The 144179-nt window shown below is 32.8% G+C and overlaps 2 protein-coding genes across 5 annotated transcripts in view; one reads left to right on the top strand and one right to left on the bottom strand.

The window, feature by feature from the left end:
- The window catches only part of LOC145278208 (small G protein signaling modulator 1-like), a 359099-nt gene extending 324035 nt beyond the window's left edge, over positions 1-35064 (top strand). For all 4 annotated transcript variants that reach the window (XM_080130507.1, XM_080130503.1, XM_080130500.1 and 1 more), the window contains 6 exons: positions 11493-11617; positions 24674-24756; positions 28990-29099; positions 30131-30227; positions 30814-30981; positions 34663-35064. In XM_080130507.1, the coding sequence (XP_079986633.1) occupies positions 11493-11617; positions 24674-24756; positions 28990-29099; positions 30131-30227; positions 30814-30981; positions 34663-34751 (672 nt within the window). In that variant the 3' untranslated portion in view covers positions 34752-35064. The remainder of the gene's footprint in view (positions 1-11492; positions 11618-24673; positions 24757-28989; positions 29100-30130; positions 30228-30813; positions 30982-34662) is intronic.
- Positions 35065-65289: 30225 nt separating this feature from the next.
- Positions 65290-143927, bottom strand: LOC145278202 (cell division cycle 7-related protein kinase-like). The gene is made up of 11 exons (XM_080130490.1): positions 143829-143927; positions 124668-124754; positions 124462-124548; positions 123468-123603; positions 99634-99727; positions 96242-96384; positions 79934-80066; positions 76354-76616; positions 72990-73072; positions 67318-67467; positions 65290-65659 (listed from the first exon to the last, which is right to left on the bottom strand). The coding sequence occupies exons 2-11, from the start codon at positions 124741-124743 to the stop codon at positions 65439-65441; spliced, it is 1386 nt and encodes a 461-aa protein (XP_079986616.1). The 5' UTR covers positions 124744-124754; positions 143829-143927; the 3' UTR covers positions 65290-65438.
- Positions 143928-144179: the final 252 nt, after the last annotated feature.

Genomic DNA, 144179 nt, shown 5'->3' with positions numbered 1-144179 from the left:
CCTGCTTTCCAGCTGACTACAATATGGTCATATTCAAGTCCAATGTAAACAAGTTCTTATTGAGACATTCCTTTAAATAATCAAATTCTACCCAATTCCCACCACTAACGATTACTACACTGTTGTCCCAACATACACTCATTAACCCTTATCCTTGAGTGGCTTTTGGGTCCTGTTAAGTGGTAAACATTTTTTTTTAATTGCTTTAAACTATTAAGATAGTTTCACATTTTTTAAATAATTTTTCCCAATTAACTCAGTTGCTATAACGTCAGGTTTGGTTTTGATTCCCGATCATGATATCCACTTTATTTGTTGGAAATTTGTTGTTGACTATAAATGCATTATTCTCCATTTCTAATGAGACAAATTCAGCAATGTAATGATTGGGTTAAAAAAAATTGTAACAGATAAATCTCTATTTATGTAGAAGATACTAACAGGGAGACCCGACGTTGCCCGGGATTGAATGATGATCAACAAATGGTTCACTCTCCCATATTTTTATGATGATCAGAATCAGTGAAATCACCCATTTTTCAATTAAATCGATTGATTGCCTGCTCTAATTGGGAACTCATCGCAGTGCACTGGGAGGAAGCTTCATTTGCCTCCTTGCAGTAACTTAGTTCACATTGCACTGTAGAGAACCTATTGTTGATTTTATGCAATTATTTTTTTATATATAATGGCTTTAAGTTTAAAATGCAACAATCAAGTTTTATGCTTCAGTTGTACTCTAAACAGAAACATTTATTTTGAATGTGCCCCTGTCATAGTAAAGAACCTACTGTTGATTTTATATGCCTGGCCTTATTGCTTTTACAGTGATAATGGTTTGAAATTAAAAAGTCAAGTGGGTTGTATTTTTCACTTCAAACAAATTCGATTATGTAAGGTTGTTAGATAATTTGGACTTTGTTCTTGTGAGCTCACTTTTTCATCTGGACAAGGATGTGAATATTAGAGTGAATTACACAAATTTTTTTGAATTTTTATCGGAAAGGTGTAAAGGATCTGATCAAAATTATAAACGATAACACAGAAATTGGTTGATAAATAAGAACAATGAAAGTAAAACCACATGATAAACACTGAAACAAAAATGTTTGCTTAAATTCATCCTTCTCCGTCATATGTCAAAATTCTTGATGCTCTTTTACCTGCCTTTCACCCATTCCCAATGTTTCTACTGCTTTCACTTGTGGTCAAACTTAGTGTGTCCCTGTGTGGTGCCCTTGCTGGTTTGTTACCCACATCCTCTGGTGGCTGTCTTGTACTGCTCCAGTGAAATAAAAATATTGATATGCTGTCTCAGCCAAGCCAACCATATTTTCATCTCTATTGTCCAGGCTGTCAAACACAAGACGTTAAGGACCAAAGTAAGTACAACTGCTATAAATTGTACCAGTGAGGGTCACAATAAAATCTGTCTTCTTTCTATTGTAGTTTCTTATTAAAAAAATTAAAAATCATTCTTTCATTTTATATTTGAACAACAAAAATAAAAGTTTGACTCCTCTTTTATGCCCAAGTTTCAGTGTGTTTTAATTTATAACTGCAATGTGGCAATTTCTTTCAATGAATATCATTATTTTTGTTGTTTTTGTCTGTCATTTAGAAATTCATTTTACAGTTGTTATACTTAAATGTTGAATCCCTTGAGATGATTATTTGGATTGCCTATATTAATCACTGATATGATTAAAAAAAAAAAAAGATAAAAATAGTTGATATCAGTCAAGAGAAACTGGAAGGTTTCCTTTTCTAAGTTGAGAGGGGGCTACTTCTTACTAACAGTCAATAATTAAGCTAATATCCAATCCCTTTAAAAAAAAAGTTAATAAATTGCTGTTGGGTGGAAATTGAACCCAGGTCATAATGATTAAAACATTTTTGTTCTAATCACTCAGCCATTCATGAAAAAAATGAAAAAAAAAAAAAAATTTTTTCATTAATGGGCTACCACTTATCAAGTCCCGTGGGGTGGGGATACTAGCGAATATGGGTGAATTACAGTGAATGATGAACGCCACCATGAGAGAATTTAAATTTTTAGTTGGAATGGGTAGAAGATTACTTAAGCGGAATTGATCATCTAATAGGACAGCTCAACAAATATTTTTTTTACATTAGACTTAAAGACGACTGTGTTATAGTCAGTTGGTAAACAGCCTCGTGGTACTTTTTTCACATGAGATGTTCTAGTAAAGAAGTTCTGTTTGGCTTTTAGTACAGAACTTTCAAATAATATTCATTAATACTTTGATCGCATGGAATTATTTGCTCCATTACATTGGGAGCTGTTTTAGCTCATGCACAATAATTGGAACTGGCTCCCCTAACACTTTCTGCTTATAAAATAAATCATCTTCATCTCTAACAACACAAACAAAACAAAAGCAACCATTTCTCAGCATTTCATATTTGTCTTTATATAGACCATTTTAAAACATGAGGTTTCTTAAATTTATGAGTTGCAAATTTTCAAAATCCTCATAGAGATAAGGACAGAAAATGTCTGTCACTTTCTGTAGTAGAAAAAGAAGGTTAATCTTTTCAGTCTCCTCACTCCTAAATATTATAAAGTACATGCTAGTATTCAAAAAGAAAAAGTGGGAGAGAGAGGGAGGAGGAAGAGGAGTGGAGAAAGACGATAGAGACAAGTAGAGAAAACTATAGAGAGAAGTTTTAAAAGAAAGAGGTTACACACCTTTTTTTTTTTTTTTTTTTTTACTCTGTTTTTTTTTTTTTTTGTTTATGCTTCCGGGCAATGCTGGGTAGCCATGCTAAAACATAATAAATGCAGCTTCTATGTGAACATATCAATTATAAGTCTGAGTTATAAAATATAAAAAAATACAATGATAAAATATACAGAGAGAAATCTGATTGGCTAAGTTTAATCATGTGACTTAGTAGAGATTTTTGGTGATAGAAAAATGGATACATAAAGAAAATACACTTTAAGTTAAGATCAATTGTCATCTGTTCTTTTTAAATTTTTTTTTTTCCCCCCATCGGTATCTAAAACTTGGTCAAGAGAAAGGCATCAAGCCCACCTTGTGAATCCCGGTTCTGGAAGGTGAACAATTACAGTAGATCCCATCAAAGGATATGACAAAGTGACTTTGTTTTACGAACTCAATTTTTTGTTTACATTTGGTTAGAACTTGCATGGTGGTATAATTTTGTGTTGTTGGTGTTGTTTTCTCAACTTTGTTTCAAGATGTTGTTTGTCTGTTGTTTTACTGGGTTGTTGTTCTTCTTTTCTAAGAATAAAGATTTTTCTCTGCTGGATTATACTTGTGTCAAATAAAAACGTAAATCATGTCTTTTAATTTTGTACTCTAAAATAATTGCAACAGTCACAGGAAACTATTTTACTATGTATTATCCCCTTCTTTTTGGCATGAGAATGTGTTCACTGCTTGTCGCCTGTGTCACTCTCATCCATAGAGAAATAGTGATGATACAGAACTTGTTCGATTAGACTTTTACAATAACCATTCCATGACATTCACAGAATGCTAAAAGTAAAAGACGCTAGTTGTCATACATTGATTAAAAATTGAATGATTTGTGAAATGCATAATATTACTCATATTATTTAGATTCTTTGAACTACTGTTTTCATCTTGAGTGTCATTTTCACGTTTTAATCTATGTAACCTCTCACTTTCTTTAGGTGTATCTTATTGAATTTGGAAATTTGGACAGAATTTTGAACGGAACCCTTTATTTACTACAGGGGTAACATGCTCTCGCTCCATCAGCCATGACTGAATAGAGATCCTAAGTAATTCACAATTGTATTTTTTAGGCGCCCACACTGAGAATTGAACCTTTAACCTTCAGGAGAATATCACTTTTACATTTGATTTTTTCCAAATAATCTATCTATTGCATCATGGGTCCTTGCGGATATTTTCCTGAAGGTTGATGGTTTAATTCTCAGTTATACTGACCGAAATATTATGAAAATGGCACTCAAGATGAGAATGTTAGTCTGAAGAATACAAATAACTAATCCTCATCTCAAATTCAGAAGCATAATATTACATTTAAGATCTGATCCTAGGTCTCATCTGATATAAAAATAGCAGATTAATTAATTTAATCATATGACATAAAAAATATTTGAAGTTTAGATATTTGTGATTTAAAACAAATAAGAAAATGCTTCAATGTTTTTTGTTTTTTTAATCTAGATGGATATGGCTGTTTTGATTCAGTGTGCCTCTTTTGGAGATAGTTAGATCTGTAGTTGAATGCAATAAATTCTGTTAAATGAAAACGGCTTTGCTATCCTTCTTCCATTGTGTGCTGCTACTGGAACAGAGAAAAGATGAAAAACATCTATAAAGGCGCATATAATAAAAAGAATAAAATCATAATGAATAATTATAAATATCACAAAAATAACATTTGTTGAACTTTGTTGTCAATTATTTTTTCCAAATTCTTTTAGAAGTGTATTTGTACGTGTTACTTTGACTATTCAAAGTTTTCTTATCTGACTTTTAGAGATTTTCTAATCCAATATGACATAACCTCAATATTAGCAATGCTCTTATTTCTGATTCTTAGTAAAATTTTACTTTTTACTTAGCTAATATTATTTGGCATTATTTCTTTTTTGAGATGAGGTATTATTACTCTTTAAATTATATACGTGTTTCAAACCATTGTCCTTATTTTGGTTGCTTCCATTTTTGGCAACATTTTGACCACATACTTCTACAAGGCAAATTTATATCCCCCTCACTCCCTAAAAATCATACTAGTTTATCCTACTGATCAAATGCTGAATGGATATGTGTTAGTAAAAATATATCCTTGAGTCAATTCTACCCAGAGGTTTAGAGTTCAATCCCAGATAAAGGAATTAAAAATTGATAAAGTGGTGTGTGTGTGTGTGTGTGTGTGTGTGTGTGTGTGTGTGTGTGTGTGTGTGTGTGTGCTTTTTATTAATTTCTTAGACTTACAAGAAATATCAATTTTCCTTGTTCTGTTCTAAACTTTGATATTTTTCATTGTCTTTACTTTCTTTTGTATTAACTGCATTTAAATATTTTGTTAAAATACATTTTTATTTTAATTAAAATATTTGTATTCTTTCTCACATAAAAATATTGAAATGTCACAAATGTTTGAATTTACATCCTCTTTTAGCATATTTCTAAATCCTCTTCTGTAGTAAATACCTTTTTAATCGTTTATTAAATATAGATAACAAAGTAAATACAAGGTATTTTTACTATAATAAAGGTTTTGTGGCCTTAACAAAACCTTGGAATATTGTCTGGTAATTACATATAACTACACTCATACATAAATATAATAATCAATGTTATTTAACCTCACGATACTTTTAAATGATAATATAAACTTTGGCTACACGCATGTAGACACAACTTGAATGCCTACTAGATACTCTCCTTGAGTGTCTGTTCTCTCTGGACCAGAGGTTTGTCAGTAAAACCTGTCATGAGGATACTTTTTGCTACAAGTAAACCCTGACTAGATATTCAAAATCATATTCAGAGCCCAAATAAGGTTTCCTCAGTATGGTTAACTCACACAAGGAATCCTGCAACTTCTCCAAGTGATGTTACCTCAAGTAACAGCATGAATCTGGACATTCCACCAGACTAGATGAATTCTTGTCCTGAAATCCAGTAAGATCAAGAGACCACAAGAAATGTACAGTATAACATATTCAAATAGTCAATTGGAAAGAAGAAAATTATGTTTTTAATTTCTTTACTAACTAATAATTATATATAACTTATCTAAGAAGGATCTAATCATTTGAGATGTAAAGGAGAACTTTACTGGAATATTTGAATATTTATAGATTTTATACAATGATCAAGTGTTAGCCCCAGGAAGGGTCCCCCCCCCCTTGATTTCTGAGAACTTTGAAGTAAAATGAAACAAAAAAGAAAATATGAAGAACCAATATCACATTGTCAAACATTTCCCATGAAAGTAGACTTTTCTGAGAGAATTCTGCATCACTTTTGTAAATCATAAATTTTATCAAGTTTTACTTGACATTTCAAAATTGCATACAGCATAATCACGTTGACACACCGGTTCCCATTGGATCACCAAAGTTAAGTAACGTTGAACCTGGTCAGTACTAAATGGGTGACCATTTTGAACTTCCAGGTGCTGTATGTGCTCTCTACTTATCTTGGCATTGTTTCCAGTCATTCTGGACTTCTCCTTGTCACTGAACTCAAACAGTGCCAATTCAGGAGAGGTGTGGTTGATGATTGTGCAGCTGCCTTTACAGGAGGTATCCTTTGTTTTTTTAGACTAAACGAAGGCATCAATAGAAATGTCAAAAAATATTTGAGAAAAATCCTCCCAAATAGGTTGGTTGTTTTTGTTTTACGGCATATCAACCCTTTCCGGGTTATTTAATGCCGAATCCAAAGATTTTGAAGAAAAATTTTTCTAATAGAATATATTTGTTGTTTTCACGTTGGTTTCTATTTAACCCATAGTTGGAACCCTAACAGGTACTACCACTCCGGGTCAGAGTGGACCTGGGAGCAATGGTAATTAAAGGGTGGCTCCACACTCCCCAAAGCCCACAAGCTGGGGCCTCACCACTGGATATAGTTTAAGGTCATATCCAGGACCCCCATTGAGGGACTTTTACCCTCTGCAGGGGGGGCAGTTGGCGTATTCTAATGCCCCACCGACAGGGCTTACTATGTGTTTGTGTGTGTGTATATATATATATATATATATATATATATATATATATATATATATATATATATATAAAACATTAAAAGAAGTTTATGCAGATCGATGAATATTTTCATGTCTTGTCAGGACTAGAGGTGAACCGCAGTTAGAAAAACAACAATAAAATAAAATTTTTCCAGAATCCCATCAAAAAGACAGAATGAACAACCCCTTGTTTCTTTTATTTCAATTTTTTAGAAAGCACTAACCGCTTTCCCCCACCGAGGTTATTCATTCTGTCTTTTTAATGATATTCTGGGGAAAATTTTATTTTATGGTTGTTTTTCTGACTACAAGGTTCATATTGAGATATGTAAATGTTGAAACATTGATCAATCCTTATAGACTCCTTATAATATTTATATAATTTTATTTATTTAAAAGCTCTACACATGTATTGAGCACTTTTGAAAAAAATATTGGTTTTTAGTTCATGTTAATATACTTGAACTTAATTAAGCAATACACCCATGCACACACACAAAGAATAATGTTTATATAGTCAAATACCCTGAATGTTGCTAGTATTTCTAATGACTTCTCAAAAAAAGTCAATACTTTGTGCTGAAAAATACCAGTCAAATATGTCCTCAACAATTAGTTTGATGGGATGTGGCACTAGCTGTCCTACTTTGTTGGACTGAGATATGGTTCAGTGCAATGATGGGAGATGCACCCATCCAGGCTTTACCTTCTCTTTTTGGTTTATCACCAATCGCCTGAGGTGCTCCTACCAGTGAATACTGACAGAGCTGCTTAGACATTTTTAGCGCCACCTTCTGGTCTTGTGTCACATCTTTCTGTAGAGAAAAGGAGATTAATACCAGGTAAGTAAATACTAAAATGATACGGGAAAAAAAAATTGTTTTTAACAATAAGCAAAATTTTTTAACAATAAGCAAAAAATTCATTAACATGATGTAGTAGACATATAGTTTCTTGGGTATAATATGGTTTTAATCATAATTAATTCTATTCTTGTGTATAATGTAACCTTGTAGTATGGCCATCCTTATGTCAAAAAATAAATAAATAATTGGTGCTTGTGCAATATAATTCAATTTCAAATAAATGCATGAAGTAGTACAATGTACTTATGTGTCGTGTCAAAATTAGTAAAAATTCCCAAATTATGAAAAATCATAAAGTAGAAAAATAATTACAAATAAAAATAAAATTTATCAACTTATACAGTTTTATCATAACTGTAAATGCAGAGTTTTTAAAATCCATGGGAGATAACTGCAGTGTATATTTTGGCAAAAAATTAAAATCCACCATTTCAAAATAGATATTAGCAGATCACTAAAATCTGTTTTTTATTGTTTGTTTGTTTTTTTATAAAAAATAGTTCTAGCAAATCTTCTAGTCCATCATTTTTTGTAATTTTTACTAATTTCAACGTTATACATAAGTGACAGTGTTTTTACTGAAAACACATCTTTTAAAATTAAATTATACTGCAGACGTACCGAATAAATTTATACAAAAATGTACTATATTATTATTATCATTATTATTATTATTCATTAAAATCTCAGGTAAATAGTGTAGAATGATTGCTAAATCAAAATAAAGTTTGCTTAGGTATGATTGATAAGGATTGACTTTAGCTTCACTTTTTCCCATGTATGAAAATAGATCAACCTCATTGGTTGAATGTAATCATGTGACAGAAGCACATACACATCTTGAATATTCTAATTAAAAGCAACTCATAAAGAAATGAATTTTTAATGAAGTGTAAGTAAAATAAGTGAAAACTGTTGTCTTTCTTTCCTGTACAAGCAGGAGAAACATCCAAACAGAATTTGGCACTTACCCAGAATTTCCCACCCGACCCCAAAAAAAGAAATAATAATAAATCTGTATTATGTACATACCTGCGATGGAATGAAAATATCGTACACCAAACATCACGTAAATTGATTTAATAGTTTAATTTTTATAAAGAAAATCATTTTTAATCGTATTTGAGTATTTCCAGTCATGTTAAGAATGGCTTTCGAAAATATCACAAAAGTTTAAATTATTTGGAGTTATCTTCCTTGTTCCTTTAGACTGTTTTCAAGATACCGTCACAAGATCGTTGCTCATTGTTTAGTCATAAAATTTTATTTTCTTATTTTTTGAGTACAATGTTTTCTTTCCATCATGGCTGCGTACACCCTACACATTTTCTTTATTTTTGATTTTTCATGGGCGGGGGGGGGGGGTCTAGACAAATACTGAGAATTTCTTTAATCATGAGTCCTGAGAAGCAAATAACATCCATATCTATGATATATGTAATGGCTACACACACCATCAAAATTTAAAAAAAAACATTGAGAACTTAAAATCTTTGGATTTAAGAATTTCTACTATATTAGATTTACACCCGTGTCTTTTCTTCATATCTTCATACCATTAAAGGTTTTGTGATAGAAAAGAAACCATTTTTTTTTTTTTTACAAAGGAATCACCACTTATCAAGGCCCAGAGACTACTCGAGGATTAGGGTTAAAGAGTGTACAGTAGTCAAAAGGACAATATCATAGTAATTGTTAGAAGTGTAAATTTGGTAAATTGGATTACTTAAGGGGAACGGCTCATCAAGAACTTGTTTACATTGGACTTGAAGACGGCCATATTGTAGTCAGCTAAAATGATATGATAGCGATTTTCAAAACAAAATGGAAAGTAAGTTGCCATTTCTAAAAATGTCACTGTTTAGTTATGTTGGGGTGGCACCCCTACAGATTCTGATGATGGACTATTCCTGGCGTAATTTCTGGTAAGCAGGTTCTGCTTTCTAGTCAGTCTGGACCCAAGACTCAGAGGGAGAGAGTCGTAGCATTACTTGTCCTTCAGTTGAGCAAAGTTCCCACTCAACTAACATACTTGTCTATATTTCTGTTAATATATTATTCATTTCGCTGTTTCTGAGTCTCCTTGTTATTCCTTTCAACATTTACACTGCAGCAAGTTATATTCAAGCTGCCATGAAAATTGCAATTTATTTTTTAAATTATTCAAATTTTTATATAGACGGCAGCACTTAGAATTCCAGTCCAGTTTAATAGCAAACAAGTAGTTTTACTTTTAAAATTTTACTTTTTTGTAGGATGCGATTCCGAGTGTCACCATGTTGATAGTGTCTGTTTTAAACTATGGAAACACAAAATGCTCATTATATTTGATGTTTGTTTAGGTAGATAAAGCATCGAAATTAATATTTAGAAAACCTTCAAGTATCAAACTAGTGAGTGTTTCTCTGCTGTTGTAATTAATGCAGGGAGTAACATATAACATAGTGCATATGGGTGCGTGGAAAAGTATCAGCAGCAGAGGAGGATAGCTGGCTTGTGAAGAGATTCGCAGCAACAGCAGTAGACGAAAAACGTGTATATGCAAATAAGGAGAAAGTGTGCAAGAAGAAAAAGGGGGTGGTAGAAAAAGGAGAGAAAAATCCACCATGTGCTTGGGAGGAAAAAAAGTGCAACATCAAAGAAAATGGACATGTAAAGTCAAAAATAAGAATGGCCTGGCTGTGGCCGGCATGCGGTTGGAAGAAAGAGAAATGCAAACCAGGCTGGATGGACATGTGGCAGCGAGAGACTTTAAGTGGTGTCGAGACGAAAAGTAACTGTAATAAAAAAAGAAAAAATGCCGACCCGGATTTTTATTTATTTCCTTCGTTTGTTGTATGTAATATGTAAAACATTACAACGTTACAAACATGGTTGTAACGTTGTTATCCTCAATATTTTGCTAGGGGACAACGTTAAGTACGACAAAATAAGAAACACTTGTATTCTCCTCATATTTCTTGAAGCATCTTTCCCTTGCAGGCTGGTTTATGATTGAAAAACACAAGTGGAATTTTTATCATTCACTTTTATTAATGTTATAATGTTTACTTACACTCTTATACGTACCAAAAGAACTTCACGGCCTTCTCCCTGTAGTGAGAGCCAATGCTAAAAAACATGTCTTCATTGTTTATTCTTCAAATTCATGTGGATGTTTTTTTTCATTTTTTATTTTGATACATACCTAACTAATCTAGAAATCACTTTTGTTACTTTTCAATTCCTACAATATTGTGTCCACATTCCGTCAACACTTCACAATGTAATTTGAGAAATAATTCAAATTACAAAACTTGACCTAACACATTTCTCATAACTGGATTCATGAAAAAGAATTTCAAAACCTATCTGCCAAATATACCCAGTGAACCAAGTGCGAGAGAGAGATAGAGATTCAAACAATTGCACTTAGAATCTTAAAAAAGATCTCTCGGTTGAAATATGAGATAGCAGGTGAATATCTGGCATCTGATAGGCTGCTACATCTCCAGCTTGAGGAAATTGAAAAAAAAACAAACAAAAAAAAACTATTAGCACTACCTACCTCATGCTTGCAGGAGTAATTTCATTACATAGTGACACCGGTAATCATATGTAAGATGTAAAATTTAAAAATAAAACACAAGTTTGTTACCAAAATGCACAGAGATTCTAACAGTTTGATTCTAAATATTCACATTTTAAAAAAATAAAAAATATTTTTTTTTTTTTTCAACATATTGTGTTTTTTTTGTTTTTTTTTTAAAATGAATAACCAAATTTTCGTGTGTGTTTTATTATTATTGCTGCCAATTATTGTATTTCTTGAAATGATAAATGGTTCCTGTTATATTTTGAACATAACTGAACATAGCTGTTTTGTTGTTTCAGCCTGAACTGCTTGATAATGTTGCCCTTAACCTCCACCGTATTGACAAGGATGTGCAGCGGTGTGACCGTAATTATTGGTATTTCACCCCCGCCAACCTGGATAAGTTAAGGAACATTATGTGCACGTAAGTATGACAACTTTATAACAGAACTGGATTTATAGTTATTATTATTCTTCAATTTTGTTGTTCTTGTTTCTACATTAGTATGACCATTATCATTTGTTGTTCTCCCTATTCGGAATCATGGAGTCGTCTAAATACAAAAAAAAATATAATTTAATATTCCTCTAATGTCACTCATTCACAAAATGAAAATTTTGACCTATTCTAAAATAAATCCTTCCAAAATTTATAAATAAATAAATATGATGGATCATTTGGATTTTATTCTCGAATGTGTACCTTCTCACCATATTCAGGTGCATTTTGTCAAACTCGGAAACCTGTATGAACTTTCAAACTGAATTCTTTATTTAATTCAGGAGGGGAGATTGTTCTAATTCCATCAGGCATATCTCAATTTACATCATTAAGGATTACTTCACTACCACCTTACATTCATTAACCCGTATCCTTGAGTGGCCTTTGAGCTTTGATAAATGGTGACCCCGCCTCCCCAGTGAAAAAAATAAATAAATAAAAATTAACCAGGTAGAAGTCGATCTGTACTGGTTGATGGAAAAATTCAGAAACGTTATCTTCTGAAATATATTCTTTGCATTAAGCGATTAAATTTCAGTGGGTTTTATTTTCAAACACAATATACTTTTTTAAAACGATTTTTTTTTTAAGTGTTATGTTGTTGTTGGCATCCTTCCGTCTAGATAGACAATGGAGAATCACGATGGCGGGTTCAATTCCGCGAGACATGCGTGACACCAACATTACAACGCTTTACAAAAATAAAGGTGATCGCGGTGATTGTAATAATTACCGCAGCATCTCTGTGCTCAGTGTTATATTCCAACATGGTATAATCACATTGACACACCAGTTTGCGTTACATCACTGAAGTTTTAAACTATGTTGAGCTTGGTCAGTACAACATTGATGATCATTTTAAAAATACTAGGTGCTGCATGGTATCGCTCCTAACCAAGATATACATGCTAACTGGGTATCGCATGGGAATTTGTATTACCCATAAACTTCCACTTTTGGTGGGAGACAGAATGCCCGATAATAGATGAATACCACAAAAACGTATTACCGGTTGTTTAGTCATATTACAACATAAAATATATTAAACTAGTGGGGGTTACCCGGTGTTGCCCAGATTTTTAGAGGCGTGTGTAGTTTGGGGGGGGGGGGTAAAATGAAAACAAAGCGAAGTAATAGCCCTGTTTAAATATTATAAAAACAAATAATGTTAAAACTATAAAAAAAAAATAATCGTGAAAAAAACAATTAAAAAAATGAACATGATGCAACACGAACGGTCCAGCGGTGCCCGGGTGTTTGAAAAATCCCAAAAAATTGGGGGGAGGGGGCTAAAACTCGAATCATTGAGGCAAAAACGCAAAAAAAAAAAAAATGTGATGAATTAACTAAAAAGTGAATTAGGTCAAATATCAATTTCGCAGTGAAGTTTGTTTTGGTTTAGTTTCAATAGTCCCGCATCACACTCGAATTCTAAATGAATTTTTTTGTTTTAATTTTAATTTAAGTGTAATGCAAGTAAATTCACGATATCGTTGCATTGTAATAATAAATAGTAAAGAATGAATTCTTTGTATAAAAATGAATGGTGAGTTGAAAGCACTAATAAATAAAGGTCAGAGTTAGATTTCACAGTTAGTCGTTAAAACTGGAAGTAAAAACCGGTTAGTCCCGCAGGTTGCGTCTTACACTAACTAAAAAAAGCAAAAAGAAAACAATAATAATAATAATAATTGCGTTTTCGCGTTTTATTTAAAATAAATATTTTTATTTTTACTTTATTATGGGAAAAGCAGGAAGCATAAATCGGGGAAAAAAGAATTAAAAAACCCCCAAAAAACAGCATAAATAACCTTGTATGATTCCAAACCGGTGTTTCCTCGTACTGTTCCTTGTGAACGCATCCGCTGCAGTGTAAATGGGGAGTGGGGAAAAGAGGAATCTAATAGAGAGAAAAGATGTTGCAACTTCCATTGAATCTAACCGATTTTGGCAGTGGACTCTCACCGGAAAAAATATAGGAATGTACCATTGTCGAGGAACTGTAGAGGTAATAGGCCTATAGCACACCTCAGATAATGTGCTACAGTTTGTACACATTACATTTGCATGCAATGTCATGATTTTTAATCCTATTAAGGTCAAAGTCGGAGGGGAAAAATGAGTTCATTTTATTTATATAGAGATGTAAATTATTCCGTTCTTTGTATACAAATGTCAAAATCATGGTTATTATTTTAAAAATATTTTCTTTCAATTTTAAACACATATACAGTATTCCCTTATTATACAGGGGGGGGGGTTACATTCTTTAACCCCCCCCCCCAATAGCAAAAAACCGCAAATATTAGATGCAAATATGAATAATGGAGAAGTGATATAATCGGTAGATTCATCATGAAAAAGAAAGAAAGAAAGAAAAGAATGCTATAATTGATCAATTCTACTTTTCATGACTTGGATCATCCTTTCTTTTATTCATCTTTTAACACTTTCCTTACTTTGTTGTATCATTTTATAATTTTGACATATTCACAAGAAACCATCTATGATTAGATTTTTATATTACAATCAATATTTGTCAAGATCTCTGGTATCTTATGTTTAAGTACAATTGAATTTCTATCTGACTTTGATCAAAAAGATACCATTTTGAAGAGGAGAATAGGAATGATTACTTTAGAGAATTTTTCTACCAATTCAAAACTTTTTTTTTTTTTTTCAACCATTTTCTTTTAAATTTGCTGTCTACATCCTATTGTTAATGATTTTATTTAGACTTGTAACTTTTTATCTCATAAATGCAAAATTGCAAAAAATTAAACAAAACAAGTGAAACATGAATGATCCCCCGTGAGTGCACAGTGAATGAGGCATAAAAAAAATGACTAAGTTCAGTATTTGTCTCCCCCCTCCATTTAGACCCAAAAGTCCCCAATTTATATTATTTGAATTCAGCACCATGCAAAACTGCTAAATAGACGTACACAGAAAATTTTGGACAAATATGGTAAACTAGTCCCAAAAATGGAGTGTTTTATTAGCCCTAAAAGAGCCCCTGAGGCACACCCAAAAGTTATCACGAAGTATAGACAAACAAAATTATATAGAAATCAGTTTTCAGAAAGTTTTATAAGAATTCAAGACATCAATTGTTTTTAATAAGTACAAAAGTGTTAATTTTAGCCATTTTAACCCGAAAGGCACCCTTAGGGGGGGCAACTAGAGTTTTTCCAGAAAATCCGTTCTGTTACTTTTTTACTCATGTCAGATTTAATGTTTGTACAAAATTTCAAAAAATTCCTAGGCGTAGTTATTGAGAAAAGTGCGGACAGACAAACGGATGAATGGACAAGGGTGAATTTACAGATCCACCCTCCTTTTGTCGGGGGACCAATATGGATAAACATTACAATTGGCAATATAACTTATTTTAACAGAAATATAATTGGGAAATCATGTTATATCAAAGAACTTGGTTTTAATTAAATTAAAGTAGTATTTAGTCTTCATTTTCAGTACAGTTTGGTACCTGAAAAAAACAAGTGGCTGCCACTGATTATGACACTCACAACCAATGTATACAGTAATTTAACATGCTCAAATACTAAACTTTAACACAGATCGGTCACAAAATGAGTAGGCCAAACAAAATAGTTTTTTGACTAATTTCTCAAATTTCCTTTAAAATAATTTGTTGCCAATAGTAACGTTTACTCAAATATCCTCTCAATGATGATGCCATCTTTAACAACAGCATCATAATGGTTCCGTTCAGTCTCAAGGGATAATGGATACCCCCTGTAAGGGTAGCTGTGTATGTAATTCTGAGGCAAGGGTTGCGCAATCATCAACCACACCTCTGCTCAATCAGCACTGCTTGAGTCCAGTAGCAAGGAGGTCCAGGATGACTGGAAGCAATGCCAAGATAAGCGAAGAGCACATACAACACCTGGAATTCTCAAACGGTCACCTATTTTAGTACTGACCAGGTTCAGTGCTTTTTTACTTTAACAACAGCATATAGACATTGTAAACAGCAAAATATAGGCATCATTAATAGTAAGGTATGGGCATCATTAACAATATGATATCATTAACAATATGATATCATTAACAATATGATATCATTAACAATATGATATCATTAACAATATGATATCATTAACAATATGATATCATTAACAATATGATATCATTAACAATATGATATCATTAACAATATGATATCATTAACAATATGATATCATTAACAATATGATATCATTAACAATATGATATCATTAACAATAGTATGTGGACACTTGTAACCAAATACCACCATCAATTTACAATGTAAAAATATTTATTCTAATTTTCATTCATTTTTCTATTTCAGTTTTAATTTGAATCATTTTTTTGTTGTTTATAAAGGTAGACTTTCTGATCCATTATTTATTTCATGTTTGCAGCTGTCACAAAAATAATAATGATATTCCCCACTTCTTTTTATTATTCATTTATAAATTATTTTTAGTCTTGTTTGAAGATTATCTACTGTAAATGTTTTTTGATTGACAGAATCAATAAGAATTTCTTCCATCATTGGTCATGTGTTGGCCTTTGATAGGACAATACGCCACTAGAGTAAGTGACCAAAGCCTGTGAAAACCACCTAGCAACAATCCCCCCCCCCCAAAAAAAATCGGTTCTTATATAAAATTCATTATTAAAAAAAAATATACAGAAAATACAAACAAATCTTTATGATGTATGTACCTGTCATGAAACAAATATATCATATTCCAAAAATCACATAAATTAATTAGTTTCGTTTTTTTTTTTTTTTAAACTAAGAAAACAAAATTTTATAATGAATGAGATTGGGAGCTGCTGTATTGTTTTAGAATGTGTTAAAATTCAAGGGTGATAATTCAATTCGATTACCAAGATTTTGTTTGTATTCAAAATAATTAAAACTTTTTAAGTGCTAAAATTTGTAAATTTGAAATTTCTCAGTTTAAACAAAAAAAAAACTACTTGATCAATTTATGTGATTTTTGGAATATGGCATTTTTGTTTTGTAATGGGTATGTACATCATAAAAATTTGTCTGTATTTTTGTTGTTGTTTTTTTTTTTTTTTTTTTTTTTTTAATATATCGAATTCTAAATAAGAACCAATAAAAATCTAATATGTTTTAGCCTATGAATGATCCTTCCCTATATTGCTTATGCCTACTAAAAAGCATAAACAGTTTTAGTCCAGTTTTCATCCCAATTACACTTAAATCTGAACTTTTTATTTGCATGAACAAATTAACTACTAACAAAAGGATGATCAAATAAAAAAAATTATGTTTTTCTACCAGGCATGTCCAAGCATCTCTATAGGAAGCTCTGTTTGTATGTTATGTTTATGTTTGAACTCACGTTTTCACAATGAATTGAATGGATTCACCTCAAGAATATGCGTCTTTAAGAATATCTTGGTGCTTGTACAGTACAATGGGATTACAGCATAATCACATTGACACACTGGTTCTCATTAGATCACCAAAGTTAAGCAATGCTGAGCCTGGTCAGTACCAGATGGGTGACCACTTTGGAATATCAAGCGCTGTACGGAGGAGGACATCGATGCCTCCCTGCAGGAACTGTAAAAATCTTAATTGGTATAAATATTTTACTTATGAATTTTATATTTTCTAGACACTTCCTCCTTCATGAGAAGCCGGTTCAACCCACCTAGGGTTAATGCTGCTTGCTAAATAAATGCATTTTAGGTAAAAATATGATTACATGGCATGTTTAAATTTGTAAAAATTCCAAAAATTCTGACAAATGATCAAATAGAAAAATAATTGCAAGTAAAAAGTAAAATTTATTGAATTATGAAGTTTTATCATATATGATAATGTTGATGACTTCATAAAATTCAGGGGACATAACTGCAGTCTATGATTTTGACAAAATAATTGTAATCCATCATTTAAAGATCAAAGTGTAGTATCTGTTCCGGCAGATACTACACTTAAGATAATTTGTACCAGTCAATGGAGGGGAAACCCTCTATACTGGGACAATTATTATTTTTGGTAACCAGAGTGCCCCCATCTTTTTGCCTACTTTAAGGGGAGCTGGTTTTTACCTCACATTAAAAACGGCCTTGTGCCTAATTTGCTCAGTGGGGGAGCAAATAAATACCATCATTTAAAGATAGAAAATGGCAGGCCACTAATATTTATGTATTTATTTTTTTTGTAAAAATTTTTTTTAGCAGATCTTCATTTTTCATAATTTTTTATATTCATATTAATTTCGAGGACACGTAGGTTAGTAATAATGTTTTTACCTAAAATGTATTTGTTTGAAATCCCATCCTACAGCACAAGTACTATAGTAACTTACTGAAAAATGATCAAATAGGAAAAATAATTACAAGTAAAAATAAAATTTATTGAATTATAAATTTTATTTGATAATGTTGAAGATTTCTTAAAATTTAAGGGACATAACTGCAGTCTATGATTTTGTAAAAAAAATAGTTTTAGCAGATATTCTATTTCTAACATTTTTCATAATTTTTCTCTAATTTTGACATAATACATAACTACGTAATAGTGTCTTTACCTAAAATGTATTTATTTGGAATCCCATCATATTGCACAAGCACCAAAATCTCAAGGAAGCCGCTTCATATAAGTAACCATGAAAAAATGAGAAGAGACGAAAGGAATGGATTTAATTTATATTTAAAAGAGTTTGTCATAAGGAAGAAGTAAAAAAAAAATAATTATGCAGAAAAGAGTTCCAAAATTCAAATTGGAAATTCAAGGAAACAAGCTTCAACTGTAGAAAGATTTTGTTTTTCATGAAACCCACAACATGATTTGTGTGAAGATGCTGTGAGTTTGGAGCTGAACTAAAAGTGGAAACATTTTCTGTGGTTATAACAATAGAAAATGCTGATACGATAATGATATGATAATGATATAATAATGATATGATAATGGCTGCAGTGTTGAATCAAAAGAGGAACTCATCAAAAGGTATTCTCGCTTATGAACTTAGTTGAGAAGATCCAAGTGAGAATATAAAGGACCTTTCATGTAAAGAGAAATTGGATGTGCTTTTTTTTTTTTTACATGGGGGTCACCACTTATCAAGGCCTGAAGACCACTCAGGGATAAGGGTTATTGCGTGTACAGTAATCAATGAGATAGTATTGTAGTAATCATTAGTATTAGGGGCTTTGATAGAGTGTCTTACTTAAGGGGGCGGTTTGTCAGGAGTTTGTTTATGTTGGACTTGAAGACGTCCAAGTTGTAGTCAGGTGGGAAACAGGCAAGCGTCAGAGAGTTCCACTGGCGTGCAGTTCTAAGAAAGAAGCTTTGCTCATGGAATCTACGTTTGGATTTAGGCACAGATAAAGAGTGGGAAAAATTATTGACAGTAGTTTCAGCCAGACGGGTGTTTTTCGTGAAAGATTGCCGAGGGGGGACGAGGGATTAGAGCTCAGACGAGCACCTGCCATAGAAATAACGATAAAACAAAGACAGGCTCACAACGTCTCTCCTGTGGGAGAGAGGTTGCAGGGAAGAGAAAAGGGCATCCCCCACTAAACCACGAAGTCTATTTTGTACTCTGTAAAGGCAGGATAGGCTGTTTTTAGCAGCTCCTGCCCAGATGTGGCAGCAGTACTCCATCCTTGGATGTACTTGGCTTTTATACAGATATTTTAATCCAATCAGTGACCAAACCTGATGAGAAGCACCTCGACCAATTGTTTTGGAAAAACATGTCCACTTGTCCAAATTAGCATTTTCGTTCATATATCACAATTATAACATAGTCTTATATCATAAGACTATATTTGTCTTCTTTTCTACTCAAAGGTAAACCCTGTTTTAATGGCTGATATAATTGCATATATTTTTTAGCAATGTCAGTGTTCCACTTTAAATTCCACTGAATTATAAATGCTAATTTTCAAATCCCTTTGACAGGCAGTTATCCCTCACTTAATAAAAAAAAAAAAAAAAAAAAAAAAAAAAATAGCAGTTTATAATTATTTCTTACTTTTGTGTTGTAATAAAGTAAGATTAATAAATCCAAATACACTGTTAGATTAATTTCATCCGTTCTAAAAATCTGTTAGGAAATTTTCTTTCATGTGTTAAATTGAGGAAACAAAATATTTTTGAAAACTGTTTCTACTTATCTTTCATATCATAGCGCCTATTCTGTTTATATAGTAAAAGAAAGTCAAAGACAATATTCCATCTTATGATTGGAATACTTAAACAAATTGAAATGTAATGTTCTTTCAGTCTGATTCTAAACAGATTTAGTATCATTTAAATAATTTATATCCTTTCCTAACGAAAGAGGAAAGTTGCCTTGCTAAGTTTACGGAAAAGGGAATGTTTTGTGGTATTTGTAAGTATTGGATATATAAGACGTGCAGTGGAAGTACTGGTAGGTTGAGAGAGGGTAACCAGTTTGTATGCAAGAAGTGTAAAACAATGGAAATGCATGAGAACTCAGAGGTGGACAAAGTATATTTGGATGATAAAGCTAGTGAGGTTGTCAAGACGTTTTGTTACCTTGGTGATACTATTGGAGCACAGAGTGGAGCAGGTTAGGTTTAATTAATTACTAGGGCTAGGACAACAGCATATTCTTTTTATTGTCTTGACTCTCGAGTGTGTATTTGTTGATATCTTATATGCTTTTATATAGAGTGATGTGGTTCTCAGTTGATTGTGTCTGTGTTGGGTATATACTCGAAAGTCCAAATAATGAAAATATATTCTGTTGTCATAACTCTGTTAATTACACAGCCTGATATCTTGTACTTTCTTTAATAATATAATTTCATTATTTTTATTATAAAATGGTTTTTTTTCCCTCCAAGAAAATGATTTACTTACCAACTTTTGAACGACATCTACAATGTTTATATAAACACTGCTGTACCAATCAACTTAAATTGTCTTTTTTATACATTCTGTGGGAATTTGTTTTTAGTTCTTGTTTTAAAACTATTTCTAATACTTTAACGAATCTACTAACTTTGATTCGAAAGTAAAACTTACCTTTGTCACCAAAAAGAATATTCTTTCCTTTTTATTCTGTTTCATTTTTTTAATTATTATTTTATTTTGATGTTTATTTAAATAACTATTGCTTTTGCAGCATGTATGACTAATACATAATATTCAATGTTTTGCTTTTTTTTTTTTTTTTTGCATCAAATTCATTATTCAAGTAAGTTTTATATATAATTAGCAACCCAGGAAAATTGAGGGAAACAAGAATTGTAATTCCTAAAAGTAATTTGACCGGAAAGACTGTTTTCACATAAAATATTAACTCTTTATCCACAACATAAAAAAAAAAAATCTTCATAAATAGAGCTGTGGGTAAAATGTAACTAGTTATCGAATAACAAAAAAAAAAAAAAAAAAAAAAAAAAAAGAAAGAAACCAAATAGTTAATTAATGAGAGTTTCTTTTACTCCTTTCCCCATTGTACTATGTGCTCAAGATCAGAGGAGAGAGAATCGGAGAGAACTTGGTCGTTTACTGTCTTTTACAAAGTCATATCCAAATTAACTTTTAGATGTCAATCATACAAACAGATTAACACTCTAGAATACATATGTGAATGCAATAAATTAAATCTTTTTTTTTATGTGAGATATGTCTTTGAATGAAATCACCAGTAAATTTTGAAAATTCTCTTACTTCAATGTTATGATATTTTAATTAATTTATTTTCATTAATTTATTGATTAAAAACAAATTAAGACTCATGTACATTCGATATGGAATTATTTTAAAAGGAGGTTTTAACCTCAAAATATTAGAAAACAGTTTATTGAAGAGGAAAAAAACAGATTAAAAGTAAAGATTACATTAAATATTGCTTCTTTATGTCTATTGTTTCTCATTCAAACATATTTTCAATTCATCCGATGTCCTTAACTTTATATTGCATTATCACAGCCTTCCAAACCTTGAACATATCTATGATGATATTCGTCCATCACTTGCAAAGATAACTGATCATGCAATTGTTCTGTGGGTTCGAAGATGGCTTGCTAGACCGATTCTAGCTCTGAAGTATTCCCCACATGTTGAACACCTGTGGGATGATTCTGTTGCAGAGGTGCTGACTGCTGTCTTTTCTGATGTCATGTTTTCTTTTGTGTTCTTCATTGTGTGCAGATTCAGCAATTGTAGCCCTTTTGTGGGTTGCGGCAGACAAGGAACATCTGTCTTGGATTAGTTTTTTCCCATGAGTTAGAATACAAACCAAACTGTTTAAGGGAGACCTTCAGATTGTCCTTGAACCGTTTCTCGCTGTCCTCCTGTGGGTTTTTCCTTTGGACAGCTCACCATAAAGGAGCTATTTTAGGAGCCTTGACTCAGGTGTGCAGCATATATGACCTGTTCAACAAACCTGGCCTTCTGTAACATAGTGTGTACTGATGGAAGGTGTGACCGGACTAAAATCTGTTTCTGTAATATCTATAATACCGTAGTTATTGATAGCTAAAAGAAAATGTCAGGTTTGTATAAGTAATACAAAGGGAAGTAACTGCAATTATTTAAAACTGTTGCTCATGTTTCATTACTTTTGTTAAACAAAAGTAATGAAAGATAAGCAACAGATTTTAAATAATTGCAATTCTTGTTAATTTTACCTATATCGAAGCTGTAATAAGTTGTTTAATACTTTGACTTCACATCACATGACTATTTTTTGTGTTATATAACACTTAATTTAATGAGAACTAATAATTATTTATTTACTTGCTGAATCTGTTTTTGCATTGCCTGAGAAAATTTAAGAAAACCAAGAATCGAAATCTCCAGAAGTAAATTGTCTGGAAAGATTCTTTTCACTAAAAATGTTAAATCGTTATCCACACAATAAAAAAAGAAAAAAAAAAAGCTTCACAAATATAACTATATGTCATAGTAAAATGAAAGCAAAGCAATATGCAAATTAGTTAACCTTTGACCATCAATTAAATTACACATGCTCTGTTTAGTAGGTTATTGTTTTTCTGTTGCGAATATAAATTTGTTGTTTTAATCTCACAGTACGATAAATAGACCAACTTTATAAAGATGGTGCTTTTATACTGATATGTTTCACAAAATGGATATATTCGTTTGAAATGGCTGAGTGGTCTTCGCTGTGTATTCAAGTAATAATCAAGTCTTACTGAATGAGTTTAAGGTTGGAGCTGGTATATCCTTCACTGTGAGACTCTTGCCATCTCTCATAAACTGGTCTATCAGTGAGTATTTATGGCTTAACCAGCCAATCATATTTATGTGGAAAGGAATCTGGATCATTCATTATATCATATACATAATTTGTCTGTTAAAAAAAAAATATCAACATTTAAAATTTATGTATATTTTGTTATGAAATTTTTTATTTCTTAGCAATTTGTACCATTTTACAAATTCAATCAATTAGCTCTTGTATATTAATGAATTATTAAATGTTATTGCTTGAGCGTGACCAAAATGTTTTTCAGGACGAAGGAAGCTGCTTAATATTTTTGTGCATGTTTTATAAATCTATAATAATGCATACATGAATTCAATAAATTAAATCTTAATTTTTTGTTTTTTATGTGAGATATGTCTTTGAATGAAATATCATCAGTAAATATTGAAAATTATCTTATTTCGATGTTATATATTAATTCATTTTTATTAATTTATTGATTAAAAACAAATTAATACTCTCGTGTACATTTGATATGGAATTATTTTAAAAGGTTTTAATTATGTTGACACACCGGTTCTTGTCAGATCACTGAAGTTAAGCACCAATGAGCCTGGCCAGTACCAGATGGGTGACCATTTGGGAAGGTTAGGCATTGTATGTACTGTACCAAGTCATAGAAATTTCCGAGTTGGTATCTGTGGGGCACGTTCAACTCCCAGTGAGAGATACGTCCCCGAATCAAGATGGAAAATAACAGGAAACTACCATCTCTACTTGTCTTCCTGAGATTACCATGGTTCTACAATTTGGGGAGCCATGGTTGCTGACACTGTTAAAACAACAGGGCCGCTAATGATGATGATTTCAATCAATATCCTCATTTCAAGCTTTAATGAAACAGACAAAAAAAGAAATGTCTCAATATCCACAATCTACAATCTCACTGAATATATAATAATACACATTAAATTTTCTGAAACATTTCATTAAGCAGACACAAAAAATATCCTTTTTACATTTATTTCTGAATTTTTACAGTTTATTCTTAAAATGGCCAATACTTGTGCTAATTTTTAACTTTATTAGGCCATTTATTCTAAAAATGAGTCACTTTATTAGAAAAGGACTGATTATGGTAGAGTTAGATTTTAAATTTGGTTTTAAAGTTTTTTTTTTAAAGAAATTTAATTTATGAAGAATAATTATATTTTAAACGTTTTTGTTTTAATTTAGAAAGAATAATAAAAAATGGAACCCTATTAGTCAATTATTGATACTATTACATCATAAATGAAAACAAAACTATAAATTACTATTAAATGTGAATCTGTTAATAATAATTGCATGTGATTTTTCTTTTTTAAAAGTTTCTCTTTTACTTTTATAATATCTAATAAGAATTAAACTTATAATTTCAATGAATCAAATGATTTTGATAACACAAGATCAACTTACGTTTTTTTTTTTTTTTGCAATTTCTTAATTAACAAATAACAAGTAACAAATTCCATATTTACTGATATGTATGTATCTTCTAATTTTATGTAAATTTGAATTGAATGTCGATTTAGACCTTTAAGGAGAATATACTTTTTAAATAATTTTATAAAATATTTAATTCGTATTTCATTATGACAAAATAATAATTGGATTTGGTCGTTTTTTTTTTTTCACTCCAAATATTCCAAGTTCTTACTGACTAATTGAACTGTTTCATTTCACTACTTTTTGTTATGTTTCAATTCTAAAATGTTTTCAATCAAATTTTCTTTTTATATTTCAGGTATGTTTGGGAGCATCTGGAAATTGGTTATGTCCAAGGAATGTGTGATCTTGTGGCTCCTTTGTTGGTCATTTTTGATGATGGTAAAAATTGTTCTTTACAGTTGGTCAATCGATATACAAGCAGCAAAAGTTAGGCAATTTATAAACGTTTCCAAAATAAACTGGAATATTCAGTGTCAGCATCTTGAAATGCATGGCAAACATTTAGAGCAAGTTTAACAACATGTCCATCATGGTCATAAACTGTTGAGTACAAATGATGATGCTGTTATTGTTGATCATCTTTCAATAAAAATAATTACATTTTGATCACTTCATATCAAATGTAAATCTACAATATATATCTCTCCTTTCTGCTGTCCTTTATGACCTTGAATATATAAATCATTAATACTATGATGGCATGTTTTTTTTTTCAAAATTGTCTGATCTATTCCCTCCTTCCAACTTGTTTGGCTCATTGGTGTAGTATTAATTCACTGTTTTGATATCTCATTGTAATACGGCACAATCACATTGACACACTGAATCACTGAAGTTAAGCAACATTGAGCCTAGCCAGTATCAGATGGGTGACCATTTGGGAAGGCGAGGCACTGTATGTACCGTGAGGTAAAATACCAGATTGAGAAACTGGTGCAGTCTATCTTTCTTTTGAGGGTAGATGGGACTCTCTTCAGCCGTGTTAGGCACCCTATCTAGTAATGGTGTCATGATAAAAAAAAATACCCTTGATAGCTCTGGCGAAGCATCAAGTATTCAGCTACCGACAAGATTTGAATTACATTACAAACTCATGTAGTGAGTTCAATCTCGGCTGCAGCCATGTTGGATGGATGGATTGTAATACAGTTTCCTATTGCAGTAGCTTCTTTCCAAGAACTGCGAGTTTGTTGAACTCTCTTCTTGCTGATTGTTTTTCTCCTACTTTTAACTTTGGTCTTTTCAAAACAAAGGTAAATAGGCATCTCCTATCTTTGTGAAAATCATCTTATGTTCTTGTTAGTTTCTTACATCAAGTAGCTTCACGCCTTGTCTGGATCGATTTCATAAAATAGAAATTAGTCCTCGTTACTGAGTGGTAAACTTGACGTCTTTCTGAGGTTCATGATTGTAAAGTTGTCAAAATGGAATGTACTAAATTAATCCCTGTGATGTGCATAATTAAACTTATGAAACTAGTTCTTCAAATAATCTTTCTAAATTATGTTTGAAGGGAATGGTTTATGGTACAAGGAATAAGGATAACTCCTGAAAGTGTTATTGAGACAATGTTCGCTGACCTCAATGTAAATGAATTAAACGTCACATGAAATGGGACATTTTTGGAAAAAAGCTGAGTTAGTTTGCAATCTGCCCTAGGCAGAAAAAAACAAGTGATTTCAAGTTGGACTAATAATCATAAATTTATTTGAGGAAATACTCTGCTATTCTTGCAATCTTTGAATGAAAGGAAGTTACTCCCCCACCCCCACTGGTATGCATCCCAAATTAGGCATAGTAGCACTTAGATGAAAAACCTATTAAGAGTAGAAGGCTTTCCAGCATCTAGGGATCTCTAAAATGAAGGGGTGGGATTTTGCTGCTTATCGGATTGGTCAGAGGTATTTATGCCGAGGTGGGGGGGGGCACAAATGTTTTAAGTTCATCAGAGCACATTCCATTAAAATACTTGTAAAACTGGCACAGGGATGCAACATTGCAGAGATGGGATAGTTTTATTAATAGTGCGGGACCTATTAGATTGGCAATTCGTTTTTTGGACCCTGTCTAAGAGGGAGAAACTAGTATTAGATGCACTAATCTAGATGTGGCAACAATACTCCATGCATGAGCGAATAGCAGCTTTGTAGAGATATAGGGTACTATCAGGTGTTGATAATTTTTTAGCATGGTAGAGGAAGCCCATCTTCTTTGCAGCAACCTTGACAATGTCTTCAATGTATTTGTTCCAATTTATGTTACCTATGAATGTTGAATGAAAAGCTCTCAGGTAGAATATTATTAGTCATGGCGATCAGTTAGAAGATTTCTTGTAATTGTTAAAGGAAAGAAGCTTAGTCTTAGCAGCATTTAATGTTAACATCAATTCACGTCTCCATTCCATTATAGACTGGAGGTTATTCGCTAAGGTTTCAGCCATTGCTTTAGATATGTGTACATTTTTTTTCTCATGCCTATTATAGGGCGGGATGTCATTTCAAAGACCATTTTATCAAGGAGGTCGTTTATAAATCATTAAGGTCCAAGGATCAACCCCTGAGACACCTCTATATTTATATCATGCTGTTTGGATGTACAACCATCGAGGACAACCTGGATTTGTGTTTTGTCTGAGAAGGATCTGATATATATTTATTAAGTATTCATCCATTAATACCATATGATTTAATCTTCATGACGAACTCTGTCAAAGGCTTGATATATCAAGGGTCACTGCCCTAGCCTCTCCTGCCTTATCTGGTACATGATATATATGATCAAAACTTACAGTTAGGATATCTGCAGTAAAACAATAATGTCTGTCAGAAAGAAGTTTCTAATCTATGAGATGGTGGATTAGTGTTTCATTGATTAAAGACTCAGATTGGTTATAGTCAGCTAGCATACTTCCTAATTTCCGGTCTGGCTGCTACCGGTAGCTATGACAAGACAAATCAGTCAAGACAAAGCAGGACAGTCTTCTCTGTTGACATGCGAGCAACCTCAAGGTTGTTGGATTATAGGAGAATTGTTGATTGCCCATTATTTACCACACTATTATAAATTTTCCAGAAATCACGAGTTCCTAATTTCTCTGACTCAGTGTGTTTTCTGGTGATTTCAGTATGCCTTTTCTGGACTGTGGCTGTTTCACTCTTACAGTTATTTGTAACATCTATGAATCTTTGCCTATTTATACTTGACTTATGGTGGATAAATCTGCAGAATGTATTGCTGCCTTTGAGCAATGGCAGTTGCACAAGTTGAAGTGAGCCATTGGGGAGAGTGGAGCTTGCTATAAAACTTTCGTGCGCAAACAGTGCTTCAGTTGCTGCCTTAAAGGATTTGATAGCCTTATTTGCACACTCTTCAGCAGGAAGAGAAAAAATATTACTTCTTGAGAGAAAAAATATTACTCCATGATACATCTCTGATGGCTTCCCAGTCAGCCTTTTTGAAGTACCTCATCAATTTGAGCAATGGCTCTTTTACTTTAGGATGATGTTTATCAATATAACATGGTGATCAGCGTTCCTAAATGGGCCATTTGCCACATGAGAACTGTGGTCAGAAATAGGTCTAGAAGTGAGGCTTGCTGATCCTGACAATCTGAGAGGTAGGTCAGGAATATGACACATCTCAAATAATCTTAGTTAAATTCTATTTTGATTAGTCCCATGCTCTTCATAACGTTTGTGCCATATATATGCATATATCCACTCTTTTTGCAATACTGTATTCTCAACTTTTAAACTTACTCAATTTGTCATTTATTTTTATTTATATTTTTTTTTACAAGGTAGTCACCACTTATCAAGGCCCAGAGGAGGCCACTCAAGAATAGGGTTAGTGAGTGTACAGTAGTCAATGGGGAAATGTTGTGGTAATCGTTAGTATTAGAAATTGGTTAAATTGGATTACTTAAGGGGATGATTCATAAAGAACTTGTTCACATTGGACTTGAAGGCAACCATATTGTCATGTATAAAAATAAATCAGTGAAGTATTTGCATGTGTGATTGGATTATTTAGTTGTAATTTTCTGTATTGTTATATTTAATTCACTTAATTTATCTATGATATAAATCTCACCTGTCTGTTTAAATGTATGTATGTATGTCTAAAACTTTCGATAGAGGTGATGGATTTTCACGAGATTGGTACCGTTTTGAAGTCGACCCTTTGGACGACAAATATCGAAAAATTGACTAAAAACATTAATTCCTTCATCTTCATCTAGGCACTTTTCTACACGAAGGGGATCGCTTTTTTCACCGATATTTTCGAAAGTCATCCCCTCTTTTCAATTGACTAGCCTTAATTTAAACATTCGTCACTTCCAGTTTGATGATGGACGCAACCTCAAAGACGTCGCGTTTATTTTTTTACACATTCTTTTCCTCCTTTGAGGTATGGGTTCGAGCTTGCCTGCCTACTACCACTTTTTTTTTTTTTTTTTCCTCAACACACACCTCCAAACACCCGGGCAACGCCGGGCACCTAGGCTAGTTAATGATAAATGATAATGTATGAATTTTTATAACATCTTGTATTTCTAAATGTTAAAATAAAAATATCAATCAGAGTGCATGTTTTTTTCCCCTTTTCCAGAGGCCCTTACATACAGTTGTTTCTGTGAACTGATGAAGCGGATGTCCTACAACTTCCCTCATGGTGGAGCTATGGATACTCACTTTGCAAATATGCGCTCGTTGATTCAGGTGGGACAACACGAAAAAAAAAATCACACTATTGATAACTTTTCTCTCCCTTTCTACAATTACCCATTTATTATTTTAGATATGACAATTTATGGTGTGTGTGTGTGTGTGTGTACATCAAAAGTTCTTTGTATATTGGTACATATGAATAACAAACGAAATGGAAGAGTCTATTTTGTAACTGGAATAAATGAAGAGGAAATTTCCACTGGAAGTTAAATATAGAACCATATGTTAACGTGTTAGTAAATGACATTACGTACAGAAAATCTGATGTTTGCATAGAATTAAAGCATCTTACTTTGCCTTGTGTGACGTACGATGTCATCAATGGGAATGTAAATCTGATTTTTGAAGAGTTTTTTTTTTTTTTTTACCTCAACGCCATATCGTAGTTCTTGCAGGTACCTGCAATTTATGTATTTCTGTTGCTTTTAGCAAAAGAAAAGCAGCAGTCCGTTTTTCTGTTCCGTGGAAAAATCTGTAGTGGGAGGTTGTAACAAAGATTAGATTCAGGTTTAAAGCAGCCTTGAACAATATTCATTGTGAATATGGATGTGAATAGCTTCCACCACCACCACCCTCTCTTTAGATGATTTATCAAACTATGCTGATTTTATTTTGAATTTTACTTGTATGATAACATTATGAATCTTACCATGTAGTTTGTTTCTATATCAAAGTACGATTACATAATACTCACTAGGTTTTGAAGTTTAGGTGCAGAAACCACTAAAAATATGGTTCACAAAGCATCTAAAATGTTAAAATAGTGAGTATTCTGTGCTTCCATAGTTTAAACAACATGGTGGTTTCTGTAATGTTATAATTGAAATTGTTATCAAATTGCACTTAAATTCTAAGATATTATAGTTATTGTAGTATTCATGTGTGAAAGATTGAATGATTTAAAAATAAGACACTTTTTCAATTATGGTTTGCTTATAAATAACCCCCCTCCTTCTCTCTACTTCCTTTTCCTAGCCTTCTTTTTGTGGCATTTAAAATGAAACTTATTTTGTGTCTTTCAGATTCTTGATTCTGAATTATTTGAGCATATGCATCAGAATGGAGACTACACTCATTTCTATTTTTGTTACCGATGGTTCCTTTTGGACTTTAAAAGAGGTTAGTAATTACACCAGATTCTAATTTCAATACATTTTTGACATTGCCCATAGCAGATGTTTCTCTTTGACCATTTACAAGATTAGAGAATATTGGCTACTTTTCCATAATTCCCTTGTATATTAAAAAACAAAAATAAAGAAAAATCTGTGCATCTAAATATTTGTATCAAGCTGGATATGTATGATGTATAAGACCACTCGACCAACAAATCAAACGAGTTGGGATAAAGGGAGCAGGAAATTAAACAACTGTTAGAATGAAAAAGATTTTCTTTAAAAAAAATGGGGAGGGGAGTAGGATGGAACAGTGCTGACCTACTCTGATCCACATGGACTTTTTAATTATGACTTGTCTAGTATGTATAAAAGTAATTTACCTGAAACTCTATTCCTCCATATTTATACCATTGCCTCTTAGCTAGTGTCTCAACATTGTGTATTATGTAAATAAATATACTTTGTTAATAGCAATTCTCCTTGCAGTGACGCTACTAAATTTCACTATTACAACAATATTTGTGAACTCCTTTTATATGAACTCTTTGAAGATCCAAATTTTGATGCTATCTCTTTCTTTTCTCTAGAATTGGTTTACGATGATGTGTTTTGCGTGTGGGAGACAATCTGGGCTGCCAAGCATATCAGCTCAGCTCATTTTGTTCTCTTCATTGCTCTGGCCTTAGTTGAGTTCTATCGGGACATCATCCTGGACAACAACATGGACTTTACTGACATCATCAAATTCTTTAATGGTAAGGCTTCAAATACTCTCTATGTGCAATAGAAGGATTAGTTTTATATAAACAGAAACTGAAAACTTTTATTTATTAATTTATGCTTCTGTGGGCATCTCTTACTTTATCTAATTATCTCATTCTTTTAAAAAAGTATACATATCCACAATTACATACTTATAGAATACATGATAGGTGTGTAATAGGAGCATACAAATTCTCTTCAATATTCCATTAGATAGACCACACAAATGTACTTGTAAGATATATTATCATTATTTTGGGATACATCCATTTTATTTTTTAACCTGGTAGATAAAGGTATAATATTATTATAATAATAATTAATAGTGTTTGGACGATTAATCAGAATCGCAAAAATCATTGTGCCTATTTTCCGATGTTAAGATATGATTCTTTTGTTTTGTTTTCTTTTTTTTTTGTCTATTTTTTTTGTCTATGTTAGTTTTGTTTTTTTTTTTAAGTTTTTTTTACAATTTTTTTTTCACTGGTACTACTGATAAAATCATAACTATTTATTGATGTTAAAATACGGGTTTGTTTTACTATACACACAAATTCGAAAAAGTTGTCAAAAAACAAATATATAACATAAAATATGCATCAAGTGCGCTTGAAAGCCCAATCACAACGTAATATTAGGAAAATAAACAAATATTTTACTTGTTTGAAATTTATAACAAATATATTTTGGATATATACTCCATCCTCAGTGTGTTGTTTGTTTCTTTTTTTTTTTTTTTCTTGCTTGCCATGTTGTTAAGTTGGAGAAAGAAAAGTCTGTTTGTAAATATATTTGTTATAAATTTCAAACAAGTAAAATATTTGTTTATTTTCCTAATATTACGCTGTGATTTTGTTTTCAAGCGCACTTGATGCATATCTGATTTTATTCAAATTAAATCAACATTTCTATATGAACTCACACCCTTGACATTATTCTTGTGTTGCCTACACACCATTCAAACATTTCAAAATACAACTGCTGAAATGCAATATGCAGCTCTTTACAAACAGACTTTTCTTTCTCCAACTTAACAACATGGCAAGGAAGAAGAAAAGAAAAAAAAAGAAACAAAACAACACAATCTGAAACAATATAAACAAATATGTGAAGAATTCATAAAAGTAAATAAATATTCATTTGGAAAAATACTTTTAAAAAAATAAACATTAATTTGAAAAAAAAACGTAGATAAAATATTTATTCAAATGAATGTAAATCAACATTTATTTGAATAAATGTAAACATTTATTTGAAAATGTGATAAAACATTTTTTGAAAAATCGTAAATGAACATTTATTTGAAAAAACATTAATAAACATTTATTTGAAAAAACATTAAACATTTATTTGAAAGAAAAACGTAAATAAACATTTATTTGAAAGAAAAACGTAAATAAACATTTATTTGAAAAAACATTAATAAACATTTATTTGAAAAAACATTAATAAACATTTATTTGAAAGAAAAACGTAAATAAACATTTATTTGAAAGAAAAACGTAAATAAACATTTATTTGAAAGAAAAACGTAAATAAACATTTATTTGAAAAAACATTAATAAACATTTATTTGAAAGAAAAACGTAAGTAACATTTATTTGAAACAAATGTAAGTAAACATTTATTTGAAACAAATGTAAGTAAACATTAATTTGAAAAAAATGTAAATAAACATTAATTTGAAAAAAAAACGTAAATATTTATTTGAAAAAAATGTAAATAAACATTTATTTGAAAAAAATGTAAATAAACATTTATTTGAAAAAAATGTAAATAAACATTTATTTGCAAAAAATGTAAATAAACATTTATTTGCAAAAAATGTAAATAAACATTTATTTGAAAAAAATGTAAATAAACATTTATTTGAAAAAACGTAAATAAACATTTATTTGAAACCAGCATAAATAAACATTTATTTGAAAAAAATATCAGTTTACAAATATTCTTTATTATATTTAAAATCAGTATTTTTTAATAAAAAAATTATGCAATGCTGAAATTACGCAAACAAGAAATCATGGAACATAATTCGATGAAATTTTCAGCAGGAACACCAAATTGGATGTCACCATCTATTTTCTATGAGGTCTCACGAAGCAATGACTCGAGTAGATTAATATGTGTGTTTACTGCTTTGCTTCTCACAGCTCGGAAAATATTACATCATCCATCATCTCAGTTTTGTTTATGCCAACCATGAATCAACCACGACTCTCTTTTGTAGATTTGAGTTCTTATGCACTCAGTGTGACCCTTCTCAAAATTTATGCTGGCTAACTTAATGCTATTAACATAAGGTACGAGGGGCGTGCAATAAGTAATGCCCCTGACTCACTTCCAGTTGTCTGATCTAGCTGAAATTTTGCATGTGCAATGATTTATATCTCTATGGGTTATGTGGCAAATTACAGCTCTGAACTAATTGTGGTTTCTGTTTTACAGGTGTTTGAACTGAGTCAGGTGTGAAATGGAGCCTGTTGAATGTCGAGCAGTGATCCGGTTTTTGTATTTGAAAAGATGCACACCACAGGAGACTTTTGATGAAATGAAAGAAACTTATGGTGATAATGCCCCATCATATGACCTTGTAAAACGCTGGCATCGTGAATTCAAACATGGCCGGAAGTCTGTGGAAACAGCTACCAGACCTGCCATTTTGGAAGATCGGCGCATTACTATTCGCCAAATAGCCCAAGATGTCAAGATTAGTACTGGGTCTGTGGAAACTATCATTCATGACCATTTGCATATGCATAAGATGCCTGCCAGATGGATTCCTAGGTTGCTCACACCATTCCAGAAGCAAGAATGCGTCGAGTGCTCGAGGATGAATTTGGAGATGTGCCAAGAAGATGAGTGAAAGTTTTTCAAAAGACTGATTACACAGGATGAACCCTGGGTCCATCACTATGATCCAGAGACAAAAGCCTAGTCAATGCAGTGGAAGCAATTGGATTCACTACCTCAAAGAAGGCAAGGGTGCAGCCCTCCGCTGGCAAGGTCATGTTCACAGTCTTCTGGGACCAGAACGGAGTAGTGATGACAGATTTCCTGGCAAAGGGTACCACAATTACAGGAGCCTATTATGCTTCACTTTTGAGGAAATTAAGCGAAGCTATCAAAATCAAGAGGCAGGGCAAGATCAGTAAAGGTACCCTCCTCCTACAGGACAACGCTCCGGTCCACAACTCTCATTTCGCCAGATCAGAAGCACGGGCGTGTGGTTATGAAATCGTAGCCCATCCTCCTTACTCTCCTGACCTTGCACCCTCTGACTTTCCCTTCTTCCCAGCCATGAATTTTTTTTTGAAAGGAAAGCATTTCCTGGATGATGCAGCCTTGATTTCTGAAGTCACGTCGTGGTTGGAGAACCAACCTGGGGTGTTCTATAAAAACCGTCTCAGGAGCTGCATCAAACGATGGGAGAAATGCATAACTCTGAGTGGTTCTTATGTAGAGAAAGACTAATAACTGTGCCAAGTTTCGTTGCTCTACTGCTATGGGTAGTAGGTCAGGGGCATTACTTATTGCACGCCCCTCGTACCTAATATGTAATAATAGATTTGCATTGAAAACAAACATTTAAATTTTATCATTTATAGGTAAAAATAAAGCATATATTTTCCATCTCATTGATTGATTTTTTTTTTTTTCACTTATTTTTTCAGAAATGGCAGAACGGCACAATGCCAAGCAAGTGTTGAAAATTAGTCGAGAATTGGTCCTTCGGATACAGACTTTGATCGAGAACAAATAATATATCCCCCACCCCTCTCTCCTTGCTGCTACCCACCAGCCATTCCGTACCTCCACCCGCTCCTATTAAATTACCCACCTTTCTTTTAAACAAAACAATTTTCTTACCCCATGTTCGTACGAGTGTATTGTGCATGTCTGCAGCTCTGAAAGCTGCTAATGTTATTCTCATTTCAAATTGATATTGTCTCATGTCTAAACTCCATCCCCTGTAATTGTTTCCTGTCTTCCCACTTAGGGATACATTTGTCAATAGATGACAGGTTCTAACGTCAGAAATGCATATTATCCGTTGTATAAAATGAAAACAAAAAGAACATGACTGAAAGGAAAACAAAAGAACAAAAATGTATATGCGTTTGAATGCCTATGTATGTGTAAATGTGTGTGCAAACATACATACATACACACACACACACACACACACATATATATATATACACACACACACATATATATATACACACACACACATATATATATATACACACACGCACATATATGTATGTATGTATTTGAATGCCTATATGTTGATAAATTAAAATGCATATATATATATATATAGAGAGAGAGGGTGAGAGACATTCCACTGCATGGATACATTATCCAGCCTTTGAGCTAGAATAGTGTAGTATCTGTTTTTGTCCTCAGTCTAAGGAGAAGTTCTCTTCACTGAGTTATTTTTTTTTTTTTTTTTTTTTTTTGCTTCGATGCAAAGTGTTATTTTTTGAGTATTTAGATTTTTCAACATAAAAAAACTTTGTCTAAATTTACCTTTCTGGGGAGATAAATAGGGATACTGACACATGCACACACACACACACACACACATATATATATATATATATATATATGACAAAATGTCTATATTCCAAAGTTCAAGATGTTGTCCATCTTACCATTTATTTCTTTAAAATGTTCAACTCTTGACAGCACCTGTTTCATAGCACAGAATCATTCATGCAATTATGTCAATTTTTTAATTTATTCCACCCTTACTAATTAGAAGAATAGGAACTTCAAAAAAGAAAATAAAGGAATCTGGACAGTTGAGTTTTCTTTAGTTATGCCATCTTTGAATTTAAAGATAGCATGACTAAAGAAAACGCAATTGCAACTTCTTATTTTTGGATTTTGTAATCATGCTGATATTCATTTATTTTCTTTTAAAGTTTATGATTTCCTATTCTGATGAGTAAGGGCAGAATAAATTCAAAAAATCGACATAATAATTGCATGAATGTTTCTGCACTACAAAACAGGCGTTGTCAAGAATTGAACATTTTAACACCTAATGCTTAAAGAAACAAATAGTAAGATGGACATCTTGAAATTGTGAATGTAGACATTTTGTCATTTATTTGTATATGCTCTGTATTGAGCCTCATAAATTAAAGGATTGGTATAAAGAAAGGGTGAAATATAGTTGAATAAGTACATTTTCCCATAAACATATATATAATCATTTTATCAGATTTACAAATTTTCTCATTAATAGCTTCTTTTCTTGCAAAATCAATATTTCATTCTGATTAGCTAATGTCATCATCGGCTGCTTACATAATTAATAAAAATTTTAGTCATTTTTGCATCAATACTAATTGAAAAAAAGTGTTCTTTTGAATTATATAAACAGCCTTTGAAGTCAATCATTCCCATATTGTTTATGAATAGTCACTTCATCTTAATAATAATCTTACTAATAATAATATCTACATTCTTCATATTACTATTTACTTCATAGATAGCGGACATATTTTCAATTTAATATATGTAATATATTAAATTAAAAAGCATTTGTTTATTGTTCTATACTGTTGTATTAATGTTATAAACATGTCATTATGTTTAAAAGTGCTGATACTAATGAAATGGAAAAGTTCTTTCATTTTAATTTCATCATCTGCCAGTCATTTGGTAAACATGCAAATTAATAAAAAATTTCATGCTGCTGATAAATTGCTTTGTGATACGCACTCGAAATGAACATAAAATTTATTTATTAATCAAACAAACCAAAAACCGACTAAATAATTTAGGTGACTGAAATAAGAACTTTTAGGTGATATTTTTTGTTTAATTTTTTTCGTAGGAGAAAATTTTTTTCATTTAAGAAATAAATTAAAATAGAAAAGAAAATAAATATGTGAGATAGAAGCAATGTTTTTTTACTTTGTTTTAATGGCCGAGACTTTCATGTGGCCATTAATTTTTTCCCTCCCATTTTATCTTTAATCAATAAAAAAAAAAATTTTGGTTTAAATATTTACTTTTTTTTGTTTTTTTTGTACACTTGATTATCATAGATCTGGTGCTGCATCTCAGTTGAGTAATTTTATGACTGAGGATTTATTATTATTTTTTTTTAGTTTTCATCAGCGATAACAGAATAATTATTGTTAAAATCTAACTTTCATTGTTATTATTAACCCTTCCAACCTTGCACAGCCGATATATCAGCCCTAGCAATATAGCTAAAAAGATGACACAACCGATATTTCAATTTCTAATAATACATAATCAAATAATTTTGCCAATCGCCTATTATCTTTTTGGCTAATTATTACTTAATTCGGTCAGGGTTCAAAGGGTTAAATAAAAGAAGTTTATGCATTTTTATTTAATAGAAATTATTATCTAAGATATGCTTTTATTGTTGTATTTTGGTGCAGAGGAGCGGTCATGAAAAGTGTATGTTACTAAATTTGTTTCCAATCTTTCTGAATGCTAGTAGCAGTAATGAAATGTTAGTGAGTAAAAATTCCTCCTACCATCCCTGAATCATACCTAAGCAAAATAAAATTATCGATCCAGATATAATATGTAATTGATGAAATCGTTGGGGAAAAAAATATTTTTTAAGAATCTACTGAAAACCCTGTTTATATTAAAACAATTAAAGATTGCAGTTTTATGTGTTATGCTATTAATTACCAAAGAAAAAAAAACATAGACTGACTTTACTTTATATATTAGATATAATCTTCTTATTTGCCTAACTTCCCATGAGAATAAGCTTAGACATATGTTTGGTTTATAATGTAAGAGATAAGCAGCTCCTAAAAAAGGGGCACTCTGGATTGGGACAAAAATATAAATTGCTCAAGTCTTAGAACTTCTCCCCTGATTGAGAACAGCTCAAAGGTTGGATTATGTCTATGTATTTGAATATATATATATATATATATATATATATATATCTGCATTTGAATGCTTATGTATATAAGAAACAAGTTTTGATCAACTATTTTGTAGTTATTAAACTAATTTGTTGTGAATATATATATATATATTTTTTTTTGCGATGAACAAAAGAGAGAGGGAAGGAACATGTGGGCCTTTTTTTGTGTGTGCAAAGCTGATGAAGTTTTTTCTTTTTTTTCTTTTTTTAAATTTTTTTTGTAAGAATTACATCTCTGGCCACAGTCAACCCCCACATGGACATTGTAATTGTAAGCCTGCACACAGACTTGTCGCACACCATAGAAAATGAATATCTAGAAAACTAAAAGATGTATATAAGTAGTTGTATATGTATGCATTTAAAACATATATATATATATATATATATATATATATATATATATATATAATTTAATTTTGAATAAATGTGGAGAAGTGTAATACCCAGATTTGTACCTAACTAGGATCATCAAACAAGATTATGCTTATTCTCATTTATTCCAAGTTATATTAGCTCTGCATATTTTTATGTATTGAGCACTATAGATATTTATTTATTCCTGCAGCTTCCTAATTATTTTTCCAGCAAGTTGTCTAATATTTTATAAATAAGTCCATTTTACCCTGTGATCTGGCCAAGGCTTCAAAGACTTGTCACTTCTCCAGTTGATATTCACTTTCATTCATCTTTTCTTGATAACGGATAGAAGTATTTTATCAGGAGAAGTGTTTTGAAAATGCACTTGAGCTAAGTCTTTGTAGCCCAAACAATAAATCCATGAAGAACAAGACAGACTATAAATTAGAATGAAATATTTTTATCTTTATGAGCAATGCCCATAAATAGATGTTGATGAGAAAATATCAGCTTCTTTGGAAAAGTTTCTTTTGAAAAAAAATCCTGAGGTTATCTTTGATTCTCATGTTATTCCTTCATTTTTGGTTACTTTTTTTGTTACTTTTTTTTTTTTTTTTTTTTACTTTTTGTTACTTTTTTTGTAAATATCATGAAAACAGTTTCATTTAATGTGCAAAGGATAGACATGAAAACCCATTGTAATCCATAGATTTATGCAATATCTTGCAAAAAAGCATGCAGTATTTCAATGTTCTGGGATTACATACAAGATATTTGAAAGCATAGTTAATCAAATTTACAACTTGCCTACTGATATGTGCATCCCTTTTTAATATTCTCTTTCATCTCCATCCAAAAATGAATTGGTAAAAAGAAATTCGGAAACTTTTATTCTGAAAATTTCCATTGCAGCTGACATTTCTCATCTTAAAAAGAACAAAATGAATAATTAAAAAAAAAATCTCGGTTTAACTTAAAAATTGATTTAAATTCTATTTTTGAAGATAAAACAAGATACCTCCTCAGGAGTGCTAATGATTCCTGATAGGTTGCATTGGTAAGCCTGTTTTGTGATGTTTAGATAGATGGTAAAGTTTGATTTCAGATAAATGTTTTCTCGATTCTGACCATATTTTATCTTGCTTATTAGCTTAGTGAATAATTTATAACATTTTTGTGTCTCAATTTAAATTTGATGTTCATTAGTTTTAATTTTGATTTTCATCTTTAAGATATTTGTATCATTTTATGAGGATTTCTTTTTTTTTTGTTATTTTTCTTTGGGAGTATCAGAATCTGTGACAACTCTCTACCTTTGTCTGAGGAAATGATTTTATTGTATATAGATAAACGTTTATAGCGATTGTATGTCTCTTCTTCATAATGATGTCGTTTTAATTTCATAGATATGACAATCTCATGTGAATTCTTTAAGATCTGATTTTTAATTCTCATTTTTTATAATTTTTACTTTTTTTTATAATATCTCAATTATTGGTACAAATTTTAACATGACTTTAAGAGCACCAATTTCTGTAGTGATTTATTTATAAGATATTGCCTCTTTTTTTTTTTTTTTTTTTTACTTTTTCTTCCCTTTATGCATAAAGGAAAGTATTTGACAAAGTTTATAGATTAAGGCAGTGACGTGCAAAGAATATTTTAGGGCGGATGCTCAAGTGAAAAAAATGGCAAAAATATTGTAATAGTAGGGCACTCGCCTATAATATATTCCTCTGAAAAGGACACTTTTAAAGCAGGAATAAAAAGGGGCTTGGGCACAACTAGTACAACCCCTTCTGCACGTCCTTGGATTTAGGTATTGTTTAAAATCGAAATGGAATTTTACAAAAGATTTATACAAGGAATTATGAAATAAAACCATAAAATAAAACTCTTTTACTATGAAGAAAACATATTAAATGAAAGAATTTATGTACGAGCAAAACCACATCTATTGCTTCTCCAGAATAGGATGGATGTGGGGCGTTGTCATAGATTCTCATTCCAAAAGAGAAAGTTATTGCATGAAACCAGAGAAAGTTAAATATGACATTCAATGGATTAAACAAAAAAAATTAAGATTAAAAAAAAAAAAACAACTGGTGAATATTGATGGTCTACCATTCCAAAATCTAAATATATTTACAGTTTATTTCAAACAGCCCAAGCAGTCTTAACCATTGCAAATATGTGTGTGTCTGTAAATTAACTTTACATTAATTGCCTTGTTGTTTGCTTCTGTGTTTTAGCTTTTGTCATATGATAGCTTATTGTTTTTGAAAAAATAACAATAATTAAAAAAAACAATTTTTAATGAACAGCACTGAACAAATAGGGCACACGGAGCCACATGTTTTTCTGTGTTTTAATTTTTTATTCTTTTTTTTTTTAAGAAAGAAGAGTTCTGAAGGAAAAGGGAAGTAAAAAGTGAGGAACATGTTTTTTTATTGATTCAGCAGTCAAATCTTGTACATTTGAATCTCAGTTCAAAATACTCATTGCCAATTGTATTAAGGAGTATTATTTAATACTTTACAGTATTGAAAAAAAAGTTGGATTTTCTCTTTAAATTTAGATTAATCCTCGGTTATACTTTTCTAGGAAAAATCTCTTTTTTTTATATTTTTGCAAATACTTAGAAATCTACAGAAAAATTAGAAATCGTTTTTTTTTTCTTTACTGGTTCAATTTTTTCTATTTGATTCTTATTGTATTTTGAACAGAAGTTTAACTTATCTTAATATCTTAAATAAAAATTAAACCTCTTTTCTTATCAAATCTATTATTGACTATGAATATTGAAACTATTTTTTATTCCAAGTACAAAAGCGCACAGTCTCTTACTGTTTCCATCCTATAATTATCTTAAATATGAAAAACAAAAGTGATAAACTAATTAAAAATCATCTTTCTTTTTTTTTTTTTTTTAACATTAACCAAAATATTTATATTTATTAACCTTGTTCTTCTTATTGTCAATCAAAATAGTTTTATTCAAAAATAATTGAAAAATATCTTAAAATTTTGTCTGTGATTTGTTGATTAATCTCAAATTTATGTAAGTCATGGGGTCAGATTTACAAATGTGTTTTAGTTATAATGAAATGTTCATCTTCATACAGATACAACTTATAGAAATTATGATTTGTCTTTTTAATTAGCATTTCAAGTGTTTTCATTGATTTATTCTTATATATATATTAAATATAACAACCCATGTAATCATGTATATATATATTATACTTATTATATGAAAATATGTTCTTTTTATATTAATCATATATATTTCACTTTTCTTTTCATTCATAAAATAACTGATAATTCTTTCCATCAAGTCTTCAGTGTGGATTATTGTCTTTTCCAATCAGAATCTGATTAGAACCTTCTTCTCTTTTCGTTTCGATAGACTTCCACATTCAAGACAAACAATGGTGGTCAAAGATTAGCCAAATTGATTGTTTTACAAACAGTCACAACTGCTATTTGTTTTTTGTTGTTGTTTTTTTTTTTTTCATTGCTGAAATTTGATTTTCATTTAAAAAAAATAAAGTCAATAATGATATTAAATGTGCAATTAATCTTATCCTCTTCCTTTTTATTCACGTTTCTCTTTATCACTTTCTTTGGCTTTATTTGGAAAATTGGATTCAGGTCCAGCAAATATGGAACATAGAAATAAGTTCGTAAACAAAAGTATTTTTCAATCGTTCAAGAATAAAACATTTTTGGAAGTTTTTTTTTTTTTTTTTTTTTTTTTTTTTTCTGCTATATAAAATTTCGCCTTTTGCTTCCATTTTTTTAATTACAAAAAGAATCCATCCTTTTAAATTCCTATCTAATTTATAAATAAAAGAATAAAATCATTCCTTTGTATAGTTGGATATTTACAAAACTGAATCTCATTCACAATTTATCGAGGCATTTGAATTATTTAAATTTGATTTGTTTTACTCTCTTGTACTTGTTAATCTTGTTTCTTCATGTTTTTGACTTAGCTGGAAAAGAAATCTATTGTAAACTGGAATGAAAAATAATAATAATAATAATAATAATGCCAGCGAGAAATCAATGGTAAACGGCTGTTGTGATAATGCAAATTCATTTGCAAAGGTTATCAAAATAGGTGGGGAGTACTGAAAATGTGGAGAGGCTTGTTGTCATCCAGATTCCAGGAAACACCACTGGTTATTATCAGTGAGTAATCGCTGATGCTGGTCTGTGTGAGAACTCCTAGTGAGTAATAATTATTATTTTACTTATTCTGTATGTGAGAGAATGTGTTGACGATGTTACATATACTGTGGATATGTAGCAATGGTAGGTTAAATTATTAGGTGTTTGTTGGCGATGTTGACTGTTTCCCTGGATAAGTGATTATTTAAGCGTCACATTTTCTCTGTAGGTAGAAAAATAGAATGCTAATTACATGACTAACATCCCACATTCAAAATAATGAATGGGATATTCAATCTTATATATATCTCCATATTAAGCTATGCAACAATAGGCTTATATAGTGAACGTGGAAAATATGAATTGAAATAGTGTTTTTTTTTTGTTTTTTTTTTTGTTTTTTTTTTAAATATCAGCATTTGAGCATTTATATACTAATACTTACCTATCATGTCTTACATATGTAAACATAAAAGCAACCGTCCATCTTCCTGCAAGCAGAGAAAGTTTAGGTTTAGAGGAGGGAGAAATATACGTACAATTGAGGGAGAGAAGAGAACAATCCAAACATGTTGATATATACATGAGAGGAAAATATTATTTTGTTATCTTGAATTAAAAAATATTAAAATATTTAAAAAGGTGAAAAACTTTTCTTTTTTTTTTTTAAATTAATTATTTAAACAAATTCTGCTAGCTCAGCTTTAAAGTAAATCATCTCTTCAATCTCAAATTCTGTATGATCAAATTAAGAATAATGTATAAAAACTTCTTGCACAGAATATTGAGAAGAGATGAAGTCAAAATGATTTAGGAAGGCAAAAATGTGAATTAAAACTAACAAGAACATCCACCTTGACTCAGAATTGTCTCTTTGTCCTTTTTCTAAGAGAATCCTTTTTAACACATTCATTATTCAAGACTTAACGATCACGGTGGAGGAAGGAATATTCATTTTATCCAGAAGATTAGATTTAAATTCTCAAAATATAAATTGATAATACAATAGAACCCTGGGATACGTTAGCCCTAGGATATGGTTTTTGGAAACTATTATGTGGAATACTATGTTTTTCCGGCCCCTGGTTATGGTATTTGCCTCGTCTTATGATGGTATTTATGTTATTTGATTATATACATGCGTATTATATACTTTACCTATTTTGTTACTAATTTTTAATGCTGTATCCTGGGGTTCTACTGTAATTCTTTTAAGGAACTTTTCGTTAAAATATATAGAACGCCAACTTAGCACTTACAATCATGCCATCAAATATATTGGTTTTATTCTTTTTTCCTCTGCCACTTTTCCTGATTTCTTGCTTGTATTTATATTTGAACATATATCTATCTATCATCATCATATTTTATGAATCAGAAGATCCTATTATTTCATTGGTTTCCCCAATATTTTTTTAGTTAGAATTCTTTCTGGTACTTACAGGAGGGAACACAAGAAGGTTACCAACATCCTAAGTGAAAGTGATTTTTGTGGAACGAGCTGGACTCAAACTTGGAACATCCAGGTCGTCAGTTCATGTCGTTAACCACTTGATCAGCGTCACCTCCATATCAACCTCTAGTGAATGCATTATCTTATCGAATGGATTTGTAATCAATCATAAAACTTTCCATTTTGAAACAATTTTGCTTTTGTCTTCCTGGAGAAATATTAATTCCAATGACTTTTCTAATAGATTTTTTTTTTCTGATTTGACTTGGTAGCCTCATTCTTTTAGGCTTGTCAGACATAGTTTTATTTTTATTGCTCTTTTCTGAGGACAAAGAACTTCAGGTGAAAGGTGGAGAGTATAAACATTTTGTCGTCATATTCACAATAAGCATTTATAAACCACAAAATTGATTCCACTTTAACTTTTCTTTTTTCTAATAATCATACAATTCTGCTTTTCTTGGTATGCTATATATAAATGTTTAAAGGTACACAATTTTAAAATTATGTTGAACAACTATATCTATAAGTTCAGCAAATTATTTTCCAAGAACGTCAAATTAATAAATAGTAAAATTAATAGTAACAGTATTTTTAAATGCTGTTATTAACTTATTTATTTGAAGGAAAAAAAAATAATACAAAGTCAAAACAATTGAAACAAAATGCTTAACTATCAAATCTAAAGAAAACAGCTATAATAATGAATTCAAATTCTTGATCATAAAAACGTTTTATAAAACTCGCTTTCCAGTTTATCCTTTTCATAAGCCATAATGTTCTTCAGAAAAATTAATATTAACAACATTTTTTTACTATTAATAAAATTTATTGCTTAATGTTTTCTATTTTTCTTTCCATTGATTGATCTCTCAAATAATTCGACGGTCTCTAATTATTATAACAAATAAAAAAAATATGTATATTTAATTTACTTTTCATTGCCAATTATTGACAGTGTAATATTCATTAATTGCACTTCAATTTCATCTATATATTTTTTTTTTATATTTGAAATATTTATTTCAAAAGTTTTCTTTTTACTTATCAAGATTTTTTTTTCACATGTAAAAATAATTTTGTTTTTACATGTAAAAAATAATTTTGTTTTTACATGCAAAAAATAATTTTGTTTTTACATGCAAAAAATAATTTTGTTTTTTACATGCAAAAAATAATTTTGTTTTTTACATGCAAAAAATAATTTTGTTTTTACATGCAAAAAATGATTTTGTTTTTACATGCAAAAAATGATTTTGTTTTTACATGCAAAAAATGATTTTGTTTTTACATGCAAAAAATGATTTTGTTTTTACATGCAAAAAATAATTTTGTTTTTACATGCAAAAAATAATTTTGTTTTTCATCTAGAAAAGTGATTTTTTTTTTACATGTAAAAATTATTATTTTTATATGGAAAAATAATTTTTTTTAACCACACTATGCTATTTATGTATTGCATTATATATAATTGCTAACACTTAGATTTTTTTTTTCTGATAAAACCACACCCTCTAATAAGTGTGAGGAATGGACGAATTGATACTCAATATTATACTCTTTTCCTGCTTTCCTCCTTCAAAATGAAGCAATCTTAACTAACAAAATACTTTTTAGTCATTTCTAGGCACAATTTTCCATTGTTTATCAAAAATGTAAATGACTTGCCAGTTTTTACAGAACCGTTTCATGATTTGTACATTTCTCAAGATTCAAAGTTAAGCAATATTGAGCCTGGTTAATACTTAGATGGGCGATTGCTCACTAAGCAAAATATTCCACCCTGGTTGTCACCTACTTTGCTGGAAGTACCATCACATGATGCATGGTACTTTCAGCCATCGATTTTAAAACAATCAACCTGTCCCAAGAACCTTCATCTTAGAAAGTAGTTTTTTATTGTCAGGAATTCTTCCTATATTTAAAAACCAAAATATGTATAATGTACATACTCCTGATGAAACGAAAATATCATATTCCAAAAATCATCAAATTGATCAAATAGTTTTATTTTTATCAAAATAAATCATTCTTAAGCGATTAATTCATAGGCATTACAACATACTAAAAATAAATATAATCTAGTATGAATTATTGTTGAGTTATCTCCATTTTTTTCTTGAATTTTTTTTCAAAATGGTGGGCGAGATAGTCACTCCTTGGATACTCATAAAATTTTATTTTCTTATATAAAAATAAAACTACTTTATCAATTTACATGATTTTTTAAATATATTTTCGCTTCATCACAGGTACGCACATCATACAGATATTTCTTTATTTTTGTTTCCTAATATTGGGGAATTCTGGACAAGAACCAAATTTTTTTTTTTTATTTCAACTATATCTCTTTTGCTAATATGCTTCCTTATTGTCTATTGATTCAAATAACTTTGGAAAGTAAATGACAATTATCATCTCATGGCGTTCCAAATTATGTTTTTATTAGTTTTTTTTTATCAAGCCATTGTCATAAAAACCATTAGCAATAGACAGGCTACCTAACTAATTAGAGAATATATAAAACTTAGGAACACCATCTTAGTTAGCCAATACAGAACTCCAAAAATGTGACAGTGATACATGTTCATTCACACAATTGTGAGGCAGAACATTCAGGACTGCAGAATACAATGCAAAAAGACATTGCTGGTACATCTCTGAGCAAACACCGGTGTGATTATGCTGTGGGTCTAATGTGAATGTATATCGTCACAGTAAATGATTGCTGGGAGTGTCATCAGTTACAGATCGCTTAATAACAATATTGTTACCAATTTGTTTTGTTTAAGCATTTCCAGTTTGTCAACCATGAAAAGAGAAAAGACAAAATTTAACATCTTTGTGCAAACTGCTAATTTAAACATGTTTCAATTCAATTGAATGGCCATAAAACTAAACGATTATTTCAAGTTGTTTGATTATTGTGAAAAAATGTTTCAGTTTTTTTCCAACCTTCTTTTAAATTTCTAGTTTGTTTTTTAAATTTCTTTGTATATATTTTCAAGTAGACAGTGCAAAGCAACATACTATTTTCATTCAATACATTTTTTTGTTGGTCATTTTGTTTGATTCATGATTTTTATTGGTTAACCTATTTTTTTTTTTACTTAGTAAAAAAAAAAAATTTTTTTATTTTTTTTATCCATTTTTTTTATTTGTTGAATTCTGTTATATTTCTATTTGTTGTTTGTGAAATAAAACTCTAAAAGGGTTGGTCTTCAATCTCAGAGTGAAAGAAAGTAAGAAAGTTTTACTGTGGTATTCTTCTGGGAACGCCGTGTGTTTAGTAATTGTGTAATAATCATTTTGCATTAGTCTCTCTATCATTTATGAAAATCACACAAAAATCTGCTTTAATAACAAGACCCCCACCCCCACCCCATTCACACCTGAGATGGGGAGGAAGGGGCACAATTTGCTGAAACCAAAGAAAGTGTGTGGCGATTGGGTAGGAGGGGGGGGGGGTGAGAGAAAGGAAGAAAAGAGCAGATTTAAATTACATAATTTTTGTCACAAAACGCTTTAGAGAGCTTGAAATGTTATTTCTCAGGACAAACAACTTTAAAAGATACAAAACAATCCCTCCCTACTACAAAACTAACCAATTCTGGGACATTTTTTTTTTTTTTTTACTATAGACAATAAATCGAAAAAAATTGTCAGGAAACAAATATAACAAAATACTGATAGGAAAACAACCAATGTCACTGTTACATTTATTTGATGAATCTATCAGTATTTTGTTTTATTTTCAAGTTTTGAGCGATTATCGAAACTCTAAAAATAACGGCCTCATGTCCACCATCTTGTTGTCAGTTTAACTTTAATGCTTGACACGACTTGCGTTTCAAACTTAATAAACGCTTTAAAATAAGTTAAAACAAAAAAACCTTATCCAGGAAGGTAGAAGAGTAACTTATCTTGTCTTTGGTAACATTTTTCTGTTATTTGTTTCTTGATCACTTTTTCGGTTTGTTGTCTAAAGTAAAAAAAAATGTTTCAATTTTCTTTGTTAACTTTTTAAACAAGGACAATATCAGTCTGCCACAAAACATTTCATCAGCTTCACTAAAAGAATAATAGATTAGATCCTATTTTAGTCTCACCAATTATTATTATTATTATTATAAATGGGCTTGAGTGGGTTTATCTGTTATTTTCAAACTAGTTTAATTATACCCAAGAGACGTTAAATCAATTCAAATATGACAGAAAAGCCTAAAAGTTAAAGTAAACGCAAATGAAGATTACATTTATCTTGCTTTTCGACCCCACTCTTCATGCTTATGTAAATTTTTGGTACAAGTTCAAAGATCAACCTAATTAAAAAGCAAAAACATAGAGAAATCTTCATGATGTATGTACCTATCATCATAAAGCTAAAATGTCATATTCCAAAAATCATGTAATACATATATTTTTTTATATGTAGGAAATCATTTTTTTTAAAATAATTTTTAGTGATTTTAATAGTAAATTGTAGTCATTATAAAACTGATTTTGAGTTATCTCCCTCTATTAACTTTGGTGGATCAAGACAATGCCTCACTTCCTCATAAAATTTTATTTTCTAAGTTAAAAAAAAACAAAAACTATTTGATCAATTTATGTGATTTTGGGAATATGACTTTCTTTCCATGATGTGTACCTACACCATAAAAATTTTTATGTCATTTTTTTTTTTTTTTTTTTTTAAATTTGATTGAACTCTGGACTTGTACCAAATTTTACTGGACAAACATCTGAGTTTTCTCTTTTTCACTGTGGTCAGTAGGTCTTAATATTAACGCATGTGTTAAGTGACCTTTCTGTGGACTTTATTATTGTTGAATTGGTCCTTGTATGTGAAATGCCAGGGAGTTTTCTGAGGCATCTTTGGATCCTCCTCTGCATCCATTGTCCATGCCCCATATGCATAAACTATGATTGAGATGACTAGCATGTTTAGTAGCTTCACACAGGTTCTGTCTTTCCATGGCAATGGTAAGATTAAGGACCGCATGGAGAGACAGAAGCATCTATAGAAGCGATAATAAAGGAGATAAATAAGATGGTCCAATTAATAAGGGGAGATAATTTTTGTTAAGATGAAAAAAAAAAGATTTTTATTGATTTCTAACATGGTCTTTGGTTTTAGTTGCAATTCGATAAACAGATGCATTTGCTTTATTGGACAATAAGTGTTGATGCTATGCAAATGTTTTGTGCTGGGCTTAAAGAAAACCTTCCTGTAAAATTCATAGTTTAGACTACCATCAGAAACACTTTTTATTTTTTTTTTTTTTCAGAAATTAACCGTTTATTCAACTCAGAAAATATGATTTTCTCACATAACGATGTATTAACCTTTAAAAATCTTTGTAGTGGAATTTCGTAAGAATATTCTTGAATTCAATTTGATTCAAAGCAATAAGTCATTTGTTTGAAGAACATTATGTGCTCTTCTTTTTTTTAATGATTAATATTTTAAATGGTTAGAATTCAAAGTTCAAGCCTAAAATTTTCCTCTAATCACAACTTTATCAGTTTTACTTTTTAAAAACAAGTAAAATATTCTTTCAGATTGTTTTCTCTATTAATGTTCTTTCATAGAAAACAGTGACAAAATATAACAATGGCTTTCAACCAAAATTAAAGCAATTAAAAACATATATTTTTTCAAATGGTCAATGTTCCCCAGAAATATTTAACTTTTGGTTGAGATTCTATGTGGTCACTCAGCTAGGATGGATTTTTTTTTTTTTTTTCAACTTTTTTTGTCATTTCTTACTCTGATATGTGGTTCAAAAAATGACAGCAAGAAGATTGGTTTTACTAATAAGAATTGTTCAATGCTCTGAATTAAACACTGACAAAACGGCGGGCCTAGGAGAGGCCAATTGTTTCAATATTGATTTGTGTTAAGGATTACTATGATGACACTGTTGTTTATTATGATTACTAATCTAGGGGAGATTGTTTGACCAACCTTCAACTGTATAATGACTGTGATCTGTATCGTAATATATTTCTGTATAAAGTACACAGGTATATTTGTGTGTGTATTCAACTGCTAGACCCCAATCTCTCAGTTGATTGGGGAAAATCAAAAATAAAATCTAGATAAGCACACAATTGGGTTTCTTTTTTTCTTTCTTTCTTTTTTCTTTGGTATTTATTTGAATATATTTCCAAAAAAATCTTATGTACGTTTTTATAAACTTTAAATTAAATTTTTATTTGTTTTACTTTACTTAATTGGAAATCAAAGAACCTTTATAGAAATGAGACAACGACGAAATGCAAGTTTCATTCTATATTAATAAATTTATTTGTTATCTTCGATAGTAGGTTTATCAGACGAGTACAAGAGAGAAACGTGTTAGTAAGAGAATTCAATGTTCATACGCGCACGTGTATAGTAGTCGCGAAGAGTTTGTTGATAGAGAGAAAATTGCTCCATGTATTTAAAGATAGAATTAATACATTGCCGGCGTGTTGAAGTGTTGCTTGTTCAGTGTTCGTGTGCACACGTGTTTATAGCTAGTAGTTGCAGGAACAAAGGAAGCCGGTTAAAAGGCAAAGACTTCAGTGCGTTGCCGTGTTGTCATGAGTGTGTGTGTGTCGTATTAACGAGGACAGTTCTTTAACATGACAAAGAATGCACGTGGAAATAAACGTAAGTTTGAAGAGAGATATAGCTAACTTGTAATACTCATGTCCAGCCTGGGAATGAAGCCCCAGGCGATGTGCACTTCTGGGCAGAGCACAGTGAAAGAGAGGGAAGGGTTCATGATTTTGCCTTTTATATACTCTGTCACGTGACTGAGAGCTGGCTTGTGATTGAACAAGCCAGGGAGAAATAGATTTCAAATCTTAAAGTTATGAGAAGTAGCTCTGCTTGTTAGTAGTGACTGTCGGCTGCTACAGCCCCTTCCTCTTGATCTCTATATATGAGATACATAGATATCAGAGTGTTTCATTAAAGTTCTTCCTTAATCCCTCAAATGTTGAGTTAGTAAAGAAATGAAGAACATTAATTTTCCTCTCCCCAAATTGACCAATTAAATATGTTAAGGTATACCTTGATTTGTGTCTTTTGGTCTTACCATATTCCAGGACAGGAATTCATCTGGTCTAGTGGAGTATCCAGCTAAATGGTGTTAACTTGAGGTAACATCACTAGGAGAAAGTGCACCATTCCTCGTATGACGACATTCGAGGATTGTGTCTAGTAGGAAATGCAAATTTGTCCAAGAGATGCAAGAAAATATTTTAAATCGACAAAAACACCCCCCACCCACCCCCCCAAAAAATCAGTGATATTTAATAAGGATTAGTGTGACCCATGGAAATTCCACAACGCTTTCTATATCAATTTTTATAATTTACTGATAATAATAATATTCCTTTTGAAATAATGTTTGTAATGGTAAATCTAATCTATAAAACTCACTATGTCTGTGTGCATGTCTATCTCCATTTTCTTTTCAAACTGCATCCCCTCTGAGATGAAAGGCACAAGGTCGGTCAAATGATTGTATTTTTTGTAAATTATTCTTTTATGGAACCTTAGTTGGTAAGAATAGCTGCTAAGGAGTCAAAATTGAAAAAAAAATGGATCTTGGCAAGCATAAGTCGAATGAAAGTGTACTTGTACGCATGCACAAGTAGATATTTATACATTAAAATCAGTTAATTTTTAACTATTTATCTGTCTGATGATAGCTCAAACGGTTGGAGTGCTAAATGTTTTGGTTTCGATTCTGATGGCACCCAAGATATTTTCTTTTTACTATTGAAATTACTACTAGTACAACAGACAATAAAGAATTGGCTCTATAATAATAGATATGAAATCTGCATAAATTAAAATATATTTAAGCATATTTTACAACCAAGCAACACTGAGCACCCTGCTAGTACTATTTAAAAAAATGTCTCTATTTTTTCCTATAAAAATACTTGTTATTGTCAGATGAAGTCATTGCACTTGTGCCCCCATCGATATACATAGCTCTGACAAAAACATGTTTAGCAAGAAAATCCTCCCATTCACTGTAAAGGTGCCTAGATGTCGGAAAGTCTTCTACTCTAATAGCTTCTTTCCCCAGACTGATAGATTTTGGAATTCCCTCCCAGTTACCTGTTTCCCTGACTATATTGACATGCAAAAGTTTAAATGTAATGTAAACAATCATCTCGTTCATCTCCTCTAAACATGGTCAAAAAGAGTAGCCCCTTGCATCCAAGTGACAATATGCCTTGTTTGGGGGTGAACATGACTAAAATAAATCAATAGTTTTGTTCTTTCTTTATTTAAAATTGCTGTAATTTAATTATTTTTAAAACAATAAATATTCTGTTTTCTTGCAATAAAAATGTCAGTTAAATATTCAAGTCCATAAAACGTTTTTTTTTTTTTAAATTTCCGAAATCTATCCTGATTTTGGAACAATTCATTTTAAAATGGATAAAGATGATGTTTTACCTTAGCAACATCAGATTAATCACCAATAACTACGGATGATATCATTTTTTTAAAAACTGTTTGCCAAAAATTGATAACATACATTCGAACATGAAGTGGCTTAGCATATTATTAGATAGATAGTAACCATATAAAAAAATGAAATCTGATCTTTTATAAGAAGAATTCTTCAATTCCTTAAGGGGTAAGTGTTGCATGGAATGATCCAAGAACAATACAAATACAGGGAAATTAAAATTAGATCCTAAAAAAAAAAAAAAAAACTTTCTTGACAGCATGATACGAGGTGCCTTCAATAGGTTTCCAGACTTTTTTAGCATGGGCACTTTTATTGATAGTATACACATGAAGCTCTAGTCCCCTTTGAAGTAATCTCCTCCGGCTGCAATGCACTTGTATCATTCCAACAACTTCTAGAAGGCCCCATAGAAGTCCTCTTGTGTGAGCATGTCAGTGACCCTCTTTCATCTCATATTCTCATAATGACAACCTTTAAGGTTTTCCTTGAGCTTAGGAAATAATCAAGTCACAAGGAGCAAGCTCAGGACTATAGGGAGGATGAGGAACTGTCTTGATGCCTATTTTGGTCAAATAGTCTGAGACAAGGACGGAGTTGTGGACTGATGCATTGTCCTGTTGGAAATGCCACTGACTCGATTTGAAAAGTGTTGGCCTCTTTTGATGGAATCTCTTCCTGACCTCCCTTAAAACCTCAACATAATATGCCTTGATGACTGTCTGTTCAGTGGAAACCCAGTGTATATAGATCATGCCTGTGTTCTCCAAAAAAGGGATCATCATAAGTTTCTGGGTGGATTTGCTCTGTCTTTCTTGGGTTTGGGAGAGTCAGCATACTTTTTTTTTTTTTACATAGGCATCACCACATTATCAAGGCCCAGAGGCCACTCAAGGATAAGGGTTAAAGAGTGTACAGTAGAAATTGGTCAATATAGTAATCATTAGTAATGAAAATTTGGTAAATTTGATAACTTATATGGAACGGCTCATCAAGAACTTATTAACTTTAGACTTGAACACAACCATATTGTAGTCAGCCGGAAAGCAGGAAAACGGAAGACAATTCCACAGGCGTGCAGTTCTAAGAAAGAAGCTTTGTTCATGGAATCTACGTTTAGGTTTAGGCACAGATAAAGAGTGGGGGAAATTATTGATAGTGTTTACAGCTAGACGAGTGTTTCTTGTGAAAGTTTGGCGAGGGGGGACCATAGACTGAAGCTCAGTTGGACACTTTCCATGCTTTTACTGGGAACTCTCTCTTGATCTATGAGTCATAGCAGTGGATCCAGCTTTCATCACAGGTCATCAGAGCATCAAGAACTGCGGGATCTGAATTGATCAGCTCGACCCTCTCCCTACTGTCATGACAGCATCTTTCTTTCTGATCTTCTCTGAGCACTCTTGTGACAAACTTTGTGCAAATCTTCTGCATCTTCAGTTTCTTGCGAATAATTGTGTGTACAGTTCTCACACTGACATCATACGGTGCACTTAATGTCTGTCTCTATAGACACACAACTTCCTTATCCATGAAATTCTTTATTTGGCCAATCAACTCTGGTGTTCTGACTTCCTTACTCCTCTCACACCTCATCATCCCTCAGAGACCTTCTGCCTTCCTCGAATTTCTTACTTCAATCAAAAACTGATGCTGGATTCATGCAAGATGGTTCAAAAGCAGTCTGAAGTATTCCAACGTTTCTGTGGCATTTTTTTCAAGTTTAAAACAAAATTTTATTGCATATCGTTCTTCTAAAGTGTCCTCATGTCCAGAATGCATTTTTGAAATTCACCAGCTGTGACAATCAGGTAAGGTGTATTCCAGTTCCTGCTGAGAGTTGTTCATTTGAAACTGTAATAAAAAAAATTGGTCAGGCATTTCATGAGATATATAGCAATAATATACCGAATTTTCAAGAGTCTATGACAATTTTAAATTCCTGTACAAAAAAGTTTAGCACCTTGTATTTTTCCAGCATATTTATTTTTGTATACAATTTCAGCAAAAGAAATAAGCAAGGTAAGTAAATATTTATTCCTTTTGTTTTTGTGTAAAATACGATTGAAAAATAAATTCTGAGCAGATATTTAGTTTGATGATTGTCAGTTTAAATTCAGGTTTATGGGTCTATGAAAACAAATGAATTCATGGAGGTGTTGCAAAGAGACTGGTTTTGAATAATATTCTCTAGCCATCTTCTATTTTGGGATTCACTTGTGGATTTCCTCTTTGCTGCTCTAGCAAGGATTTTTGTTGATGTGGCCTCCCATTTTTTTTATTGAATTTGAATAATTTTTTGTCATAAGAAATTGCCAGGTCCAACACCCGCCAAAATAAGGATTGTTTTTTCTGCATCACTGAACTCTAGTATGCTATTTTTTTTTTTTTACTATAAAATAAATTAAAAAGTTTTTGAAAATAAAAAATACATCTTAATTTTTCATTTAAAATTTCATAAGATTATTAAAAAGGTTCTCGTGTAGCTGATGTCTTCCTGATTCTACTTTTGCTTTTTCTTGCTCACATGCACTTATGTTAGTGAATATTCTGAATATGTAGCAGTGAGCCGACATTAGAGGACTTTTACTTTTTTTGTACCAAAACGGTCATTAATAATAGATATTTTTTTTAAATTTAACCTATTTCAAAGTGATGTAAACTTGTAGTAGTAATTCTTCTAATGCACTCACCTCCAAAAGACAGAAAGTCTGTTCTGTTTGCTGTCAAAACATAGGGGCTGGGAGAGGAAGCAGAAGACGTGGTTGATTTTATGGGAAAGAGTGTGAAACTAACCGCGAGAATTCCTGAGATTTGAGAGGAATAAAAGACCGAACTAGGACGGATAGGCGATTATGCTTTTGTTCAAGCAGAGAAAACAGTGAGCGGAGAGAAAAGTCCCTCCCTAAAGAAAGTTCTGGCTCAAGGCGAGAAAGTGAGGCTGAAGTTCCCAGCAGTTTTCAAAACTATTGCCAATAAAAATAAATGAAAACAAAAATCATTTTTCAATCAAGTAAAAATTCCATTTTTTTTTTTTACTTGATTACTAAATTTAAAAAGTTATTCTAGCAAATTAACTAACAATTTAATAAACAAAACTATCGTAAAAACTAAATTTAACTTGAAAATACTATAAAAAAAATAACTTTTTAAATTTTGTAGTAAAGTAAAAAAAAAAAATAGAATTTTTACTTAATTCGAAATAAGAAAAGTGATTTTTGTTTTAATTTAATAATTCTCACCGTGCAATATTGGCGCCAACTGTTTTATATTTGTAGAATTCGTCAACGATGCCCTTGGCAAACATTGTATGTTCCTTCGAGCCAAGATCACAGTGTAGTATCTGTTCTGATGCTACACTCTACCTTTTCTGTCCTCGATCAGAGGAGAAATTCTTCATGATTGAGACAATTTTTATTTTTTATCCCTGTCCAGAGTGCCCCTTTTTGAGGAACTGGATTTTCCCCACATTAAAAACCGACCTTGTGTCTAACTCTGCTGTCGTGGGGGAGACAAGTACATAGGAACCTTGTATGTTCCCTGGCAGATTACATGACCTAATCCAAAATCCCAACTACTGTTTCAAAAGATTTCTCATATTGTTTGTGTATGGAATTTAAGATTGGCTCCAAACATGCTTGGAAATTTTTAAAGAAATCTTCAGTTGCATTCCCAGGAGCCATCAAGCCACTTTTTGTTATATCCTTCTTAAAGTCCAGAGGGTTACCAAAGAAATCTTTTTGATATTTAAATATTTGCCGGATGTTTTCTAGGACTTCTTATGGTACTCATAGGATTGTGAGCATTGTGCTCAGTCATCTTTTTCGCGTAAAAAGCACGCATCCAAGGCCCTGTCAATAGTTTTTCAATGGTCCCCAACACATGAAATTCAACAGCAGGTAATCTGTTTTTAAAACCATTTTTGAGCTTTTTCTGGCGGTCATTTGGTTTTTTAAACTTTTTTAAATATCTTCTGATTTCCTGAAAATGAATATAATATATACCATCCAGATGCGAAATTATATTCAATCGATTTCCACTGATTTACAAACTAAACTGCATATTGGTAAATTTTTAGGGCAACTCAACACTTACTTTTTAGGTTTTCGGGTCTGATAAAAACTAATATCACATTTACATTTGGAGCAGACAAATGCGTTTCTGGATATTATGACATTTTTTCCAATATATTACACGGTCCTGGATATGACCTTAAACTATATCCGATGGTGAGGCCCCAACTTGCGGGCTTTGGGGAGTGTGGAGCCACCCTTTAATTGCCATTGCTCCCAGGTCCACTTTGACCAGGAGTGGTAGTACCTGCTTAGGGTCCCAACTATGGGTTAAATAGAATACGACTTAAAAAACAAATATATTATATTAAAAAATCGTTCTTCAAAATCACCAGATTCGGCATTAAATAACCTGAAAAGGGTTGATATGCCGTAAAACAAAACAACCAAACCAATATATTACTTAATGAATGTCAGTGGTGGGTGGTCGCCATTCTTAACATGGGGAGGAGGGGAGTTCGTAACATGCATTAGTAATTGTTGAGTTAGGAAAAAAAAACATGACCGCCAGTGGAAACATAAGGGATTACAATAGATAATAAAGGTTTTGATATACAGAAAACTACTTGCTGGTGCTTATTCAGATTGGCACTTATGGCGATAAACAAAAATGAAGAAAAACTTTATTGCTTGTTACAGATCGATTTTTTTTTAAATATGTGGTTTTAAACATAAACAACAGTACTTACTTGTCATGTCGAAAATATTAATATATCTAAAAATTACGAATATTCATCGAGTAGAGCAACTCCTATTGTGTTTTTAGTTAAAAAGAAAAAAGAAAGTCTATCGCTAGAGGTTGCAAATGTTGGAAGCCATGAAAGTGGTGAAAAGAGAGATAAGTATGTCCCCTATATTCTCAATCTTCAGGACGTTCACATCTAGGGAAAATGCAATTTCTCCCCAGTTTTCCATAAAATTACTTTAAACTATAAATATATATTATAATCATTATTATATAATATTATACTTATATAATCGGTATTATTATTATTATTTAATACTGGATGAATTTTTGTAATATTACTATTTTCGATATGACAATTAGACTAATCCGAAAATTACACTCAGAGAGAAAGACAAAATGAATGAATTGCTTTCAATTGTCATCGCACTTGAAATTGGCATGTTTAACTCTTAACATATTACGACGTTCGTCATTAGTTGATTTATTGATGGCTGTTTAAACAAACGTTTTGATTGGCTATTCTTTTATTCAGAGATATATTTCATTTTCTAGGCGTAGTTTGTTAATTAAAATCTTATTTATTAACTAATGCTACAAAATCTTGCATATAAAAATGTACGAAATATTTTTTGGGTCATTATATAAATTATCACAATTCTTTCCATTTTTGTAAGTTAATAAACTGAATATTTTCAGAAATAACAAATAAATAACCTATATTCACTTTCGTAAAATTGATAACAATTTTAGAGTTATCTTCTCATGAAACAACCACCGATAGCCTTATCTTTCTTTCTTTTATAAATTGTTTACTATATTGTTGTCTGTTTATTTGATTTCTAATATCCGTAGAAATGTCATGATTGTGTGTGTTTTTTTTTTAAGACGAACGAGTTAATTTCGTTTAAATAGAAACTTAAATATGTATTTGATGTACACTGTAGATGTATAATTTTTTTTCTCTTGAAAACTTTTTTTAAGATAAGAAAAAAAAAACTCTTTTTTAATATATATATATATATATATATATATATATATATATATATATATATATATATATATATATATTAGTATTCTATTAACATGGCTACCAAATCGTGTACTATTTGTAATTGTGAATGTTTCGATGATCGCATGAAATACTGCACAATGTGCAGAAAATGGTCGCATTTCTGTTTAACTTGTCTGCCAAACACCATGTTGGAGAAATGGAGCAGAAAGCATATGAAATTCTTCTGCAAAGTCTGTGTTTCTTTGGATGGGAACTACAATTACTTCGCGGTTTTTAATCGTCTTCAAGGATATCCGTGTTCTACTCGGAAACAAAGCGAAGCCGCTGCAGAAAATGAACTCCTGTTGCTTGAAACCTATCAAAGCAACGTTTTACCTAAATCTGCAATCAAACTGGAAGATGCACCTGGACAAAGTGATGAAGTGAGTTGCGAGATTTTGAACATGTTTCAGCCGGCATTGTTGAACCAGTATTCCCCGCGTGAAATTGCTGGCGACGGCAATTGCCTCTTTCGCTCTATATCGCTTGGATTGTACGCTTCGCAGTCTTATCATTTGCACTTACGGTTGCTAACTGTCGTCGAACTAATGAAGCATCAAGATGTTTATGATATCAATAGCAAAAGTTATAAAGATTTTCTTCGTGACAGCAGAATAATAACTAGCGACTACAAAACACTTGTCAACCTTGCTATGCGTCCAGAATCTTATAGCGAAACGATGCATGTCTATGCCCTTAGTGCAGCTATCAACATTCCAATTATGGTATATTGTCCTCCTCAGTCGTTATTTCAATCAGTTTTTACACGGTTAGTCACCGGGCGAGACGTTACACGAACACGAGAGCCTCCCGTAACCATAATGTTGACCCAACTTTTTGTTCCTGAGAATTACGCAGAGTTTGCTCCCAGAAAGTTCTGTTTGCTGTATCCCACTTCAAGGGAAAAACACGTTTTAGATTTATCCTTGAATATTTCTTCACTTAATACAAACGTCTCGAGTCTCTCGAAAAGGGGGAGTGAAAATGCCTCGGATATTGTGACAGATGGACATGTTTCTCAAGAATCGGAAGATGAAGAAATTCCCATCTGTTCCTCAGGGGTTAAACTTACACATGGACAATTCCTGGATGTATATGGCATCGTAAACGCCTTAACCACGTCGGACAACATTCACACGGAAATTCCTGACGGAATCAAAGAAAATGTTTACTTTGTGGTGTTGAATGAAAAAAATATTGTCCGCCACCAAAAAGGGAAGAAAAGCACATTTTCTGATGATTGCGGCATTTGGAACGGGAAAGTTGGTACGTCGCCGAAAACCGTCTATTCCGTGATCAATGAAAAATGCTTTAAAATATTGCACGTGAAGGATGGTTTGTACTGCATGGAAAAAACGGTCAATAAAAAGAGGAACTATACACCGTTAGAACCACAACCTGAAAGGGGGACGTTGCTCGAGATACAACGATATTACACGTCGCTTAAAAAAGATCCGACTTATAAGAAAAGAGTCAGTTGGATTAAGTGTGCACCAAGTAAATTGCCCGTAAATTTAGATTGCGCCATCGTCGAATATGTTGGCGCATACCCAGGACTTTCGTCCCATGGTAATATGAAAAAGAAAAAACGATAAACAATTTATGAGGAACACACGGTTAATTTTAAGCTAAACTGCAATAAAACTGAAAATGTCTAAACCACAGCATAACAAATGGACTGGGGAAATCAGCGCTAGTTTGAATCACGGGGTTTATCTAGGGGAGGTAACTAAAAACTTAAGTTTCGTTCATTGGCTTTGAAAACTGTTTCAATTAATAAAAATCGAAAGATCAAATTTCAGGTAATTGTTATGTCGCAGTAATTAAAATATCCAAAAATTACGAAAAGCAATAAGATCGAAAATTAATTATGGTGCTTATGCACTTTTGTTACCGCGCTTTTTTTAAAAAAAATAGTATTTTCAAGCTAAATTCAAGTTTTACGATATCTTATTAAATTGTTAAGTGAAAGTAAAGAATAGTCAGAAAACACCCCCTCCCCATGTTACAAATGGCTTTCTAAATAATAACGTTATTATTTCGGCACGGTAACAAAAGTGCATAAGTACCTTAATTATTTATTCAAATAGTTTTCGAAGATAATTAGCGAAACCCGTGATTCAAACTTGTGCCGGAAATTCCGAGTGGACTCATCTTGGCTACTATATTCCCAACGTTTCAGCTGATGTAACCTCTAATCTTCTTTTTAATAAGAAGATGCCTTATTTTTTTTCAACAAAAAGGTAGAAATGAATGTCAGTTAAGACATCTATCATTGGCCTTTTTGCTCAGAATTAAGTGTAGTATCTGTTTGGTATTACACTTCATTTTTTTTTTTTGTCCTCGATCAGTGTAGGAGAAATCCTTCTAGACTGAGGCGATTTTTATTTTATTTTTTTATAATCCAGTGCCTCTTTTGGGGGACCTGAATTTTCCCCTGCATTAAAAACTGATCTTGCATCTAACTCTGCACTTGTGGGGAGACAAATTGTATCAATCTCAGGACTTTTTTTGCATGTTAGGATTGTCAATTAACAATTTGTTAATTAGCATGCCAATCAGAATACAGAATTTTCAAGAAGAATTTTGGCACTTGATACTGAAATTCAATTGCCTCCCCTTGTTCTTCAAATTGAAAACAAAAATGTTGTTCCAGGACACTAATGCACAAATGCTGAATTTTTTTCTTTGAAAAATACTTGGTTCTTCTCTTCATTATTCTAGCGAAATTCGAAAAATAAAATATTGAATTCCAAGTGAAACCAATAATATTTATTGAATTGTCATGTTGCAGTAATGAAAATATCCCAAAATCACAAAACAATAAGGTAGAAAATTCATTATTAATGAAAACAGTTTTGGAAAAAAAATTAGCGAAAATTAAGTTTTGCTGAATTGGTTAAAGATTTTCAGTTTTCAGAAAATATTTATCTCCCATTCTCCGGTTTCTTTTTAGCAAAACTCAATTTTCACTAATCGCCTTCGAAAACTATTTTCATTAATAACTAAGTTTCCACCTTATTGTTTTTCGTAATTTTTGGATATGTTCATTACTGTGACATGACAATTCAGTAGATACCATTAGTTTCACTTGAATTTCAATATTTGAATTTTCGAATTTCATTAAAATAATGAAGGAGAGCCAATACCAAAATATCAGGACAGAAAAAAAATGATCAATGCAAAAAAATTTTAATAATCAATTAAAATTGTGAGCAATCGAAAGAAATTGATGAATTCTACAAAAATAACCAGTTCTCATTGATTTTCTTTGGATAAATGAGATTTCTGTTCTCATCTTGGTTGTTATATTCACAACATTTCAGCTGATGTAACCTCCTTAAGGTGCATATTTTTCAAACTTGGTAACCTGGATGGAATTTTGAACTGAACACTTTGGAGTGGATTGTTCTCATTCCATCAGCCATGACATTTTGGATGTATAATGTAACAGTTAGAATTGATTGTTAACAAACGCTTTTAAGCAATAGTATTCCGGAGGATGAAGGTTCAATCCTTACTATAGGCAGTAATAAATAAGAATAACATAAATTAACAATTTAATCTGATGAGATAAGAACAAGCTATAATTAAATGGAAGGTTTGGTCTGAAATTCCGTACAGATTCCTCAGAGTTTGACTACAAGGTTCACATGAAGGTCAAAGGTTACATTGCCTGAAACAAAATATTTACAACCAAGGTGAGAATAACAGTACAAATAATTTGAATGAATCCTCAAAAATTTCAAAGCATATATTGTCAGTGTTTTACATTTAAAAAGACATTACTTTCTATTTCTACAAAAACATAAGTTGCATTATACTCTTTTAATAATTAGTATCATCATCATCATCATCATCATATTTTACATTATTTGGACTACTGTTCTCATCTTGAGTGTTCATGTAACTACTGACCTTCTTCAGGTGTATTCTGTCGAACTTGGAAATCTGCACAAAATTTCAAATGGAACCCTTTATTTATTACTTGCAGACCCATGGCATCGTGTATACAGTACTTGGTAAAATTCAGTTGTAAGTTATACTCTTCAGGAGGTTGAAGGCTCAATCCTCGGTGCAGGCGACACTCAAAATTACAATTGCCAATTACTAAGGACTTCTAATCAGTTGTAACTGACAAAATGAGAGCATGTTACCCCCCCCCCCCCCCCCATAGATTAATTAAAGAGTTCTGTTCGGAATTCTGTGCAAATTCCCAAGTTCGACAGAATATACCTGAAGAATGCCGGGGTTTACATCGACCAAAACATGAAAATAACCTCAAGGTGAGAACAGTAGTACAAATTATCAATCCCCATCTCAAAAATCCGGAAATCAACCATTTTATCATCTAATTTCTATTGGTAAAGAGTGTAACGTTTTCTGGCAGCTTGCAATCCCAGTATCCAAACTTGGTCTTTGGAAATTAATTCCATTTGAATTTCATTGTTGAAGATCCTTGTTAATGGTATACATCCAACTTTTCTTGGATCATCCTATTTTAACCTCAGTTTCTCCAAGCATCATTCCTTTCAATGTGGCCAAATCAGTGTAGTCAATTGTCAGGAACTCGTCAAGCTTTGGTATATTCAGCCTCGTCAACAGGTTATCAGAGCTAATATGCTGGGGCTGACCTGATCTGGTATTGTATTTCTATCTGGTCATTTCTCTATTATTATGCTGATGAGATTTGTAAGAATTAGATAAACAGCCTAACACTCACTTACAGAATTATATTCCTAACGCAGTTGCTATATATCCTCCCTCCCTGGCAATGCGAGGAATAGCTTGCAATATCTGACCTGGCATCAATTTGCAGAACTGATCCAGTACTGATATAATGACAGAGCTAAACTCTACATACAGGGATTGACTTAGACTTTGGAAAAATTCTGTCATGCTAATGTTCCAGTGCCCACACTGACCTTAAAATACGCCATACTCAAGGCAATTTTTGCCCTCATGATTAAAGAATAAAATTAGAGAAAACAAAAACTCATTTTTTTTTTCTTCCAAAATAAGCAAAACTTCCAAGCAATAAAGATGTTTTTACTTCTGAAGCCATAATTTCTCCTTGAAACTTGTCAATTTCACAATGTTTTGGTTCAATGTAACCTCAAAAACTCTTCACGTGTATCTGCAAAGACCTATGGCATAGTGGATAAAATTCAATTGTATACTCTTCTGGAGATTCAAGGTTCAATCCCCAGTAAGGGCGACACTCAAAATACAATTGCGATGAAATGAGAGCATGCTACTTCCGTGGATTAAATAAAGGGTTCTACTCCAAATGGCGTACAAATTCACAAGTTTGACAAAATACACCTGAAGAAGGTCAGAAGTTACATTGACAGAAACTTGCAAATAACACTCAAGATAAGAACAGTAGTTTGAAGAATCCAAATAATGTGAATAACCAATTCTCATTTCAAAAATTCAGAAACAATTGTTAATTCCAGTCCGACAAAGGAAAAAAAAATTTTTTTTTTTTAAACTTTGCTTCAAGTCATATTTCTATTTTTTCACAAACAAAATAAAATAACAGACTTTCAACCCAATTGTGATTGAATTTGAAAATACTGTCAATCAAAAAAAAAATTCTTATTAAATATATTTTCTGATTATTTTTGTTTAGAATTTATTTTTTTAAAACTTTTGTCAGTAAACAAGGCCGATAGCCATTAGTTGTGTGCTCTCGTGTAATGAATGAATGCGTGAATGTAGGATTGACATGAAATTCTTAAAGATAAACTACAATGACCGAAAAATGGGCTGAAATGACTTAAATAGACTTAAATGACTTAGAATGACTTTAATGAACTTAAGGATGAATTGAATGACCTTAAGAATGACTTGAATGCTTAAAAAAATAACTGGAATCCTTCAAAAACAACTTGAATGATCTGGAGAATTACTTGAATGGCTTTGAGACTGACTGGTTGTAAAGTGGGTGGCCCGAGTGTTTGTAGGTGTGTGTGTTGGGGGATCAAAACAACCCTGTTTTAAAAACAAAAACGTTGGCTAGGTGTTTGGAGGTGTAAAAGAAAAAAAGAAAGTTTTAGTAGGAAAGTAGGCTTGAACCCCGAACCTTTGACGTGGAAGTGGAAACAAAATGGGGAAAAAACCCTGGGACCTAACCATCTCGGCCACAACAGAAGAGGAATGAACAGCGTTTTAATTTAACGTTGTTAAAATGAAATTAACAGGTGCGACAAACTCAAGTCGCGTGATGTGTGACCTTGAAACATGACGCGGCTGCAAGTCAGTTTTTGCTTGTTTTATACTGAAAATTGAGATATACACAGGATGCTCTAAAAATCTGGAAACAAATAGCGCGTGAAAGTTGGGCAAATTAAATAGACAGGCGACCCCCACCCCGTTCGTAACTCATAGATATTCATTTAGTCGTGATATAAAAAGTTTTAAGGAATGAACCGAGCGAGAAGTCCAGCGAAAAAAGCCTTTTACAGGCATACACAAAAAGCGAACATACATACATACAGTTTCGCTTTTATATTTAAAGATTTCATTAGCCATGAGATAAAAAAAACCCTGTTGTCTAGACATCAGCTAAAAAGTCTCTCGCCACCACAAGTCCTTCTCACCCGATATGCATTTTTCTTTCTCTCCGACCCCATGCAGTACTTTTGTCATGCAAGCCTGTACACACTAATTTGCAAAGTGCTCAAACGGCTGCTGCTGTTAATACCTTTGCTATCTATCCGTCAGCTGCTGCTGCTATTTTCATATGCGCTCTGTTACTGTGTTGTGACTTTGGCCAGAGATATCTCCAGCTTCCTGCCCCCACCTCTTCCTCTGGCCAAGTATCTATCACTGCAATATCTGTGCTACACATGCTTACAAAACGTCATAAAAACAAGTAACAATGAATTATGTAGACAGGCGAGTCGGTTTGTCTGTCATTCTTCATTTTAAATAACATTTTTATCGTTAAATGCTCAGATTGAATGGACACATCTTTACAACTAAATCCACTGGAGAAAAAAAAAAAAAAAAAAAAAAAAAAAAACTTATTTCATGCATTAAAAAAAAAAACAAAAAAAAAAATATTGATAAAATAATTTATTTACATTTTAAACAATTGTTTTCTTTGTAAAAGCGTTTGAAAACTTTATTTCAATTCAACAAGTTCAAAAATCTCACAAAAGTATTTTTTTTAGGAACAAAAACGCAAAATGTACTTATTTCTTTTTCTTTCAATGGAAATATTTGTGTTGCAATGCATCTTCGGCTGTGATTCGACTGTTGGGGTCAAGGTCAAGCATTTTGCCTAAAAGGTCAAAGGCCAAATGTGTAACAGCTTCGATGAATTTGGAGGCAGATTTATTTTTGTCATCTGCTGCCACGTTTCGGAAATTAAAACAAAGATTCTGCAGATTCATCGCTTTGGCTTGAGGCAAGCAAATTAAATCTTTTCCTGAAGAAAAAAAAAAAAGTTTCATTTGTCTTTTTAACATTTTTTTTTATTTTTTTAAATGCTCCCATATATTTTAGATTAGTTTGGAAGTTAATTTCTATCTCTGGTCAGGTCTTTATTTATCCCTTTCTCTCAACTCTGTTCTTATCACTTACACCTGTTTTCCTTGGCCTCTTCTCTGTGCTTCAATGGTGTCACTAAAGTAAGAAAACTTCTGAACAACCTCAACAGGTTATTCTAATACTGAAGCACAATACTGATTGTATATGATTAATTGAACAAAAGTTGCCAAGTTACTCCTGGCTTGGGGAGGGATAGGATTGCTGGTTCAGGCTTTTTCCAACAGTCTTGATACAGATTTTTTTTTTTTTTTTTTTTTACTCTTTCATCCAAAACAAGGCATATAATCACTTGGATGTATTGTCATTACTATTTAGGATCATGTCTAACAGAGGATTGTAAGGAATTGAGTAGCGAGATGTCTATTCACCCATAACGAGCGAATGGTGTTTTTTGTTAAGTAGAGGATTAGAGATAGTCGCATGGTCCCCTTAGTCAAAAAATGAGTACACGAAATTTGCCGAAATTATATTTACAACCGATGTGCTTTATTTAGAGGAATTAATCCACATGCAATGTTAAACAGTTCAATACTGAAAAGGTATAAGAAAACATTACTTGCGCAATTGTTTCAAGATTCTTTGGTGGGAGTGCAAAACAGGAGAGTAGTTTTGACACATCTGCATGATTCCAGGTCCCAGGGAGGAAGAGGAATACAAACCACATACGGAAGTGAGATATCACCCACTTGTGGCAAAGAATGGCATTGTCAAAATTAAAGGGCGATAATTATGATCGTCTTAAAGTCATCAGTTTGTGTCTGAGTGTTTGCTTGCATGTGGAACTTGGTTCCCATACACCCTACGACTCTTGCTCTTTTGATTGACAGTGGCGATCAGAAAGAGAGACCATACTAGTGCCATGACCGATGTGGTAAACAAAGAAAAAAAAAAAAACTTTTCTTGTACCTGGAAAGTTTGTGTCAAAGTTGTAATTTCCTTTGCAACCGTCTCTGCATACAATGTTTGGGTTAGGGTTAGAGAGAATAGCATGACATGAAGACGAGATATTTTTTTTTCAAAGTTAAGTATGTAAAAAAAAAAAAAAAAAAAAAAAAAAAATCTATGTTAATAACTAATAATCGTCAATAATCATATGGCATATCTTTGCCATAAATGGGCAATTTACCCAACGAAGGGATATCAGACGAGTAGGAAACTCAGAATATGGTTGTAGATACTAGGGGAAAAAAAAAATTTCTGAAGTAAGACAAAATTTATGAAATAAAATTTTAGATAAATGAGCCTTTGTACATGCAAGCAATCACACCAAACATGACATGAAGAATGTAGATTTAAGTAAAAACAAAAATCATTAATAATCAACAATGATCATACGGCATATCAATCAAAAAGTATGAAAAAAAGAAAAAAAAAAAAATCAGGATATGATTGTGAAAAGAAATTTGTTTTTCTTTCAACTGTTGTCCACAATCATATTGATTTTTTTTTTTTTTCCTGCAAAAAAAAAAAAAAAAAAAAAAATTTCCAGAACAAAGATAAATCAAATTCTAAAATTTTCTATGACAAATTGCTTACCAATTGTTTTAGCTGCCTTTTTTACAGGTTCACTGCCCATTAGCGTGATTATTTGAGCCAATGCAGTAAGGTCATCGTTGGCCTTGAAAAATGGATAACGTCCACTAAGCAAGGATAGAAAAATCACTCCTGCTGACCAGATATCAACACCTGAATTAAAAACAAAACATTTAAATGTTATAATTAACGAGCGTATCGCTTTATCATAGATTAGAAACCCAAATGACAAACTCCCTTTTCAACAAAACATTACAGCAATGCAGAGATAAAATACTTAGACGGGAACATGAGTGAAAATAGGAAAGAAATTTGAAATTGAGATGACCTCCCACCCTTCCAAATTTCCCAATTCGGAGGTCCACCACCTAAATGTGACATTTAATATAAAATGATCCCATTTCTAGCTTATTCTAATTTTAAGGCAAAAAAAAAAAAAAAAAAAAATGAAATAAAATTGCAATGGCAGATAAATTCTGTGTAAATTTTATTTATTTACTAGCAAGGTCACCCAGCGTTGCTCGGGATCGTATAAGACCATGAGAAAAATTTGGAACATACCTGTTATTCTTAAGATACAGGAAGTTTTTATGTCTATGTATCATTTGCCATCTATAGCAAAAGAATATTTACCTACCCTAGGGCGGGTATTACACAACAAATGTATGGAATAATTGTACCTTCCCTAGGACAGGAAATTTACAGCACATATGTGGAAAAAAATTTCCTTACCTGTACAACACATATTTAAATAATTTACATAATTATCTGTTATGCTAAATTTTCGGTAACATGATTTTCGATTTTGATGACTTATGTACGTCACAGATAAGAATTTCTTAGTTTTTCATATGGGTACTTCACTGTACAAGTACCTTATTTTCTAGGTAGGATACTGTACAAGTACCTTTTTTTTTCTAATTAAAAAATGAAAGAACCCAATACTTTTAAGTAATTTTCTGTTGTGCTAAATTTTCTCTGCATCTAGATTGATTGATTGATTGATTGGTTTTACGGCATATCAACCTATGTGGTTATTTAATGACGGAGTCTTCTTTTTTTTTTTTTTAACTTTTTTTTTATTGGGGGGGGGGCTTTTTCAGCCTTTCCTCCCTTTTTTTATAATATTGAACTAAGAAATTAAATGTTGTATTTATACATGGATGTGTATATTTGGGTGACCTTAAATTTTCTTAAATAAATTTACTTTCCTTAGGTATGCTAGAATATTTGTTGAGTTGACCTTTTCAAAAAGGTCCTCCATATTGTTTTCTGTATAATATAATTTTCTAGTTGGGGCGAGGTCATCACACCCAACTAGGATATGCTTTACTGTGAGTGTCTCCTGGCATGGGATGCACTCTGGCGCCGATTCTCCATTTAGTATATAAGAATGAGTAAAGTTGGTGTGTCCTATGCGCAGCCGAGTCAGTATCACATCTTCCCGGCGTGATCTCTTGATGTCCGGACATCGTTCCTTAAGTTCAGGTTTGATTGAGTATAATTTGCTGCCCTCTTGCTGACTCCACCGCAGTTGCCATTTTTCCTGTATGTATGCTTTTATCTGGGGTCTAAGATCAGTATGTGGAATCTTAAAATTGTCAGTTGGAAGGTGAAAAGATCTTTTTGCAGCTGTATCTGCCCTGTCATTGCCTTTGATCCCCACATGGCTGGGGATCCAGACAAGAATAATGTTTTTAGTAGTTGAAAGGATATTGATTTTTTCTATTAATTTTGTTGTTAGTGGATTTTCTTGTTTTTGATTTTGTATAGATAATAGGACTGATAGAGAATCTGTGAGAATGATGAAGTTTTTGGTGGTTTCCTCTGAAATTATGCTGAGTGCTAGATCGATAGCTATAGTCTCTGCAGTGAATATAGATGCTTCATTTTGAAGATTTCTCTTCATTGTGGTTTTATGGTATGTTGCTGCACATCCAGTGTGATTGTTGCTTTTAGACCCGTCTGTGTAGATAAAGGTGTAGTTTGAATATCGTAATTTTAAATGTTGAAGTTCGTCGTGGTATTCAATAGGGTTTGTGGTAGATTTGGACTTTTTGTTGAGGTTCAGTTTTATTTCTACTTGTTTCATGGTCCATGGGGGTGTTTTAGGCAGTATGAAGTTGTGAATGCTGGAGATTGGAATTTTCGATTCTTCAATGCTTTCCTTCATTCGGAGCCCGAAAGTTTTGATAGTTTTTCCTCTCATGTTGAAGAGTTCTTCATATTTAGGATAGAAGGTACATTGGTATGCAGGGTTGTTTGGGCAAGACTTCAGTTTGAGTAAATATTGAAGAGCTAACTTTTTCTCGCCTTAGATCTAGTGGGGGTTCATGTGCTTCCGTGTATAGAGTGTTCACGGGGGAGGTTCTGCATGCTCCTAGGGCCAATCTTAGGCCAGTATGGTGAATAGGGTCTAGGCTTTTTATATATGATGTTCGGGTTGATCCATATATGAAACAACCGTAGTCTAGCTTTGAACGGACTAGTGCTCTGTAAAGTTTAAGGAGTGTTTCCCTGTCTGCACCCCAATCGGTATATGCTACCACTCTCAAAAGATTTACAGCTTTGTTACATTTTTTTTTCCAGATAGTTTATGTGTGGGATGAATGTTAACTTTTTGTCAAATAAAATCCCTAAGAATTTGTTTTGGTCAGTAACGGGTATGGGCGTTCCTTCCATGGTTAGAACAGGATCATTATGCATGTTCTTTAGTTTGCAGAAATGCATGCATTTCGTTTTTCTTTTGGAGAATCTAAATCCATTCTCTTCCGTCCATCTCATTACTTTGTTTAAGCACAATTGAAGCTTCCTTTCTATTATAGATATATATCTAGATCTACAGCATATTAGGAAGTCATCCACATATAGGGAGCAATCTACCCCAGGGTTAAGGTTTTTTACAATGTTGTTAATTCGGATACTGAACAGGGTCACTGACAGTATACTCCCTTGAGGTACTCCATTCTCTTGTTCCTTCAAGTCCAAGAGAGCTGTGCCAACCTTTATTCTGAACCGTCTATTTTTTAAAAAATTTTCAATAAAAATTGGCATTCTGCCTTTTAGTCCAAGCGCCTTCAGATCCCTTGTAACACCGTACTTCCACACAGTATCGTAGGCTTTTTCCATGTCAAAAAACACTGCTGTTAAATGTTCCTTCCTTACAAAGGCTTCTCTGATGAAGGTTTCAAGTCTGACTATGTGGTCTATTGAACTTCGGTTTTTCCTGAATCCTGTTTGAAATTCTGTAATAAGATTCTCTGTTTCCAGGAACCAGATTAGTCTTTTGTTTATAATCCTTTCCATGGTCTTACAAATGCAGCTTGTTAGAGCAATTAAGAGGTGGCTCCACACTCCCCAAGCCCGTAAGCCGGACTTCACCATCGGATGTAGTTTAAGGTCATATCCAGGACCGGGTTAAGGTAGGAAAAAATAAAATAAAAAGGGGAGGGAGATAGGCTGTTGTTTTTGTTTTTGGTTTTGCAGAACATAATTAAGTTTTACAAAAAAGATCAGAAAACAAAAAAACGTCAATGTAGGTGCATTTCGTCTCAGGAAGCCACAGGGCAGCCTGATCTGGTAGCACCAGTGTGCATCTAGAGTAAGAATTTTTTTTCTATATGGGTTCTATGGTGAAAAAGCACCTTATTTCTCATTTAAGTCATGCTACTGGAATATATAATGTGATTTTCAGTTTTAATAACTTATGCACGTTACAGGTAGGATTTCTTTGTTTTTTCATCTGACTACTATACTGCACAACTACCTTATTTCTTGGGCAGGATAATGTACAAGTACCTTGTTTCTAATATAGAGATGAAACTACTTGATGATTTTACATAATTTTCTGTTGTGCAAACTTTTCCGTATGTCACAGGTGAGAGTTTGTTTTTATATTAGAGTGTTATATTAAAGAAGTACCTTATTTCTTATATAAATGTCATACTACTTGAATATATTACATGATTTTTGGTTTGGATTATTTTTATGAACGTCACAGGTAAGATTTCCTTTGTTTTTCACATGGGTACTATACTGTACAAGTACCTTTTTTCTAATTTAAAAATGAAAGAACTTGATATTTTTATCTAACTTTCTGTTGTGCTAAATTTTCTGTGCATCTAGAGTAAGAATTTTTATTTTCTGAGTGCTATAGTGAAGAAGCATCTTATTTCTCATATGTAAGTCATACTACTCAAATATATAATGTGATTTTAGGTTTTATTAATTTTTATGTATGTCACAGGTAAAATTTTCTTTGTTTTTCATATGAGTACTATACTGCGCAAGTACCTTATTAATTTGATAGAATTTCTTATACACATAAATACATTAAAAAGTGATCATTGTATGTGATTTTTGGAATATAACATCTATACAAATTTACAAACATAATATATAAAATTCATAATGATCAGTTAATTAGTTTAAGAGTGAATCCAATACTGAGAAATATATACACATAATCAAAATTCATAATGGTCAGTATATTAGTTTAGGAGTGAATCCAATACACAAAAATATATAATCATTCATAATGATCGGTTAATTAGTTTAGGAGTAAATCCAGTACAAAATGTCATTACTTGATCTATTTACGTGATTTTTTTTAAGATAACAAATAAGTCGATATCATATTACATAACATTTAAAAATCAATAATATTGGAATGTAAAAAAAAAAAAAGCAAATGACGGGGCTTGAAACCACAACAATCATATTGGTAATCAGTCACGCTACCCACTACACTAAAGAGACAAACCATTCACCAAGGTTGTGAAATACTTAAATAAAAAGACCTCTCTTTTACACGATGTATGCATGTGCAGAAAGATGCCATTGTGCTATGCTCATCAAGGTGTCATTTCAAGTTTGAGCCCCTTTTTGAAGTCCTTAGCAAATATTTTAACTAAGTAAACCTCTCTAATAAAATTCTGCACTAAAAATGCAATCTTTTGAAGCTAACGCACGCCGTACAACGACCATCCGTCTAGGAGATACAATTTGAAAAATGGAGACAGACACACAGACATAGTGAGCTTTTTTTTTTTTAATGGGGGGGGGTATTCTAAAAAGTTAGTAATAAATAATAATTACTTACTGTATCACTAACATAGGTTTATTATAAGTCCTCTTCGTCAAACAACCTTCCCCTTAACCGTAAGTCAGTGTGACAAGAATCCCACTCCCAAATAAAAATAAATAAATAAAAAATAAATAAAATAAAACTACCACTACGACCAAGTTCGATCTCATCTTACTGAGTCAAAGTGGCAAGCACCCTCCCCCTTACAAAGAAATTAAAATCACATGTAATCTTCGACAAAAAAAAAATTCATTCCACTTCACTCTAAAGGTATGTGTGGGGAGTAGAAAAAAAAATACACCTGCCATCATCAATATCCTATTGTTTTTTTTTGTTTTTTTAAGGAATTGACATTTGCAAACTGAAACAAGAGTGGCAAATTTGAAGCTCACCATATTTTTAGTTCATTATCATTTTTTATATATATATATATATATATATAATTTGTATAAGATTTTCTAGAGTTCAGTTTAAAACATTACAGTATCTATCTTTCAGTCATATTGATAATTAAAAATAATACAAAACAAGAAATATACTATAACAAACCTGGACAGTGCCGGGTACATTCAACTAGAATATAACTTACTTGTAGTCTGATGTGGATATTTCATCAGAACTTCTGGAGACCGAAAACCTGGCGTACCAGCACGTGGAGCAATCTGATTCACTCTGCCAAAGATAAGTAGGATTAGACAATAAAAAAAATAAAATAAAGACTTTTTTTTGTAAAATTTAATCGATTATAAACCATGTTGGGACTTTTTTTTTCAATTTCAAGATAATTTTATGAAAGATTACAAAGAGGAAATACAAATTCCTATGATTGACAAAATTAGGACAATGATTCATTTCAGACAGTAAGATTGAAAAATCTGAAAAAAAGATTTAAATAATAAAACAAAAAATAAAATTAGGATATATATATATATATATGTGTGTGTGTTGAGATGATTAATAAAAAATCTGAAAATAATCAGAACTTTTTGGGGTATTGGAATTGGAAAAAATTGTTTCTATTTTCTGATGCCAAAAACTGATTGTTTTAATTGTTCTGTTTTTTTTTTGTTTTTTTAAATTGTTTTTGTTTAAAACTTTGTTAATACTAAAATGATATATATTTATTATTGATCTTAAACTACCAGTAAAACTGGAATCTATAGATCATCCACCCACACACACAAGTGTATTATAGATGCACATATCACACGTTTTTGCAGTAATATAAAAAAAAAAAACAACTTTATAGCTAAACAGATTTTAAAAGAATTTTCATTAGTAATGGTATCAGAATTAAGGAAAACATATTGGAATTGTCCAATCACTAATATATATATACTAGCTATATACCCAGCATTGCTAAGTTGAAACATTGCTGAGCAGAGGGGTAAATCATATACTATACACCGAATATCCTAACTTGTTACAATTTTTCTGAAAGTGGACGACATGTTGGAAACATAAAACACATCCATCTTCATCTATGAAAATCAAACAGAGAAATAACTCATAGCTAAAATAAATAAAGATTAATTCCAGTTTTAAACCCAACTGATGTCGGCTAATAATAATTAAATACAAATTAAATAAAAAGTAAACTAACTGAAAAATAAATTAAGTAAATCAACTTTAAATAATATTTTTTAAATAGAACAATTAAAACAATTCTATTACTGATAATCATGAATAACACGGCACTAATTATTAAATTAGATTTTCTTTAACGTAATATGCAAATAAGGTTACTCCTTGAATGTAGATTCCTTTGAATAAATAGTATATATAGAAATCATGCTGGAGTGTAAATGTAAACATCCGTTTTCAGTACAAAAATTAATTTGTGAACCAATGTACGTTTTGTACATATTAATCACATTGTGAACAAACAAGAATAAGGCCTTATTACTAGTAGGATGCCCAGCATTACCTGATTGTAAGATACACTTAAATATATTTTAATTTATGCAGATTATTAATACAATAGTGTGTGTGTTATTTTCTGTGTCACACTTACATCCGGGTCATTTAATTGTTATATACTTCCATTTCTTGTCATAAATAATTTTATCAAGAATTCTTCATAAGTTTTGGTTATAACTGCTGGCATTCCAGTAATCTATTATTTTTTTTAGAAGTAATTTTATCAAGAATTCTTCATAAGTTTTAATTTCAGTTTCAATTATGGCTGAAAGAACTTATATATATATATATATATAAAATTTTTAATAAGTTTTTATTTCGGTCAAAGCTAATGCACCCAAGTCATATGGATATATTTTTTTTATTTTTGAAATCGCAACGATAGTATATACGAAACTACAAGAATTAAAATATCATATTTAAGTGTACTTTATGACTGGGCTTTGCCGGGCGTTTGTGCTAGCTTAGATAAATACTTTTGCAGTTGTAATAAAAAAAGCTACAATAATATCAGAGCATCTCCATTTACACTGAACATCTACAGAATATCACTTGACTCATCAGCTATAATCAAAATCAAAGGAAACCAAAACTTATTAAGAATTCTTGGTAAAATTATTTATCACAAGAAATGGAAGTCCATAACAATTAAACGACAGTCACTCAAATGTAAATAAATAACATACATACTATCCTATTAATATATTGATACTGCAAGTTAAGACATTGAATAGAGTAACAATGTTAATATTTAATTTCCATTCTTACGAACAATATTACAATTCTCTCAGTAATACATTCTCAATATCAGAAAATGTTGAGGACAACATTTAAGAAAGGAAAATAGAAAGTGGACCCTGGGTTTACTTTTGGCAACCCCAACTTTTGCTTTTATTATTTTGTCTTTCCGTTATCACATTCCATAAGCAATGTTTCTGACAAAGGGAGAAGTATTGCTGTTTTCCGAGTCAGGATCTAACATTGACAATTTAATCTTAAAATATTTTTTTTTGAGTTCCTTACATCAAGTGGTAACATGTCTTGTCTGGAGTAATGGAGTAATTTCATTAAAAAAAATCTTATAGTTCATGCATATAGGGTTTATTTTCTGTATGTAGATTATTCAACAAGTGTCAGACTGTGTGTAGGTACCATATCTACTTTTGGCCAGATAGGAATTTCACCCATTGTAGACTGTTGGGAGTTCAATTGCCAGTTGATACATGATGGCAGAAGTGGGTGGGTGGGGGTATATACTGCTATAATTCTTCTTGAGCCTTAGTGGCACTTCATATTTGATCAGTAATGTTAAAGTCTGTAGGATTATAGCCAGCTAATGTGCTTCCTAATTTCCGGCGTAGCATTACCAGAAGTGATGACAAGTTAAATCAGTTTGTTCACTTTTATTGTTCTTCAGTAATTCTATTGTGATTTCAATAATTTTATTTTTACTTTCATAATTATATAACTTCAAATAAAAAACAACTTATTTTTAGAAATAAAAAAAAACTTATTTTTATAATTTCATAAACATATTTTTTTTATAAAATTTTAAATAAAATAGTTTTTTTTTTTTTTTAAGATTTTCTTATTAAAAGTGCAAATAAAGACTAATTGCATTATTTTTATCTTTTTATAATTTTGTTAATTTTTATTGTATAATTTTCAATAATGTCCTTTTCTTCTATTTTATTTCAATAAATCACTTCACAATAGAAATACTGAAAAACAATAAAAGTGAAGGAACAGATTTTCCTTGTTACTATTCTCAATAGTGTTACGCTGGAAATTAAGTACATTAGCTGACTATAACCATCTCCAGCTTTATAATCCGTCTTCGTTTTTTTATCTAATATTTTTGTATTGCCATTATTGAAAGAATGACTACAAAATTTGTAGTTCAGGTCCAAATACTTTTAATCATTAGTTTAAATTAAAATCCATGGCTGGGAGTATTTAGAATAGGTAAATAAGTTTTCGATTACAATAAAAAATTTCAGTCACAGATTGCATAAGACAATCATAAAACTTACCGTTCCATGCAAATGCGACATACCATTGCTTTACCAAAACAATTACAAGAATGAGCTCGACTGGCATTGTGATTTTGAGATGAAGATGGGAGACCAGACCGAGCTTTTGACATGGCTTGCTTCATAAGCAAAAGTTGTCGTGGAGAACGGACACCTCGAATTGTACCACTGGCCATTAACGAAGCATTCTTTGACTTATGCTTATCTATGGCTAAGGACGGACCCTTGCTGGCATTCAAACTTTTCAAAGGACCAGATGCAAACTGTTGAAATAGGAGAAAAAAAGAACATAAGTTATCTTGTGGTAACATTCATGTTTCAATAGGATTCTCTTTTATTAACTTATTTATTTGGTATAAGATGTACTATGCGCTGGCATCCATCATGTTTGAATAATAAAAAAAAAAAATATACAGATCTTTGTGAATACCCTTACCAGCAAGATCCTGAGGTCGAGACAAGTGATACAATTGAAAATATGAATTCAAGACAAAAAAAAAAAAAAGGTATTCCTTCAGAGCAACAGAGCTGGTAAATAGCTTGAAGATGACCATACAACATTCAGAAAAAAATCTACCTTTCATTTGGTATAGCGTTTGAATAGTGGTGCTAAGAAATGAATGAAGAATAATTACACAACTCTTAAAAAGAACAAGCACAAGAAAAAGGTGAAATTGGCTGTCTTGAAATATTACAAGGTTGATGAGAATGGCAAAAATCACCAGTTTGCGTTGTAAGTGCCCAAATGAAGAATGTGGTGGTTGGTTGCTTTTTCATGGTTTCTCACTTTGATAGACATTATTGCAGAATGTTATTTGACATAGGAAATGCCTACAATAAGTTTCCAGACTTTTTTCGTATGGGCACTTATTGATAGTGTTACATGATAAGGGCTGTCCCCTTTTCATGTAAGTATAAAAATAGAGAGATTTAGTTAAAATGAAAATGAAATAGCATAGACGAAATTCGAACCTCGTAATTTAGGTTTAGAAATAGATTACGTGTGAGAATTAGAAAATGGAATGTAAAACAGCTTAGAGATAAAATAGTTTCAAGAAAAGAATGTGCACTGTCAATTTTGTTATGAAAATTCAATTGAAAGAATGCAGCTACAAGATAATTTAATAAACATGTTTTTAACATATTGGAAATATAGGTTACTGAGTATAGGTTAAAATTCCTTTTGTAAACAAAGGAAAAAGTTTTGGACACGCATGTCCAGAACACGTGAAAGAAGACATGTTTTAACATGTGTATGACGTCATGGAAAAATGGGAAGTTCTAGATATAGTTAGAAACTAAAGAGAAACTGGGAAAGAGTCAGAGAGAGTCTGAGGATTCGAACGTTTAGAAGCGAGACGGTCACTTGTGAAACTTAGAATGAAGTTTTGAATTCTTGATGATGAAAACCATGGCCGGTCGTGAGAAGAAATAAACCCATCATGTGTTTTTATAAACGTCGTCTTTGTGTTGTGATTCTACCAAAAGGTAAAGTGAAAATTGTTATTATATGTCTATATATCTGTGTTATAAAATGTCTTGACATACACATCTCATATCTACACTAAGACTGTCTGAACACTGTTTTCTCACTCTAAGAGCTTCTTCCATCAACACATCTAAGTATGTACATTTTTTTAATATATATGAATATCTTATAAAACGAACAATTGCTCTCACAACATCCCTCTTAATAAAATTCTCTCAACTCTCACTAAGACTCTCTAAAACTCTCTTAATAAGTCTCTCTAATAATGAAATATATAACAATAGTACACACATGAAACTCTAGTCCTCTTCGATTTAATCTCCTCCAACTGCAATGCACTTGTTGTACTGTCCCAACTTCTGGAAGACCCCATGGAAGTCCTCTTATGTAGCTGTGTCAATGACCCTCATGACAGCTGCTTTCATCTCATAACAACAGCCTCTAAGATTTTCCTTATAACCAAAAGTCACAGGGAGCAAACTCTGGATTATAAGGAGAATGAGGAACGGTCTTAATGTTTATCTTGCTCAAATAGTCTGATCTTCTCTGAGCATCCTTGGGACAATTCTTCCGTATCTGGAGTTCCTTGCGAAATAATTACGGTACAATTCCCACACTGGCATCAAACTGTGTACTTATTATCTCTATAGACACACGATGGTCCTTATTCATAAAATTCTTTATTTGGCCAATCAACTCGGATGTTCTGATTTCCTTACTCCTCCCACACCTTCAATCATTCTCACAGACTCCCTGCCTTCCTTGAATCTCTTATGCCACTCAAAATCTGATGCTTGATCTATGCAAGATAATCCAAAAGCAGTTTGAAGCATTCCGTACATTTCTGTGGCATTTTTCCAAGTTTAAAACAGAATTTTATTGCATATCGTTCTTCTCATGTCCAGATTGCATTTTCGAAATTCACCAGCTGTGATAGTCAGGTTTTTGTAGAGGGTATTCCAGTTCCTCCTGTAGCTGTTTATTTGAATGTGAAATCATAAAAATTGGTCAGTCATCTCATAAGATGTATAGTAATAAGATACTAAATTTTTAAGTCTACAACAATTTTAAATTCCTGTACAAAAAAGTCTGGAGACTTATTGAAGGCACTACAGCCATTTTTAATAAATCCAAAGAAAGAGTTTAAAATGGAAACCTTCAATAAATGATCAATTTCAAAGGAAGTAATACATGTTGAAGTAACACTGTAAGAACTGACAACCGTAATAATGTCAACAAGTAATTAGAAATATATTTTGTGCATATGACATGTGCAAATGGAAGTTGTTTGGACAGCACACAAAATGGTTCTTGTCCTGAATTTCCTCATATTAAAAAAACAAAATAAAGAAAAATATTTATGATGTATGTATCTGTGATGAAATGAAAATGTCATATCCCAAAACGTATGTAAATTAAGTAGTTTTATCTTTATAAAAAAAAAGAATCATTTTTAAACGATTTTAACCAATTAATGGGAAATCATAGGTATTACAAGGCTGATCTTGCAAGTTTGAATTATTGAGTTATCTTGAATTGTTTCTTCAAGATAGCAATGCAAGACAGTTCTTTCTTGCTTACACATAAAATTTAATTTTCTAAGTAAAAATAAAACTACTTCATCAATTTACAAAAGCTTTGGATTACGGCATTTTCGTTCAGTTACAAGTACACAACTAACACAGCACGGACAGCTATATGCAAATACTGAGCTGTGGGGGAAATGACGTCACAGTAAAGAAAAAGATTAGAAAACTATAAAAAGGAGAGAGGACGTTTGAGAAGATGATCACGTTAGAGACATGGATAATGTTCAAGAGCATATTAAAGATCACGTTAGTGACATGGATGACGTTCAAGAAGACGATCACCAGAGACATCACAGTCATAATGAGAAGTCATGCGTTGTGAGAGAACGAGGAAATAAATGTTGCATGAAACAGTGAGTTATTTTTTGAAAAGAAAGAAAGAAAACTCTTAGATGAAATAGTTATTCTTAAAACTAAATCTAAATTGCTTTTTTTTTTTTTTTCAATGTGAAACAGGAATACAATAAAAACAATCACAAAAAATGAAAAATTGGTGTGTGACCTTTGAATTTGATTTGACATTTTTTTTAGTTGGTGATTGATGATAAACGGGCAAGTCAAATTGTGTGTGGGGATCATTTTTCTTCAAGGCTACTGGGGCTTTATGAGCAAGTCCAAAATCAACTAGGCAAAATCTGGAAAAAAAGATTAAGGAATGAAAATTTAGAAAAATAATTTAAACATTTATTGGTGCTTCTATATTATACAAACGAAAAAAATATTGAATTTCAAGTAAAACAAGTAGTACCTAAATAATTATCCGGTCTCAAATAGTAACATATCCAAAAATTATGAAAAACAATAAGGTAGAAAAATAATTAACTAGCAGGACCTGTGGAAATTCCATAGAGGACTCATTCATATGTAATGTATTGATATTGGCATTCTGTAGATGTTCAGCGTAAATGGAGATGCTCTGATATTATTGTAGCTTTTTTGTTAAAACTGCAAAAGTATTTATCTAAGCTAGCAGGGACACCCAGCGTAGTCCAGTCGTTACAATTACAAAAATATATCCATATGATTTGAGTGTATCAGGTGAAATCGAAACCGAAACCAAAACTTGAGAAAAAAATAAATAAATGTATATATATATATACTAGCTGTACCCTGCCACGCGTTGCAGTGGCTCAATTTGGTGTAATGGAAAAATTTAATAAAAAGGGAAAATGTATGTTTCTTATATTAGTATAGCAATCCACTGCAAAAAGTCAAGAAGAAGGCGAAAATGAAAAAAAATGGTACTCTTGCAGAATTTGATCTGGATTCTCTGGAGTTTCTGTCAATCATTCATGGTTTGGACTTGACCAACAATTAGTGGATGAAGCCGAACGTAGCAAAAATGTTGAAACGCTAAATGTTTTTTTTTTGTTGTTGTTTTACAAAAATGTGAGTTAGTAATTAATATTTGGTTGATAGTGGGGGGAGGGGGAGGGGTTACTATACACAGATTCAAAAAAGTTGTCCAAAAACAAATAAATGAAAGCAAAGGTAAGGTAAGTTACGTTTCTACCTAATTGGATAATTGTTTAGTGTTTTTATGTAATGTAAAATGTTTAATCGGCTCAAAAAACAGAAATGGTCGCGGACTCTGTTGAATACGTTAAGTTTGGGAAAGTAAGTTGAAAACTAAAAACTATACAAAACAGTGCCTGAAACTCACCGAATATATGTTACCATGACATAGGCTGGCATAATCGGTGGGTTTCTGACAGTATTTTGTATAGTTTTTTTAGTTTTAACTCACTTTCTCTAACTTAAAGTAATCAACAGTGTCCACCACCATTTGTAGCTTTCAAATACCCCGATAAACACTGTTTTTCGAGCCGACTAAACGTTACATTAAATGAAAAGGGTTTGTATTACTAAACACAAATACAAAGAAGTTGTCAAAAAATAAATATATAACAAATACATGTTATCAAAGGCAAGAAAAGTAAATGTTCTACCTAACTGGATAAGATTTTAGTGTTTTTATGTAATGTATAATCGGTTCAAAAACATTCAATGTTTATCGGTATATCTGAAAAATACAAATGGCGGCAGACTGTATCGAACACGTTAAGTTTGGGGAAATTTTGGGAAAATGAGTTTAAACTAAAAAACTATACAAAATACTGTTAGGAACTCACTCAATATATGTTACCATGACGTAGGCTGGCATATAATCGGTGGTTTTAAACTTTTGCTCGATACAGGTGACGACTTTTAAAAGTCCCTTTTAGTGGTTACCTGGTTTGAGGATATTTATACAACTAAACGGCAAATCTGCTCCAAAAAATCCGGTATTATTTTATTTTAAGGCCCGTTTCACGTTCATATATAACGAAATATTTTATTGTAGATTTCGGTGTGCTAAAAACGAATCTGCAAACCGTTTCCGTAGCAAAAAGAAAGTTTTCATGATATTCATGAAATTACTTTTTCGAAAAGTGGGTGATCACTTTTCAATGTAAATTTAGAATGAGCACCCACTTTCTGGCCACCTGAGAGAGGGGCATTTTTCTGTGTTTCTTGGCTAAAAAGTTTTTTGTTTGATTTCTTTTGCATGGTAATAACCCCTGAACTCTGGGACTATTTTCCATTTCACAGCCGTAGCCTTCATTTACGCTATGCGTGAGCATAAACGAAAGCTGTTTAGCCAATAAACATGGGAAAAAATCCCCCTCTCTCAGGTGGCTAGAAAGTGGGTGCTCATTTTAAGTTAAATTTACATGGAAAAGTGATCGCCGTTTTTTCGAAAAAGTAATTTCTTCATATCATAAAAACTATTTTTTTGCGACGGAAACGGTTTGCAGATTCGTTTTTAGTACACCAAAATCTACAAAAAATTTTTTGTTATTTACGAACGTGAGACGCACGCCCCTTAATGGAAAATTATATCAAAAATCCGGGGGAATATAGTTTTCAATAAAAACAGCAAATTAATTCGATAGAAAAAAAATTGGATGCTATTTTTTTTCTTCTTTTTTCTGTGTGTTTCTTGGCTAAAAAGTTTTTTGTTTGATTTCTTTTGCATGGTATTAACCCCTGAACTCTGGGACTATTTTCCATTTCACAGACGTAGCCTTTGTTTATGCTATGCGTGAGCATAAATGAAAACTGTTAAATATGCATTCGCGTACCAAACTGCCTTGTCAAAAAACCTTTAAGCCAATAAACACGAAAATAAATGCCCCTTCCTCAGGTGGCCAGAAAGTGGGTGTCATTTTAAGTTAAATTTACATGGAAAAGTGATCACCCACTTTTCGAAAAAAAAAATTTCTTCAGATCATGAAAACTATTTTGGTACTCCTTGGGCGTAAAGTTCCATGGCGACCCCTAGTCAAGGCTAACGCATGTGCACGTAACATTTTTTATTTATTTACTTACGTGGTGGAGTTTCTATACTGATAGGTTTTTTGAAATATTTTCACTGGATTATTATTGATTGAACACTAACCAGATTATGAAAAAAAATTGAAAAAAAAAAAAAATCATTTCAACATTTGAAAGGAGTACTCACTTTTTAGTTAACACGTTCTGGTAAATCGGTCACTTTTTTTTTTTTTTTTCTAAATACGGAAGTGTCTTCGGGAGATATAAAATGGTCGCATGTTGACGAAGCAATGTATCAGGAGGTGTACGGGATGAAAAATTATTGGTAAATTTTTAGATTAGGTCCACCTCCTCAATTTTCTTTTAAATGACGACTTGAAATGGTTTTCGACTATGCTGAATACGAAAATCGCATTGAAATTTTGCAGAAATAAGTAGTTATCAAGATATAAAAAGTTGTATTATGCATTGTAATCTTTGGCGGCCATCTTTTTTACGTGCGTTTATTTGTTTATGGTACGTGTGCACGTAAAAAGATGGCTGCCGAAGGATACAATGCATAATACAACTATTTATTTCCGCAAAATTTCAATGTGATTTGCGTCTTCAGCATACTCGGAAACCCATAAATGTCGTCATTGAAAGGAAAATTGTGGAGGTGGACCTAATCTAAAAAAATACCAAATTATTAAACATTTCTCCAGCATGTTAGTGAAATTTATAATACTTTAAAAAAATTTAAAAAAAAAAAAAAAAAAAAAAATTCACCTTTCATAAAAACAATTTAAAAAAAAAAAAAAAAAAAAAACACCCACAAACTGACTTTTAACTGAATAAGTAAAAAAAAAAAAATGTTTAAAAACTCGAAACTTATTTTCATAAAAACAATAAAAAAAAAAGTCATGTTCAATCTATTTTTTTTTTTCTTTGAGAAACAAATATATTTCTGACTTACAAATGCGGTAGAGACTCATTATTTTTACTTTCTATGGTTTTGATATACCGCGTTTTTATTGGTTACAAAATGGGTGACTGATTTATCAGAACGTTGTAACTAAAAAGTGAGCACCACTTTCAAATGTCGAAATAATGATTTCGTTTTAATTTTTTTTTTTTAATAATCTGTTTAATTAGTGTCCAATCAATAATAATCCAGTGAAAAAAAATTCCAAAAACCTATAAGTATAGAAATTAAGCATGGGAGTGATGGTTGTACAACGTCGCCTTTCACACTTTTACAAACATTATTTACGTTAACTCTTTTCATAAATAATTTTTTAAAAAAGTAACTAAACCATTTATTGATAATTTGTCACGTGTACAAACATTTATTTATTTACGTAGGCTTAACTCTTTTCATGAATAAGAAAAGTTTTACTCTTTAAGAATAATAAAAGGAAAAAGTTACTGAACATTTATAAAAGGACTTACTTCTTTTCATGAAGGCCAGAGGAATAGTTAGCCGAAAAGTCGTGAAACAACAACTAATAAAGATGAGAATAATAGTTCGCAATAAATAAAAATGGTGCTAATGCAGAGAGCGATCCGCGCTATTTTTTAAATCATATTTCCACGTTTAATTAAAGTTTTACGATATGCTTTTTTTTTTTTATTCAATTGTAATTGACAGAATAGGTACAAAACATCCTCCCCTCCCCATGTTAAGAATGACTTTTTAAAGAATAACATTATTTCAGCACGGATCACTCTCTGCATGAGTATCATAAAAATTAATACAAATAATACTTATCTCAATAAGTGAAAGGCTAATTTCTACCGGAAATGAAATGGCGATAATCTCGCAGTTACGAAAAATATTTTTTATTTAATTTAATATTTTTATAATTCGCAATGTTAAATTATTTTAATAACATGCAAACATTCCTTGACTAAATTGGTAACGTAGAAATATGATTTTATTCGCTTTTAACGAACCAAACATTACATTTTTATATATATATAGATTTTGGATAAACAAATGAAATAAAAAATGTAAAAATAAGAGATGCCTATTATACTTAGCGATGTAACACTGAAAATGTTGTCATGTCAAATCGTAGTGAAATCATTCCCACGTGCATTCTACCGGAAATAAAATTTGACCACAGGTTCGCATTTAAGAAAAATATTTTTATTTTATTTCATATATTTTTATAATTTGGGATGTTAATTTATAGACTGTCTGAAGCTTTCAAATAAATGTAATGTACAAATATGGTTTTATTGATAATGAACGAACCCAGAATTACATTTCTAATTCCAAATCGTCGTGAATTGCCTGCAAACCGGAAATAAAATGGAACATAGTTCTGCATTTACGAAAAATATTTTTATTTTATTTAATATATTTTTATAATTCGCGAGGTAAATTTATTTTAATAACATAAAAACATCCCTCGACTCTAAAAATGGGTTGTCTGAAAATTTCAAATAAATTGGTAACGTAGAAATATGGTTTTATTCACTTTTAACAAACCAAATTTACATTTTTATATATATAGATATAACTTCAGTTCCTTCAGCTATAATTGAAACCGAAACCAAAAATTGTGAAGAATTCCTGATAAAATTATTTATTAAAAAAATAGATTACTGGAGTGCCATCAGCTTTAATCGAAACAAACCAAAACTTATGAAGAATTCTTGGTAAAATTATTTATTACAAGAAATGGAAGTACATAACAATTAAACGACCCGGATGTAAGCGTGACACAGAAAATAAATAAATAAATAACACATGCTATCGTATTAATAGATAAATGAAAAAAAGAAATTTGGGAAAGGAAGCAAAATCACTATATTATGATTACTAAAAAAAAAAAAAAAAAAAAAGTTGACAGGGGAGATAATCAAGCTCTGTTGCTTACGTCGCCTGATGAATGTGATTGAAAATGTTGAACAAAATTTATTCTCCATATAAACTTTCTTGAAAACATTTTTTCATAAATAATTATTTTCCATTTTATTATTTTCCGTAATTTTTGGATATGTTACTATTTATGACATGACAATTACGTACGTACCATTTTTTTTTTTTATTTTAAATTCAATTTTTTTTTTTTTTTTCATTTTAAAAAATATAGCTTTAACTTTTTTATAATAAATAACATTCTTATAAAAAATCATTATAAATTGAATACATCTTCAATTAACAACATTGGTTGTAAAAAGAGAAGCAATTAACATTAGGCCGATAGATGATGAAAACTTGCTGATGAAAGCCATATCCATATTTACTTTTTTGGCATTTCTTATTTTAATAATTAACCTCATTTCATTTTTTACTGAAAAGCAAAAACAAAACATTGTTTTCATATACATGCAATATCCTGTCCTCAGGAGTGCTAAGAGTTTTGGTGGCCAAGGAAGTACTACTAACTTCTGGATGCTTTTGCTATCTAACAGGTTATTAAAAATAAAATGTATGCTTATCTTTTGCAGTTTCATATTGCCTTATTGAAATGACATCATGCATTATCAACAACCACCACATTTTTTTCATGGAAATTGCTTCAGATAAGGCATAAAGCCACTTAATGTAAGGAGGTAAAAAAAAATAAAATTTAAAAAAAATAAACAAAAACCTCCACGGTGAAAAACTTGCCAATGATAAGTGTTAGATGGAATAGATTCAAACCCAGAAAACCGCAAATTCTGTCATACGTATTTTAACTTTAGAATGTTACATTTTTTATTAGTTATTGGATGCTTGTCAATATCCTCCCCTATGAATAAACAAAAATCTTTGGTTGTCGGTTGGTTGGTTGGTTTATTTAACGGCATTTCAACCTTGATGGTCATTTAATGCCGTTATGTTTTTATTTCAATCTTTATGGTGTCAGTCAAGACGATTGACTTCGTTGGTAAGAACTTGGTTCGTCATTTATATATCCGTTGTATACAACTTCAGAGTTTTTTTGTATATTCCACTTTCTCTTGGGAAGGAAATGATGTCTTTTGTATCATTGTTTTCGAAGACTTCTTTCATATTTACTGCTTTAATATAAAGTGTTGTCTGATTTGTTCGTTTTCATTAAACTTTACCAGTATATGCTTTATAGTGAAAGGAGTTTGTGCACTTTGACTCATCATCTTGAGTGAGAAGGAAATTATGTGTGAGTCTTGTATGACCAATACGCAGTCTGGCCAGTAAGACTTCCTCCTTGCGAGACCCATGTTTATCCCATCTCCACTCTCCAAGTGTGGGTTTTATATCATATAGTTTATTATTTGTTTTTTCGCTCCACTGACTTTGCCATTTTTTAAATATATATCTGTTGATTAAGGGTTTAATGTTTGTGTATGGGATCTTGTGACCATCAAGGTCCAACTTCAGCGCCTCCTTAGCCATAGCATAGGTTCTTTCATTGCCCCCGATTCCCTATGTGACTAGGGATCCAGATGAATATCATTTTCTTTTGGTCAGTAATGAGATTTATTTTGTTTAGGAGTTTGATAATTATGGGGTTCTCCTGTTTTCTATTTTTTATAGCTGTTAAAACGGATAAAGTGTCAGAGAATGTAATGAATTTTTCTGAGTTTTCCTCAGCAATGATATCCAGTACTCGATCTATGGCTCTGGTTTCAGCACTACATATAGAGTCTTCGTTCGGAAGTCGTTTGCTAATTGTTGTATTGTTGTAGGTAGCTGCACATCCAACTATCGTTATCTTTCGAGCCACCTGTGTATATGTGTGTATAGTCAGGGTAGCATAGCTTGATATTTTCAAGTTCTTCTTGAAATATGGCAGGATTTATTTTTGATTTTTTATTTTCATTTAAGTTGAGCATTACATCTGGTTGTCTCATAATCCATGGTAGGCTTTCGGATATTATAGAATGGTGGATATTTGTTATTGGAATTTGAGATTCTTCTATGCTGGTTTCTATTCGAAGTCTGAAGGTTTTTATGGCTTTTTCTTTTCTGTTAAATAGGTTTCTATATTTGGGGTCAAAGGTACATTGATAAGCAGAGTTTGTTGGGCAAGACTTTAGTTTCAACTAATATTGTAAGCCAAGTTTTTCCCATCTGAGCTTTAAGGGTGCTTTGTGGGCTTCTGCATATAGACTTTCTTTGGGGAATGTTTTATATGCTCCCAAGATTAGTCTTAATCTCTCATGGTGAATAGGGTCAAGGATATTTATGTAGGAAGACCTTGCTGACCCATAGATGAAGCAGCCACAATACAGTTTTAAACAGATTAGGGTCCTGTATAGTTTTAGGAGCGTTTGTTGGTCTGCTCCCCAGTCTGTGTTGGCGACAACTCCTAATAATTGTAGTGCTTTGTGGCATTTCTGCTTTAAAGATCTCAGATGGGGAATAAAATTCAATTTTCTGTCAAAAATGATCCTAGGTATTTATATTGATCAGTAATTTTTTGGCCATCAAGTTTGAGGGTTGGATCATTATGCATTTTTTTAATATTACAGAAGTGCATGCACTTCGTTTTTTACTTGGAAAATTAAAGACCATTTTCTGTGACCGACTGGTTTATTTTGTTTAGGTTCAGCTGCAACTGTTGTTCTATTATTTGGACATTTTTTGATCTATAACAGATCAAGAAGTCATCGACATATAGGGAGCAGTCAGTTCCAGTATTTAGGCATTTGACAATATTGTTAATTTTTATATTAAATAAAGTGACTGATAGTATGCTTCCTTGTGGGACCCCTTCCTCCTGGTTTTTTGAGGTCAGAAAGGGTGGATCCCACACGGACCTTAAAGTTTCTGTCAGACATAAAATCTTTTATTAATTTGGGTAATCTGCCCTTTAGTCAGAGATTGTGTAGGCCTTTCATGATACCGTATCTTCACGTTGTATAATAGGCCTTTTCTAAATCAAAGAAAATGGTCATTGTATGTTCCTTTTTTTATGAATCTCTCTCTGATAAAGGTTTCTAAGCATACCAGGTTATCAATGGTGCTTCTTTTATTTCAGGACCCACTTTAATGGTTTGTAATCAGACCATTTGATTCAAGGTACCAAGTTAGCCTTTTGTTCACTATTCTTTCGAAAGTTTTACATATGCAACTTGTTAATGCTATGGGTTGGTAGCTTTTTGGATCAGACTTAACTTTATCAGGTTTAGGGATGGGAATCACTGTTGCTTGTTTCCATATGTCAGGGAGTTCACCCCCTAATCCGTATGTTGTTGAAGATGTTTTGGAGGTATATTAGGGATTTTTGAGGTAGTTGTTTCAGGAACTCGTAATGGATCTCATCTGGCCCTGTTGCAGTGTTGTGTGAACTGTTTAAGAGATCGGTTGATTCAGATAGGGTGAAAGGTTTGTTGTAGTCTTCTACATTGTCTGAGTTGAAGTTTAGTTTGTTCCTTTCAGCATCTAGTTTGATTTTTTTTGAATTGTGATTAATAATTTTCGCTAGAGGAGTTTTTTTTTAGAAGATTTTTGCGAGTACATTTGCTATATCTTTTTTTTGCTGGTTATTTTTATGTTACCTTTTGACAGATGTTTTAGTGGTGTTGGTTGATTTTTACCAGCTATCTTTCTGACTACTATATTCCAGATTTGTTTGGTTGTGAAAGTTCAGTTTGCTGATGTAGACTCTCCATGACACTCTTTTGGCCCCTTTAATTGTTCTACGGGTTTTTGTTCAGTTTTGTTTGAATTGGTCTAGATTGTGGGTAGTGGGTCGAATTTTAAATTTTCGCAGTGCAGCTTTACGTAACCTTACCGCTTTTTGGCAATCTTCATTAAATCAAGGTCTTTTATATTTTTGGTATTTAGAGCCTTTGGGTATACATTCCCCAGCTATTGACATCAAAGTATCAGTGAAGTGTTCCATAGAGTTCTCCGATTCATCTTTGTCTATTAGTTTTGCATTGCATTGGGTTTTATATTCCTCCCAATTTGCTTTGTTTAGCTTCCATCTGAGGGGGTTATCTTCAGTCGGTATTGAGTTTTCAAGTATAATGGGAAAGTGATCGCTACCACAGGAGTCATCATACACTTGCCAACTGTAGCCCATTAATGTGGCTGGGTCGCATAGCAACAAATCAATGGCTGAGTATGTACCTAAGGTAGGGTGGAGGTATGTATTGGAGATTTGGTTCATGAGGGACAGATTGTTATTGATAATGTTTACTAGTTTTTTACCTTTTGCATCTGTTTTATTGCTTCCCCATATGATGTTGTGGCTGTTGAAGTCTCCTAGTAGGATGTATGGTTTAGGAAGTTGTTCTATTATTTTGTTGACTTCGGCTTCATTTATGGGGTCATGTGGTGGGATATATATGGAGCAAATACTGATGGTTTTATGCAAAGTGGTTTTCACAGCAATTACTTGTAATGTGGTGTCTAGAGTTATTTTGCTCTGAGGGATGTTGTTTCTAACTAGAATTGATACACCTCCGGAGGCCCTCTGTCCAGTATTGTGTATAAAGTTGTATTGGGTGTAGTTTTTTGTAGTGATGTTATCGGGTGTCTTCAGAAATGTTTCCTGGAGGCAGATGATAGCAGGTCGTAAGTTAGATATTAACAATAGTAATTCGTTTATATTTGCCGTAAGTGCTCAGCAGTTCCACTGGATAATTTTGGGTGTCATGGGTCCGGATCTGGGTCAGGAGCAACAGGAGGTGGAAGGTTATCCACTGTCTCCATTTTTTCATGTCTGTCAATTTTTTTTTTGTTTCAGGAATGTCTTTATGATTTCCAGTTTCTTTTCCTGAATTTTGCTGTGGTTTTTCTCTACTTGGGTTGACGTCTTCATTCTTTTCTTTTTTCAGTGGACCATCTATTCTGTACCCTATTCTGTCCCTTTGGTTTGTCATTGAACTGTTGCATAGATCTGCTTCAAGACTTTTGTTTAGGTTTATGTTCCTAGAAGGATTTTTCTTTTGGAGATGTCACCTGGGAGGGTCCCTCATTTTGTGTGTCTGTTTGTGTTGCTTGCTCTATTTTCATTTTCAGCTCTTTTAATAGAGATCTTAGCTCTGTTATGATGGGTGGGAGTTTGTCAGCTTTTATTTCTGAAAGTTTGTTGATGATGGGGTCAAACTTTTGGCCTCCATTGGTGTTAGTTATGGTGTTTTTTGTTTTTTTTTGTCATTTCCGAGTATGTTGGGATGGTGGATTCATACATTTTCCTGGCTTCTGGGAAAGAGATTTATTTTAGTGATTTGTTTTTCATTTTGCCAGGTCTTGCACTTTCTTGGATTGGCTGAGTGTTCTCCCTCGCAATTGGTGCAGGATGGTTTTTCTTTGCAGTCTTTTTCTTCATGATCTGTTTCGCTCTTACCACACCTCCCGCACCTGCATCGATCTTTGACCATCGTGTACCCAATTTTTATTTCTGGTGGGAGTTTCATTGAGTTAAAGGTTATGTGTGGGTGTATACCATTTGGCCATTTCTTTTAATGATCATTCTCCTCACATCTGACACATTTTGCTTTGTTAGGTTGGTTTTAATTTCTTCCATGGTGCACTGTATGAGTTCTTCACACCTCACTACTCCTGTAGAGGTGTTCAGGAATTTGTGTGGGTAAACTTTTATTTTTATTCCATCGAAAGTTGTCCAGTTTAGGAGTTTTTCGGATTGGGCTTCTTTATCCACTTGGACTAATAATGTGCCATTGGTCATTTTCTTTTTTTAACTGAAACAGGTTTCAGGCTTTTCAGAGTACTTTCAATTTTAAATGGTGAATTTTTGGTAAAGTATTCTTTATTAGTAGGTTCTATCACAATATATTTAGAGGAGGTTAGACTAGGGTAATTTCTTTGCTTTTGTTTCGCTTGTGGTTCTGGTCTGTCATCAGAGTCAGAGATATCTGAGGCATCAGAGAGAGTTCTTTTATTTTCTCCATATCATTATTTTTATTTTATTTAACTAGCCCTGGGTTCTGCCACCCTCCACGGAGTCCAATTTTCATTGGGAATTTACCAAGGGGGAGTTCCCATTCGCCTTGGTTGAAATGGGGATACCTTAGCCAGTATACTCATATTTCAAGAAAGTTTCCTTACAGCTACTCATCTTTTTTTTTGTTCTGAAACATTTGTTTTTATTTTAGTCCAAGACAAATCTGATTTGTATGGAGTAAGCGTTTGGTTTTCAAATATGATTGACCCTCAGCCACCGCTTTCCACCATATTTTTGTGTATAGTTATTAGTGGGATTAGTATGGGTTTGGGATGGGAATATTAGTGGTTAATTGCAGGCTTGGTATGGGTTATATATGGTGGGGCTTGTCATAACCAGCCGATTGATCGGATTGGGTCCCTCCAACTGCCCGTCTAGCCCAGTACAAGGCCAAAGTGGAGTGTTGCACCAAATACCTTTATTTTCCTTATCAGATACTTAGCCACCAGGATCCTTTTCCCAGGAATCACGGGTCGCCACTCACAGCCAACAGGTGGCCCCATTGAGAGGCTTTTACTCTCTGCAGGGGGGTAGTTGGCGTATTCTAAAGCCCCACCGACAGGGCGGCAAAAATCTTTATAATGTATGTATCTGTGGTGGAAAGAAAATAGCATACACCAAAAACCATGCAAATTATAGTTTTATTTTAATAAATAAATACATTTTTAAGCAATGAATTCAATGATGAACGAGGCTAATTCTAAACTATTTCCAAAGAACTATTTTAAGGGGAGTGAACTGCTGATGGATTTCAAAATGGTATTGTGAGACTTGTCTAGCCATAAAATTTGATTTCCTTTTCTTTAAATAAAACTACTTGATCACTTTGTGTGAGTTTTTGGTATATGCTATTTTCTTTCTATTGTGAGTAAATAGCTAAAAAAAAAAAACTTGTTTCTTCCGGAGAGGGTGGGGGTATGAACAAGCACCAACTATTGATGTGAATGTAAAATTAACTAGGCAATAAAGTTGAAAATCCCAACCAAACTGTTTTATCAGTTTCACTAATACGCTTGAGAAAGATATGAACCTAACCATCCTTTTCTTAACTGAGGATAAAATAGTAGGATAAACTGTAGAACTTGCAGAGGAGCAAATTCTCAAGAAAACTCGAAGCGGTTTTTTTTTTTTTACATGGAGGTCACCACTTATCAAGGCCTGGAAGCCACTTGGGGATAAGGGTTATTGTGTTTCAATGGGATAGTATTGTAGTAATCATCAGCATTGGAGATTCAACAAAGTGTCTTAAGGGGGCAGTTTGTCAGGAATTTGTTTATGTTGGACTTGAAGACATCCAAGTTGTAGTTAGGTGGGAAACAGGCAATCGGCAGAGAGTGCCAGTCGTGCACTTCTAAGAAAGAAGCGCTGCTCATGGAATCTACGCTTGGCACAGATAAAGAGTGGAGAAAATTATTGACAGTGGTTTCAGCTATACCAGTGTTTTTTGTGAAAGATTGGCGAGAGGGGGGAGCACTTGCCATGAAAATAAGGATAAAACAAAGACAGGCTCGCAACGTTTCTTCTGTGGGAGAGAGGCTGCAGGGAAGAGAAAAGGGCATTCCCCTCTAAGCCACAAATTCTATTTTGTATTCTGTCAAGGCAGGATAGGCTGTTTTTAGCAGCTCCTGCTCAGATGTGGCAGCAGTACTCCATCCTTGGACGTATTTGGCTTTTATACAAATAGAGAATTGCATCAGTAGTGAGATATTTTTTGGAGCGGTAGAAGGATCCCACCATTCTCCCAGCAACCTTGGCAACAGACCTGATGTACATGTTCCATTTCAGATCAGGAGTAATGGTCAAACCCAAAAACTTGTCAAAACATGGAGCTTCCCCAAGACGAGAGCCATCCATTTCAATTGATGCCAGATGGGGATCAGAGCGTTGATGGTGTAAAGATAGGAGCTTGGTTTTAGATGCATTAAAAGTAACCAAGTAACCAGTCACCTCTTCCCCCACTTTACCACGCGCTCAAGATCAGAGGAGAGAGAATCAGAGAGGACTGTCATTTACAGCCTTTGATATGTTGCCATAGATGGTTGTGTCATCAGCATAGATGTCAACGAATGATTTAAGTATGTGTTTTGGGAGATCATTGATGTAGATCAGGAAGAGAGTTGGGCACAGGATGGACCCCTGGGAGACTCCAGCATTAATACTGTGGGCCTCTGATTTCTGCCCATCAACCACTACTCTTATGAGCCTATCAGAGAGAAATGATTTAATGATTGAGAAAACATTTCCAGTTATACCGTAGCTGGAAATCTTGTGAAGTAGGCCCTTATGCCATACCTTGTCGAAGGCCTTTGATATGTCCAGAGCAATTGCCCTAGAAATGAAGCCTTTGTCAAGATTCGCTAATCCTATGAGATATAACCATTAGCACATCTGTTGTAGATCTGGCAGAACGGAAACTGTATTGCATGTCACTAAGAATGTTATTTCTGCTGAAGTGGTTGACTACTTTTCTATTTAATATGGATTCCAGCAACTTACTCATGACACAAAAGAGACTTATTGGTCTGTACTGAGAGGGAGATGACTTATCACCTGAATTCTTAAATACAGGGCATATTGATGAGGTTTTCCAGGGTGTTGGAAAGCACTTCTCCTTAAGACAACACTTAAACAGTTTTCTAAGTATGGGGGCAAGTTCTGGTTGGAGCTTTTTTTAGCACTATAATTGGAATGCAGTCAGGGCCAGTTGCTTTAATGGAATCAAGGTTCTTGATTAGCTTGGCAATTTCACGCACAGATATTTGTATGTTGCATAGCGTGTTGTCTGTTATAGGAGGAAATATGGGGAGTTGATGGCTTTCGTTGCATAGAGTAGAATTAGCTGCAAAGTTATTGGCAAATAGTTTGGCCTTGTCTGATGCCGACAAGATGACCTCAGGTCCATTGATGATAGTTGGGATAGAACGCATGCTTCTGTTCAGTATCCTGTATACTATTTGCCAAAACTGGTGGGAACTAAGCCGCTGCTCAGCTACTTTGGATTTGACATGTTGCTGATTGGTGTCATGATATCCATTTGCATCACTCTTTTGCTATTAGCATAAGCTGACAGGACAGAAATCATTGTTCATACTGCCCACTAGTTCAGTTGAGCACCTAAGAATTTTCTAATTTTTAGTTTTTAAACATTTTTTATTACATTGATTGACACATGATAAAAAGATTGTATCCACAAGCACTCGTGGATAATCTAACTTTAATAGATCATGGGCAGTGATGGTTGTTAATGCTACAGTGTCCAAAGTTCGAATCCAGTAAGTTCCACAAAAATTAGTTTCACTTAGAACATTGGCAACCTTCATGTGGTCTCCTCCATAAGTATCTGATGTACTTCTAGAAAGAATTCTGACTAGAAAATATCAGGAAAACTCATGTCAATAATGGAATCTTCAAATTTATATTATGACTAGCGAGGGGTACCCAGCGTTGCCCGGGTGTTTGTAAGTATGAGGATCGAACCTGAACCCTTGAGCCAAAGTTGTAAATTAAAGTAAAAAAAAAAAAATGTGCGACGTTAACCATTGCCCCACCGCGAGATGCTAACGGAAACACGTTTGAATTTAATTACTTAGATTTGGCAGGTGTCCGTTTTAATGAGTTAATGAGGTCAAGTTTGACTGCAGGATAGTATTAATATACTGCTGAACGCTTTTTTTCCCCCCCAAGATGTTATAGGAAAAAGACTAACCTACATGCGGCGAGCGACAAATGTTTAATATTTATCTTCCCGAAATCAAGCAAATTAAATAGACAGGCGAGCTTCGTTGTTAACTCTGAGATATTATGATTTATGTGATATAAAAAGTTTTAAAAAGTTGTGAACCGACCGACCGCTTCTCTGAAAGAAACCTTTTGTAGACATACAGAAAAAGCGAACACACATACATACATACATTTTCGCTTTTATATTTATAGATAATGATGAGCTTATTGACCTTTGTATCATGTCTACACATACATATGCAAAGGTATTTACTATCTCACAGAATATGTCATAAGTAGGACTAGGACAACAGCATATTCTTTTCATTGTTTTGACTCTCGAGTGTGTATCTGTTGATATCTTATATGTTTTTATATAGTCTTGTGGTTCTCGGTTGATTAATTGTGTCTGTGTCGGATATATACTCGAGAGTCAAAACAATGAAAAGAATATGCTGTTGTCATAACCATAGTGATAAGTATGTACAGATGGGATTCTCTTCAATAGGTCAACAAAAAGGCCTTAAAAATAAAAAAAATAAATAAAAAAAAATGCTACTGTAAATTCTTTCTTTTATTATTATTTCTGAATTCATTTATAACATTTTATACACTAATAATAGTTTTAACTTAATTAGGTAACTTTTTCCAAAATTTATTTATATTAAAAGAAAAAAATTCAATTGTTTGGTAGATTTAAGCTTTGAAATGTTTTGGAAAAAAAAAAGAGAAGTGTTCGATATTGAAAAATTTCAATTACTTTGAATTTTTCGATTAAGCCATTCCTCATTTTTCTCTCGAGTAGTTTTTTTTTAAAGGATATTTTTTATACTTGGTTTCGTTTATTCTTTTTATTGGATTAGTCATTTTTTAAAGTCAAATAAAAAAATACTTACTGTTGTGTTTTCCGATTGAACAAGAAATTGCTTGGTTTTATGTCCCGATGAATAACATCATATTCATGAATATGTCTCAAAGATATCAACAAGTTTTTCATGTAATTTTTTATCTCGTCTGGTGTCAAGGACAACAAACATTCCTATGTATAAAAAAAAAAAAAAAAAAAAAAAAAAAAGGAATTAAATTGTTAAAAAATAACTTTAAAATCTGATTCAATTCCAAACATGGTTAGGAATATTCTCTGAAGATTTGTATGTGTTTTTTTTTTTTTTTTTTTTTTTTAAATAGAAAAGTAGACCTACAATAAGGTGGTCTTATTTTAGAAAAATCAATGAAGGAAGATAGGAATGGGAGAATATTTTTAGATATGTATCTCTAATATTTTCATGTACATTTACATTTGAATAGCGTTTGGCAATAACAAAATAAAAGTTAAATTAAATATCATTTTGTTTTTAAAGAAAATTTAAAACAGTTCTTTCTACTCTACTAATAAAAATGCTGTCATACAGACATACTTTATAATCAGTGCTTCTTAATGATTAGAGCAAAACTCAAAAATTGTAATTCAAGTAAACCATTATCATGTCAAGGTAATGAGCATATCCAAAAATTATGAAAAACAATAAGGTAGAAAATTATTTAATAAAAGCAGTTTTTGAAGACAATTTGCCAAAATTGAATTTTTCTAAATTACCCTAAAATTTTTCAAGTTTTCAGAAAATACTTAGCTCCCTTGTTACGATTCAAACTCTCCAATCTCTCTTTTTAGCAAAACTCAATTTGCACTAATTGTCTTCAGAAACTATTTTCATTTATAATTAATTTTGTACCTTATCGTTTTTTGTAATTTTTTGGATACATTCATTGCTGTGACATGACAATGAAGTAGATACAGTTGGTTTTACTTGAAATTCAGTATTTCCATTTTCAAATTTCGCTTCTTTTTTTTTTCTTCTCTTTTTTTTTTACACGGTAGTCACCACTTATCAAGGCCCGGAAGCCACTCAGGGATAAGGGTTATTGCAAATACAGTACGTTAGTGTGGAGATTTAATAAAGTGTCTACTTAAGGGGGCGGTAAGGCTGTCATACCTTAAGACTCACAATCTTTTCTTCTTGGAACGGAATCATGGTCCCCCCTCGCCAAACTTTCACAAGAAACACTCATCTAGCTGTAAACACTATCAATAATTTCCCCCACTCTTTATCTGTGCCTAAACCTAAACGTAGATTCCATGAACAAAGCTTCTTTCTTAGAACTGCACGCCTGTTGAATTGTCTTCCGTTTTCCTGCTTTCCGGCTGACTACAATATGGTTGTGTTCAAGTCTAAAGTAAATAAGTTCTTGATGAGCCGTTCCATATAAGTTATCAAATTTACCAAATTTTCATTACTAATGATTACTATATTGTCCAATTTCTACTGTACACTCTTTAACCCTTATCCTTGAGTGGCCTCTGGGCCTTGATAATGTGGTAATGCCTATGTAAAAAAATTAAAAAAAAATAAAAAAGCTGACGATGACTTCATATGAAGAGAAAGAATTTTGCTATTACACCGAAACACCAAGAATTTTCAGTCAGTCATCTCTTATCTCAAACAAGCAGATATAAAATTGTAAAAGAATCCCAAGTATTTTATTGTCATTCAATTTGTTAAGAGGTAAAATATAAATCACCAACAAATATCATTTAGCTGGTTTATTCTTTAGTTTTATTTCCATTTCTAATTCATTTTTTTAGCTTGCATTTGAATATTCGTAAGAACTAAAACATGTTATATGGTAATCTGAATTCACTCGGCATACTGGTCGACAAAAATAATCCACTTGAATTTGAATGCCTACTGGAGAGAACTTGAATGCCTACTAGACACTTGATTGTCTAATGTCTCTCTGTATAGGGTTTGTCAGGACAACCTGGTATGAAGATATTTTTCACAACAAATAAACAAATAAACCGTAATGAAATATTTAAAATCACATTCACGGCCCAAATAAGATCTCTTCGGTATGGTTAACCCATACTGGCTTGTACAAGCAATAGTGCATCTTCTTTAAATGATGTTGCCTACAGTAATAGCGCTAAGCTGGATACTCCACCAGACTAGATGTATTCTTGTCCTAGAATCCAGTAAGACCAAGACACTACAAGAAAGATATACAATAAGATATTTAAATGGTCAATTGGCAAGAGGTAAATAATTATCTCAACTTCTTTACTAACTCAGTGTTTGAGAGGTAAAGGAGATCTTTACCGAAATATTTTAATATCTATTTGTCTCATATAGAGATCAAGTGTTAGCCCCTAGAAAAGGTTCCTTTAATTTTTTGAGCACTTCGACTGAAGTAACAAAATAAAATAAAAAAATTTTTTTTAAATATTTATATATATATATATATATATATATATATATATATAATAGATTTTTTTTTTCATGTAAACCCAACCTTTATTTAAACAGAAATAAACAAAATCCTCACTGTACAAATAATTGAAATCTTTAAGAAATTGATCTGGAAACTAAAAGAGGGTTGTCAACTATCAATATGTCTGTATACTAGTATCAATAGTCTTTGGAAGCTCATCATGAGTCACATCTCCTGCTTGGTGCAGATTGTGAATCCATGCGACTTATTTTTCACCATTCCTTCTGATCCAGGGCAAGTTGGTTGATGGACATACAACTGTTGATAGATATCCAATCAAAAACATTTTCTTTATACCTTCTACTTGGCGTTCTTCTGCCTCTTTTGCCTTCTAACATACTCTCAAACCATAACTTTGACAGGCCACTGGTTGATCGTTTGACATAGCCAAAAGGTTTAAGGGTTTTACTTTTGATTTTATCAAATAGAGGGGATAGGGAAGTAGTTTAACGGAGGATGGATATTTTGTCTTTTTTATCGATCAAGCGATGTCCCGTCATGAAACGCATTACATGATCTTGAAACACCTTAATGCAATTGGTTAGTTGTTTAATCCAGGTGATACAATCAAGGCCATATAAAACTTTAACAGTTATTTTGATTTTAGAATGGTGCTGCATTTTTGGAAAGCCATCCAACCCAGTCTGATTCTGTGTTTCAATGTCATCTTGTGATCACTAAAGAAAGTCAGTTTATGCCCTAAATAAATGAATGGGGTGACATGGTTGAACTACGTCTGAGTAATAAAAATATCAGTGCATTTGAAAAAAATAAAACATTCACTGTCATTAAGATTTTAATTTAAAAAAATAAATAAATAAATAAATTCAATTAAACTGTTATTTTCCAGAAGGCGCTGTATTTTTTAAATGAAAAAAAAAAAAAAAAAAGACAAAAAAAAAAGACAAAAAAAAAAGAGATAGTGTGAGGGGGATAGGTTTATAAGCCATCAACTCACCTGAAATCTATCATGGGGAAAGTATGGCATCACAATAACAATATGGTCTTTACAGCGAAGACAAAGTTCAACTCCCATCACATTATTTTTGCCTCTGAAGAAAAGAAAAAAAAAAAGCAATTAGCAATTACAAAATAAACTAGAATGACCTATGGACATTCCACAGTTAATCAAAGAGAATAGGTTTTAATGTTATTATTCAATCATCATATTTGGTTTAACATCTGTTTTACATGTTGTCACGTGTTGGTTAGCTTTAAGAAATTGACTTCCAAAATAACCTACCTCTGACCAGGTCTTTATTTATCCCTCTTTCTGTAAAGTCCAGCCTTATGACTTTCTCCCATGTTTTCCTTTGTTTTCCTCTGTAAACTGAACCTGCCACCTTAATTATTCTATATCTACTAACCCCAAAACTCATGCATTCTTTCAATGTGACTAAAGCAACAAAGTCTCCTGTTCTGCACACATTTCCTTATATTCTCCAGATTTAATCTTTCTCTGAAATAATCAAATCTAAGCCGCTTTAAAAAATCACATAACATAACCATTGTATCATTCTCATATCATTTCTCTTCATGCAACGCATGTCCTCAATCCTAACTGGCCAAGTTTTACATCCATACATCATCACACTGCATATATATGCCTGACTTTTCCCTTGGTCAACAGTGGTAATTCTTTGCTGATTAGTAATGGCATGATTACCCTGAACTTTTATATATTTTTTATTACTTTTAATTAAATATGACAAAATAATATTTTCCTACTTTTTTTTCTGTTTCATTTTATTTCAGTTGAAGTTCTTATTAATCAAGGGGACCCCTTCCTGGAGCTAACACTTTATCTCTATACGAGATAGATATTCAAATATTCTGTTAAAGTTCTCCTTTACCTCTCAAACATGGAGTTAGTAAAGAAGTTGAGAACATTACTGCCCTCTCGCCAATTGACCATTTAAATATGTTATTCTCTATCTTTCTTCTAGTCTCTGGGTCTTACCAGATTCAAGAACAAGAATTCACCTAGTCTGGTAGAGTATCTAGATTCGTGCTGTTATTTGAGATAACATCATTTAGAGAAGGTGTACCATTCAATGTGGGTTAGTCATACCGAGGAGATCTTATTTGGGCTGAGAATACTATGTAATTTTAAATATTTAATTAGGGCTTACTTGCAAGGAAAAGTATCCTCATGCCAGGTTGTCTTGACAAATCTCTATAGAGAGACACTTTAGACACTCGAGAACAATGTCTAGTATGCAATATATATGTGTGAATTACTCTTTTCCTTTCATCTGTATGTACTTCCCATCTTCATATATGATGTAAACCAAGTGTGACAAGTTTTGCTACATATAAAAGCTGAAGTAAATATAATTATGCAGATCAAAGAAAAGCATCACTTACAGCAGTTTATAAGACAATTTCTAGAATTATTTTTCACTAATGAGTATTGAACTATTTGTACAAAATAAGACAATGTCAAATCTATCATTAAGTTTTAGTTTGTCGTATGCATGAATTCATTTAATAAACAAAATAAAAATTATTTTAAAGCAAAGTAAAGAATTAAGCAATTTGTAATGACAAAAATGATTAACACAAGAAATTGAGAGGACAAAACTGAAGCAATTTCTTATCTGGCATTCAAAAGAAATGACGAAAACCAAAGTTCCATGTTTTTACCTTAGTCTGAATTAGACCCACAAAAGAAATTTTGGTTGTAATAAAACATCAGTTTATTCTCCAAATAACATTGATGAAATTTGGACAATTTTCAAAAATATTTTGCGCTGCTATTAAAGTGGTGGTTATAATGAAACTTCACTATAAAGGAAAAATTTCTATAAAATAAAAAGGTTATGGTGGTATTTCAGCTTCTAATTTTTTACATAAATTTCAATTGAAAAAGTACAACATTTTTTATTCTTGTCCAGAACTCCCCTTCTATAAAAAAAAAACAAAAATAAAGAAAAATCTGTATGATGTACGTACCCATGATGAAAAGAAAACATTGTACACTCAACATCACGTAAACTGATAAAGCAGTTTTATTTTTATTAAAAATCATTTTTAAGTGGATTTGAATTTTTCCAATGCTGTTTACTTCATGTTAATGGCTTTCTAAAATCTTGCATAAGTTTTATTTGGAGTTATCACCCTTTGCAAAGTGTCACTTGCAGTTTAGCCATAAAATTCGATTTTATTTGAAAATAAAACTACTTGATCAATTTACATTATTTGGAGTACAATATTTTCTTTCCATCACAGGTTCATACATCAAGATTTGGAAGATCTGGACAAGCCCCAGAAATTTTTACCAACAAAACTAGATTTTTTATGAAATCAGTACATATCCCTGAGTGGCTTCCGGGCCTTGATAAGTGGTGACCACTGTGTAAAAAAAAAAAAAAAAAAAAAAAAAAAAAACATATGGCAAACTAAAAATGGCAATTTATGTAAAGTAGTGAACTCACGATGTAAAAAAAAAAAAAATGTGAGAATAAAAAAAAAAACACCCAAGATTAGTTACATCTAAGAACACTGCCAGACATATAAATTACTTTTGTGTGAAATTTGCAAAAGTAAGCTCAGCCATTTGGGAACCTATGAGAAAGGAACACACACACACAAAATGACTTTTATATACAATACAAGTGATAATATTATAACTAATATTATCACTTGTGCATACATCTGCACAAGATTGTGAGCTAGTGATGGTCAGAAAGTGGGTAAGCATTTTATGTTTAAATTATATAAAAAAAAGTTTACTTTAATATTTTTGTTCTTGTTTGTGGTAAACTTTTCCTCCTGAAAAATGTTGGACTGATTAAAAAAATTTTTTTTCTCTATTCACATAACAAGGAAATAAAACAGACTAAAACAATTTTAATTTTCAGTAATGTTAATCTGAATTCGAAAAAAACAAACAAAAAAAAAAAACAATTATTTCATGCAAAAATCAACAGAATCGTCTCATGATGATATCAAAAAGAAAGGGGGAATAAATTTTTTTTATCTATGATAACCAGTTTTAAAAAGAAACAATTAAAATATATTTGTATCTTTATGAAAAAATATGTGTTTAGTTTCTGATTCAAGTAAACTTTAGCTGATAAATTGATTTAAATGTTTGGATATGTTTTTTTTTTCTGTCACTTCAAAAATGGAAAAAAAAAAAAAAAAGAAGCATATCCAAACATTGAAATAAATTTACCATTTAAAGTTTACTTTAAGTAAACACGAAAACAGAAACAAAGTGTGTAGACATATGACTGAAAGGTAAATAAGTGTAAATAAATCAATATTTTTTCCTTTTTTGAGGAATTAACATTCTTTTTAATGAAAAATAAAATTAGAATATGGTAAGATGAACTACTAAAAAATGAAACTGACGATAAACTTGTCGCCTTCATTTTTCACAGGAAATTTTTTTTTAATTTTAAGAAAATAAAACATGAAATTAGTAAATAAAATCTACAGAGTATAAAGAAATTTATTTCAAAACAAATTTTTAGGGTAGATAACAGAAAAAAAAAAAAATAAATAAAAAATAATGGGGATCCTTGTCCTTCTGGATTCTATATTAAAAAGCAAAAATAAAGAAAAAGCTGTATGATGTACATATCCATGATGAAATGAAAATATATTCCATAAATAAATCAAGTAGTTTTATTTTTATAAAGGAAATCATTTTAAAGTAATTAATAGGTACTTGTACACATTACAAAACAAACCTCGCAAATTTGAATTAGTCATCTTTTATTTTTATTTTTTTTTTATTGTTTTCAAAATAGCAGACAAGACAGCAAGTCTCCCATACTCATAAAATTTGATTTCTTATATAAAAATAAAACTACTTTATCAATTTACATAATATTCAAAATATATTTTCATTTCATCACAGCTACGTACATCATACAGATTTTTTTTTATTATTATTTCCACTCTTTTTAATATATAGGGGGAATTCAGGACACAAACCAAATTTTTTTAATTATTTATTTATGTTCATAAACGAATATACAGAGGAGTCATTTTAACATTTTTTAAAATTTAAAGTTTTATTACTTAGCAAAATATGCATGTGTTCGTTGTAAGACTAACACTAATTGCAACAGAAACAAATATTCCTCGACTTGGACACACATCTTTGTTGAGAAAAAAAAGGTTAAAATCTTTATATAAAGAAAATATTCATTTTCTTACTGTCAACAGACGTTTTTTTTTTTTTAAATTTTCACATGATTACAAAAAAAAAAAAAAAATCGTCAGCAGACGATATTTTAATTTTCACGTGATAGAAAGAGAAAAAAATAAAATATCTATTTTGAATATTTTTAGAATGTTTTAATCGAAAAAAATTGAATCAATTTAAAACTGTAAGATAAAATCTTTTTTCTACTGAGCACTTCATAAAAAAGTGTAATAGGGTCAGTTAAAGCAAAATATTTAGCGCTTCTCCATTATTAGAGTGAAATTTGAAATATTGAATTTCAAGTAAAACCAATGATATCTACTTAATTGTCATGTCACAGTAATGAACATATCCAAAAATTACAAAAAAACAATAAGGTAAAAAATTAATTATTAATGAAAATAATTTTCAAAGACAATTAGCAAAAATTGAGTTTTGCTAAATTAGCCTAAAATTTCAGAAAATTATTACCTCTCTCTTTACAAGTTGAACTCTCCGGTTTCTTTTTTTAGTAAAACTCAATGTTCAATTTTCTCTTAAAACTATTTTCATTAATAATTTTCTACCTTATCGTTTTTTGGAATTTTTAGTTGGTTGGTTGTTTTTGTTTTACGGCATATCAACCTTTTTTAGGTTATTTAATGCCGAATCTAGTGATTTTGAGGAACGATATTTTTAATGGAGTATATTTGTTTTTTAAGTCGGATTCTATTTAACCCATAGTTGGGACCCAAACAGATACTACCACTCCGGGTCAGAGTAGACCTGGGAGCAATGGCAATTAAAGGGTGGCTCAACACTCCCCAAGACCCGCAAGCTGGGGCCTCACCATCGGATATAGTTTTAGGTCATATCCAGGACCGTTGTATAAAGGGTACTTTTTAAATTTCTTTATAAAGGCCAATTTTTTTAAGATATGAGAGTATGGGATTGTTTTTATCAAATAACTCTTTAATATTGTTTTCTTTTGTAACAAGAGGCGTAGTATTAACTTTGACCTTGAATGGACTGGGTACAGAACCTAGGGTCATTCAGGTTGTCCCCATCCCTAAAAATAGAATTAAGAAAGGTTAGGAAGAAGAAGAAAAGAAAGGAAAGAAAAAGAGGTCTAAGAAATATACACTCCCTTATGAATATAAAACGCTGGGAGTAACAGCTTAACGGGAGTGAGAAAGAGTGAGCTAGTAGCTTCCACAGGCAGCCTTTCTCCCCGGCGGATTGGTTCAAAGGGCGTCGTAAGAACTTTAACCTCAACCCACTATCACCAGAATCTACCTACTACCCAACTTGGTTATCCCTACTACTACGACAGATGGTAAAGTACTTTTGTTTATCATTTGACCAAATGTCTAGAATATCATACTATATATTAAATTCCGAGAATAGATTATTGCTTTGCCTAGTTTTCCCCACTATAATTACCTTCCTCTTGTTACCATTTTTCCCTCATATTTTAATATTGTGTTCATCCCTTTTATCCTGTTTAAATACTACTTTCATAAATATTTCTGTCAGCCTATCATGTTTTGGTATGTTTTGTGTCTTTAATAAATTCCCTATTTTTATATAAAATACCTGCTTCTTGTATTTTTATCTCTCTCCCTCAAAACCTGTTTCCCTACTCTTCCTTACGATAGCAAATACTGTGTTACGGCGTTGTGATTAGCCACCGCACCCGTAACAGTTGGGGGCTCGTGTCAGGGATTTGTGCAGATAATTTGGGAGGGCTCTCGCTCGCAAAAGTACTAGGAAAAAGAGAAATTAAATTATAATAACTATTTGACGTACTAAGTGGGCTCTTCTATTATCATGTCTTTTTCTGTAGAGAATTTTTTAAGTTTAGCCGACCTGGGCGAAAAAGTCAGGAAACTACGAAAAGCAGAATTAGTAGAAATTGCGAATTTCTTCGAAATAGATACAGACCCGAATATGAAAAAGGTCGAAATAAAAAGTATCGTAGAAAAAATATTAATAGAAAACAACCTTCTAGAAACCGCTACCGTAAGCGAGGGAGACGGACAAAATAATACGCAACTCACCTTGGAACTAAAGAAATTAGAAATACAGGAGAGACAGCAGGAGAGACAACTACAGTTAGAACTAGAGAAGGAAAAACTAAAAATGCAAGAGAGAATAGAGCTGGAAAGACTTAAATTACAGGGAAATGGAAGTCAACAGTCTAATGCTTCATCGTTTCACGCAGCACAAAATGTTAGACTAGTGCCTAGTTTTTGTGAAAAAACAGAAAAATATTTCCCTCATTTCGAAAAAATCGCAGCAAACTTAAATTGGCCGTATGCGTACTGGCCAACCTTATTACAAACCGTGCTAGTGGGAAGAGCCGCCGAGGTTTACTCTGCGCTTAGTCTAGAAGATGCCGCGGATTATAAAACAATAAAAAACGCCATATTAAATGCTTACGAGTTAGTACCCGAAACATATAGGCAGAAATTCCGGAAGTATAGGAAATTTGAGCGGCAGACTTATGTAGAATTTGCCAGAGAAAAAGAAGACCTCTTCGATAGATGGGTTAGAGCGAAAAACGTAAATAATGACTATGATAGCTTACGCCAACTTATTCTCATCGAAGAATTTAAACAATGCGCCCCACAAGAAATTCAAATGCGAGTTGACGAAAGAGAAATTAAAACCGTTAAGGAGGCAGCTATAATGGCGGATACATATAATTTAACCCACAGGTGTTGGGAAAGAAATAAAATAACAAAAAACCAGTCAAACCTTCGTACAGAAGAGAAAATGTTAACCGAGCCGCGTGTTCCTAACGTATTTAATAAAAATTATAATCAAAGGGTCCCGCCCGCACCCGTTCCGAGAGAAAATAAAATATTCTGCTCTTATTGCAAGAAAGATAACCACTTTATATCCGAGTGTCGGATCTTAAAAAGGAAAAGGGAAGAAAACAATAAGTTTCAACCGCATGCCTTTATTACACACAAAACGAGAAACGATAGTATTTACCAGTCTTCTTCCCCAAAGCTAGGGAGAAACGAGAAAGAAAAAAACTCATACATGAAAAGATATGAGCCATTTTTATCCCAGGGTTATGTGTACATTAACGACCCTGAAGAAGCCAAGCCGATTAAAATATTGCGGGATACTGGAGCGTCGCAAACTTTAATATTAGAAGGCGTGCTTCCACTATCGAAATCTACCTTCACCGGAGATATTGTATTATTGCAAGGGGTAGGAATGACTATAAATAAAGCGCCCCTACACAAAATTAACCTAAAATCGGAATTAATAACTGGCCCAGTTATCGTGGGCGTACGACCCAAATTACTGATTCAGGGGGTGTCGCTGCTGCTAGGAAATGATTTAGCTGGAGGGAGAGTAATAGCTGATCCCATTGTCAGTGACCAGATAGTAGTAAACCATAAAACAGTGGGGGAGGAACGCATCGACATTTACCCGGAATGCGCTATTACCAGAGCGACCACAAGAAAACAACTACTAGAAAAGGAACACCTAGAGATACCAAACGATGAATTACGACTTGACGAAACTTTCATATCCCACCTGTTAGAACAACAGAATAATACGAGTAAAAAAATTAAATTAAATCTCCCAGAAGAAAATAAAACGGACGAATTAACTAGGGACCAATTTATAAGGGAACAAGGGAACGACCCAGAAATTAGCCTCCTCAAAAATAACGCCTTACCAAAAACGGAAACAAAAGAAGTTAGGGAGTGTTTTTTTATGAACGATGGAATTTTAATGAGAAAATGGCGCCCACTAGATGCTAATGTGGATGAGGAGTGGAAGGTAATAAGTCAAATAGTAGTTCCAAAGGTTTATAGACAAGAAATACTAAAAATAGCTCATGATACCGCCATGTCAGGTCATTTAGGAATAAATAAAACCTATGAAAAAATTCTAAACCATTTTTACTGGCCAAAACTTAAGCGTGATGTGGTAAATTTTTGTAACTCGTGTCACACATGCCAGATGGTCGGAAAACCTAATCAAAAGATTCCGCCCGCACCACTCAGACCTATACCAGCATTCGAAGAACCCTTTAGTAGAGTACTAGTGGATTGCGTTGGGCCACTCCCTAAAACAAAAATGGGAAACCAATATTTACTGACAATTATGTGTACGTCGACTCGTTTCCCAGAAGCTGTTCCGTTAAGAAATATTAAAGCTAAGACTATAGTAAAGGCTTTAACTAAATTTTTCTGTTTAGTTGGAATTCCTTCAGCCATTCAATCAGACCAAGGCACAAACTTTATGTCTGGTCTATTTCAACAAATAATGAATGAGATGGATATTAAACAACACAAATCCAGTGTTTATCACCCCGAATCACAGGGAGCTCTCGAACGTTTTCATCAAACCCTGAAGTCCATGATGAAAAAATTTTGTTATCAATATAATAGAGATTGGGACGAAAGCATCCATTTTGTTTTATTTGCTGCTAGAGAAGCTGTACAAGACTCTTTAGGATTTAGCCCCTTCGAACTTGTGTTCGGACATACTGTGAGGGGACCTTTAAAGTTATTAAAAGAGAAATGGCTAACGGAGAAAAATGAATTACACCTCTTAGATTATGTATCAAATTTTAAAGAGAAATTACACGGGGCCGTAAAAATAGCACAAGAAAATTTGAAAAACTCCCAAAAACGAATGAAGGCTATATATGATAAAAATAGTAAAAATCATACCTTCGAAAGTGGGGACAAAGTTTTAATATTTTTACCCATCCCACATAATCCCCTACAAGCAAGATATTTTGGCCCATATGAAATAGAGAAAAAAATAAATGATGTAAATTATATCATCCACACCCCAGATCGAAGAAAAAAGAGAAGAGTTTGTCACATTAATATGCTAAAAGGATACGTTGACAGAAATGTATTAGATATGGGTAAACCAGTTACAACAGTAACTAATATTACAAAAATAACCTCATCTGAAAATGTTTTAAATAACGATGAAAATACAATTGTCAGAGAGGAGGAAATGGGACAGAGTAGTCATCTAAAAAACTCGGAAATACTAGCTAATTTAAATAAAAAATTTGAACATTTGCCAAATGAGAATAAAAAGGAAATGTGTGGTTTGGTCAGTGATTTCAAAGATCTTTTTTCTGATGTCCCTAGTAAAACTACCTTTGCAGTACACGACGTCATAGTGGGGGACGAAAAACCCATCAAACAACACTTTTACAGAGTCAACCCCATCAAGCTTCAACAATTGAGGGTAGAGATGAAGTATATGCTGGAAAATGATATTATTGAACCAAGCAACAGTCAGTGGAGTTCTCCCTGTATACTTGTACCAAAAGGCGATGGCACCTACAGATTTGTTACCGACTTTCGGAAAGTGAATGCAGTAACCAAAAGTGATTCATACCCGATTCCCAGAATTGATGATTGTATCGACAAAGTTGGCAAATCAAAATATGTCAGTAAATTCGACTTGATGAAAGGCTATTGGCAAGTACCTTTAACCGATAACGCTAAGGAAATTTCAGCATTCGTGACTCCCGATGGACTATACCAATACAAGGTTATGGCATTCGGAATGAAAAACGCACCAGCAACATTTCAAAGGATGATGCATTCCTTTCTACAAGATATTCAAGGATGTGATGTATACATTGATGATGTAATCGTGTACAGTATGACTTGGAACGAACATTTACACATCATAAGGCAACTCTTCCTTAAGCTAGAAGAGGCAAACCTGTCTGTGAACTTAAACAAAAGTGAATTTTGTCATGCAAAATTAAATTACTTAGGCCATACTGTGGGCCAAGGACAAGTTAAACCCATCACCGCAAATGTGGATGCCATTCTCGAGTATCCTATTCCAACCAACAAGAAACAATTAATGAGATTTCTCGGTATGGCAGGATTCTATCGGAAATTTTGTAAAAATTTCTCATCTATAGCAGGTCCTCTCACGGACCTCCTTAAAAAGAATGTAAAATACAAATGGAGTGAGACCTGTGATGCGGCTTTCAACAAAATAAAATCGACACTTATGGAGGGCCCAGCTCTCGCAACACCAGTTTTTACAAAACAATTCAAACTACAAATTGATGCCAGTGATGTCGGAATGGGTGGTATCTTAACCCAAGAGGATGATGAAGGTATCGACCGAGCAATTGGGTACTTCTCCAAAAAGTTGAACACTCACCAAAAGAACTATTCAATCATTGAAAAGGAATGTTTATCATTATTGACGACACAACAACACTTCGACTTCTATCTCAGCGTCACCATGTACCCTGTTCTGGTCTTTACCGACCATAATCCATTAACTTTCCTTGCTAAGATGCAAAACAAAAATCAGAGACTGACAAGATGGAGCCTTCTCCTACAAGAATACAACATTACCATCAAACACATTAAAGGAAAAAACAATATTATTGCAGACGCATTATCTAGAGTATAATGTTACAAATGCGTTCTCCTTTGCTGACTTATTATTTTACAGAATATTGTTGGAACTGATTGCCTTAAAATCATGTGTACGTAACTACTAATATATTTTTTGCTTTTGTTGTAAAAGTTTTTCATTTGTAACTCAAAACTATGTAACTACTAATATATTTTTTGCTTTTATTGTTGTAAAAGTTTTTCATTTGTAACTCAAAACTTTTACTCTGAAGGGGGGAAGTGTAACAAGAGGCGTAGTATTAACTTTAACCTTGAATGAACTGGGTACAGAACCTAGGGTCATTCAGGTTGTCCCCATCCCTAAAAATAGAATTAAGAAAGGTTAGGAAGAAGAAGAAAAGAAAGGAAAGAAAAAGAGGTCTAAGAAATATACACTCCCTTATGAATATAAAACGCTGGGAGTAACAGCTTAACGGGAGTGAGAAAGAGTGAGCTAGTAGCTTCCACAGGCAGCCTTTCTCCCCGGCGGATTTGTTCAAAGGGCGTCGTAAGAACTTTAACCTCAACCCACTATAACCAGAATCTACCTACTACCCAACTTGGTCATCACTACTACTACGACGGATGGTAAAGTACTTTTGTTTATCATTTGACCAAATGTCTAGAATATCATACTATATATTAAATTCCGAGAATAGATTATTGCTTTGCCTAGTTTTCCCCACTATAATTACCTTCCTCTTGTTACCATTTTTCCCTCATATTTTAATATTGTGTTCATCCCTTTTGTCCTGTTTAAATACTACTTTCATAAATATTTCTGTCAGCCTATCATGTTTTGGTATGTTTTGTGTCTTTAATAAATTCCCTATTTTTATATAAAATACCTGCTTCTTGTATTTTTATCTCTCTCCCTCAAAACCTGTTTCCCTACTCTTCCTTACGATAGCAAATACTGTGTTACGGCGTTGTGATTAGCCACCGCACCCGTAACACTTTGTAGAATCGATTTCTTACTGTTACAAAATCAGTATATTCAATTAATATGTTTGATTGTGAGTGGTGTTTGACAGGGTATACAGATGGGTTGGCTTTCTTTTTTTTAGGAGATATGAGTGGGTTAAGTGGGTATGGTCTATTTTTATTCTTGTTAGTTTGACTTCTTTTCTGTTTAATTTCATATTTTGTTATTGTTTTTTGATTTTTGGCATGATTTTGTGAAGTTTGTTGCTAGGGTGTTCATTCCAGTAGGTTTGCCATTTCTCTGTAGTATATGCGTTGATACGTCTTTTTAGATCTATGTATGGAATTTAAAAAATAATTTGCATCGATTGGGAGATTTAAGGCATTTTTTGCTGCTGAATCTGCTAATTCATTACCTTTAATACCGGAATGGCTCGGTATCCAGCAGAAAATGATTTCTTTTTTACCGTTTAATTCAGTTAATTTTTGGAGTAATTTTGCAATTAGATGGTTGTCCATCTTTTTATTTTTAATCGCTTTTAGAGTAGATTGGGAGTCTGAAAGGATTATAAATTTGTTTCTTTTGTTATTGGAGGCGAGTTTGAGAGCTAGGATTAGAGCATGTATTTCAGCACTGAAGATTGAGGTTTCTTTTGGGAGGTTTGGTTGTTTTTTTGATTGATTTATTGAGTATTGCTGCACTGGCTGTTGCGTTATTTTGTTTAGACCCATCCGTATAGATGTGTGTGTGTGGTCTGGATACTTTTCTTTGATTTTATCGAGATCATCATGATAAGTTATTGGATGAGTATGTTTCTTTTCATATTTACTTAAACTTAGGTCGATGTTAGGGGATACGATTTTCTAAGGAGGGGTTTTGAGTAGGACAGTTTCGTGAATTTTGGTTATGGGTAGACTTGCTTCTTTGGAAATCGATTTTATTCTAAGTCCATAGGTTTTGATTGCATTTTCTTTTTGGTCGAAAAGGTGTTTACGGTTTGGATTTAAAGTGCTATTGTGTGCTGGGTTTGTGGGGTTGGCTGTAAGTTTTGTGTAGTACTTTAGACCAAGGTTTTGATTTCTAAGCATTGGGGGAGTTTCATGTGCTTCTGCATACAGGCTTTCTACAGGGGAGGTTGGAAATGTTCCTAGTGCTAGTCTTAGCCCGGAGTGGCATATTGTGTTGAGGGTTTTTAGATATGACTTTCTGATGGATTGATATATGAAGCTACCATAATCTATTTTTGATCTAATTAATGCTCTATATAGTTTGAGTAGTGTGTTCTTGTCAGCTCCCCAATCTGTATGGGCGATGACTCGTAGGAGTTGTAATGCTTTATTACATTTGGTTTTGATGTGATTGATGTGTGGAATGAAATTTAGTTTTTTGTCGAAAATGATTCCCAGGTGCTTGTGTTCGTTTACGAATGGAATTTTTTCGCCTTCAATCTGTAAGGTTAGGTCAGGGTGGAGTTTGAGCTGGTTACAGAAATGGATGCATTTTGTTTTAGTTTTGGAGAATTTGAAACCATTTTTAGTTGCCCATTTATTAATTTTATTTATGTTATGTTGTAATTTTCTTTCAATAGTGTGAGTGTATTTAGATCTGTAGCTGATTGAGCAGTCATCTACATATAAGGAGCTATGTATATCAGAAGAGAGTTCTTTTATAATGTTATTGATTTTTATGTTAAAGATAGTTGTTGATAATATGCTGCCTTGGGGCACTCCTTCTTCTTGATTTTGTGGGTCTGATAAAGTCGAGTCTATGTGAACTTGGAAAGATCTGTCTGTTAGGAAGTTTTTTATGAATTCAGGTAATCTGCCTCTTAATCCAATGTTGTAGAGATCTTTTATGATACCGTGTTTCCAGGTGGTTTCATATGCTTTCTCAAGATCAAAAAAAAACAGATGTTACGTGTTCTTTATTGATAAAAGCTTCTCTGATATAATTTTCGAGGTTAGTGATGTGGTCTATACATCCTCGATTTTTTTGGTATCCACACTGGATTTTAGAAATTATTTTGTTGTCATCTAGATACCATATAAGATGGTAGTTAATCATTCTTTCGAACATTTTGCATAGGCAGCTTGTGACAGCTATTGGTCTGTAGTTTTCTGGGTTTGATGTATCTTTTCCCAATTTGGGTATTGGTATTATTGTTGCTTGTTTCCATAAAGTTGGGAAATATTTTGTTTCCCATATTTAATTATAAATTTTGAGAAGGAGTTTTAATGATTCGGGCGGAATTTTTTTAAGGAAGCTGTAGTGCACTTCATCTGGTCCTACAGCCGAGTTATGGGATTTTTCTATGGCGGTTTCTAGTTCATTGAGTGAGAAGATTTCATTGTAAGGCTCTTGGTTTTTGGAGTTAAAGTTTATTTTGTACTTTTCTTCATGTTTCTTAAGTATTTGAAATTATCTGTTGTAGTGTTTTGATGAATTTTTGGCAAAGGTTTTAGCTAGTGTGTTAGCAATATCTTTTTTATCAGTTTTCGGATTATATTTTCCAGTTATTTTCCTAATAATTTCTCAGACGGTTTTGGGTTTAGTGGTGATGTTGATTTTGTTGACAAATTGTTGCCAGCAGGATCTTTTGGATTCTTTAATTGTTTTTCGAGTTTTAGCTCTTTGGTGTTTATTCTATTAAGTTGTTGGTTGTGGGATGTTTTTTAAATTTTCTTAAGGCTGCCTTTTTCTGTCTAATGGCCGTTTTACATTCTGGATTGAACCATGGTTTGTTTTTTTTTCCAGGAGAATTTTTGGGTATGAATTTTTTGGCTATTGTTATGAGTACTTCCGTGAATTCTTCTATTGTTTGGATTTGATGTTCTGTTAATTTTAGTGAACAAAGTTCTTTAAATTCGGCCCAGTTGGCTTTGTTTGTGTTCCACCTGGGTATGTGGTTTTGGATGGAGTTACTGTAATTGATTATAATAGGGAAGTGATCACTTCCACAGGGTTCTTTGTAAGTGCTCCATGTATAATCCAAGAAGCTTGATGGATCACACATGGTAAGATCAATGGCACTAGTTGATCCGTTTGTTGGGATTTTTTTTGATTGCTGAAGGCATAAGTTGTTGTATGTGGAATTTTTTTAATTGAGAAGGCATAAGTTATTTTTGTTAATTAGTTGTTCAATTTTGTTTCCTTTTGAGTTTGTGACTTCACATCCGCATAACGTACTGTGGCAGTTAAAGTCTCCTAGGAGAATGAATGGTGAAGGTAGTTGTTTTATTAAATTTTCTAGTTCATTTTCATTTATTTGTTCATGAGGAGGGAGGTATATTGAGCAGATTGTAATTGTTTTGTGCAATGTGACTTGAGTTGTAATTGCTTGGAGATTTGTTTTGACAGAGAAATTGCTTTGAGGTATGTTATTCCTTACAAGAATTGAGGTGCCTCCATTAGCACGAAGGCCTGTGTTATGGAAATAGTTGTATTGTTCATAGTTTGGTGTTTTGAAATGGTTATTGTTTTGTAGGAAGGCTTCTTGTAAGCAGACAATGGCTGGGTTGAAGAGTGAGATAAGTATAAGAAGTTCATTATAGCTAGATCTTATTCCACGACAATTCCATTGGATAATTTGTTGTGTTTTATTTCTATCCATGAGGATGTTTAGTTTTCCTCTATTTCCATCTCTTTAGAAGTAGAGGGTTTATCTTTTGTCGGAGTTTGTGTCTTTGGTGAAGTGTTTTGTTGGGTTTTTTCTTTTTTTTTTTGTTTGGATCTGGACGTCGATCTGGATTTTGCTCGAGATGTTACTGTTTTGGCTTCTTGTTCATTTTTTCCACTTGATTACTTGTGTTTGGTTTCTTTTTTTTATCTATGGTGTTTTCGGTTTCCATTTTTTCTAGAATTTGGAATCTATTTTGAATGTCTATTATTTGGTTTTCTTTTCTGGAACGTTCTTTATTTGCTGTTTTATCATTGCTTATGTTTTTATTAATTTCTGGTGGTTGTTTTCTGTGATAATTTTTTTAATGGTTCTGTTGTGGATGGAATATTATTTTCTTTGTTATTTCTATTTTGTTTCCCCAGATTTGAGTATTTTTCTTTTAGGCTATTTTGAAATTCTGGCCATTCTTTAATGTTTAATGTAATCAGTTTGTTTATCAGTTCCCTATATTGATCGTGTATTTCATTATGTTGGTATGGTTTAGTTGTCTTTTTTGTTGTCTCAGCATATGTGTTGTCTTTCATGTACGTTTGATTGATTGATTGATTGGTTTTACGGCATATCAACCTATGTGGTCATTTAATGCCGGAGTCCTTTTTTTTTTTTTTTTTTTTTAACTTTTTTTATTGGGAGGGGGGGAATGACTTTTTCAGCCTTTCCTCCCTTTTTTTATAAAATTGAACTAAGAAATTAAATGTTGTATTTATACATGGATATGTATATTTGGGTGACTTTAAATTTCCTTAAATTTTCTTATATAAATTTACTTTCCTTAGGTATGCTAGAATATTTGCTGAGTTGACCTTTTCAAAAAGGTCTTCCATATTGCTTTCTGTATAATATAATTTTCTAGTTGGGGCAAGGTCATCACACCCAACTAGGATATGTTTTACTGTGAGTGTCTCCTGGCATGGGATGCACTCTGGCGCCGATTCTCCATTTAGTATATAAGAATGAGTAAAGTTGGTGTGCCCTATGCGCAGCCGAGTCAGTATCACATCTTCTCGGCGTGATCTCTTGATGTCCGGACATCGTTCCTTAAGTTCAGGTTTGATTGAGTATAATTTGTTGCCCTCTTGCTGACTCCACCGCAGTTGCCATTTTTCCTGTATGTATGCTTTTATCTGGGGTCTAAGATCAGTATGTGGAATCTTAAAATTGTCAGTTGGAAGGTGAGAAGATCTTTTTGCAGCTATATCTGCCCTGTCATTGCCTTTGATCCCCACATGGCTGGGGATCCAGACAAGAATAATGTTTTTAGTAGTTGAAAGGATATTGATTTTTTCTATTAATTTTGTTGTTAGTGGATTTTCTTGTTTTTGATTTTGTATAGATAATAGGACTGATAGGGAATCTGTGAGAATGATGAAGTTTTTGGTAGTTTCCTCTGAAATTATGTTGAGTGCTAGATCGATAGCTATAGTCTCTGCAGTGAATATAGATGCTTCATTTTGAAGATTTCTCTTCATTGTGGTTTTATGGTACGTTGCTGCACATCCAGTGTGATTGTTGCTTTTAGACCCGTCTGTGTAGATAAAGGTGTAGTCTGAATATTGTAATTTTAAATGTTGAAGTTCGTCGTGGTATTCAATAGGGTTTGTGGTAGATTTGGACTTTTTGTTTAGGTTGAGTTTTATTTCAACTTGTTTCATGGTCCATGGAGGTGTTTTAGGCAGTATGAAGTTGTGAATGCTGGAGATTGGAATTTTCGATTCTTCAATGCTTTCCTTCATTCGGAGCCCGAACGTTTTGATAGTTTTCTTCTCATTTTCTTCTCAGTTCTTCATATTTAGGATAGAAGGTACATTGGTATGCAGGGTTGTTTGGGCAAGACTTCAGTTTCAGTAAATATTGAAGGGCTAACTTTTCTCGCCTTAGATCTAGTGGGGGTTCGTGTGCTTCCGTGTATAGACTGTTCACGGGGGAAGTTCTGTATGCTCCTAGGGCCAATCTTAGGCCAGTATGGTGAATAGGGTCTAGGCTTTTTATATATGATGTTCGGGTTGATCCATATATGAAACAACCGTAGTCTAGCTTTGAGCGGACTAGTGCTCTGTAAAGTTTAAGGAGTGTTTCCCTGTCTGCACCCCAATCGGTATGTGCTACCACTCTCAAAAGATTTACAGCTTTGTTACATTTTTTTTTCAGATAGTTTATGTGTGGGATGAATGTTAACTTTTTGTCAAATAAAATCCCTAAGAATTTGTACTGGTCAGTAACGGGTATGGGCATTCCTTCCATGGTTAGGACAGGATCATTATGCATGTTCTTTAGTTTGCAGAAATGCATGCATTTCGTTTTTCTTTTGGAGAATCTAAATCCATTCTCTTCCGTCCATCTCATTACTTTGTTTAAGCACAATTGAAGCTTCCTTTCTATTATAGATATATATCTAGATCTACAGCATATTAGGAAGTCATCCACATATAGGGAGCAATCTACCCCAGGGTTAAGGTTTTTTACAATGTTGTTAATTCGGATACTGAACAGGGTCACTGACAGTATACTCCCTTGAGGTACTCCATTCTCTTGTTCTTTCAAGTCCGAGAGAGCTGTGCCAACCTTTATTCTGAACCGTCTATTTTTTAAAATATTTTCAATAAAAATTGGCATTCTGCCTTTTAGTCCAAGCGCCTTCAGATCCCTTGTAACACCGTACTTCCACACAGTATCGTAGGCTTTTTCCATGTCAAAAAACACTGCTGTTAAATGTTCCTTCCTTACAAAGGCTTCTCTGATGAAGGTTTCAAGTCTGACTATGTGGTCTATTGAACTTCGGTTTTTCCTGAATCCTGTTTGAAATTCTGTAATAAGATTCTCTGTTTCCAGGAACCAGATTAGTCTTTTGTTTATAATCCTTTCCATGGTCTTACAAATGCAGCTTGTTAGAGCTATTGGCCTGAAATTCAATGGATCTGAGACGTTACTTGATTGGGATTGGAGGTTTGAGTTTTAAGATTTGGGGATTGGTATTATTGTGGCCTCTTTCCAGGTCTCGGGTACGTTTCCACTGGACCATATAATATTGAAAATTTCAAGTAGGTATTTCATTGAGGTTTCTGGAAGTTTTTTGAGGATTTCATATGGAATTTCATCGGGCCCTGTAGCTGTGTCATGGGATTTGGTTAGCGATTCTTTTAATTCAGGCAAGGTAAGAGGTTGGTTGTATTTTTCAGTATTTTGTGATTTAAATAGAATTTTCTTTTTCTCTTCCTTTTCTCTAATCTTTTTGAATTTCTCTGTTTGTCTGTCACATGATGAAATTTTTGATAAATTATCTGCCAGGTTATTGGAAATGTCTTTTTGATCGGTGTATATTTTGTTGCCTTTAGAGATGTGGGATATTGGTGTACTACTACACTTTCCTTCTATTTTCCTCATCATGTTCCAAACTGTTTTCGCCTTGGTATTCACATTAATTTTGGATATATAATTTCTCCAAGTTGTTCTTTTGGATTCCTTTATGATTCGTCTGGCTTTTGCTCTGTTGTTTTTGAAGAAATCCAGATTTTCGCTTGTTGGATACTTTTCGAATTTTCTCAAGGCAGCTCGTCGAGCTCTGATGGCTTTTCTGCATTCTTTTGTGAACCAAGGTTTGTTGTGATTGTTGGTTTTGGTTGTTTTCGGTATGGTATTATTTGCTATGTTTGTGAGTGTTTTAATGAAGTAGTTCAAATGGTCATCTTCTTCATTCTTTTCGATAATTAATTGGTTTTTGCACTGTTCCTGGAAGTCTTCCCAATCCGCTTTATGTAGGTTCCATTTGGGTGTTTTTTGTTCAGTGCTAGTACTTAGACTTTCCAGGATGATTGGGAAATGATCACTCCCACAGGTGTCATTGTGTACTTTCCAGTCATAGTCCATATATATGGAAAGATCACATAAGGTAAGGTCAATGGCGGTGAAAGTACCTGTTGCTGGGTACATATAGGTGTAGTTTTGATTATTAAGGAGGCATAGATTATTTTTATTTATTATGTTTTCTATTTCTTTTCCTTTTTTATTTGTTTCTTTACTTCCCCATATTACATTGTGACTGTTGAGATCTCCTAGTAGAAAAAAGGGTTTAGGGAGTTGTTTTATTAATTGAGTTATCTCAGTTTCGTTGATTGTATCTTTTGGAGGGATGTATATTGAGCAAAGTGTTATAGTTCTATGTAGAGTCACTGAAACTGCAATTGCTTGCAAGTTTGTGTTTATATTTATTTGTCTTTGAGGGACTTCATTCTTCACAAGTATTGATGTGCCTCCAGAAGCTCTGTCCGTATCTTTATTTATGTAGTTGTAAGATGTGTAGTTTTTTATGTTGATGGTATTATTTTCTTTCAGAAAGGTCTCCTGTAGACAGACAAGTGCTGGGCTCATATTTGTTATTAATAATGTGAGTTCATTTTGGTTTGCTTTTATCCCTCTGATATTCCATTGTAATATTTTGTTCATCATTTGGAATTGTGTTCAACTTCCATCGTCTCCAATCCCTCAAATCTATTTTCTGTCGGAGTCCCTGTTCGAGATATAGATCGGGATCTTTCTTTTCCTGTTTTTGTTTGTTTTTTTTTTTTTGTCTGAGGGGATTTTTGATTCTTTTCTGGCTTTTGATGTGTTTGATGGTTGTTCGGTTGTTTTTGTAGAAATGGTTTGTGGTTTTGTTTCTTTTTGTGGTTCAGTAGTGTCTTTACTTAATATTATCCTTGGATTGGTTGCAGACATTGCACTATTCATTTTCCTAATTCTTCTAATAGTTCTTTCATTTCCTTTATTAGTTTGCTTAGGACATCAATTTTCTTGTCAGTTGTATCCGTTACATGTATATGACCATTTTGATTGTTGATTGGATTAGTTTTTTTTGTTGCATCTGCATATGTTTTAGTTTCGATGATTTTCCTGGCCTCTGGGTAGGATATATTCTTTATATGTTTTAGTTTGGTCACTTCTTTTTCTCTTTTCCATATTTCGCAATATCTAGAGCCAGCGCCATGGTTTCCCAGGCAGTTGGCACACTTGAAATCTTTTCTGCAGTCAATGTGTGGGCCACTTTCTCCACATCTTCCACACACTGGTAATCGTGTGCACCGATCTTGATGGTGTCCAAACTTCTGGCACTTGAAGCATTGGAGGGGGTTTGGAATATAAATTTCTACATTTATTTTCATATATCCGACTTTCACTTCTTTGGGTATGGTGAGGGAATCGAAAGTTAGTATATATGTATTGGTATCGATTTTCTCACTGTTTTTTTTAATTTGAACTCTGCGAACATCTAACACATTCTGTTTCTGTAAGTTTGTCCTGATTTCCTCCAAGGGACAAAGTGCAAGTTCGTGGCTTTTCACTACTCCTTTGCAGGTATTTAGGGTTGGATGTCTGTAGCATTTGACTTTGATGTTTTCAAATAATTTTAGTTTCAATATTTCTTTAGTTTGTTCTTCGTTATGGGTTTCTATTAGTAGGCTGCCGTTAAATTGTTTTTTAATAGACTTTGGTTTTAGAGTTTTAAGATTTTTTTCAATTTTAAAAGGTGATAGTTTGCTCAAAGGAGTTTCCTCCATTGATTCTATTGCTACGAATGTTGAGTTCCTTGGTTTTATCGTCTCTTCGTCAGAGCTACTGATGTCAGAGACATCAGAGTGGGTTCTCTTTGGGTGGTTGGGTGGTTTTTGGGAGGAATAAGCCATATATTTTGTTTTCTTTTTTCGTCATCTTTCTTCCCCACCCACTTCGGAGTCCTATTTGGGAAGAGCCTGGGGGGAAACCCATTCGCCCAGCCTCTACAGGGATACAATGATGATATAACCGACTTTGGTGGTATCATAATGATTATCTGTTCTCTCTTGATATTGCTATGGGATCTGTAGCAATCCTGAGGGGTTTACAGCCTCGTCATCGATATTCACACCTAATCGATTGACCCTCAGCCACCGCTTTCCATCATATATTAGGGAGTAGGGTTATTTGTGGGAGAGGGGGGATGTGTTGTATTAGTAGTGAGTTTTTGGAATGGGCAATATATGGTGGGGCTTGGCGTGACTGGCCGATTGGTCGGATCGGGCCTCTCCGACCGCCCGTCTAATCGAAGTAAGGGCCAAAGTAATGTGTTGCGGTGCCTAAACTTCTATGTATCCTGGTTTAGGTTCGCTCAATCACCAGGATCACGTCCTAAGACTTTACGGGTAGCAACCCACGGCTAACTGGTTGCCCCATTGAGGGATTTTTACTCTCTGCAGGGGGGCAGTCGGTTTGTTCTCATGCCCTACCGACAGGGCAAAAAAATAAATAAATAAATAGATAATTTAATAGAATATATTTGTTTTCTTTTTCTTTCTTTTTTTGTTGTTTATTTTCCTTTTTAAAATCTGTTTCTATTTAACCCATAGTTGGGACCCTAACAGGTACTACCACTCCGGGTCAGGGTGGACCTGGGAGCAATGGCAATTAAGAGGTGGCTCCACACTCCCCAAGCCCGTAAGCCGGACCTCACCATCGGATGTAGTTTAAGGTCATATCCAGGACCGGGAGTAAGGTAGGAAAAAATAAAATAAAAAGGGGGGGAGGGAAATAGGCTGTTGCTTTTGTTTTTGGTTTTGCAGAACATAATTAAGTTTTACAAAAAAGATCAGAAAACAAAAAAACGTCAATGTAGGTGCATTTCGTCTCAGGAAGCCACAGGGCAGCCTGATCTGGTAGCACCAGCTTTCATGTACGTCTCAACTATTTTTCTGGCTTCTGGAAAGGTTGTCTTTTTTTTTTTTGTACTTTACTTCTATAATTTCTCTTTCTTTTTTATATGTTTTGCATATTTTAGAGAAAACCGAGTGATCTTCTTTGCAGTTAGCGCATTTCACCTCATTTACACATTTTTCTTTGGTGTGGTCAGGCTATTTGTTGCTGCATTTTCCACATATTTTTATTCCTTTACAGGCTTCTTTATGATGCCCATATTTTTGGCAATGGAAACATCTTAATGGAGCTGGGATATATTGGTCTACTTTTACATTTACGTAGCCAATTTTTATTTCTTTATGTATTGTTGGTTTGTTAAACGTTAATATGTATGTGTGAGTGGTTATTATTTTATTGTTTCTTTTTATGTTTATGCGGATGTGGTTGATTACTCCTTGTTTTTATAAGTTGCTAGCCATAGTTCATAACTTCGAATTACTCCTTTCGAAGGGTTTAGTGTTTTATGGGGAAAGACTTTGCACTTGTACTCATGGAAGTTCTTCATTTTCAGTAGAGATTGAGCATCTCTAAGATTGGTCATTTTAACTAGTAGATTTCCATCTTTTGTTTTTTTTATCCTTTTTGGTTTACTTTTTGTGGATAATGTCTTTTCTATTAGAAAAGGTGATAAATTTCCATTTTTTTTATTTTCGATTAATTCAATAACCAAGAATCGTGGGAAGTTTCCTTCATCTATAGTTGGAGCGGTTTTTCTAGTTTTGAATTTTGTTCTTCATCTGAGCTTGAAAGATAAGAGTCAGAAGAATGGTTTCTTTTGAGGGGGATGCATTTGTTTTTATCAGCCATGGATTTTGGGATTTATTTTTCATCAACCACGCTCCCTACCCACCTCGGAGTCAAAAATTGGGGCATAGTAAAGGGGAAACCCATTCACCTTGACCATGTCGGGGCTATGTGGAGGATATACTCTTTTAGTAAGGAGTTCTCAAGCACTATATTTTCTGTTCAATATGTCCTCAAAAATACATTTGTTCAGATGGAGTGTTGAGTTCTGGTCTTTCCAATTGATTGACCCTTGCCACCGCCTTCTAGCACTTACTTGGTTTGCCTATTTTTTGTAGTGGTGGAAGAAAAAAAAAAAAGATGGGAGTACCTTTAAGTTTCGTTCTTTGTTGTGGTAGTTGGTACTTTGGGTGTAAGTGCTAGGGCTTGGCATGACTGACCGATTGGTTAGATCGGGCCTCTCCGACCGCCCGTCTAGCCGAAGTAATGGGTTGCAGTGCCTAGACTTTTATGCACACAGGTCTAGGTTAGCTCAATCGCCAGGATCACGTCCTAAAGCATTACGGGTAGCAACCCACGGCTAACTGGTTGCCCCATTGAGGGACTTTTACCCTCTGCAGGGGGGCAGTCGGTTTATTCTAGTGCCCTACTAACAGGGAAAAAAAAGGGGGGGAGAGGGGTCCAACGGAGTTGGGAAGGAAGTAGGAAAGGAAAAGGAAAGGAGAGGGGAAGGGGGTTGTTTTTGTTTTTGCAGAAGATAATTAAGTTTTACAAAAGAGAATAGAAAACAAAAACAGAAAATCAATGTAGGTGCATTTCGCCTCAGGAAGCCAATAGACAGCCTGATCTGGTAGCACCAGTGGAATTTTTGGATATGATTATTAGTGTGACATGACAATGAAGTAGATACCATTGGTTTTATTTGAAATTCAATATTTGAATTTTCAAATTTTGCACTAATACTAAAGAAGCAGCAAAAATTCAAAGCTTTTTGAATTTTGAGACAAGATTAAAAATGGCAGCTTCCAAGGAACAATAAGACACACATTCACGCGACTGATTGTAAATTTTTTATAAACATGAAAATTTTTTCAATCAATATTTTCTTTTTTTAAGTCAGAACAATAAATCAATAAAATCTGGAAGTAAGAAATACCCAAGTTGTTGAAGACATTTTAATTCCGTTTCAATCCGACTCGGATGACTTGTGGGAATGATATGTTTCAAGGCAAAAAGCTGATCCACTTTTGGATTATTCCGAAGTTTGGCTTGAAAAACTGAACTGAAAGTTCCTGTAAGAAAATAAACAATAAAATACATATTATATAAAAAGACTTTCTCTGTCAGTAGGAATTTTTTTATTTTTTAAAATATAATAAATACATTGTGAAATTTGTCTGATTTTGAAATATCAGAGATCTTAAGTATTTTAGAAATTTAAAATATTGCATTAACAGTAAATAATAAATTCCCAACAAATATAACAGATGCTATGACCGGAAATTGAAACCTTCAGATCGTCAGTGTAAGCTTCCACCAATTTAGTTATTTGGACTTTCTTATAAATAGAGCTTACAACAATCATAATAATTATAGTCTTGGCATGTCATCATAGATTTATGACTTACATCAGGTTTAAAAACAAATTCAAACATAAGCGATAATAAAAAAAATAAAATGAATGAGTAAATATTATTAATATCATAGGAAATTATTTTAATAATCAAAACCAATTATGCTTTAACTACATATTGGTGTTAAAAATAGTTCAACATTTAATATATATTAGAATTAGAGGACTGTAAAGCCCATAATTCTAGTTTAGCAAAATTATGAATTTATATTAAAATCTAAACACAAGCAAATAACATTTTTTATTACTTATTATTATTACTTATATAGTTATGAATACTATGTACAGTTTAAGTGCTCATCAGGTCTCATCACTAGAAGACTATGATTGTAAATAGACACAAGAATATATTTAGCAACGGAAATGTTTAAAATTTAATGGCAATATCTCACAGAATTTGAAGGGGTCAAATAACTGGAATAAGAGCTCATCAATAGTTACCAAGAAGCAAATATCCATACTTAAAAATGGCTATAAAACATTGATAAAGAAACAAAAATGAATTATTTCTTTTTACCTTCTCCAATCTTTTTCATAACTTGGAAATATTTTTTAAGTTCAGGCAGAAATTCATACATTTTGTCAATTTCTGATCGTACAGAAGCTAAAAAGAAATTAGAAAAGAAAAAAAAAAAATAATTTCTTTTTCTCCTTTTAAAATATAGGTTTAATATTCAGCATAAAATTGAGAATTCAAAATTTCATGCTTGCTGTATTACTCACCAGGCAGATTGTCAACGAGAGTTTCTGTTGTTTTAGTTTCAAACCAAAAAGCATCTTCATCCTCGGACTCGGACATTTTCAATTTTTCTTCATTTTGTTCCATGAAAGTCAAAATAAAATCATATCACATTAATTTCTTTAAGAAAAGTTTCTATCATTTTTAATGTTTTTAATTAACAAAGAGTATTTTTTATATTTGATTTATTTACATAAGTATTTTTTTAATTCTTATGTATTATGTTCATATAAAAAGCAAACATTATTACTTCATATAAAAAGCAAACATTATTACTTCATATAAAAAGCAAACATTATTACTTCATATAAAAAGCAAACATTTCTTACTTCATATAAAAAGCAAACATTTCTTACTTCATATAAAAAGCAAACATTTCTTACTTCATATAAAAAGCAAACATTTCTTACTTCATATAAAAAGCAAACATTTCTTACTTCATATAAAAAGCAAACATTTCTTACTTCATATAAAAAGCAAACATTTCTTACTTCATATAAAAAGCAAACATTTATTACTTCATATAAAAAGCAAACATTTATTACTTCATATAAAAAGCAAACATTATTACTTCATATAAAAAGCAAACATTTATTACTCCATATAAAAAGCAAACATTATTACTTCATATAAAAAGCAAACATTATTTAATTGGAATTCATTATTGAAATGAGCATTATTTATTAATTTATTTTATTGCGGACTATTATCCTCATCTTTTCTGAGATATTGTTTCACAACGTTTCTGCTAACTATTCCTCTGGTCTTCGTCAGGTGGTAACCGCGACGGGATAGGAACTCCATGGTGCAGTGGATAGAGACATTGAATCTACAGTTCCAGGTAATAATTGTCTGAAGATAGCGGTTTCAATCCTACCCAAAGCCAGCCAGAACGTGGTGAGACAGCAACAACTATGGATGGCAGTAATTGTTGAGAATGCAGGTAGGAGATTCGGAGTAAGTAGAAACGAGAATGTGAACCCTCTTCTTAAAAGTCATTAAATTTACTTTTTATCAATAGGCACCTCCAAAAGTCACCACAGAATTAACCCCCCCCCCATATGTAAAATGATGTAACGTTATCATAAATTAATATTATCAATATAACTTTCGTACCATTTAAAAGAAGGGCAAAATAAACTAGTAATAATTAAAAGAAAAAATTTTCCCATGTAGTAAGCGTTTCAAACATGAAAACATACCCATGTTTAATAAATCTAGCAAAAATCAACTAATGGTCAGATTTTCGTGAAATTTACCATTTTAGGATGAAATTACATATAAAATGCAGTTTCCGTAAAATATATTGGGGGAAATATATTTTTTTAGTGCGTGTCCCTCCAGCCATATTTATTTTTTCGAAATTTGAACAAAATATATCTAAATCTATCGAAATTTCTATTTATTATGAAACATAAGAGTTTAAATAAGTAAAAGATATTTTTGTTTTTAAATTTAAATATACGTATTGAACAAAAACTTACCTTGAAGTTGCAATTAAAAAAATTGTATAAACTTAATATTAGTTTTTTTTTTAAATAGCGTTTTTTTTTTCGAATTAATATATACTATAATCAGTTGAATTGCCAAGAAAAAAGAAACTTCCAAAAAATTCATTTTTAAAAGATTAAAATTCCATTATTTCAAAATGTTCCGTTACAACATAGGTTTTTAATTGTATTTAAATTTTTTTTTTTAAATATTAAGTTTTAATATAAACATAGCTCTTGTCAGCTATTTTATCGCCAGATTAAAATCGACTTGAAAATATTATTGCACAAATATTAAGCATTTTGTAGACCCCCCCCCTCATATTTTGTTTGTCTCTTTTTACCGAACAAAATATGGAAGCCGGTAGTTAACGAAATAAACATTCAGTAAAACCGAATTTCATATTTAATAGACAAATGTTTATAATATTAATCATTAAACTGTGTAAATCTTAAAACCTAACAAAATTATAACAAAGATTAATTATTAATTGCAGTTTGAAGAAGATAAATAAAGGTTTTAAAAACTCATTAAGTCGCTTCTGCTTTTCTTTAGTTCGTATAGTTAACGCAAGCCTGAAGTCACGGAATCATGCTTTTTTTCACATTCGGTTGACTAGGTGTATCAGAATTTTTGACACCCCTAACAGGAAACAGCGAATAAAATATAAAAAAACTCGTAATTTCTCTTTTAAAAGTGGGTTGTTTATTTTCTTTATGGATTATACTTCCAAAATAAACTATTAAAGTTGTTTTAAAAGTAATAGAAATATTTTTTTTATTTTTTAAAAAACAGTAATGAATTTTACGAACTCAATATTTTTCAATTTTTAAACTTTAAAAATCTATCAAAATTTTTCTATTGATTCTATTTTTACGATATTTTCAGGGTCAATGTGAAATTTTATGCTCTTTCCAATAAACCGAATATAATATTTTAGACAAACGTTTTTTTTTAAATTCACGCCCCCCCCATTTTCAAGTGTCTATTAAAAAGTAAATAATTTACTCACCAAAGTCTTATATATCACAAATTGAAGAGAAAAAGTCAATAAATAATATATTCAAATTTAAAACAAAAAAAAGTAATGTTTTTTTTAGAAATCTACCTGTAAAGTTCCAAGTTTAAAACCTTTTTTTTTTTTAAACCACGTTATTTGTTTTTTCTTTTGTTTTTTTGTTTTTTTTTAATGAAACCTTGGTCCTTGCTCCTTTAATTGAAAAAAAAAATTAGGGCTTGAATTACATTTTTCAAGTAGTTATAAGCTTGGAAAGACAGGGGGTCGAATAATTCATGCCTCCCATTTTGAAATGTCTATTAAAAAGTAAATAATTAATTTACTCACCAAAGTGTTATATATCACAAATTAAAGGTCAATAAATAATATATTCAAATTTAAAACAAAAAAAAAAGTAGTTTTTTTTAGAAATTTACTTGTAAAGTCCGTTTTTTTTTTGTTGTTTTTTTTAAATAAAACCTTGGTCCTTGCTCCTTTAATTGAAAAAAAAAATTTAGGGCTTAAATTACATTTTCGAGGAGTTATAAGCTTGGAAAGATGGGGTGGAATTATTCACTATTTTTCACAAAATTTCTGACACACCTATAGGTTGACAGTCCCTATTTATCAAAATTCTTAGTCAATTTTCACGACATGCCTCACTGTCCTGGCATAATATAAACACCCCAACCTCCCAATGTTAAGAATGGCTTTCGGAATGAACCCCCCCCCCCAACCTCGAGAGTCGTTCTTAACATGGGGAGGTTGGGGGGGTGTTTATTCCGAAAGCAGTTCTTAACATGGGGAGGTTGGGGTGTTTAAAATACGCTGGGGCACGTCGTAAAAATTGACCAAATTCTTTCTGCTTATATGATAGTTAAGTCTGTAATCTATAATAATCGTCGGAAAAAAATTGGGTACTTGTACAGTTTAATCAAGACATTAAAAAATGAAAACATCGAAAAAAGGTTATATTGGTTGGACTGAAGATCTCCGAAAAAAAAAAAAATTGATTTAATTTGATTGAGTAGTTTTTATTTTACAGCGGAAAACAACAACGTTTTTATGAGAGAGCGTTGAAAGCAGACATATTGTTCTTTTTGTTTTTTTTTAACTTTTGTTTGAATTTTATAAACTCAACTGGGAGATAACTCCATGTAAAGCGCCGATACTCCCTCCCCATCTTTAATTCTCGCTTTTCTTCCTAATAATCAAACCTTTTACTTGGTATCATAACAAATTGTTTTTTCGCTGTAAAAAAAAAAAAAAAAAAAAAAAAAAAAAAACTACTTAATAAAATTAAGTGAATTTTTTTTTCGGAGAACTGTTAGAGAATGAATAGAGAGAGAGAGCGTGTGAATTATAGTGTAGACACGTTGATTGGAAGTTAAGATCAGCTGATTGGATTGCGTGTGAGTCATGTGATCAGGTTAGCTGAATCGAGGAGATTTGGTTACGACTTGGACGAGAGCAGACGGCTTCGCCGTTGTCTCCTCCCCTTTGCTGGGGGTGGGGAACGAGTGCTGACGTGGTAGAAATAAGACCTAGGAGAAGAAACCACAGGCCAAATTCACTTTCCTTTCTTCTGTGAACAAACTGGAAGGTGAATAAAAAACTATAGAACTAATTTCTTTCTTGTCTCGGAGTGAAATAAATCTTCGTCCCAAAAAACAAGTATCAAGTCTCCCTCCCAGACGAGAATTTCCAGATTGACCAACAAAATGGCAGAAGGTATGTTCAAATACATGTCACACATATTCACACTTAACAGCATATGAACATATGTAATAGAAAGACCATTAGATCACACACACAACAACATTGTCTAAGATAATTAAACACTCAATCCTTTATAAATAGACATGTTTTAATATATCATCTCCATTCCAGTTTCAACCAATATACAACAAACGCTCATTTTATGATACGACAACGTAACAAACACTCATTTGGTGTCCATTGACCAGTTCGCATCAACGATGCGATATCGAACCTGGGTTACCATATTTTGTGTCAAGAAAAAAAAAAGACAAGAAAAACACATAAAACACAATAAAATGTCTGGAAAAAAAAGAAAAAAAGAAAGAATAGAAAAAAAGCAATACACACGTACAACCTTTTCACGAAGAAAGAAAAGAAAGACATACAGGCACACAAATGTAAAACTTTATATATAGAAAATAGTTAAAAAAAAAAAAAAAAAAAATGTTTATCGTATTAGGAATTAGCTCGTTATGAACCGAAGAAAAATATCACTTAATGTAAAAATTAGAAGGGAAAAACAAAGAATTATTTTATTCTGTTTAAAGCAATGGACCGATGATACAGTAAGAAAATGTAATGGGAACACGCACAAATGAAATTGTTTTGAATGTGTCAATCATGATTTGAAATATTTACACCGTTGCAGAAGTTTATAGAGGAAATGGCCATCGCTTGTTTTGAACTAGGTAAAAAAAGAAAAGAAAGAAAAGAAAAAAGAAAAAAAGAATTGATTCTCTTTTTTTTAGGCCAGAAGCAATGGACTGTTTCTGTAGATCGTGAACATTGTTTTTTCCAGTTTTAACGGCATTTTTGAACATTTTTTTTTAAGGACTGAAGAAGGTTGTTTTATGTAATTACTTAGAAGTTAATGTTCATTGTTAGAAAAAATGTGTATTGATGATTTGATATTGTATTATATAATGTATAATTGTTGTTTTCCAGTGGTCTGCAAAATAGTAATTTAAGAAAAAAAATCAGAAGATTAGATTAAGATAAAATGGTCGGTCTAGTCAAATTAGAATTTTAAAAAGGGGGCAGGTTTAAATTTACGTAGGCGGTTAACTATTTTATTTTGGAAAAGATTCACAGGACCCTGCAAGGGGGATTTTTTTAATAGGTTTTTCGATTATGAAAAATGCTATTTTCGCCGTCTGTATGTAGCTTGATTAAGCTGACCGGTGTTACGGTTGAAAGATCATATTCTTTGCATACAATAAAGATGGGAGTACTGCAGGTCTATGGGCTTAAAAGGCTTGTTGTAGCTGCAACGAGGGCCCGCAATAGAATGCACCCACATAGATTAAGCTTGCAGATAGGGCCACTTGTGAGCTTCGGCTGATTGAAAATGCCCAATCTTCGGAGTAACAGAACTTCCAACTCAAGAGCGGATGTGTAGTGGTGACGTGGCCACTATGTAGTAAATCTGAAGTAGGAGAAAGAATAAAAATTTTAAAAAAAGATAGAATATATGCCGCTGATACGTAAGAACTTTAGAAGTCAGAAATCTGTCGGATGAGATGTCGGCAAAAAAAATTTTTTTTGAGATAAGGCCTTGATATTGGAATTGGCATGGGATGGCTGGAAGACAGCTGTTAACGAACATGAGGTTACTTTACCCACATCCCTGAATGATGCCATGTGGGCCGTGAAAAAGGGTCCGGCCGAATAAATTATTTAAGACGGGAGACATAGAAAACATTCTATGTTTGCGCCGTATATTTATTCAAACGCTCATTTTGTGCCGTTCTTGAACCAGAACACTCAGAAAGAGTGTGGAAAAAAAAAACAACGTAGGGTCCTTTCATTGAACAACAGTGAAAACAAAAAACAAAATATAGACACAATGGAAAAAAAAGACATTAAAATTATGTATAGTTATATATTATGCTAAATAAAGAGAAATAAAAAATTAAAAAAACAGCACGATCGACATACAGATAACGAATTGTTGATTTTAAATATGAAAACACAGAAAGAAAAAAAATGCTATGTTACGGTGTAAAACAGAGGAAATTGAAAAAGAAAGATATATCAATCGACATACTGATAATAAATTGTTAATTTTGAATATGCAGTCAATGTGTAAAACAGAAAGAATAGAAAAGAAATATAAACTTTAGTTACAGAGTGTGAATGAAATGACTTGTCACAATTACGAGAAACACACCAATCAAATATTTGTTATGAATTTATAGGTTAAACAATTATATACAGTTAAAATGTAGTTAAATTGTAAAAGCTTTGCATACTTTTAGGAAAAACAATGTGAATTTTTTTTTTTTTTTGTTAATGTTAAGTTTGCAGATTGAAACAAGTAACGTAGAAAGCAATACAAATGACGACTCAACAAACAAAGGCAGATCAAATAAGAAGTGTATTAGGAAAATGTATATTTACAGGATATTTACATAATGGTGTCAAATAAGAGAGTCTTTGCTGGAGAACATATCTGCTCTCGGCTGCCTTCGGTGGCTTCTAGTGAACACACACCCAGACTAACTGAGTCTTCCTATTTATATGTAATTATTATCCACATATGCAAATGAATGTGTGCCACCACAACACCCTCCTCCCAAGATTTGAAGTCGCATAGATTTCAATATCTTTTTCTCTTGAGATTTAACATTAATGGTTCATTAAGCTTTCTTTTTCTACCTGATCTTCAGGGTTCAGGTGTATATTGAGGCGGTTCCAAATTAAAGGATTCGTATATGATGTCTATGGTTTCCTCCTCTTCAACTGCTGTTGTATAATCACCATCTTGAATGTGGCATTTTTTTATTTGGTTCAGGTGCCTTTTATGTATATTTTGTGGACCTTTAATCATGTATGTACAATCACCAATGCATTTATCCACTACTCCACATTCCCAGTAAGAAGTGTTATTCCTGCAGCGCTTGAAATATACTTGATCTCCCGAGTTATATTTCTTCCTTATCATGTGTGTAGTGTTTCGGACAATTGCCTGTCTTGGCAATAGTTTATCAAACGCTGGTTTCACCTTCTTTTTCTTTACATATACAGTGGGGGCTGCCCAGTCGCTATGTTCTATTTTTGATAGTATTCCTGTCTGTTCCAATCTGTCTAATTCTTTATTAATCTTTTCCAACCCAGCGAACAGAACGTTTCGCTTTTTTCTAAAAATTGGGCTGGTGTTTTCTTTAAGTTCAAACGAGGCCTTAAATTTATTGCAACGACCTGATTTAGTCATAAATACATCAGGGAATAATTTTTTTAAGTCCTCTTTTATATTTTCTGTTATTGGAGTAGTACATTCTATTTTTTTACAGAATGTATTAATTGGCTTATCCCAGAGTCCAAATTTCTCAATTAAATCTATTCCAAACAGGCTTTCGCTATTTTTCAATACGAACATTTTTAATTTCTTCGTAATCCCTTTCAATTTTATTGGAAGGATAATTTCTCCTTCAAATTTTATCTCACCACCAGTTACCGTCCGAGCTGATTTACTTGTTTTCATCATGGTTGGTTTACCCAACTTTTTCCATGTATTCAAGTTTATTATAGAAATATGTGATCCTGAATTCAGTTGTAATTTTATTGGCGTTTTAAATATTTCCGCTTTTATGTATTTTTGCCGATTTTTGTCTAATTTTTCATTTGATTTTGTTTGCTGTACTCTCTGGTGAAATCTTTATATCTGCAACAATCGCTTTTGTGTCCGACTTTCTTGCAAATGTAGCATTTTTTCTTCTTATAAGGGCAATCCGATTCCCAATGTCTTTCTGCGCATCTCTTAGTTATATCTAGGAAGAGACTTGTTATATTCTTTACTATAATTATAATTATTATATTTGGAATATCTCGTTCCGTTTTGACTGCTTTTATTTGTATAGTTCTTGGTTGGTGTGTATGGTTTTCTAACCTTTCTTACATATGCCACTCCGGATTCTTCTATCTTTTTTGAATCCTTTTTTAGTGTCATGGCCCTTTCACAATCTCTGCTAATTTCTGAGTGTTAAATCTTGCTCAGATTCCAGCTTAGACAACACTCGTCTGCGTATTTCTGCATTTTTCGTGGAGACTAACCCTTGTGCAAAGATTAGGCATTTGAAATCTTCTACTGTTAGTTCCGCTAGCTTAAACTTATCACAGTTTTTATTGACAACTGATGCGTATGTCAAATAATCTTAATTGTCCATCTTTCTTAGATTCATACACAACCATCTCTTATGAAAAAGAGATATATTCGGATTAAATAATTCTTTTAGTAATTTTACAGCTTCCATAAAATCTAATTCCGTAGTTTTTTTAGGTAGTATATAATTTACGAACTTGCTGTGTTCTCTTACACCCAACTTCCTGAGTAAAAGGCTCACTTTCTGGCTATTTGGCCAACTTTTGCAGTCCGGTTGAAAGACATCCTCGTATCTTGTATAGTGTGCTTCAAAAGTCTTTTCTTCCTCCGGCACATAATTAAATGTGTCCATGCTATTAAATATAGTTGTATGCGAGAAATTAGTACTATCGACATTTTCTCGATAAGTCTTTAATAGTTCCAGTGTTTTAGCAAAACGTTCATTTTGCCTTTCTTCATATTCAAATTGTAATTTCTTCTGCCTTTCTTCTTGTTCCATTTGCCATTTCAATAATTTTTTTTCTCTACGTGCATCTAGCTCGGATTGCGCCTTTTGTTGCATCTGCAAAAATTGCATTAACATTCTAGATAAATCTTCCATCTTTTTTTTTTTTTATCCTTCAGTAGCAGTAATGCAGTTACAAAGAAAAACTGTACAATTTCACATGCAACACAATATCCATACCATATAAAATGGCTTGTGTTACAAAAAAAAATTGTTCATAGTTCCTGTTTTCAATAGTAATATCGCTGCTCGAATAATATTTTCTCGCTTCGCTAGCAAGTCAAGCTCATCCAACCACAACATAACAACTGAGGCTTTTGCTGAAACCACAATATACAATTTACTTTTCCATTTTAGGCATTTCCTACTAAATAACAGCCGAACTTAAGTACAACTCTTTCCATAGAAGAAAAAAAAGTTTTTTAACTCGAGTCACAATTGAAAAAAGTAAAATGTATGGACTACATTTAAATTTTTTTTTTTTTTTTTTTTGCGTGACGTTTTACTGTCTTATATCCGTTATCCAGTGACAACTTTAGCTCAAAAAAAAATCTTTCCTTGATCTTAGTTTAACTGTGTTTTTTTTTTTTTTTTAAATACCGAAGAGAAAAATTTGATTTACCAAAAAGTCTTTAGTTGGTATTTACAGCAATTTAGGAAATCCACTGGTGAACTTTTTTTTTTCTTCGTATGTTACTTCCTTGTAATTAAGTAATACGAATCTGTTCTTCGTAATTTAGTAATACGAATCTGTTTGTCGTTTTACAAAAATTCACTTTTACAGTTTGTTATTTTTTTAAGATGGATTCCATGGGAAACGGCATAAATCGTCGCCTTTTCTTTTTTTTTTTTTGCCATGTTCGAGTTTTTTTTTTCTTTGAGACTGCAATTAAAGGTTTTGGTTTGTCTCTTTTTCCAACTAGTATTTTAGTAAATAAAATACTATTAATCGAGGTTACTTTTTTTTTTTTTTTAACCTGAATGTAGTTTTTGTTCTTGGAATTTGGGAAACAACCGTTTCTTTCTTTTAGTGTTGTACTTTGCAAGGAAAATATTTTACAGTTTTCCAATGTTCGCTGAATTATTCATTTTTTCCGCTTGAGTTGAACTTCTTTTTAGCGTAAAATCCGTTTTTACGACTATTTCGTTCGTCAAAACTTGTATTCCTTAGAAAGGTCAACCGTTGCGTTGTACTTTTTTTTTTTTTTAGTGAGTTCTTTCCATTTCTTCGTCAAACTGTTATATTGGACGTTCATCCTCGTCGTCACTGTTAAGTTTGCAGGTTGAAACAAATAACGTAGAAAGCAATACAAATGACGACTCAAACAAACAAAGGTAGATCAAATAAGAAGCGTATTAGGAAAAGGTATATTTACAGGATATTTACATAATGGTGTCAAATAATGGAGAACATATCTGCTCTCGGTGGCCTTCAGTGGCTTCTAGTGAACACACACCCAGACTAACTGAGTCTTCCTATTTATGTGTAATTACTATCCACATATGCAAATGAATGTGTGCCACCACAACAGTTAAGAATCAAGGGACATTTTCTGCTGTGAAATTGTTTTTTCTCTAATTGTACGGGTTTTTTCGTAGGAATTTTTTTTCTGGTGTGGAAAAATGTTATTCAATGTATGTAAACTGTTTAATGAAATGTTAAAATGTATGTTTTTTTAAATTAAGAAAAAAAACACAAGTATTGTCTTTGAGTGATGGGATTCTGTGATTTTGAGTAGGATCAACATGGAAAAATCCATGGGTAGAAGTCCCGATATTTTTCACTGAGCTATATGCCTTGAAAGGCAGTCGCGGTTACCGACCTGGAAAAAAGGTTTTTCCAATATAGCGGAGCGAAATATATTTCTATCCAGCGTCAAGGAGCAGATTGAGTTCCCCTGACGTGGCGTAAGTGGCAGAAGAGGCCATAATAAAAATCACTCCGATAAGTAAAAGGTGATATTTTTTTTTTCTTTTTCATGTTGGGTGACATGGACAATTTTAGTTTCCATCGATTGTTATTTTGTGTTGAATTTTGTTTTATGGAGGATTGTCTGAAAGTTATCAGTGAGTCGTTTTTTTTGTTTTTGGAAACGACTATGTATTTTAATTGTAAATGTCTGTCTATGTATTTTTTGTAAACGACTGTGATTTTTTATTTTTTATTTTTGAGATTCTGTGAGGTGGTAAGGGTGATGTCACCGACCTAAGAATTTGCTGACATGGACAATTTTGGGTTTCCACGACTTTATGTTTTGTTATTTGTAACTTTTTATTGGTGAGATGAGACTTTGTGAATGATTATGAGAATTTTTTTTTTTAATTTATATTTTCATGCGACTGAGGTTTTCTCGCATCAGAATTGTGCAGGTTTTTTTCTTGTTCTTGGACATGTATTTTTATTCGCCGAATGGAGGAGGAGTGAATTTTTGCCTTGTGGGGTTTATTGAGATAATGATTAATTTATAAGTAAGAACATGTTGTTAATTAATAATAGTAGTAATAATAACGATAAAATGTTAAAAAAGAGAATGAAATAAGATTTAAGCAGTGTAGGAAAAAAAAAGATACAATACTGGGTTGAATAAGGGGTCAACTAGTTCTTAAGTTTGGAAGAGTCAAAGGTTCAGTCAATATTTATTCTAATTTTCGAAATGGTTGTAGAATTTTTTTTTTGTGTGTCGTTTTTTCGTGGGATTTTTCTCCGGATGCATAATTCGGCGGGAGACATAGGAAAATGCTCTCGTAATATTATAAGAAAAATCTTTTATCTCGTATGAGGCATGTGCTTGTGGAAACGCGTTATAGCGTGACAAGAGATATAGTGATCTCTGCATGATCCTAAGATGCGAGATGGAGGCCATGGGGTCACAGAGTTGTTGACCTTCGAGGGCGCAAGGATTTGCGCCAAATGGTATTATTTGTGGATGTAATTTTATTTATTTGATTTATGATTTATTGAATAATGGTATGACAGTTCTTTTGCCAGTGGGGTGAGCTTAGGATTCCCTTAGTAAAAGTGGGTGGTAAAAAAATGTATGTCTTCGTCATACATTTTTATAAATAATGGGGAAAGGAATGTTAGAGAATGGATAGAGGGAGAGAGAGAGAGAGTGTGTGTGAATTATAGTGTAGACACGTTGATTGGAAGTTAAGATCAGCTGATTGGATTGCGTGTGAGTCATGTGATCAGGTTAGCTGAATCCAGGAAATTTGGTTACGACTTGGACGAGAGCAGACGGCTTCGCCGTTGTCTCCTCCCCTTTGCTGGGGGTGGGGAACGAGTGCTGACGTGGTAGAAATAAGACCTAGGAGAAGAAACCACAGGCCAAATTCACTTTCCTTTCTTCTGTGAACAAACTGGAAGGTGAATAAAAAACTATAGAACCAATTTCTTGTCTCGGAGTGAAATAAATCTTCGTCCCCAAAAACAAGTATCAAGTCTCCCTCCCAGACGAGAATTTCCAGATTGACCAACAAAATGGCAGAAGGTATGTTCAAATGACATGTCACACACATATTCACACTTAACAGCATATGAACATATGTAATAGAAAGACCACTAGAGATCACACACACGACATTGTCTAAGATAATTAAACACTCAATCCTTTATAAATAGACACGTTTTAATATATCATCTCCATTCCAGTTTCAACCAATATACAACAAACGCTCATTTTATGATACGACAAAGTAACAGAACTTCGTTTCATAACGGATACGTGCAATATAACCTTTTTTCAATATTTTCATGTTTTAAAATGTCTTAACTAAACTGTACAAGTATCCGTTATTTATGACAGCACGTTGAAGGTAGACATTTTGGATTTTAAAAAAATTTTGTTTGTATTTTTAGAAACGTCACGGGGAGATAACTCCAGTTAAAGCGCCGACACTCCCTCCCCATCTTTATTACTAGCTTTTCTTCCTAAAAATCGAACCTTTTGCTCGGTATCATGACAAATTGTTTTTTCGCTGGAAATAAAAATGTAATATATTGGACAGGATTATCTCCCTTGCACTTCAATGAACAACCACTAGAGGGCGCGACAGTCTGGAAATCTTTTTCTTTTGTAAATAAAAGGACCGGGAGACGATCTTTCCCTACGAGACGTACCGTCTGCCGATCTATCTGTAATGTTATTTTGTCTTGTGCATTTTTATTCATTATGCATTGTTAATGTTGATATACTTCAATTGGCGACGAAGAACGAATAATGCGGAGGAGTAACAAGACAATTTAAAATTAAAAGCGAACACCCACAACAAATCGAACGAGGAAAAGTTGCCGAGTAGCGGATAAAAATGGCTTTATTAGGCACCATTGGAGAATGGAATAGTGCGGAAGAAGAATGGTCGCACTATATTGAGAGAGTAAAGTTTTTTTTTACTGCCAATGATGTGTTGAATGAAGGTAAGAAACGTGCTATATTTTTGTCGGTTATTGGGGCAAAAAATTATGCTATTCTCAGGGGTTTAGCCGAAAACAGGCCAGAGCAGAAAACATTTGAAGAACTATGTATTCTGATGGAGAGGCACATCAGGCTGGCCCCCAACGAGATACATGAACGTTTCTTATTCAACACGAGAGACAAACAAGAAGGTGAGTCCATTAGTGAATATGTGGCCACACTGAGAAAAATGTTGGAACATTGCAACTTTGAAGAAAAAGTAAATGAACACATACGTGATCGTTTGGTTGTGGGAGTGAAAGATGAGAAGATACAGGAGCGCTTGCTGGGCGAAAGAATGCTAACTTTGCACAAGGCCATTGAAATAGCAGTGTCTATGGAATTGGCAAGGAGATATTCCACATTGATGTTGGGAGCACAGACGAGTGGAAGTGAAACGTCCGTACACAGGTTACCATTAAAACGAGAGTGTTATCGTTGTGGAAGCACTGGCCACCAAGCGGACAAGTGCCAGTTTAAAAACAAGGAATGTTTTAAATGCAGGCGAATAGGGCATACTCGTCGGAAGTGTAGGCAAGAAGAGAGCAGGCCTCCTAACTCCGAAAAACGAGGTAAGGAAAGCAGGATGGTGAACAATGTGGAGGAAAATTGTTGTGAAGAAATGGAAATAAATATGGAAAGGCTAGACTTGCACACAGTTGCTAACCTGCGGACACCACCAGTATTAGTGGAACTGCTAATTAATCAAGAGAAAGTGGTCATGGAAGTGGACACTGGAGCTGCATGCACAGTAATGAGCCTAGAAAAATTCAATAAAATTGGCCAAGTTCGTGATCTAAAGGAAAGCCATGTCAAGTTGAGAACGTACACTGGTGAATTAGTGAAACCACATGGGACCACAGACGTGGAAGTAATCCAGGAAGGGTTAAAGCATCGACTACCTTTGCTGGTGGTGAAAGGTAATGTACCGACACTTCTTGGCCGCAACTGGTTGAATAAGGTAAAGCTGGATTGGAGAAGCATGTTTCCTTTATACCAGGAAGATTCCCCTTCGAGGTTGGAAAGGCTTTTAAAAGAATTTGATTCGCTGTTCAGTGAAGAAATGGGGTGTTTAAAGGATTTTAAGGTCAAAATACCCATTGATAAAACGGTGAGTCCCAAATTTTGTCGGGCAAGACCAGTACCTTATGCCATAAAAGCGGATGTGGAAAAGGAGCTAGATCGCCTGGAAAACCAGGGAATTTACAAAAGAGTGGAATACTCTAGGTGTGCTGCCCCCATTGTACCGGTTGCCAAAAATAATAATGAAGGCATCCGGATCTGTGGAGATTACAAACAAACAGTAAACCGGGCATCACCATGTGACTATTACCCTCTTCCTCGGACAGAAGATATATTTGCTACTTTGAAAGGGGGTCAAAAATTTAGCAAGCTCGACTTGAGCCATGCCTATCAGCAGCTGGAATTGGATGCAGAAACCCAGGAACTGCTAACAGTAAACACTCACCAAGGATTATACCAGCCCACCAGACTACAATTTGGGGTACACAGTGCTACAGGGATTTTTCAAAGGGAGATGGACAAAAGATTGAAGAACATTCCTTTTTGCAAGGTGCGTGTGGATGACATCCTGGTTTCAGGTAGTGATGACAGTAGTCATCTGAAGAATTTATACAGTGCATTTGCTGCTCTAGATAAGGCCGGATTAAAATTAAAGAGAAGTAAGTGCAAGTTTCTCCTTCCTGAAGTGACATATCTGGGTTTCAGAATTAGTAAGGAAGGCATAGCGCCTCTTCCAGACAAAGTAGCCGCCATGACAGAGGCACCTCGACCGCAAAACATCACAGAATTAAGAGCCTACCTAGGGGCACTTAACTATTATCATAGTCATTTGCCAAACTTATCAACTATACTTGAACCGCTTCACAACTTAATGAGGAAGGGTGCTCCCTGGGTATGGGGTGCTGAACAAACCAGGGCTTTTGAAGAAACAAAGAAAATGCTGTGTTCTGCACCTCTTTTAACTCATTTTGATCCATCTAGACCTATTCTGGTGCAAGTAGATGCTTCTCCCTATGGACTGGGAGCTGTAATGGCTCACAAAATGGAAGATGGAAGGGAGAAACCAGTATGCTACGTATCACGAACGCTGTCTGAGGCAGAACGGAATTATGCGCACATTGAGAAGGAGGGGCTGGCCCTAGTCTTTGCGGTAAAAAAGTTGCACCAATATCTGTATGGGAATAATTTTATGGTGTTCACTGACCACAAACCGTTATTGGGGTTGTTTGCTGAAAACAAGCCGATCCCTTCTCTTGCTGCTGCCAGAGTTCAACGCTGGGCCATATTTCTGGCTGCCTATAATTACAGGTTGGAGTATCGTGCCGGGTCCCTTAATGGAAATGCAGATTGCCTCAGTCGTCTTCCAATCAGTGTGCAGGAGCAAGATGTCGCACCTAATTCTAACAGGATACACATGATGAACTTGGTTGATGCTCCAGTGACTGTGGCGGCAGTAAGATTGGAGACAAGAAGAGACCCTACTTTGAGTCGGGTGTACGAATACATCCTGAATGGCTGGAGTAGGTGCATTCCAGACACGGCAATGAAGCCCTACTTCAACAAACGGACAGAGTTGACATGTGAAGATGGTACCGTATTATGGGGGAGTAGAGTAGTGATTCCGGCTATACTCAGAACAAAAGTGTTGCAGCAATTACATCAGACACACATAGGGATCGTGCGAATGAAGGCCCTTGCTCGCAGCTATGTGTGGTGGCCAAATCTTGATGCAGATATTGAGAGAGCCGGTAAAGCTTGTGGAACCTGCATACATTATCAAAGCAATCACGGCAAGGCTCCCATTCATTGCTGGGAATATCCAAGTTCACCATGGGAGAGAGTCCACTTAGATTATGCGGGTCCATTTTTGGGGCACATGTTTTTGATAGTAGTGGATGCTCATTCAAAGTGGACTGAAGTTTGCATTACAAAATCATCTTCTGCTATGACCACAATTGAAAAATTGAGAGGGATCTTCGCAACTCATGGACTACCGGTATTAATTGTGAGTGACAACGGTCCCTGTTTTACAAGTGAAGAATTCAAAGCATTCATGAATGCTAATGGAATTCAGCACATTTTCACAGCTCCTTACCATCCTTCCTCGAATGGACTAGCAGAACGCAGTGTACGCACCTTCAAGGAAGCGCTTAAAAGGATGAATACAGACGGCAAGGCAACACTTGAAACCAAGGTGAACCGATTTTTATTCACTTATAGGATAACTCCAAACTCATCAACTGGGGTTTCTCCTGCCGAGCTGATGTTCAAACGGCAGTTACGAACAGCGTTTCATTTGGCAAAGCCAGACATGTACAAGGCTATGGATGTAAAAAATAAAATGGAAAGGGGGAGCAAGGTAATGGTGCCGCTCCGTGAATTTAAAGTAGCCGATCCTGTGTTTGTGCGTAACTATGGATCTACTCAGCGATGGATTGAAGGTACCATTACCAGACAGTTGGGAGCAGTGAATTTTGAAGTGGAAACCGGTAGAGGGCTAGTAAGGAGGCATGTGGACCAGCTTGTGAAACTCTCATCACCAGTAGCAGTGGAACTTACGCCTGAGATACAAGCAGATAATGCTGCAAAGAATCTTGAGAGTTTCGGCACACCTGAAGTTTCCAGCACACCCGACAGTCCTGAGGAAAGTTTAATACCTGAGAGCAGGCATATGGAAGAGGTTGCAGAGACTCCAGCAGTGGTAGAAAAATCGGCATCACCACCCTCTCGCAAGTCAGGGCGTATTCGGAGACCACCAAAAAAATTTGAAGACTATGTTCGTGATCCAGAGTAAGATTGAAGGGATGTAATATATTGGACAGGATTATCTCCCTTGCACTTCAATGAACTACCACTAGAGGGCGCGACAGTCTTGAAATCTTTTTCTTTTGTAAATAAAAGGACCGGGAGACGATCTTTCCCTACAAGACGTACCGTCTGCCGATCTATCTATAATGTTATTTTGTCTTGTGCATTTTTATTCATTATGCATTGTTAATGTTGATATACTTCAAAAAAAAAAAATAAATAAAAAAAGGGTAAATGTTACCTTACGCCATAACAGAACACCGACCACTCTAATTTGTTTTTTAGGGATATTCGAGGTCGCTGACGACGAATCTGATAATCAAACCCGCCGGAAATTTACCGTTTGCATGGTATGAACCCTTCGACCTTGGAACTATTTTGTGCCATTTTCACCGCCTTCGGTAGTGTTTTTCTTGCATGATACGTTCACGTGCGAACCGGCGTAGTGGGGTGTCTTATTGCGTAGGAATCTTTACGCAGTCATTTAAAGTTAAGTTAAAAAAAAAATGTGGTTTATTTCTTTTTTTTTTTTTGGTATTATTATACAAACACCGTGACAGGGTTAGGGTTAGGGTTTAGGGTTAGGTTTAGGGTTAGGGTTAGGGTTAGGGTTAATTCGCTGTCACGGTGTTTGTATAGTTTTACCTTTTTTTTTTTGGTCTTACGTAGTTTTAATGCTTTTTAATTGATATAAAAAAAAGTTTTTACGAGCGGTTTACCAAAACAACCACCACCGCCCTTCCCCAATGTAAACAGAATTTTTGTGAAATGGTAAATGTCGGCACATTACTTACGGAAAAAACGGTTAATTAAACTGAAGCACCTGTTAATGGAATACCCCCTCCCCTAAAAAGAACGAAAATCATGCAAACCGCCCGTGAAAACTTTATTTTTTGATAAATAAAAAAAAAAAAAATATTTTTTTTGTAACTTTCTTATTTGAAAGATTCCTACGCGATGTAATACGACACCCCACTACGCTCGTTCGTACGCGAACGTATATGTAAGAAAAACACTACCGAAGGCGGTGAAATGGCACAAAATAGTCCCAAGGTCTAGGGGTTCATACCATGCAAACGGTAAATTTGCGGCGGGTTTGATTATCAGATTCGTTGTCAGCGACCTCGAATACCCCTAAAAAAACAAATTAGAGTGGTCGGCATTCTGTTGTGGCGTAAGGTAACATTTACCAAAATAAATAAATCTACTTGATGGAATTAAGTGAAACTTTTTTTCGGAGAACTTCATTCCATAACGGATACGTACAATTTAAACTTTTTCATTTTTTTAATGTCCTGATTAAACTGTACAAGTTCCAAACATTGGAGGGAGAGAGAAATGAATTTTTAAGGGGGGGGGGGCACTCTCGTAAAGATCCGCCAGAAATTAAAACGTGGCACAATTCTGTATTTAAAAATTGATAAACAACTAGTTTTAAACCAATTTCAAACTTCAAATACAACACTGATTAGCAACAATATTTTTACAAGACTTTTAAAGTTTCAATTTTAAAAAAAGGTTTGTTTTTTTTTTTCATTTCGCGTTTACCAAAATTAAAATATTTCGTTTTAAACAAGTTCGTTAAAAATAATAATATAAAAATCATTCCTATTTCATTTTTAATCAAAACAAACACAAGAAATTCTTAGAGACGATTTCACGTGTTTCGTAATGTAACTTACTTGAGTGATTTTAATTCGGAAAAAAAAAAAAAAAAAAAAAATCAAATAGACATTTAAAATAAAAGGAAACATAATATTTTACATAAAACAAAAACATAAGAATTTTAAAACTAAAAATGATTCACCTTACAGGCCACATTTTACGCCGGAAACATTTTAAGTAATTTGATTTGAAAAAAAAAAAAAAAACATTGAACTTGAATGAATCGTAAGGAAAGAAGTTGTAATAATAAATATTTGAACAAACATAAATAGTCAATAAGTATTAAAAAAGACAACAAAACTTCCATAAATTGAATATAATAAGAATTTTCAGTCTTACCGGTGTTTAGTTACTAAGAAACAGCATTAGTAATTATATCACTTTATAGATGGCGCCAATTTTTGTTGTTTCCTCATCAGCTGTTCAACATGAGTTACGTCCCTTCCTTATTATGGTTGAAATTTAATTTTTTGTTCCCCCCCCCCTCCCCCGACAAAAGGAAGGTGAACCTGTACATTCACCTTTGTCCGCACTTTTCTCAATAACTATGCCTTGGAATGTTTTGCAAATTTGCACAAACATTAAACATGAAATGAGTAAAAAAGTAACAGAATGGATTTTCCGGAAAAACTCCAGTTGTCCCCCTAGGGGTACCTTCCGGATTAAAATGGCTAAAATTGACACTTTTGT

Source organism: Euprymna scolopes, chromosome 1, assembly GCF_053919585.1.
Source record: "Euprymna scolopes isolate OS-2025 chromosome 1, ASM5391958v1, whole genome shotgun sequence".
Lineage (NCBI taxonomy): Eukaryota > Metazoa > Mollusca > Cephalopoda > Sepiida > Sepiolidae > Euprymna > Euprymna scolopes.
This window is presented reverse-complemented; position numbering and strand designations above follow the sequence as displayed.

Excerpts from the sequence above, each read along its gene's own strand:
- LOC145278202 (XM_080130490.1), bottom strand. The coding sequence starts at position 124,743 with ATGTCCGAGTCCGAGGATGAAGATGCTTTTTGGTTTGAAACTAAAACA. Across the intron at positions 76,617-79,933 it reads ATGTCAAATCAAATTCAAAG|TTTGCATCTGGTCCTTTGAA; the intron begins GTCACACACCAA and ends CTATTTCAACAG. Across the intron at positions 67,468-72,989 it reads ATATCCACATCAGACTACAA|GTGTTGATATCTGGTCAGCA; the intron begins GTAAGTTATATT and ends TTTTTAATTCAG.